This window comes from Myotis yumanensis, unplaced genomic scaffold (assembly GCF_028538775.1).
Source record: "Myotis yumanensis isolate MYYU_CA2020_CCGP unplaced genomic scaffold, mMyoYum1.0.hap1 SCAF_1, whole genome shotgun sequence".
Lineage (NCBI taxonomy): Eukaryota > Metazoa > Chordata > Mammalia > Chiroptera > Vespertilionidae > Myotis > Myotis yumanensis.
Window position 1 is genome coordinate 42,859,773 of NW_027223752.1, and position 144,179 is coordinate 43,003,951.

General features: G+C 38.2%; 2 protein-coding genes and 2 pseudogenes across 6 annotated transcripts; 1 reads left to right on the top strand and 3 right to left on the bottom strand.

Annotated features, from left to right (window-relative positions):
* Positions 1-11,266: 11,266 nt before the first annotated feature.
* On the bottom strand, positions 11,267-11,582 carry LOC139020508 (large ribosomal subunit protein eL36-like; annotated as a pseudogene).
* A 13,334-nt stretch (positions 11,583-24,916) lies between these two features.
* On the bottom strand, positions 24,917-25,938 carry LOC139021126 (ATP-dependent RNA helicase DDX19A pseudogene; annotated as a pseudogene).
* Positions 25,939-52,661: 26,723 nt separating this feature from the next.
* On the bottom strand, positions 52,662-72,968 carry AP5M1 (adaptor related protein complex 5 subunit mu 1). 5 transcript variants are annotated; one of them, XM_070419142.1, is made up of 10 exons: positions 72,599-72,967; positions 67,814-68,459; positions 62,963-63,190; positions 61,493-61,632; positions 60,489-60,574; positions 60,277-60,395; positions 57,325-57,421; positions 55,307-55,385; positions 53,271-53,321; positions 52,665-53,156 (listed from the first exon to the last, which is right to left on the bottom strand). In XM_070419142.1, the coding sequence occupies exons 1-9, from the start codon at positions 72,670-72,672 to the stop codon at positions 53,294-53,296; spliced, it is 1,497 nt and encodes a 498-aa protein (XP_070275243.1). In that variant the 5' UTR covers positions 72,673-72,967; the 3' UTR covers positions 52,665-53,156; positions 53,271-53,293. The 5 variants fall into 5 exon arrangements, with proteins under 5 accessions (XP_070275236.1, XP_070275240.1, XP_070275243.1 ...); XM_070419135.1 differs by having other exon boundaries at positions 52,662-53,355; XM_070419139.1 differs by having other exon boundaries at positions 52,663-53,321.
* Positions 72,969-73,104: 136 nt separating this feature from the next.
* Positions 73,105-119,273, top strand: EXOC5 (exocyst complex component 5). The gene is made up of 18 exons (XM_070419155.1): positions 73,105-73,360; positions 82,309-82,403; positions 83,011-83,158; positions 86,506-86,700; positions 87,501-87,565; positions 90,226-90,254; positions 92,211-92,320; positions 93,934-93,978; positions 94,088-94,228; positions 95,478-95,560; positions 97,045-97,254; positions 98,772-98,919; positions 102,102-102,210; positions 104,194-104,314; positions 105,971-106,057; positions 113,200-113,308; positions 113,506-113,721; positions 114,350-119,273. The coding sequence occupies exons 1-18, from the start codon at positions 73,334-73,336 to the stop codon at positions 114,536-114,538; spliced, it is 2,127 nt and encodes a 708-aa protein (XP_070275256.1). The 5' UTR covers positions 73,105-73,333; the 3' UTR covers positions 114,539-119,273.
* Positions 119,274-144,179: the final 24,906 nt, after the last annotated feature.

Below are 144,179 nucleotides of genomic sequence, written 5' to 3' on the forward strand. Positions count from 1 at the left end.
TATAGGTGGGAACCCTATTGGATTAATAGAAGAGTCAGCAGAAATAATAAAAATTTAGATAATAACCATTTTCAAGCTACACTTAGCTCATAGTTTTCCCCCAGTTCCTAGGAATAAGGAATTGGCAATTAGCAATAGCAATTTATTGAATGCTACAAGAGTTTTGCATATGTTAACCATGCAGAAAACCAAACCTGCTTTATCCTCCACTTTGAAAAGTAGTCATTCTAGAGTACTCTCGTTCAATGTTCATATGCACGAGCCCATAAGGCCTAGTGCTATTATTGACAGGATCTGAACCGGTAGGTATTATTTGAATGGTGGATTTATGATATGGGTTCTCCGAGAGAGCAAATGAGATGTGCAGCATGTTATAGAAGGAGGTACTTTAACAAAGTTTAGTTCTGTCATATGCCACGTGACTTGCAGTGGAAGACTGTTCAACTAGGTCACTTTCATATTATGAAAAACTCTCTTTAAACAACAACAACAACATACAACTGAAGTTAGAAACCCAACACCTATGAGTTAGAAACCCAAGACATATGGGGGAACAAAAAGATTAACTGGATAAAGGGTTATCTCAGGGAGCTCACAATTTAATACAGAAAATGTAGATAAAAAGACATGCTCTTAAAATAGTATTATGAGGCTGTAGGAAAGTGCAAGGGTTTACTTTAGACAAACTGAAATCAGGGAAGTTTTAATGAAGTAGGTGTCATATGAACTGGGCCTTAAAGGACACATGTATTAGTTTCCCAGAGCTGCTGTCACAAAGTACTATCAACTAGGTGGCTAAAACAGCAGAAATTTATTGTCTCGCAGTTGAGAAGATTTGACATCCAAAACTAAGGTGTTGGCAGAGCCATTCCCTCTGAGATCAGGGTAGAATCTTTCCTTGCCTCTTCCCAACTTCTGTTGGTGGCCAGCAATCCTTGGCATTCCTTGGCTCGTGGCTGCATCAGGCCAATCTCTGCCTCTGTCATCACATGGCTGTCTTCACATCGTCTTCCCTCTGTGCACGTCTGTGTCTGTGTTTCCCCCTTTTATAAGGGCACCAGCCATAATGGTCTAGGACACACCCAAATGACCTCATCTTAATCTGATCATTTGCAAAGTAAAGTCACATTCACAAGTACTGGGGTTAAAAGACTTCAACATATTTTGTGGGGAAGGGATTCCATTTTAATTCATAACAATGGATAAGATTCCAATAGAAGAGAATGGGGGTGGGGGGCAGTGGGTACAGGGTAGATATCCTAGGAGAAAAGAATAAAATGAGTAAAGACTTGTGAGTAGGAAGCACAGAGCATGTACATAAAACATCAAGTACTTTGGCCAGCATTTATTGATTTCAGAGAGTAAGGGGGGGGGGGGAGGGAGAGAGAGAGAGAGAGAGAGAGAGAGAAACATTGATGGGCTGACTCCTACACACCCCCTACTGGGGATTGAGCCTGCAACTTGGGCATGTGCCCTTGACTGGAATTGAACCCAGAACCCTTCAGTCCGCAGGCCAACACTCTATCCACTGAGCCAAACCAGCTAGGGCTGTCCAGCTTTTTGAGAGCACGTTGCAAGTGAGGAAACTGGGGGAGAAGGTCCAATGCCCATTAGATTCTCCAGGGAATGGGCAATTACTGAAGCTTTCAATCAGAGAGTGCCTGATTAAATCACTGGAGCCTTAGGGAGATTATGCTATAGCTGGGTGGAGGATGAATTGGATGAAGAAACTAGTGGAGGCAGGAAGACTAGAGCGCAAACTATTGCAGCTGCCTCAGAGAGGTCAGGTAGCAAACAGTGAACTTGTAAAGACAATGGGTTAGACCCTCTCCAGCTGGGGTACAAAAGTGCTGCTTGCTTGGATTTGAAAATTTCCATAATCCAGAGAGATCGCCCTGCCCCATCAAAAAAATTGCTTGACATATACTCATATATTTCTTCATCTGACTAGGTTGCTTTATGAGTGGCGGGATTACACTTTGACAAAGGTTACATATGTTGCTCACTCTTTGGTAAGCCGTTGGTAAGTCTGTGGTAGGCTTTTCTTTCTGTTTTTTCCCCTTAGAATTTTCATACTGACTCATCTGGACCAGAAAATGAGATTTGGGTGGAAAGCATCTTCTCCTTTCAATTTTTAGGAGCTTTTTCACACCTTTTGCTCAAAAGAGTGTGTAAAAGTGGGTTAATGGCCAAAGGAAGCAATATAAGCCAGGTAGATATTGTCTGCATCTGTGGAGGAAGCATTCGCCCACTGTTTACCATTGTGCTTGCCTGTCTTAGGCTTATAATTATGTAGGAGATCCAGCAGCAAAAGAAAATAAGAGTCACTAGAAATAGGTGAAAGGTACCATTATATTTAGGAGCAGGGGCATTGCACATGTCAAGATGTCCTGTTTTCTACTCCAAGGAATAAAGCATCAGCCATCCTCTAAGACTAGGCAGTGTTCCTATCTGGGCTCTTTCTATTGAGCGCCTCAAATACATTTAGAATCTTCTTGGCTCTTCTTTACAGAGAAGGCTGTACTTGGCCACATCTTTCCCAGCAGTTTATTTTCAATGTCAAGTAGCCAGTTGGCTTGATCCCTAGTTACTTCTGCTGCTAGAACATAATACAGTATGCCAACACACAGGTAGGGAACAAAAAGAACAAAGCTTTGTAAGCCTGACATAGGTTACCCTGAGCATGCAATGTTGCAAGTAGTTGGCTGATAGTCAAAGGCAACCATTTTAAAAGGAGGAAACCTTGAAAGGGCAACTTAAATTGAGAGCCAAATCCCAGTGTGAATGACTTGTTTTAAAGCTATTTTGTGTGCTAGGCTAGACACCATGAATCTTTCTGTACACAGCGTATATGCTCAAGGTATGCAATAGACCAAAAAGCTATTGTCTATAATGGCACAAGTGAATGCAATAGGCTGAGTTCTAACTGCTAACATACCATTTATAATTGAAAGGTGGTCCTGGTGGTAAAGCTGAATTCAAAACAAAAATTACGCTAAAAATGTTAGTAACAAGATTAGGATTCTTGATTATCTTGTGCTTGGATCCCCTACATTTTCTTAATGCAATGTTACAAATACTAACCCAGCTGTATTCACTGCCCTCTCCAAGAGTTAGACATCAGTTTTTCAGAGAGCAATTTGACTTAAGATAGAAATGGCTTTGTAGACACGAATCTACAGTTTATCCATTTGTTCATCATTTTTAGCACATTTCATTGGTGGAAGTTTAAGTATACTCTAAGGTCTTCAATTATCTTTTAGAATAAGCTAATGCATGAACACCTTAACAGCAAATATCAGCTTAGGAAAATCTATACAAGCAATGCTTGTTTTTTTAAAACCATAAATAACAACCACATTACATTATCCTTGTCTTTAAGAATTGAGAAAAGATCATTTTTAAAAATCTCTTTTCCTTTAAACATAATAACAGGAAAGAAAAGCACTCAGGACCACTTATTCTTAGTACTGTGTGTACTCAGGACATAAAGACATTTATTTAAAGAAGGATACATGTACATTTTAAAGTAATAGCAGCAACAATAGTAAGATTTATAGACAATAATAACTTCATGTGTACCCTTTCAATATAAATGTATATTGTGTTTGTATTTAAATATCAATGCTGCACAATACTTTTTTCTTTTACCTCCATCCATCTCTTTTATCTACTTTTCTCTCTTCTTTTTCTTTTGTGTTCTTCCTTAATTTGGGTACTTTTTCCTTTTGCTTCCATCTTCCCTTGTTAGAGATTTTCTCCCTCCCTTTCTCTTTTTTCCTTGACTTTTCTTCTCTTTCTCCATCGTTTTAGAAATATAACTTCATATGCCATGTACTTATTTTATTAAATATTAAACAAATATTAAATAGTTATGGACCATTTTAATAAAATCTTCCCACACCTGAAACAAAAGAATAAAACTAATCAAGAAATTAAATAGTTTTTTCTGGCTTTTTCTCATTTTACATAATGTTTACAGACAAATGAGTCCAATTTTCTTATTATTCTCTACAAATACCAGGAGGTAAAAATAAAAAGAAATATAAAATTACCATTTAATCAAAGTTAGTTATAATGAGCATTTAAAAGAAATCACATAGCTTCAGTGATCTTGTTTCTCTTACCTTTTATTACCAAAGATAACATATCTGGCAAAATATTTGCCCATATTTGTCTTCCTTGGTTCATAAGAAATAGTGACATTATAGAATAAAAATACTTGGTGACAGAAAATACAAAAATCACGAGAAAGTTCTCTAGGAAAAACGGTGCCTACAGATGAAAGCAAAGCATTTTAGCTACCAGCAAAGCATGGTAACTTCAAAGGTTGTTCTCTGCACAGCTGTGCATCTGCTTTAGGTATAAAGCTTGCAGGAACTTGAGCATCCTGAAAATATTCCAGATTGACTTCTCAGTTTGACAGAAAGCAATTAGAGACCCTGAAAAGGAAGATAGTTTGAAACTCAAAGCCCCAAACATTTCTAAGATAGTCCTTTCTCCAGGAATCTTTTTCTCAGATAAAAGCATGACTGGACAATCAGGCACTGAGTTTACTAAATGATGAATGTTCAAGTGGAAGAAGAATGGTAGGCATAGATGGATTCGCATTTGTAAATGCATTAAATACCAAAGATGACCCCAATAATACTTGATGTTCTTTCCTTTAGGTGTTTTTAAAAATATGTTTTTATTGATTTTAGAGAGAGAAAGGGAGAAGGAGAGAGAGGTAGAAACATCAATGATGACAGAGAATGAATGATTGATTGACTGCCTCCTGCACACCCCCTATTGGGGATTGAGCCTGCAACCCCAGGCATGTGCCCTGACCTCCTGGATCCAACCATGACCTCCTGGTTCATGGATCTATGCTCAACACGTAGCCACACCAGCCAGGCTTTTCCTTTAGGTTTTGCTGCACAGATGACTCACTACCTCTTCATCTCTTTTATTACTTTTGATCAGATTGCATCAAGCTGCTTCATTACCACCTTCTCTCTAACTGTTTACTTTCTGGGACTTCCTCAATATGCTCCAAGGACCACACTTTTGTTAGGAGACTGGGGAACATATAAAGTATTGCGCAGAATTGATATTTCAATACAAACACAATATACTTTTGATTGAAGTGGAAGGTATGCTCATCCCCCTGTGTGCATGCACATCAATTTCTCTATTTCCTTCCTTTTGTTGCAATGATGCCATTTTTCCCTCTACAAACCTCAAGAGTTATTGTTTGTGCTGTGCCCAGCATGTGCCTACTAAGATTTACAAGGTTCTTTTTTCCTGTGGTTCCCTTCCCTGCCAAATTTAATTTTGATTTTACTGTACATTGGGCCTTTTTTCTACCTTGCTCTCATAATGCAGCTCATCAATTGTCCACAATAATTCATCAATGAGGTAAATTGTCTTCATTATATGTTTTACTAACAGTTGAATTTTCAAATTAAGAATAGCCCGGCTGGTGTAGTTGAGTGGTTGAGCATCGACCTATGAGACAGGTGGTCACAGTTTGATGCCTGGTCAGGGCACATGCCCAAGTTGTGGGCTCCATTCCCAGTGGGGGGTGTGCAGGAGGCAGCCAATCAATTATTCTCTCTCATCATTGATGTTTCTATCTCTCTCTCCCTCTCCCTTTCTTTCTGAAATCAATAAAAATATATCTTAAAAAAAGAATAAATTGTTTTGTTAATAGGAGCACACTTGCACAGATATTATAAATACATATAAAAACTCAAAGGAAAGTGCCAGGTGAACCAGAGTGGTTAGTCAAGGTAAAGAAGGAATAGTATTTGGTCTCCTGACTTCAAGTCTAGTGTGCTTTTTGTCCCCCCCACCCAGTTTTATTGAGATATAATTGACATATGCACTGTATAAGTTTAAGGTGTACAGCATAATTACATGACTTCCATGTATTATGAAATGATTACCACAAAAACTCAGATCATGAATGGCATTATACATATAATCCCCAAAGCTACATAACTGGCACTTTCCCCCAGGGTTAAAGAACTCAGGACATTCAGAAGTTTTGGAATTTGGCGCAACAAAAAGCAAACCCCCAACACTTTAAGCCACTATGTTCTGAGTAGTCATTTGCATCATGACTCTATTTGGTCTCTCTGAGTGGCTTTGAAAAGTATGGGAGGATTATTAATTGCCCAGAATTGTTCTCCTTTTGAATGATTAATTTTTCCTTGGATGTTAAGAACATTTATAATCTTATTTTTGGTATTATCACAATGTGCTGGAGTAATAGAATCATAGGCCTATTTTGTTCTTTTGATGCTGAGAGTAACTGTACTGATACTGACCCTGTTCCTATTTTTTTAATCCCCATGAGGTTCTACAGTTATATAATTCAGCATCCTATCTTTATATGCTTACTTCTATCATAGATAGCTCTACTAAATTACTCAATATTACTTTATTTTAAAGCCTATTGCACATCCTATTAACGTTATGTTCCAAATTCAGCTCATATTTTTTATCTTCTTCTCAGTTGAATAAATATCCAAAAATGTTAACAACCAATATTGCACTGAATCTAGCTAATGATAAATAATGTCCTTTCAAAGATTCCTTAAAATGTGAATCTTATTTTCCCAGCTCCTTATAATCAATGGAAATGCCTTTGATAGTTGTGAATAGAAGCAATAAAATAATATTTTTAAAGTATAGGAGGGAAGGATAATTCTATGTTTAACTTTTTTTAAAAAATATATATTTTATTGATTTTTTTACAGAGAGGAAGGGAGAGGGGTAGAGAGTTAGAAACATTGATGAGAGAGAAACATCGATCAGCTGCCTCCTGCACACCCCCTACTGGGGATGTGCCCGCAACCAAGGTACATGCTCTTGACCAGAATCAAACCTGGGACCCTTCAGTCCGCAGGCCTTCGCTCTACCCACTGAGCCAAACTGGTTAGGGCTATGTTTAACTTTTTGAGAAACTGCTAACCTGTTTTCCACAGTCGCTGCTCCATTTTATATTCATACCAGCAAAGTATGAGGGTTGCAGTTCTTCACATTCTTGCCAAAACTTGTTAGTTGTCTGTCTTTTTTATTACAGTGGGGAAGTCGTATTTCTTTGTGATTTTAATTCTCATTTCCCTGATGACTAATGATAGTGCACACCTTTTCTTATTGGCCACTTGTATATCATCTTTGGGGAAATGTCTACCCAAATCCTTTGCCCATTTTCACTTGGGTTATTTGTTGTTCTGATTTCTTTTTGTGAGTTTGTCAAGAACCAGACTCACATTCTATCAATATTTAAGTTTACAGGAAAACTACCATCATATGTATAGTAGGGTGAAAACAATTCAAATTTTAATTTCTTTCAACATAAAAAAGAAATGTTGGGCTTCCTTTTAAAATACAAGGCAAATCTCTGAACCAAGATGACAGCATAAGTAAATGCCAGTACCTGGGTCCTCCCACACCACATCAAAATTACAACTAAAATACAGAACAGCCATCATTCAGAACCACCTGCAATCTGGCTGAATGGAAGCCCTACAAATAGAGAATTAAAGAAGAAAGCACATTGAGACTGGTAGGAGGGGCAGAGTCTCTCGTCAGTGCATTTTTTGACTTGATGTTCTGAGTGTCTGACTTATTGAGCCCATCCTTGCTATGCCCTAAATAGGGAGTGGAGAAGCCAACATGCCAGGCCATTCCGGACACTGAGGTGACTTGAAGACAGGAATGTTGCTTGTTTTTTGGAAATGGTTGCAGGGCTACTGTCATAATGGATATTTAATAATTGATACATTGATTGATAATTGAAATTCCAGGTAGCCTCTGTCTCATTAGCCACCCATCTAACTTGTTTTATCCTTCAGAAATATTAAGGGAATACTGCATAAATCGGGAAAATTCATTATTCACCCTCTAATATTATTTATGGCCATGCACAGTTCAATACATCTTTATAAGTAGTGTTTAACTCTGGACTTGAGGGAGGGAGCTACTTACTGCAAACTGGAAATTTCCTTTTCTGTGATATTTAATTGCTTGTTAGGGGCATGACAGTTTATAATGCCTGGAAAGTAGAAATGTCTTACTCATACAGTTTAAAGTAATGTAGCACAAATAACTGAAGGTACAAATTATAAATCATTAGTTTTTATATTTAAAATAAAGAAAAAAGAAGACATTTTAACTTCTAAAAAATACCCTTATAATCAACAAACTTCACGTTGCACTTTTTAAAAGAGAGGCTGATTTTTTTTTTTTAAAGATATATTTAACATTGCTAAACACTCAGTAATAATCTTTCAAGCAGAAAGAAAGTTACCTCTTCAAGCTATCTGATACAGGGAAAGCATTATGAATCTACAAATCTCTTTTAGTTAAACCTAAACTGTAGTTAGTTCCTTTTCTTGGGGAAAACCAGGCAGAACTGAAAGACCCTGATACTCTGATCACCTTGAACTCTCCAAGGTCAATGGTTAGGAATACAACCTCCAGCAGTGACTGGAGGCTTCCCACCTCTGAAGTCGGTGCCACTGTAAGACAGTTGTTATCTTCCTCAATCGGAAAAGCAGAGTTTCCTTTTAACCTCCAGTATTTCTTAACAGTTGCTGCCTGTGGTATGATCACCTGATGGTGTACTTTCAGCCAGCTGTGTGTCTTCCCAGGGGTTTGTCTGTCTTGAACATTCAAATAAAAGGAATGGCTAGTATCTTGTTAGCTAAGATTTAAAGCAGACTTAGATTAAAAAAAAAACTAATGGAAATATGTCCATTGTGGAGGAAGGGGTAGCAGATGTGATAATATCTGGAAAACCATTAAAAATAATACAATTGAAAAAAAATTATTTATGAAAGCAGTTAAACGGCTGTTTTTGCTAGTGGTCAAATTCTTGGAAAACTGAAGCTATGAAAGATAATTATGTGGTTTTGCAAGCGCTCTATTACTCGGAAACAGCGGAGGGTTTTTGCCTAAGAGGCTGCAGGAGCACGGAGGCAGCGGATGATAGCCATGGAAACGCCATCCCTGGGACCACTGGGTGCGAGGAGGGCGGCCAGGGGGCTAGCGCAAGGCCGAGGCAGGCAAGCATGTTAACATGACCAGTCATGTCCCCGGCTCTCGGTGTAGCTACTTCTAAATTGAATTTTGCTTCTTGAGTGTTTTTTCACTTGGGAAATCTAAAGCAAGACCAACAAAAGAACTTATGGTCTTGGCATGTTTTAGATACTATGTGGAATGAATAAGAATCCTGAGGATTCAGGCATTTAAATCAATTCATCTGCTTTATTCCTTGGGGTCTTGATTATTTTTTTAAAGCCTGCTCTAGATTTTATTTCAGGAAGTATCTGTTCCTCTGAAGTTTTATGTGAATGCTACCCACAGCCATAAGGACGTGACTTCAAGTATATGTGATAAAATTTGTCTCTTGACAGATAGTACTTTTGTAAATAGTATCTTTCCTCTTTTATGATACCTTAGAATCTGGAAAGTTTCCCAAAAACATGTTCTTCAATGTCATGGCTTCCAGCAAGGATGATTATGCTTATTATACTTACAAGAGGCAGAAATGGAAATTGTTGAAACAATTTGTCCAAATGATCTAACAAATTCACGATTGAGCTATAATTTAACCTGACTTGCTAGAGTTCTACCTTAATGATTTTTGCTGCTGTTTGTTCAAATAAAAGGATATTGATTTTAAGGCAATCACAACTGAGATGTAGTTCATATTTCTAATAATTTTCTCAGTAATACTGTTTCATTTCTCACCTGGAAGTAAAAGCATGTGTAAATGTGTTTAAATTATATATTTTGGTAGTACAGTCTCTAGGTTTTCATAAATTAAGAAAAAAAGATGGAGGCTTAGTCAGGAGTCAAAACAAGAAATTTAGGATATTAACATATGAGATCCTTTTGATACTTTTTATTTCTTAGAGAAATAGTAAGGAGAAGAAATCACAGTCTCAAATAGATAAAATATGATATTGACACTGACTTCAAAAGTTAAACAAATACCTATGTTTCTATCAAATACTGTAAATCAAAGCAATGGGGTTTATTTAATTGATTAAGTAAATTTTTAAATTTGAATTTGCAAATGACTTTCTCCATCAACTAGTCCATTTGCTTCAGCTGCAGTACTATTTATAGGCATAGATTATTGACAGTGAACAATTATCCACATATTCATTTTCCTAAGATAAAAAGGGGATAAAATAAATTATGCTAGAAAACCTCCCTGGAATATTATAAAATTACTAAACAATTTTTTAAAATTACTAATTGAAATTCATACACTTTTTGAGCAAAAACTGAAAGCAATTGCATAATTAAGCATATACAAAGAAATAATACCTTTATCAAAAATTCTAATAAAAAAGTTAAATTTTATATTGGTTTTAACATTAATGGCAAATATATGTTTAAATATGCATAGCTTATTATTGTCAAAACCCCCAGCATCACATTATTGACACTATAAATAATAGCAAGACAAGCATTTTGATAAATACAAAATATCATGGAAAAATACTTTGATAAAAAAGAACATTTGCAGTTCTTTTTTATCAAAGGGTTTTCATATTTATTATATCACTTTATTCTTGATTTTAAAATGACTTATTTTATCCCTCATATGTATTCATATAATTAAAAATATCTTTTAAAAATATCGTTCTACTGAAGAAAAACCAAACAGCCTCTTCTACTAATTTTTTTAATCTAAATTGATTATCAAATGTTGTTTGTTATTCACTCCTGTTTTACATTCTCTACTTTCCCTTGTTTTATGCTCTGGAAATACTGCTACCTCAGGAAAGCCTTTATCCTCATGATCAGAATTATTTTATTTTTTCTTTCCTTTTCCAATTGAAGAGGACCACTTAACATCTTCCTTGGTAACTATGGCATATTCTACTTTATATTAAACACCAAACATAGTGTTTTGTAACAAGATGTATTGTACTACTCAGATTATTTTCCAAAGTTCCCTCATTTGTACTTTTCATTCAGAACATAGAGCAGAGATAATAAAGATTTAACAAGGCATCAAGTTTAAAATCAATTCTCTGCTCTATAATAAAGACTTTATCTGTTCTAATTTCCTTGAAGACATCAGAAATGCTATATTCCATATTTTTATGTTTTTATTACAACTACTCCTTGGTTGAAACAGCTATAAATGTGTAACGATATGTACTAAATAACTATTATTGTAAGCAAAATATGTTATTTTCTTTCTTTCTTTCTTTTTTTCCCTGAACAGGTTTTATTACACAGGGGATGGGGTTCAGCCCTTCTCGGCTGCTGCCTTCCTCATGGCTGCAAGTACATTGCTCAGCTCCTTTCTCTTCCTCTTGGCACAGCTGTGTGTCCCCACCCTTTTCTTGATCAACTTCAGGGCCCTCTTGTCCTCAGAGACCTTGAATAGCGCATGGTGCTCCGCTCACAGAGGGCAGAGCCACACACTTCCCGGATCATGTCCTGTACAAACTTGATGCACTCGGTGAGGCACCCACCGCAGCGGCCATGCCTCAGCTTTCTCACGTCCTTGGTCGCCTGTGGCCCTTGTGGAGGCCCATGGCCATGGGGTAGTGCTGAGCCATGGCTGCTGCCGCTCAATAGCTGCCTGGGGAAGGGAAACAAGCAAAAAATATTCTTAAGATACTATCAGATGAATTGTCATTAAATATCTGTATGAAGCCAGAGACTTACCAAGATGTCTTATTTTTATGCTTCTTCCTTTAATGTTTCCTTTGCGAAAACTAACATCTTGTTTATTTTTGTGATGTTTTTACAGAGGCAGATACTTTGGAGATTTTGCTTCTCCAAAAATATTGCTTTTAAAAACTTAGAACATGTGTTGTGTCTATTGGCTTATGACTGGACAAGTTATATGAATTTATAATCTCATCAGTATTATAATACCTATTGTTCAAGATTTGTGCATTTTCTATTTTATATGTTCAGATGTCTGGTACTAGATTACCTATTACTTTATTCCTAAAGTCATCTTGTGTGGGAATTATCCAGTTGTGAATTTTCAGAGAAATTATTTATGGCTAATGATTGCCTTGTATCTCTCAGCGGCATTTGCTTCCATCGCTGCCACTGGGGCCCCATACATGTCTCATGATGGCTGTGATGGTCCATACTAAAGAATTGTGTGATTAACCATGATTAAAACAAACACAGTCATTTTTGCCTGTTTTATACATTTTTTAATTGGACTCTCTGAATGAATTACTAACCACATGTGGATTACTAAATCTATGGTGACATAGCTATACTCTTGACCCTTTCACACTATATTTTCTTAGCAAGTTGTGGGACTAAGCTATCGGGATACAATTTAAGAGATAGTAATAGTTGCAAGGGTAGTCATTACAGTACCATAAACTATTTAATGTCTTTATATGCTACAGTCACAGACAATATTTGAACTTAATCCAGTGCCATTTCCATCTTGTTCAAAGGAGAAAATGGCTCTCATGGGAATTCTTTTGACTGTGTCCACCTGCCGCCGGCTATTAGCAGATTAGGGCAAACATTGGGAAGTGGTGTGTCATCTAAGTGAACAATAGCACGGTTTTTTTTTTTGCCTTTCTAACGTCAAGGGTATTTGAAGGTTGACTTTTGAAGAGAGTGTTTTATGAACATAAAAATAGACAGATACTTGACTGGAAGAAGGATCTTCCAACCACATGACTACAAGTAAGAGAGAAAGCCTAACGTGACAGACCAGTTCACTGTGTGTCTGCTTTTCAGTGTCCTGAGGGCCTCCCCCACGCCTAGACATTTCCCATTCAGAGAGGCCCTGTTGTAGAGATGCCCAGGGTCACATTGGAACTGTGAACAGTGGTCGGCAATCCTATCTTACAACTGACACAGAAGAAAATCCACAAAAGGGAAGTGGTGGAAAAGGTGGCTTTTTCTTTCCACAATTTTATATTCCATGAAGTATTGAAAGATGCAGATTTTCTGATGCTGTCCTGCATTGATAAGTAACAACATAATAGTAGTTAAATCATTTTATAGGTGATTTCTCTGGAATTTTCCATGCCCCCATTACATAATAAGGATTTTCAGAAATCATGCAACTGGCCTTTATTTCCCTTCCTATTAAATGGGAAGAATAATGGGCGACTCTGTCTTATATAACAAGATGCTCTATATGTGTTTAAGAAATGTTCATTTAAGAAATGAACCCATGCCCTGGCTGATTTGGCTCAGTGGATAGAGCATTGGCCTGTGGACTGAAGGGTCCCAGGTTCGATTCCGGCCAAGGCCACATGCCTGGGTTTCGGACTCCAACCCTAGTAGGGGGCATGCAGCCAATCCATGACTCTCTCTCATCATGGATGTTTCTATCTCTCTTTCCCTTTCTCTTCCTCTCTAAAATCAACAAAATATATTTTAAAAAAGAAAAAAAGAAATGAACCCTATGGGCAACAGTTTTTAAGATCCATAAATATCTTATTATGGATCCATAATACCAGGTGAAAGAAAATACTCCCCCCCTCCATTTAGTTGTTATTGAAGAAAGCAATGATATTTTTAAAAAGTTGATATACCATAAAAACTGGCAGGAGACACTCAAAAGAGTGGTGTGTGAGGATTAGTATTACAAGTAAACAGTAAGTGGATAATTAAGTTTGGGTTGTCAAAGGTTTATGTGGGAGATAAAAGTGCTAATTTTAGAGGCTGTGGCTAATTCCACACGCCTCCAGAAAAAGGAAGCTGCATTTGGGTTCAGTTATTACAGAAGGAATTATTTTTAACAGTTGTGTCATGCCTCATTTTATAGTTCATTAAAAAAGAGCTCAAGCTTAAAGTGGGTGAAGCCTGAGGAATAAAAATCTCCATATGGATAAGCATCCACACATACATGACCAGAGCCCTGTCTTCTTGCTGTGGAGAGTTTTCCAAGGTCCAGAGGAGGAGACGTGGCCAAGCTTGAGCTGGACGCAGGTGCAGCGGCTCTTCCACAGAGAAGGAACAACGTCGGGAGTCAGCCAACCTTGGTTTGGCATGCCCCGTGGTGACTGCCAGTCGCTCGCAGGCTTTTGTCTATTCTTTGTGTACTGCTCGACTCAGCTTGAGCCAAAAGAATCAGCTGCTAAAGCTGGAGCCTACTTTTCTGTAGAGAGAGTAACGTTTGATGTTTCTGGACATTTTTGTAACACGTAACTCCCACCCCGAGCTCCTGCTGCCTTAGCAGCACTTCTCACATGAAAGTACAAGACTCAAAAAAAGAGTACCTTCCACAGACTATACTCCCATTGAGAAGGCAAGCAGACAGTCTTTTCTGACAGCTGGCTGTCCATCTGGTGTTTGATGTGGGGCAGAAAAGCACGGTGGGGTAATAAGGGAGATGGGTGTTTCTCTAGGTGACAATCCAGCATTCCTGAGAGCAGGCTCCCTTGGGCTCCCTGCCCTTCTGCCTTGCAGGCTGCCTCTCCCCACAGGATGGCAGAGCGGTCTTAGTATAGTGCAGCTAAGCTCTCCTCTCTGTGTACTTACCTGGCTTTTTATTGATTTGCAATTTCTTGATCACAACAAACATTTCAATTGCTTTGTTATGCTGTTGTTATGATGAATGTCTTGGGAAAGTTTTGTGGGTTGTTTTTTTTTTAACAACTCCCAATCTTTTTTCTATTTTTATTTGTGCCTGAAATTCTCCTTTATTTTTATGCATTTGTGAACATTTTCAAGCCTCTCTGTTCCAGAAAACTAGGAGGAATATGTATGCTAGACAAAAAGTGATCACCTGTCAAACTGTTGGGCCAAAGATAGTATTTTAAAACTTTGATAATCTTTAATTTGTTATGTTTGAAATTTATAAATAGTTCAGATATCAGCATAACATTGCTATATTATACAAATCCAGTTTAAGAACTGTCCAGACAGAAATCTTCTGAACCAACTACATTTAAAAAAATTGTTCTTGGTGTCTACAAACATATTTTGCACTTTTGACAGACTATTGTTGCTTTACAAGTAGTAAAATGTGAATAAGCATGAATTATTCATGTGTTAGAATTGTCTGAATTCTCTTATTACCGTGAAAATGACTACTTTTAAAACAATGTGAACACCAAACTTACAAAAATCAATCATGTATACACTTTAAACATAAAAATATTTTAAATTTTATTTTCAGTCTTAGCCTGTGATCTGAAGATAAGTATTACTAAGAATTGATTAAAGAGAAGCACCCAAAGGCTGTGGCTTGAAAAGGAGCAACTCTTCTGAGCTGTGATTATTGGGAAATTTATTCCAGGAGGAAGTAGCTGGCCTTCTCACTGATATAGAGCACCTCTTTGGGATGATGAGCATTTTGCTGCAAAGATGACGTCAGCTTCTTTCTCTGTTTCTTCCTATTCCTCCTCACATTCTTTGCCCATTGGCAGTGAGAGCAAGGCCATCGTTATTAGCCATGGCCTGGCATCTAGTCTTAGAAATCCTTTCGTTCACGAGATGGGAGAAAGCAGTCCAGAAATGGCCAAACTCAGCCAGGCCCATTCCTCCCCCACCTCCTATATTGAAAGCCCACGTGTTTTTATCCCTTCCCAGTAGATAGAAGGAAACAATGGATTGGATATTCTTGCTGATTGTGAGGCCAAATCGGCTGGATGTTGGGGGATAGCTAAAATGGAAATCTTTGCTGTGTTTGCTATCAACATGGGAAAATGACTGACAAAATTTAAGGTTTCCAATAAGTGAATTGAGGATACTTCTTAGGTGTTAGGACATGCTGCTTGCTTTATTTAAAATGGAAAAAAATATCCTGTTTTAGGAGGCACAGTTTTAAGAGGCCTAATGAGGCATCTATAATATGCGAGTAAGTAGTTTGAAAGGTAAATCGAGGAAAGGCATGCAGTGATTCCCATTCCCAGGGCTCTGATCAGAAGGCCTGTGTTGTCTGCATCTACTAAGCAGTTCGCTAGTTTGTCCCATCATCCAATAAAAGCTGAAAGATAAAGAAGCAAAAACAAAACAAAACAAAACAAAAAAGCTAAAAACAACAACAACAAAAAAGACCAAGAAAGCAGAAAACTTACCACCACCATAGTTGTTTTTCCTCACATTTTGAATTCTCTCCTTAAACTGCCTTGGTCTTTTTCTAGTTTTCCGAATCCTCAAGTAGTTGCTTTTTATCCTTTGTCCAGAGTTTTTATTTATATTCAGTGGGAGAGATCAAGTTAAACATATAGTGTGATTATCTGTATATGTAAAAACATATGATTACATACAATACTTTTTTTTTTTTAAAGACCAGAAGGTCAAAATTATTATCTTGGCTCTTTTGGACTGGTGAGATTATGTGTTTTCCCTCTGTTTTCTATTTTCTGAATGTTTCATAGCACACCTTCCTCAACCCTTCAGATTTAATCATTTTTCTTCTGAATCTTTGGTTAGCTGAGTCTTTTCTAAAGGATCATGTCGTTCACAACCATTAAAAACCATTAAACTCTGTACCAGCCAGATTGCTTTCAGCTGCAAGAAACAGAAATTACCAACTCTGTGGCTTAAATAATAATGAAATATATTTCCTCACATAATGAAAAATCCACAGGAAGGTAGCTGCAGGGTTGGTTGACTCCGCAGCTCTATCTTATCACCTGCCATCCTGATGTTCGGCTTTGGCCTCCGACTGGTTTCCTTCGTGGTTGCACAATGGCTACGGCAGCTCCAGGAATCACTTCTAGACACAACATGGAGAGCTTAAAATGAGCCATCTCTTCCTTTGAATTAGTTAGTATTTGGTTTGATTGTAAATGACAGAAACTCAAAATAAGAGTAGCTTAAGTGTGGTATATTTTTTGTTCTTCCATACATCTTCTTCATTCCCAAGGTCATTCATGATCTCATGTGGTTATTTCACCTCCAGCTATCACATCCACATTCCACACAGCAGAATAAAGAAAAGGAGAAAGAGAAGGTAAAGGCACTTGTCAGTTATCTAATGAGGAAGATTCCAGGGAGTTGATACACTACGTGTCTGCTTTTCTCCTATTGGTCAGAAGTTATCAGGCCTAAATGGGCTACAAAAGAGGCTGAGAAATGTATTCTTTATTCTGGATTATTCATGTACACAGGTGAACTTCCTACTACTATGGACTAAGCAGAGCATAGTGGAGAGCAACAAGCAGTCACTGCCACATTCTTGTTCCTCTCAACGAACTTTCTCGGAAGCCACCACCAGATTTTCCTTTATGTTTTATTGGCCAGAAGAGTATTGCATGCTCATGCCTAAGCCAAAATCCTGGCAAAGGAATGGTACCCCCATAATTAGCTTATGTCAATCAAGATTCACCATCTAGGCTTGGGGTTAGGGCCATCCTTCGGGGGAAAAGGCAGATGGCAAACAGATACCTGAGCAAAGTCAGAATTCTTAGGAAGGAGCAAGGGGTGCAGGAAAAGGAGGGCCCAGGGTGGAATTGGTAGGTATACTCTCTCTATGGAGTGCAATAGCGTCCATGTCCCTGATTTCATGTTAGGTGCTATTGAAATGTTTATCTGTTACAGCTCCTGTCACTGTCCCCATTTCTTCACGGCTGCTTATGTTGAGGATGAGAGGAAGGAGTGGAACAAAGCCCAATAAAATTCAGTTATGCTAGTGGCTCCCCCAATATGTATACTCCCCTTCTACCTACGAGTGCATTTGAATTAAGTTCTGAATGTTGAAGTTATATTTATTCAGAAGTACAGATCAGCGTCTCCGAAAAAAAATATGTGTTCCTATCTTATGGTCGACTAAGAGGATCCCTAAAGAGAATAAAACAGAGCAAATAAATTGGCATTTAGAATTTAGGACATTTTGTTAGTCACCTGCACTCTCAAACATTTTTGGGAGGAAGGAAGCCAACATATAAAAAAGGATGAAAAAATTAGGTGGAAGAAAATGGTGATGAATGAAATAGGTGAAAGAGAAACACAGGGCATGTATGTGAGTGGGAGGGAAGAAGCTGTGTGATTTTGTCACTAGTGTGTTGCTATGGTAATGAAGCAAAATTAGGCTGATATTACTCTGTTGGTTTTGTTTTGAATAAGGGTCCAAATATGTGCAAGCAATGATAAATATAACTGCCAGAAAGACGGTGCATCCCATCTGCACAACCCATATATTCTCTTCTTGTAGCCAAACTACCAAAAGAAAATCAGGTTTTTAAAAAGTTAATTCAGATAAGATTTAAATGTGCATGCAGCCTGGTCATTCAGGTAGATCACTCTCTTTCTTGGACAACTCATACAGTCTATCTCCAGTGTTGCTACCATATAATTCACCATGTAAAGTTTTCCCTTTCTAAACACACTTTCCAGATTACCTTGAGCGGAATTGTGGGGATTCCTAATCGTGGTTTACAAAGTCTTGGTAAACTTACTTCCTCAGATGGTTGTTCATGTTCACTATATGTAGATATCACTAGCTTAACTCTAGGAGTTACTGAACAACCATATTTCTTGTTATCACCATATTCATCAATGATCTCTGTTGGATTGGGCATTTTAGCGGACAGAATTAAAAGGTTTCAGTCTATTAAAATACAGAATAGAAACTTAACTTGAAATTATTATTTGCTGGTTAAATATTTATTGAATACTTACTGGAAAAAAAAGTGGAGTAACTCATCAAGTCCAAGAACTACAGATTTCTTTAACAGTATGGAGGAGCATTTTAAAATTGTGGTAACCTTCACTGGCATCTCCTAAATTTTTTAAGGGGAGAGGAGAGGCTGTGCCTTAAGAACTCAACCTTGGGCCACTTTAAAACTGCTTGCTTTGGGACTGTGCAGAGGTGGTTGTGGCAAGTCAGCTGAGCATCACCTGAACTAAGACGTGTCAGGAAGATGTGAATATTTAGGTCTCAGTCCAAGGGAGCACTCAGTCGGGCCATAGCCCGCCCTAGGGCTGGTCAGTATCATCTGTGAGTTTCTCGTGATCCTACACAGACCCCCAATCAGACCAAATATGTGACCCTTGTGGTCCAGACTGGATAGGGAAGGAAGTAAAGTTGGGAGGAGGCTGGTACAAGGCAGAAATGAGCAAGGGATTGCAGACTGGAGTCCTGGATGAAGGTGAAGATTAGATTAAGTGTGTGTATGAGATTGAGAGTGGTGGAGATAAACGTGGGGTGAGAGAAGGCTGTGATGGGAGAATGGAGTTTCTGAGGTGGAGGAATTCCAGAAGGATACGTTTTCAGGATGTGTTCATGAGAATGAGTTCTTGTTCAGAAGATAATGGATGAAGGAGTGCTAAGGACACTGTTACGTACTTTGGGACCCAATCCTTCCATGTAAATGATCCCAGTAGGGGCTGCCAATCAATGCAGACCACCCTCTTGGCCACAGAGTTGGGCATATCATCCAAGCCAATAAGAATTCTTCCACAGGATTTTTCAATACTTCGTTGGGCAAATGGGTGGCAGGGGGAAGAAGGGAGTTCCTCTCTTGGGCACAGAACAGTGAGTATGTGATCCTGGGACATTGCTTCTGTTCACTCCCAAATCTGTGTCTCTGCCTCTAATCTCTCCTTTAGCTTCTAGAATCCCTTTAGACAGCTCCATCTGAATGTCTCATTAACCCACAGCCCAGACAGAATTCTTTTTTCCCAACCCAAATTGATCTCCATCCTTTGACGTTGTCTGTGGCATCAGCCATCTACACTAGAAGTCATACTTAACATCTCCCTCTTCCTCATCCTCAAACACAATCAATCACTAAAACCTGTTGATTCAACTTTATGAATATTTACAAATTTCTTCCCTTCTCTCTATTTCTACTGCTGTGGCCTTGGTACAGATCTTTACCACAAGCTCTTAACTGGTCTTGCCACCAGTCTTAAAAATCTTCAATCTGTTTCTTCCTGTTCCCACCTGCCCTCACCCTGAGTAGAATGAGCTTTTTCCTTCAGCACCTCAGGGCTTGCTCCTACTCTCTCTGCAGTCTTTTCTCTGGACACAGCCCTGCTTTCTAGCCACGCTGAACAGCTTATGGTTGCCTGAACCGTCCACATGTTTTTCCCTGCTCTAGGCTTTAGCTCAAAAGCTGCTTACTTTGCCTCAAATACACGTTTTTCTTCGAGAGCTAACTCCTGTTCTTGCTTTCAGATGGGACTTGAGTGTTGCCCCTCCGGGCATCCTTCGGTGACATTTTCGCCATTGCCCCCCTGGTTGAGATCATCCTAACATGCTCTCACAGATGTTAGATGAGGACTCGCTGCCCTGTGTTGCAAAAACCAATCTGTGTGTCTCTTCCCCACTAAGCTGCAACTCTTTGAGGGGAAAGCTTGAGTTTTATTCAAGTCTGTATTCCATTTCTTGGCTGGGAGTCTGACACAAAGTAGACCTTTAATAAATACCTATGGACAAATAAAGGAGTAAGTGAGTGCTGAAACCGGTTTGGCTCAGTGGATAGAGCGTCAGCCTGCGGACTGAGAGGTCCCGGGTTCGATTCCGGTCAAGGGCATGTACCTGGGTTGTGGGCACATCCCCAGTGGGGGATGTGCAAGAGGCAGCTGATTGATGTTTCTCTCTCATCGATGTTTCTAACTCTCTCTATCTCTCTCCCTTCCTCTCTGTGAAAAATCAATAAAAATATATTTAAAAAAAAAAAAAGGAGTGAGTGAGTGAATCCAGGGAAAATACATTGCCAGCTTTAGTTCTCTGATTCTGCGAACCCATTCTCTTTTTGAGCCATGATAGTTCTATGAAGCACTGCTAAATCACGTCTTGTCTGAACACTGTATCTTCATTAAAATTTATTTATTTTGCCATCAAACTGGAAAAATAGTCCAATGTCTTCATTTGTGCAGATGAAGAAACTAAGGCCCAGAAAGGTGCAATGCACTCAAAGGCACACAGCTGGGCCAAGCTGAGAGGCGCCTGGCCCCTCTGTCCTGGACCCAGTACTTTATTCTCAACAACTAAGCTGCCTGCCTAGAGCAGCTGAAATTTCAAATACTTTTGATCTTGTTTTTTTGAGGGACGTGTTCAGTGCTTGTAGCCTCAGGAAAGGAACACTCCCACCTGCAGACGGTTCTCAGTAGATACTTTGCTCCTGTCTCAAAGAATTTTATTCCCTATTTCAGGCCAGAGAGTTACACCGAGTACCTTCCAATGTGGCTGCTCCCGGCCTCCTCCGCACACTTTAGAAACTCCGAGGAAGGAAACGCAGCTTCTCCTCTTCTCTGTCTGGGAGCCGAACGTGGCTCTGAGATAGGACTGACTTGGTTGGGTAATGCACCTCCCTGCTAGGTTTTTAGAGAAACCATTCACAGGTAAGTCACGAAACAAAAGCATCTGGTGCTAGAGGTGGTAGGATGGGTGTTCAGAAAGTGAAGCGCAAAGCTGAGAGATGTTTCCGTGATCATATTTCATGATAACTTAGGCTTCTTTTTCAAGCCAAATCTGGTTTTAGTGCTCGCTTCAGTTCCCTTCTTTCTTCCATTCTCTGTCTCTGCCCTGTCTGCTAAAATGATCTCTCCTGATTTTTCTTCAGTTTAGTTCTCTGATCCCTGTTACTTATTGCTTATGGAATTTTCACACATTTAGCAAGTCAGCTTGACTGAGGTTTTCTTCAGTTATATGACATAACAGTTTAAGCATTTGAGTCATTTGAATTGCTGGATTCAAAATACCGTTGGGCTTTTTACATTAATTTTTAAATGAAGATGTTTTATAGATGGCTAGTCTGTCAAATGATTGCCTTTTATAATTTCTAGGGTGTTTCTTCTTGCAAGTGATGGTTTTGGGTGTTTGCCCTCCCCAAAAAAGAAAATCGACAGAAAAAGCCATAAGCCTGAACACTACGTGGCAAACTGATGATGAACTTTCCAATTAGCAAGGCTTGTAGAGGTTCTACTTAGAACCATAGATTGCATGCTGTGTGTGTGTGTGTGTGTGTGTGTGTGTGTATGCATACATATGTACTCATCCATATGTATTTGTATACAAATGTATAAGTATAGCCACCATGCATGTTTGTTGGGGTGTCATATCAAAGCACCCTCAGAAACATCCTCGACTAATGACAGGAACAACTTCAAGCTCTGAGGAAATTCCTAGGAAGCTATTTTGTGTCAAGTATTTATTACAGAATTTTAGCTTTTTTGTAAAAGAGGGCACTCTAAATATTTCCTAATGAAACCTTTGAAACAATGTCTTGTCCACTTATCGTTGAGAAGTAATAAAAATTCTAGGTAATGAACCTGAGCTTTATGATTACACAATAGAGAAGAAATAATTCTGGAACCTGAATTCCATGGCGGCATTGCCTGCCAGGGGGAGTCTGAGCATCCTCACAGATTCCTGTCCCCCTGCCCATCCTTCCCTGCAGCCTCCAAAAAAGCCTCCCAAGCAGCCGCCAGCTTCCGGTAGGGGTTGCTGTTGTGTAATACAAGGCCCATTGTTCTCACTAGAATTTGGTTATCTTTTCAGATCATTTCCAACCTTTGCCCTTTCCCAGGATTTAATCTGTTTAAATTGATATTGGTTATTTGCTCTTGAGTTTACTGTGAATTTAATCTTACGTTACTGTTTAATACATTAAAGTACTATTTTGGTTGTTGCCGCTGCACTGATTAGCATTAATTTTCCCCAGAATGTGTTCAGAATATCAGTGAGTTTGTTTTGGAGAATGAATGATAATTTCATTGTTTTAAAAACACTAAAGTATTTAATTACTTTATTAAAATGCATGAAGTGAATTTTGATGAGATCAGTTCTGAAATCAAACTAAGATTTTCAGAGAAACTACAACACTGGCTTTAATATACAAATTTTGCCTTTAAAATTTTATTTTTCTGCTGGTAGAGAGGCATTATATTTGCATTTTTGAGCCTGAATAATTCTAATTCCATTTTTATTGTACAAACCCAAGAGGAACATTTACTTTGTTTTCACTGATTAGTTATACAATCATTCTTTTCAGATACTGCATGGACCATGAACCATAATATTATATTCCTTGCTAATACATTTTGGCAAAAGTATTTACATGAAAACACAATACATAAATGTAATGACTTTCTCAAATGAGTACATTGTTGCCATGAAGCAATCACCTTTATTTTAATACAAGTAAAATTCATTAAAATTTTCTCAATTAGCAAAGCGACTTTTCCAAATGAACTAGTGAAGGAAAAACATTGTCTGTTTTATCCTAACCCAGCTGATTTGCCTTTATTACCAGATGCCTATTTATGGAAGAGAAAAAAAAAGAAAAGTGTTTAATTTTAATAAACTTGATGCAATGCTGACTCCTAGGGGATTAGGTATCGTTCTGATATACTTAGTTTCTTTTTGGTTGGTTTCAAAGTAAAAGTTAGATTTGGAAGCAAAATCCTTTGAAACAAAGATACTACCTTCAAGACTCTCTCATGTTGAAAGGAGGAACTTGGAGACCCAAATGAATAAATCCTTTGAATTGCAAAACTTACTTTTAACAAAAAAAAATATTTTATTTTTCCCTTTCACTAAAATGCTTAAATCCCATCATAAGTCTAATAACCAGATTCTGGCATTGGACACAGACAGTGGAGTTGAGCCTTGTATCTGTAAGTACAAATGTAGCTTTTAGGGCAAAAATACAATCATCTTTGAATTCACGTTTATGTAGTATAGATTTCAGATTAATTTATCTTAACTGTCCCTTTCTGAAGCAATTTTTTAAAATTTCTAGTGTTGGTTATTCATTTTACGTGTAGAGTGAAAACATATCCTCCCCAATCCCCTTTATATAGGTTTTAAAAATGACCCTATGCACACACTGAATGACTCAGAGTATGGGATTTAAGATCTGTTAGTTATTCCTAATAAAAATGCAAAGACTAAGTAAGAGTGCTAGCTATCCTATATATTTGTGGGATTCCTGTTCTTAAAAATACTTAATAGCACTGAATCTCATTCTTGGAAAGAATACCCATTTAGCATTCTTCAGATGGATAATAAAATGTTAGTTAAATAACATTGATAAGGGGGAAAGGTTAAGACAGAAAATTCTAATTTCTAGTCCTGTTTTTCTAGGATAAGGGACAACTAATATAGTCTCTGTCTAGTAGTAAGGTGTTAAAATAGTTTACATTAACCCTGAGATAATATCTTTCTCTTTCCCTGGTATTAAATAACTTTTAAGTTAGGGGAGGAGGGTAAAGTCTTAAAATAATCACAACGATAAATTAGGGGTATGTGACATTGTCTAATACAAGGAATCAGGCTCCTTGGAAAAATGGCTGGTTATAAGGCTGAGGCAGAGACGAATTAAGATGAGCCTGGAACATCTGGTCATGCCTGAGAGTAAGGAAGTGCTCAAAAAACAAAAACACAAAAAATTAGGCATGTTAAAGAGAAATAGGAGTCAACCTAAAAGAACTACCAATGGACAAACCTGGGACAATTTGGGTAACAAAATAAATAGAATAGTTATAGATTATAATCCAAAGTATAAAATAAATAGCCAGGAATCCACAATTGAACAAACAAGTAATATATAGGGCAGAAGAGGTAAATCTTTTCTAAGGAAAAATTCCAAATAATTTATGTAGCTATTCAGCATTTGAAGGTTTAAAATCTGTTAGTTATCCTATCTAATAATAGACAAAGATTGAAATTAACCATACCTCTGCTACACTTCCCATTGGCTAATCAGCGAGATATGCAAATTAACCACCAACAAAGATGATGGCCTGCAGCCACACAGCTGAAGCTAGCAGGAGGCTCTGACCTCCACTCTAAGCAACAAAGTTGCAATTATAGAAGCTAAACAAACCTCAGATACCTGCTTTCAGCAGGCCATGGCCTTGGAGCTGGAGCAGCAACAAAGTTTCAATTATAGTGTTGGGGTCCAGCCCCAGCAGGTCAAGGGGTTCCCAAAGGTGTGGACGGAGTCGGCGAAGAACGAAGGAATGATACGGAGACAGCGTTCAGTTGATCAGCAGCCTAGCCAGGATCTCTAGCCCAGATCTCCAGCCAAGTCCTGTCTAGGAACTCCAGCCAGGTTCTCCAGATTCTCCAGCCAGTGCGACCGATCTGGTGCAGGTAAGTCTCGTTGTCTGGGTTCCCATCCTTGTCCACAGGAAGGTCAAAGGTGATGACAACAGACACCTGTTCAATGTTTATACCACAGGCACACACGTTGGTGGTCACCAGAACCTTCTCTTTGCCTTTTGGAAGCGCTCAATCACCGCAGCCCTCTGCTCCACCATCATCTCCCCACTTAACAGAGCCACCTGGTGGCCTTCTCTTGACAGCTCTGCTGCCAGCCAACCGGCAGTTTTGCGGGTATGGCAGAAGATCATGGCTTGAGAAATGGTGATGGCCCCGTAGAGGTTACACAAGGCCTGGAACTTCTCGTCTCTGTTATTGCACAGGACATAATACTGCTTGATGGTGTCCAATGTCTCCTCCTCCCGCTTCAGTTTGATAATGTTTGGGTCTGGGACCACTTTCTGGGAAAATTTCCATACAGAGTCTTCAAAGGTGGCAGAGAAAAGCAGCATCTGGCAGTTCCTGGGCAGTATCCTTTGGATGCTGATGCTCTGGTCTTGGTGACCCTGAGTAGCTATCATCACATCAGCCTCATCCAGAACACACACCTTGATCTTCTTGGGGTCAATGAACTTGAGCTTGGCGCACCAGTCTAAGACAGTCCCAGGGGTGCCAATGACAACGTGCTCACTGATCTTCTGACCCCTTTCCAATTTATTGCCTCGAACAGCATAAGCAAGCTTTAGTTCTGGATGAAATTTGCCCATCTGCTCAATCACTTTTCCTGTTTGAAGCACCAACTCATATGTTGGGGAGAGGCAAAGGCACTGGGAGTATCTCTCTGCTGGTTCCACTCGGCTGAGCATGGCCAGGACAAAGGCAGCCGTTTTCCCAGTACCAGACTGAGACTGGGCAATCAGGTTCTGTGGGGGTTCAGCAAGCATAATGGGTAACGCGTTCTCTTGTATCTTGGATGGTCGGGGAAACAACCTTTCTCGGAGAGGTGTCCTTGGTTAAAACAAATTGCACTAAGGGGAGCAAACATATTAAGAACAGTATGCTATTTGCGCCAGGTCCCTTGAAAGATATGCTGTGCAGATGTTTCTTTCCTGCAGCGACTGTGTCAAGCAGCAACGATGGACCGGCTTCTGGCATTATAGAAGGTAAATAAGTCCCAGATTAAAAAAAAAGAAAAGAAAAGAAAAAGAAAAGAGTGGCTAAGAGTTTCAGTTGCCGTTGGACTTGGGCAGTCTGAAAAGCCTCAGTCCCTCATCCAGACTGGCCAGGCACCCCAGTGGGGACCCCCCCTTGAAGGGGCTGTGACCAGCCTGAAAAAAGCCATCAGCTCCTCACCCAGGCTGGCCAGGCACCCAAGTGGGACTCCTACCCTGATCCGGGACACCCTTCAGGGCAAACCAGCCGGCCCCCACCTGTGCACCAGGCCTCTATCCTACATAGTAAAAGGGTAATATGCAAACTGACCCTAACAGCAGAAGGACTGGGAATGACTGGTCACTATGACACACACTGACCACCAGGGGGCAGATGCTCAATGCAGAAGCTGCCCTCTGGTGATCAGTGCGCTCCCACATGGGGGAGCTCTGCTCAGCCACAAGCCAGGCTGATGGCTGCCAGTACAGTGGTGGTGGTGGGAGCCTCTCCTGCCTCCTCAGCAGCGCTAAGAATGTCCGACTGCAGCTTAGGTCTGCTCCCCGCTGGCAAGTGGACATCCCCCAAGGGCTGCCGGGCTGCCAGAGGGATGTCTGATTGCCATCTTAGGCCCAATCCCCTGGGGAGCAGGCCTAAGCCAGCAGGTGGTCATTCCCTGAGGGGTCCCAGACTGTGAGAGGGCACAGGCCAGGCTGAGGGACCACCTCCCCCCCGAAGTGCACAAATTTTTGTGCACCGGGCCTCTAGTCCTATATAATAAAAGGCTAATATGCAAATCAACTGAGCAGCAGAACGACTGGTCACTATGATGCACACTGACCACTGGAGGGGCAGACGCTTAATGCAGGAGCTGCCCGCTGGTGGTCAGTGCACTTCCACAGGGAGTGCCGCTTGGCCAGAAGCCCTGAGCTGAGCTCACAGCTAGCGAGTGCAGCGGCGGTGGCGGGAGCCTCTCCCACCTCCGCGGCAGTGCTAAGGATGTCCAACTGCCATCAGTCAGACATCTCCCGAGGGCTCCTGGACTGCAAGAGGGTGCAGGCCAGGTTGAGGGCCCCCTCCCACACAGAATGCATGAATGTCGTGCATTGGGCCTCTAGTTCCAAATAAAAACGCAAAGACTAAGAAAGAGTGTTAACTACCGTATATATTTATGAGATTCTTACTCTTAAAATACTTAATAGCACTGAATAATCACAACTTAACTCTTCACTCCTTGAGTAAGGGCTGTGCTTAATGAATTGCTTCTGAGGTATAGCGTGGGGAAAAGGGATGTAGTGGCTTTACCATGGAGAAATGTGGCATCAGCTCCCCAGGTGGTTAGGGGGGACATCATCAGTGATAAGCCATATTGACAGCATGGAGCCCTGATATGGATGTGAAAAAGAATGATATTTCACCTGCATGGCCTAGTCTAACCATGATGACAATATCAGACAAACCCAAATCGAGGCACATTCTACAAAATACCTAATCAGTACTTCTGAGCATGACCAAAGTCATTAAAAACAAGGAGAATCTGAGAAATTGTCACAGACCAAAGAGATTAAGGAGACATGATAACTAAATATGCTGTGATAACCTGTAATATGAACCTAGAACAGGGAAAACTTAGTGAAGCAGAATAAACTATGGGATTTACTTACTAGTCAAGTACTGACAATGACTTGCTAATTATGAAAAATAAATTGCTATAATATAAGATGCTAACAATAGGGGAAATTGAATGAGGTGTGTAAGGGAACTCTCTATACTATTTCTGCAACTTTTCTGTAAGTCCCTGGAAGTATTCTAAAATAAAAAGGTTTATTAAAAACAAAAGGTATTTACTAGTAAGATTGTATTTCTGTTATGTAGGATCTTGGAAGATTCTGGGGAAGTTGAGGGTGGGGAACTAGCAAAATGTAACTCAAAAACTAACCCTTCCTTTAAAAAGCAATGTGCCCTAGCTGGTTTGGCTCAGTGGAGAGAGCATTGGTCTGCAGACTGAAGGGTCCCAGGTTTGATTCTGGTCAAGGACACATGCCCAAGTTGTGGGCTCGATCCCCAGTACAGGGTGTGCAGGAGGCAGCTGATCAATGAATCCCTCTCATCATTGATGTTTGTATCTCTCTCTTCCTCTCCCTTCCTTCTGAAATCAATAAAAATATCTATACTAATAATAGCCTAGGTCAGTGGTCGGCAAACTCATTAGTCAACAGAGCCAAATATCAACAGTACAACGATTGAAATTTCTTTTGAGAGCCAAATTTTTTAAACTTAAACTATATAGGTAGGTACATTGTTATTAACCTACCTATATAGTTTTACTGTTGATATTTGGCACCTCCCCTGCACTGCATATCCCACGGCCCACCTGTGCCGCGTCTCCCGTTGCCCAACCGACCAACACCCCCCACTTCTTCTAATGCCACTTCTTCAAAATAGACTCGCCCAGGCCGAAAACCAACTTCTGTGCATGGGCCACGAAGTTTCAATCGCACTGTATGTGTGCGCCCACACGTGGTATTTTGTGGAAGAGCCACACTCAAGGGACCAAAGAGCCGCATGTGGCTCATGAGCCACAGTTTGCCGACCATTGGCCTATGTGGTCATCACGCCCTCACAGATCACACCCTAATGTCATCACAAGATGACCATCACAAGATGGCTGCACGCACAGCAGAGGCGGGGCCTAGTAGAGGAAGTGGGTCATGGCAAAGGAGGGCAATTGTGGGTGATCAGGCCGGCAGAGCAACAGTTAGGCATCAATCAGGCCGGCAGGGGAGTGGTTAGGGGCCTATCAGGCTGGCAAGCAGGCAAGCAGTTAGGAGCCAGTGCTCCCGGATTGTGAGAGGGATGTTCCAGATTGGAGAGGATGCAGGCCAGGCTGAGGGACTCCCCCAACACCCTGCCCCCCCCGCCCCGCATGCACGAATTTTGTGCATCAGGCCTATAGTATAAGATAAAATGAAAAAGCATACGTGATTTGTGAAAAATGCTCCCATCCCACACCCATTTCATCCATCTGTATCTTAGTGATTAATGTAAATTAGGATTGAAGAAGTTTATGTTTTATATTAAGCTAATGGTTAACATGATGGATGTGTCTGATCATGTGAAATATAGGCTAGAACTGTGATTCTGACTTAATCTAAACTGGCATCTGATTACTTTTGTCCTGAGGACTCCCTCTGCCTCTCAAATATTTAGGATCCTCAGTTTATTGACTCCCAAGTTTTTTCTTAATTGGCTTCCTCCCTCCACTCCTTTTCGTGTGTGTGATGGAGGAAGGACCTCCTCCAAAAGTTACATGAAAAAGGGTTCATAGGAAGCAAATCTGTGGGATGCTGAATCTCTGAAAATGTCTCACTTACATGATATTTTGACTGAGCCTAGAATTACAGAATGGAAATTATTTTCCTTCAGTTTTATAGGCAATACTCCATTCTCTTCTAGCTTCTTGTGTTCTCCTGAGAAGTTTCATCTGATTCTCAGTCTTGATTGTTTATATCTAATCTATTTTCTTCCATTGGAAACATTGTGAATCTTTCCACTATTCTCTGAGTTCTGAAAGCTCATATTTATAAGCCTATTATAAGTCCATTTTTATTAATTGTAATGGAGCTTTTCAATGTGGAAAGTCATGTTCTTCACTTAATTTTTCACTTAACATTTTCATGAGTGTTTTTCTTGGTGATTTCTACCTTTCCATTTTCCCTGTCATCCATTATTCAGGTATTGGATCACCTGTATTTCTCTAATTTTCTTATGACTACTCATATTTTCTATTTGTGTTTTTAAAAAAATCTAATTTCTGAGAAAGTTTCTCAATTTCTCTTCTAATTCATATATTGAATTTCTAGTATTATACTTTTAATTTCCAATGATTCTTTTTTAAACTTTTCTGAATGTTCCTTTTTAATAGAACCTCCAGTTTCAGGGATACAATATCGTCTCATTTCTCTGAATATTTTAATGATAACTTTAAAAAAGTTTCCATCTCCTTCTATAGTCTTTGTTTCCTCTAAGTTGCAACTCATCATTTTTTTTTTTCCCTTTTGTTCATCTTGTCTTTTATGTTGGAGATTTTCCTCAGATATCTAAGGATTCTTATCCGCTTAGTAATAATTAAGTGGATCACTTGCCCAGCTGGTGTGGCTCAATGGTTGAGCATTGACCCATGAAACAGGAGATCATGGTTCCATTCCCAGTCAGGGCATATGCCCAAGTTGCAGGCTCTATACTCAGTGTGCGACAAGCAGGAGGTAGCTGATCAATGATTCTCTCTCATCATTGATGTTTCTATCCTTCTCTCTGAGATAAAATAAATAAATAAAAAGAAATAGTGGATCACTTAAAAGCTCAGTGAAGTTTCTTTGTTAGCCTGGGAGGCTTGATAATTATGGGTCTCACTGTAGAGTGGTTGGGTGTTTGTCGATGAGAATTTCCACCTCATATCAGTATTTCTAGGTCATTTATCTTGGTGGGGTCACATTTCAAAAGAAGAAACTTTTCCACTCTTGTGTGGGTGGTATGAACCTCACTATCTGCCTTCTTGGAGCCAAGTTGGGGAAGAGCACTGGCAGTGGTTTCAACATTTAGTATGTATACATATTTTACTTAATCCTCTTCTTTCAATATAGTGCCCACACTATTAACTGTTCCTAGAGCCCCCAGTCCAGAGCCCCCTCCCCCTTTTTTTCCCCAGCTTTCTAAGGGAATCAGGCCCCAGTTGTCTGCCAGGTAGAAGAAATTAATGCTGGTTTTTTGCTTTCCCCACCAGTGTCTCTGGTTTATTAGGTAAGATACCTGTTGTCCTGCTTTCCAGCTTCCAACATTTTATTGCTCTCATTTCCTTTGAAACTTGTGCATCTTTAAAATAAAAAAAGTACCTTTTTGTTTTTTGTGTTTTGTAAGGGTGTCAGAGGAAATGTGTAGGTTTAATCTGTCATCTTTAGGTGGAAGTTCAACATGCCTTTATTGAGCACCTGCCTGAACTAGATTGTGCTGGAACAGTGGGGAATACACAGATATTCTGTTGTGTAATGTAATTGAATCATTGTCAGGTCTCAGTTATGACCTGAAAATCTAGACCTAAGCTTAGGAAGCACTGAGTAACTCAAGATGCTGATTTCCTCATGATCGAGAGCCAAATTAAATGTGGGAAGTATGCTGATGGATGCAGTAATTATGACAGAAAGTGCAAGAAAACTTTTATATAAATACTTTATGTATTCAGATTTCTACACGCTGTTGTATTTTTTCGTTCTTTTTTTTTTTTTACTGTTAGACCAGAGGAAATTAATGAAGAAGATGGAAAAAAGAATGACTTCACCACCTCCACCCCTGAGCAATGTCCAAGACAGTTTTGGATAAATAATTCCCCAGAATTCAAATATATTAAAATGGAAGTTACACAATCAAATGCCCATAGGAGCCACACTGGTACTATATTCAGTCGCATTACAGAGAAATAATAGTACATAATAAGAATATATGGCAAGAAGCCTTTGGCCTCAGAGTGGGGTGACTGTAGAAAGCCTAGGAACTGTAAAGAGAGTGCCCTGTGGAAGGGAATCCTTGTTGTAGAACTTCAGCCTGACGTTGCCTTGTGGAAATGAGTCACGCAAGTTTTCCATGGAAACCAGAAACCTATATTTTAATATAAAATATGAAAATGAGAAAGTAGAAGATGGAAATTAAAAAATATTAATATGAAATAATCCAATTTAAAGTTTTATTTATTTATTATTATTTAATCCTCATCCGAGGATATTTTTTCCATTGATTTTCAGAAAGAGTGGGAGAGGGAAAGACAAAAAGAAATATTGATATGAGAGAAGCACATTCATTGGTTGCCTCCTGCCCGGGCCGGGGAAGATCCTGCAACCAAGGTACATGCTCTTGACCAGAATTGAACCCGGGACTCTTCCGTCCACAAGCTGATGCTCTACTCACAGAGAAAACCTGGCTAGGACCCCAATTTAAAGTTTTAAAACATTATCTAATAGTTTTAAAAATGTTTAAAAACTGTACAAAGAAAACATATTTGTAATCAAATTCAATTGCAGGTCTTTAATTTACAACCTATGCCATAGTCTTCATTTACCCTGGGTTCATTTTTCAAGATCATATAGGGTTATTTATAATTTTCATGGCAAATGTAATTCCGAAGTGTGACGTTAATCTCTGGGGAATCGTTAAAATGTAAAAAACAAAAACAAGAGAGAGAGAGAGAGAGAGAGAGAGAGAGAGATTTACTAAAAAAAAAAATAATGGGTCTAGAAATTCTGTATGCTCTTTGCTGTGGAATGAAACTCTTTCCTCATAGAATTAACCCAATTCCTCAAAACCAACCTGCATTTCCAAGGTCCTTCGGATCAAAATGGATCCTGTTATACTATCTAGCTGCTTAAAGGAGTGAAGAAGCTTTCTACCCATTGATAGGAGAAGGTTGACAAGGTACACTGTTAGATGGAAAAAGCAAGGTGGAAAACAATAGGTCTAATGTGATACACTTTGTGTTAAAATAGAGGAACGTAGAGATACCATTTTATAGTAGCTTGTATATGCATGAAGAAAATCTTTAAGGTTACATAAAAAAAAGAATGTTAATCTACAGGGTGGAAACTGGGCAGATGGGGACAATCTGGAGAGGAAGCTTTCACGATATATCTTTTATTTCAGGTGTGCTATCACTTTTGTGAAAAATAAAATTTAAAAATATTTTTTATTTCAATCACAAATTCGTATCCAATTAACTTACTCTAAAAGGATGGTTTGTTGGCTATGTACTGGGAGAGCCCAGTGGCAAGGTAGCTGGAAAAGCATGGCTGGATAAATCAGAACTTGTTTTTGTTCTCTGTCCCTAACTCTCAGCTCCTTGGTGTTGGCTGCAATCTCTCTTGCAGCAGATGGCTGCCCTGCAAGGTTCAGGAAAAATGGCCATAAGATGCATGAGTCATAGGCTTATATTATTCTGATAGCTTGCCAAAGAGGAGGAGAAAGCATCTTTCCTTCTCTGGCAGTGAAGTCCCAAGAAGAACTCTGGACCAACTTGGGTCACATATCCTCCTTGATCCCTGAACCTCATTGTGGCCAGGAGGTAGAATACTCTGATTGGCCAGGCCTAGGTCACATAGGGATGGTGAGGTTGCCCTCACTGAACTACATAGAAAGAGGAGGAATATTCCCCCAAGCCAGAGGTGATAGGCAATGAACACATATCTACACTAATAAAAGAGAAACATGCAAATTGGTGTCACTCTGCTACACCCACCAGCCAATCAGAGCAACTATGCAAATTAACCCAACAAAGATGGTAGTTAATTTGCATATGCAGGCATGGAGCAAAGACTGAAGACTGAAGACTGAAGAGGCTTGGCTTCTCCACTGCGGCCGGATCAAAGGCCTGGGTCCCGGGTGCCAGAGGAAAACTGGTGGCGGCAGTCAGGGAGGAAGGCCTATTGCATGAATCTCTTCATGCAATGGGCCTCTAGTCTACTATAAAGCCAAATGTGTTTAAAACCAGAAGAAATCTAAATTGCTGTGGCTCAAACCATTATGTCTAGACTTGCTGAAGAACTCGCTGAACCACAAGATGCTAGAGACATTGAAAATGACTGTTAACTTTACAACAGTATATTCTCCATTTAAATGATTTGCAAAGTTGAAACTGGAATATGACCTCTTTCTCTAAGACCCCGCCTAAGTAAAGTTTTTGTTACAAACTGGCAAACACATCAAGCTCCTTTCCTTCACAGACTTTTTATTCCCTTCTGGTATTAGTAGTTTTTGAGTCTAAACTTAAACGATGAGACAAAGGAAAATTTTGGCCAAAGAAGGAGTAATACAAGAAGCTCAGATATCAGAAATGCTGAATTAATCTCCACAAAGCTGCCACGTTTTTAGAAAATAAAAACCTCAGCTAAGCTTATTAAAAAGTCATCTAATCTGATGACTGAAGGCAAAAGGGTGTCCAGTTAGCCAGTTACCTAACTCATGCATCTTGCAGCTTTTTCAGAACCTTGGGAGAACACACCTGCTTCAAGAGAGAATGAAGGTACACTCAAAAATAGCTATACACTACGCATTGCAAGAGGAACCAGGTGAGCTTAGCCACTTGATACCCTCGAAATATCAGTTTCCTCATCTATAAATGGAGATGATAAATTTGTTTTTGCAAAATTATTGGGAGTTGTATTAGTGCCCTCTTGCTGTTATAACAAATTATCATAAACTCATAGCTTAAAGCAACACAAACTTATTTTCTACAGTTCTGGTGGTCAGAAGTTGAAAATGGGTTGTCAGAGCCTCATTCTTTTTGGATTCCCTAGAGGGAGAAGCTATTTTCTTGCCTTTTCCAGCTTTTAGAGGTTTCCCAGATTCCTTGGCTTATGGCCTCATCACTCTGACTTCTGCTTTCTTTGTCTTATCTTCTTTTCTGACTCTAACCCTCCTACCTCCCTCTTATAATGACCCTTGTGATTACATTGGCCCACCTAGATCATTAATAATAATCAAAACCCACACCTGCAAGTTCCCCTTTGCTCTATAAATTAACATACAGGTTTTAGGGACTAGGACATGGACATCTTTGGGAGGCCATTATTCTGCCTATTACCGTGGTATAAAAAGAAGTAATGTCTGTGAAGTTCTTAGCATTGTGCTTGCCACATAAAAGATATTTGACCAATGGCAATTTTCAGCTTGTAAGTTTTAACAATCCAGATACAGAACTATGCATTAAATTCTTAGATGTTAAATATCCTAATGTGGGTGGAATACATAATGTAACGTTTGCAATTTTTTTTACATTTATGAGCTCTGTGTACTGAACTTAGAAGATGATTTCTGTCCAAAAATAAAGGACAGTCCTCAAATGGAACAATAACATTTTGAACAGTAAAATAATCAACATGCAAGTTCTCTCTAGTTACTCTTGAATGAAGACCAAATACAACACACAGGTTGTGGAGAGTGTTCAGAGAACACGCAAAGTCCTAAAGAGTGTTACATCTTGTAAAAGATGGGAAAGAGGTTATTTCATTGTTATGTGATAGGAGGTCAATATTTGGCAATACAGGTGTTTGTGCTTCAACAGATCTCCTCATTGGTATTTCCCAGGTTCTCAGGACGACACAGTATTCCTCTTTTGGGAAGGGTCCTGCTGGCTCCAAACTGTACTCAGCACAGCCTACTGGCCCTGAATTAGAAAGGAGGGTGCTGAATTTCTATGTTTTTCTCCTGAACTCATTATACCCTACGAACTTCATAATGGCCAAACAAGGCTCCCCATCACTTTGAAGAGGGTGTGTGGTGGCCTTTGAGAGCAACTCCAAAAGATTCGTGAAGCTCAGTTGATGTCTCAAGAAAGGTAAAGATTAACGCTCTGCTAGTCTTAGTGAAAAAATTAACACCCGTGATACCCAGAGGGGTCAATCTTTGCAGGAATGAAGTTTATATTTGGTATGATGGGCCATCCCTGGTACATGTTCTTTGTGGTTAATAACAGTCTTTGTTTAGTTGTCACTCTCCTAGGAGGGAATGCTAATGTAATACTCACTGGGTTTTCTGCTGCTGGCTGGGAATTATCGATAGGTCATAAATAAACTACCACCACATAAGAAAGACAATAAGATTACATATACTCCTACTACCTCCAATTACCGTAAGAGCAACAATTATAAGGTTGTACTCCTAGAGCCACCCTGGGGAGAAAATGAGAGGAAAATGTTCCATTAGCTTAATGAAGAGAGCACAGCAGAGCTACAGTTGCATTTTCTCACTATTAGTACCTATGGTGTGCCCCACACCCGAGATGCAGGGGAACAATTAAACTTTCTGACAATTAGCCCCTACAATATACATTTCCTGAACCTGAAGGACATATTTCAAAGAATTACATTTATTTTTTTTTCACCTCTTCCCTATGAAGTTTGAGTGAGTCCTCTGCTTGTGGGAACGGAGGGAGTCGGGACCAAAAGTTTATTTTACAGATGACTCTGAAGGACGGTTGGCAGCTTGCTGGAGAGCACACATGAACTGAATGGCACCGTGTGGAAAAGGGAGGGTTAAGAAGATGCAAACAGAGGAAAGTTCACACCAACCACCAGCCTAGGTAGGGAAAAGATGACTTGGATTAATGTGAGTAATCTAGCTTCAGTGTGCCCATGCTAGGAAGGAGATCACAAGAGGAAAAAAAAAATACTTGTGAGGGCTCTCCAGCTGCTGAAGAATGAGGTTTGCTTCCTGGAAGGCCTTGTGTTAGCAGTGGTTCTCAACCTCCCTAATGCAGTGACCCTTTAATACAGTTCCTCATGTTGTGGTGACCCCCAACCATAAAATTATTTTCATTGCTACTTCATAACTGTAATGTTGCTACTGTTATGAATTGTAATGTAAATATCTGATATGCAGGATGTATTTTCATTGTTACAAATTGAACATAATTAAAGCATAGTGATTAATCACAAAAACAATGTGTAATTATATATGTGTTTTCTGATGGTCTTGGGCGACCCCTGTGAAAGGCTTGTTCGACCCCCAAAGGGGTCTCGACCCACAGGTTGAGAACCGCTGTGTTAGAGGGAGATGTCCTGAGATTGGGGGCCCGGTGCTCACAGGTTTTGACTCCACACTTAATCTTGTCACGTGCCAATCCCTCTTCTACACAATGGAGGTTCCGAACCTCCCTGGGTTACTGGGAGGATGGAAGAGAAAATGGCTAGGGATTAATCGATGAATGGAAAGTGCTTAACAGACGTTAGTTGTTATTATCTTAAGCTCAGAATTAACCTAGACATTATGAAGTTGTATGGTGTAAGGAAATATGTGATCATTTTACACTCTCAAGATTTCCTTGTGAGGACTAGGATTTAAACTTTATTTGGGTGGTAGACAGTGAAAAGTCACTTGGTTTCGTTTCCATTTAAGCAGTAGAGATATTTGTGCAATTTGAAGGTGCCTGAATTGTTCTTCAAATTACTGATAAATGTTTGGATAAATGTGGACAAATCAAGGGTCTCTCCCCCAACCCCCATTATTCAGAGCACAGGGGGTTTTGATGAACTTTCCACACACGCAGCCAGATAGTACTGATCTTGATCAGGCCAGTTCCCTCCTGTGCGCCAGTCAGCCCAGTACCTCCGGACCCAGGACTGGTTCAGCCAGGAGCCCTCTCTCTCTCCATCCTTCACTGGAGTTCACACCTCCAAGAATTGGGCAACTTCTCAGTATAAACCCACAAAGCACCCTCAGAAGGGTTTCCTGTATTGCAAACTTCCAACCTCTGACTTTCAATACATTACTGATAGAAAGCCAAAAAAGAAAAATGGCAAGTCTAATAGCAGACTGCACCTTATTGAGAAACAGTATTCTCTAGGATAGAGTGTTTCAAGTATTATTTATGCTTAGTGTCTTGATTTTGCTGGTGTGTCAAGAGGTTAGTTGGCAACTGCAATTAGGTTTTAGATGTTTTGTGAAATGGCTGCAGTTGTTTTAAAATCACTTACGTTGAGCCTGGCCACTGTGGCTCAGTTGGGTGGATGTCATCCCATGCACCAAGAGGTCGCAGGTTCGATTCCAAGACAGGGCACATTCATGCCTGGGTTGTGGGCTCGATACCCAGTGTGGGGTGTGCAGGAGGCAGCCGATCGATGTTCCTCTCTCAAAATTCAATAATAAGAACAATAACATAAAATCATTTTGTTTGTATCAAGATAAGGAGTTTGAGAAGTACAAGCATTTCTGTTACACCTTCACCTGTTCTTGTGATACCTGCTGTCCTTGTGACAGAAAAGACCAGGTCACTTCTCTTTCCTGAATAGTGTCGGTGCTACTATTCACAGCACTTGTTGCTGTTTTCCTGATTACCAGAAGGTTCACTCTTGCCTCTGCCACCCCACTTTCTGTGACAGCTATGCATTATGTTATAAAAATTGTATCCACTTCCACCCCCCCAAACTCTTCATCCTTCATTCTTCCATTTCTTCTTTTTTCAAACTCCAAAGACTGTATCCCTGCCTGAAAGACTTTTACTGTTATGACTTAGCTAAATTAGCATTTGTAAGTAGAGGCCCAGGATGTCAGATGGTAAGCTGAAGGTTCAACAAAAGACCAAAAGGGAAAGTGAAATAGAGAACTTTATTACTCACAGGTCTTGGAAGAGGTACACACACGGAATGCCTTGAGGGGCCACAGGGATGGTGGAGGGGGAGAGGAAGGCAGGGTGCAGGTAGAGCAAGCAGCAGAACCTGGAGCTCATCTTTATTAGGGTCCATGGGTGGAGCGTTTTGGGGTTCCCAGGCTAAGACATGATCAGCCCATTGAAACCAAAAAGAGTGGGGTTTGGGTAAGCGCCATGGGGTCACTGAGAGAGTCATATCAAGAGTTTAGATTTACTTTGTGACTCTGGGCTGTTATCTAGGGCAAGCACTTAAGGGAGGGGCTAGTGTCAGTTCAAGTCCTCTGCAGGGTGCTGGGCCAGACAAGTGGATGCCGTGGCAGCAATACTATGGAGTAGCTTAGCTAAACACTCAACACCTACTTATTATGTCTTTATTTGTTTTTATCTCCCTTTACATAGGATGATCTCCATGGAAACAGTTTTATTTTATTCATTGCTGAATTCCCAGTCCCTAATAATGCCAAACACAGCAGATGCTTAATTGATAGGTTAAATTAAAGAAGAATCTGTGGATAGAATTTATCAAAATCTTTGTGTGTGTGTGTGTGTGTGTGTGTGTGTGACCCAACCAAGAAATTCTATAAGGGAAAGATTTTTATATTTCCACAACTTTCCTTCCTAACCATGAGCTTTGAAATCATTGTCACACCATAATTTTTTTCTATTATTAATAATTTGTATCCTCTCTTGCCCAAAATTACATGGCTACACATGATAAAATTTAGTTTATGTAACATTTGGTATGTCTATCTATCATCTATCTATCTATCTATCTATCTATCTATCTATCTATCTATCATCAGAAGCAAAGAAGGTGAAAGGGACCTTAGAGATCATCCAAGCGTCTTGCCTTGTTCCCACATGCTTCAGCTGAGGAAATTGACAATAAACAATGTAGTTGTGCCCAGCTACCATGGCTCAGTGGTTGAGCGTCGACCTATGAACCAGGAGGTCAAGGTTTGATGCCTGGGTTTCGGGCTTGATCCCCAGTGTGGGGCATGCAGGAGGCAGCCAATCAATGATACCCTCTCATCATTGATGTTTCTCTCTCTCTCCCTCTCCCTTCTTCTCTGAAGTCCATAAAAATATATATTAAAAAAATAATGTAGTTGTGATTGCATAGCTACCAATGCTGCCTGAATCTTGGAGTTTTTACTTTATTTTATGGTAGAAAGGTCTTCTGACTTTATAAAAAAGATCTGAAAAGGTGTCCTCATCAGGATAGAAGCTCCTATAAGCTCAGGAGCCCTAACTCCCCGTTTGTAACCATAAGGTAGTTGTTTGGGCTAAGTCACTTTATCAGGGTGCACCACACGAGTAAGGAGTCCTTGATGTAGTATAATCTGAGAGGTAGTATGGTGGCCCTAATATCCAAAATATAAAATACTCCCAAAGTCAGAAATTGCACCACTCGTCTTTGTGCTAAACTTTACTCACTGCAATCTTACTTGAAAAGCAAATCCTCTGAGTAGTGAGACACACAGATTCCTACCACTTTAGTGGGACACAAACTTCAAAGTGATCTCAGAAATCTAGGACTGCAGGAGCCCTGAGATTCTAGGTTGGGGAGGAACAGGGTGAAAACCTAGGAATATGCTCAAAGGAAAACAAAACTGCCCATTTACAGCCAGCTCTGAATTTCCTTTCCAATCAAATGTTCTGTTTTGTTTTTCAAAAGGTCTTTATAGTGTAAATAGTGGGGGTATAGGGCAGAACTAATCATGGTGTGTAATAGCACTGGGATGCAGGGACAGGGTTATTTAACAATTGCTAATTTTGTTAATGGATAGCACCCTCGGAGCTCCTCACTAAGTGGACATTGATGGACAGGTAAAGTGAGCATTGAGATCGGTGAGGGACCACTCTGGATACCTGGCACAAAACAAAACAGGTTTTGTGGGTAGAGGTGAAATTAGAGTAGGAAGCCCTGTGTTGAAGGCAGGGTGGTCCTTCCTGACGTAGGCAATAAGGAGATGCACTGTCTGGAGAGAGGCTAAGCAAAAAATGAAACGGACCAAATGAAACGGACCAAAAAATGAAACGGTCTGCTTTTCATTATTGTCATGTGCCAAGAATTCTAAACAATGTTATGAAACAATCCTCTTCCAAATGATCTCTTATTAGTCTAAATCCTAATTGCTGTGGCTATTGTTGAGTTGAAGTAAAATACATGAAAGTTTCATATTAGCACATTTTGATAACTTATTCTTTCATAAACCTTGCATCTTGCATGTAAGTTAATTTGGAGAATTCCCATTTACACCATTAGCCCCTGCATTGAACTTGGCTGCCCCCATTTCTTTTCAGAGTAATAACGACGGCCGATTGTTGACGCTTGCTTGCTTTGAAGCCATTTCTATCTCCAAACTTTGTGGTACTACATAATTCTATGTTTAAAGGGTATATTTGAAATTAATAATTTAGCACAGTGATGTGAAAGATGAAGAAATAAAATTGAGTTACTTTGGTCATCTGGGCAGATTTTATTACAGTAGTGAAATAGCATGCTAACTTGAGGTGTGATGTTTTCATTTGAGAAGTGTAAATTTTATTTCAAAACTGAGATCTAAATTTGATGTTTTATTGTTAATTATTTGTTTTAAACTAACAAGTAATATTTTGCTTTAAATTAAAGAGGATCTTCAGTCAGGGATATGATTTAATTGTCTAAATTGTAGCTTTTGCAGATGTTTTAGTTTTATTAAAGTTTACTTATCATTTACTGTAATGTTATTATGCATTACTGTGACAGATCAATATATAGGTATAAATTCATCCCCTTTTCAAAGTATATTTATGTAATTTAAAAGTATTAGTATATTATTTATTTGAGCTATTTTGAAATTATTATTTTATTTTGCATTTTTTACTGGCATGATTATGATATATATGCATATATCATATGTGCATATATATACACACATATGGTATATATATATTACACACACATATACACATATACATTTAATAAAAGACAATTTTCACTATCTGCACGCCTTTCCTGGTTACCATTCTTTTTTTTTTTTTTTAAATATATTTTATTAATTTTTTACAGAGAAGAAGGGAGAGAGATAGAGAGCTAGAAACATCGATGAGAGAGAAACATCGATCAGCTGCCTCCTGCACACCTCCTACTGGGGATGTGCCCGCAACCCAGGTACATGCCCTTGACCGGAATCGAACCTGGGACCTTTCAGTCCGCAGGCCGACGCTCTATCCACTGAGCCAAACTGGTTCTGGCTCCTGGTTACCATTCTTATTCATTTCATGATTATTACTGAAAATATTGTCATATGGAGGTGCTGAGTGTTAAAAAATAATCCACTTTGGGTGTCAAATACTCTAGGTATGCCACAAATGTCCACTACACCGAGATCTTCTCCTAGGATCTATAGTAACTTGTTGCAGCATTGCAAACATACCTGCACTTTGGTTGATTTTTCTAGTGATTACTAAGCCAGCGATGGGCTATATAAAAACAATTTTAGTTCCATTTTTAACTGCATCAGCAGATAAGAATTCTTATTATTGTAATTATTTTGCCTTTATTGGTTAAATTAACATTCAGCTTTTGGGGTTGCTGTGCAATATACGATATTATTTTACCTACTGTGTGTTCCAAGCAGTCTTGTCACAGTAACAGCATGCTAGCATGAAAAGCCTTACACCAAATAGGTAAATACATGTCTCTTGTGGATTAAAAGGGGGTAATTATGTCAGCCTTACTGCATTTGTGAGTGAATGGCTAAAAATAATAGAAGTAAAAATGTCAGGAAATATTTAACATTGAATACAAATAATCACAAGACTGTCATAAGCATGAGAATGTCCTATTAAACACAATTTTTAGTTTCTCTTGATAGAGTATTCAAATTAGAATATAGAAACACATACACAAATAATCTTTTATTTTCCTTTCATTTTAAGCAGTCCCAACCCTGTATACTACAGGTACAATTGCTATAATTTTCTTGTCAAAGTAGATCTTTGCTACAAAGGACCCCCAGATTATTATTTTTATTTAAAAATTTATCTTTATGCTTTATACAAACAGAACCCAAATAAATCCTGATATTGAAAATATTTGGCTTCCTAGAAACATGTAGGATTATGCTGTATGAGGTGTGCTTATTATTGAGAATAATTTGAAAACAAACACACCAGACCTTGCAACTGAGCTTCAAAGTATTCTCTTTGTTAACCACACACTTACTCCATGACTCGGTCATCGTGTCAAATCTCTCTTTATGAATGACCTGCAAGCCATGTGGCATATTCTTCCAAATATTTGATTTCTTAAAATTGAGCTCCATGAACATAAGATGGTTGATTAAGCTAGGTAAAGTAGTTTTTATTTAAAAAGAAGAGGCAATCATAAGGTTAATTTTCTTCTGTAGCTTCTAAGTTAGCTTGGAAGGCTTCCGGCAAAGGAAAGTCCCCTAAATATTTTCTAGCTATGATGGCTTCACAAGTCATCTCTTGTAATTTGAAAGACAATCTATTTGACTACATAAACTGGTAGAATTGTTAATGATGTTATTGTCATTTACAAAAAAATAGTCAATTGGATTCTAATGGCTTTTGATATAAAGCAATGATTGGTAGAATAACAAAATTAGTTGTGTTTGAGGAAGAATAAAATGCTTAAAGTTAGAAGTCATCAGGAAACTGACAATCAATTTCAGGGTCATGGTAAATTTTCTCCAATCTTTGTCTCTTAAATTTTGCCTATCACATTTATCAGTGGTGGACTAATAACACTACTTTGCATATAGAATTATTTTTAACCTTATTCCAAAAATAATTTGAGGAAGCTAACAATAAAAGATATAATAGTATATAACATTAACAAAGATCACTATAACAGGATAGTATAGGGCAATAGGATACAATAGGACAAGAAATTGAAGCAAAGGGAAAATAAAGAGAATAGTAAAATGAATACAATACAAAGATAATAACAAAACATGTATAAAAAATGTTCTGGAAAAGGTCAAATAAAGGTCAAATTTTCAGCTCTCAGCTTTTAGTTACCAAAGCAGAGAAGAAAATTACCCATTATAAGAATATACATGTGTGAGTGCATTTTCTCCGTGTGTGTGTGTGTGTCTGTGTGTGTGTGTGTGTGTGTGTGTGTGTGTGTGTGTGAGAGAGAGATTGAGAGAGAGAGAGAGAGAGAGAGAGAGAGAGATTGAGAGAGAGAGAGAGAGAGAGAGAGAGAGAGAGAGAGAAGCAGGGGGGCTGATTAGTGTAACTAGATAAAAATCTAAATCCGACTTTGCCATTAACACAAACTTTTAGTTTCTCTGTGTTGTAGTAAATGTGGGGATTTAATACTTCTCTTTTCCTCATTTTGCTAGCACATTACAGAAAAATGGAGTGTAAATAATTGGGACCTACTTCCAGTTCCTAATCTTTTAAGGAAATAGAAACAGCTGATATTATATTCGAGGGAGAGTCAAAGGGAATGAAGAAGGATTACCTATGTCCCATTCACTTTATATGTGCGGTGTCAGTTAATTCATACACCAGTCTTATGGAGTCAGATTCCTATTTTACAAATGAGGATGCTGGGTGCAAGGCTTAAACAGAAGTAGCATTTGAACTGTATCTAACCCCAAGCCCAGGGTATATTTTCCACTAATGGCACTGCTTACTAACCCCTCCCAGGGCTTTACTGAAAAACTGTTTTAAGTAGCATAATAAAGTTATCTCTATTTCAGATGCTCTAGTCTAAGCATCAATCTTTGACTTTCAAAAAGCCCAGGATAACTTTTGTGCACTTATTTGAGTTTCAACCTTTCTGTTAGCATTATAGCACCTGAACTATTTACTATTTTATTTTACATGTATTCATTTTTAAATGAGGAAACTTTACGTCACTATTAAAAATTTTAATACAGTGTATTTGCTAGAAATAAAATGAAGTATAAAGAAAAGTAGCTATTAATAGATATGACTCCATGCAGCCCTTAGGAATCTCTCCGGCACCACCAACTGGGCATGTTCAGAACTGGGAAGTTAGTAAGTTCCTCCCCCCTTGGGTGTAGGGGTGTGGTCTTCAGCATGAGTTTGTGTTATGCCCTCAAATTATCAAAGGGGCTCGGGCTCTCTGGTAGGTGAAGGAATATGCCCACTGCTGTTAGAAAACTGCAGTTACAATTTTGAGTACTTTATTCAATAAAGTTTATTTTGGCAAAAGGGCTGGTAGAATGAAACAAAAACAAAATGTCCCTATCCTATGAGAAGAGAATAAATTATTTTCAGATCTTTTTAGCATTGCTAAGATTTAAGTGCCCTTGTTCTAAAACTTCAGATTTCTAGGAAGGTAAATTTAACAATTCAAATAACGTTTCATTAAATCAATAAATCAAGTAATCTGACATTTAAAAATATATTGTCAACTAAATCAATATTTTCTATTATTCTTAGAAAAAAATATTTTAAGAAAACCCAAGGGATAAATGGCTGGGACTTAAGGCATTTCTACTATCTTTCAGATTATAAATTCTGGAAAAGCAAGCACTCAATCTTTACATTTTTTTCCCTAGAGCTTAATACAGTATATTACATAGTATATTACATAACAAATGTGTATGTCGGAATATTCTGTATTCATTTCCTTACCAGACATCCAATTCAGGTTTAATCTGATTTATTTTATAAAGAAATGATTTCCACTCATAGTAATTAGTTATGAATGGCACAGACCATATCTTGGACAATATAAAGAAAAGCCTTCCAGAAGTTAATTGAGCTCTATTAATAGTTGGTGGGTTATTACTGCATTTGTTCTATGTTCCTGTGGATGAATTTCAGTTTTGTTCAATCCCATTTTTGGCAGAATATGACTATTTTTTTTCAAACCTTATTTGAATTTTGAGTAAATATCTTTCCATGGATAATGATGAATTGTTAAACTTGAGCAAACCTTTATAGAACACTCACACCCACTTAATTCTATGGATGTTTTAACTTCAAGCAATAGAGTAGGCATTTTTGCAATATAATGCATAGGTGAACATTGAAAACAAAGGTCAAATGGACAAGTCATAGCATTTTGATAATTTGAGGGCATAACCGTAATTATAGACAGAACAGTTGCATGTAAAGGCCATCCTTAAAACTTTGATATAGAAGGGAATGAGTATTGACTACCTATGCAGTTAGAACTTGCTACCATTTAATGCTCACAATAACCCTATGAAGCTAGGAGGAAAGTGAAGACCAAAGAGGGTAATTTACCGGGAACCACCCAGCTTGTAAATAGCAGAGCTGGGATTTGAAATCAGGCCTGTATGAGTTGAAAGATTGCATATTTCCTCTATACCATTCTGCCTTTATGGTTAATGAAAATGTACAAAATAATCACCATTCTTGGATACTGGCAATTCTATTTCATCGGTACACAGAAATCACTGAGAAGCTGTGGCGTTATGGAGTGAGGGGAGTCATATCAGGTCATATTATGTTGAACAAAATCAGGATCCACTCGGGTGAACAGTGGAGAGCTCACAAAGCCACTGCAGACTGAGTTCCAGGAGGGAATTTCTAAGATGGGAGGACCAAATGCTTCAGAGTTCACTGAAGCAGAACTGCAAAGATGTGACCTATGATGGGCAGCCACTGCAGGCCTCAGTTGCTGCTGGTCTAACAGGTTGAGCAAAAGCTCTGCAGTGTCTGAAGGGCAGTGTCATAGTGCCACATTCTCTGAATAGCGCCAGAGATGGCAATCACTGGGCAGAAATCACTTGTGCTTCCTGTGGACTGAACCACTGTTTGCACAATGGACTTTTTATACACGTGCAAAACAATCACTCAAACATCACTGATTTGCTTTAGGTGGAAAACAACCTACTTGGTTACATATTTAATATTTTGCTACTTTACTGAATTAAGACTAAGCTTCTTCTGTGTTCTCAGAGCACTGAGAATACAACCATGCAAAGATGAATGTCATCCTCAAGTCAAAATATTGGCATGAGAAGTGTTGGAAAGTTTAATAGTGTTCTAGAGATTGCATTTTTCTTGTTATACATACACACGTACATGTGTATATATACGTATATATATATTCAACTGATTCAAAGGTAAGAATGTGTTCCAAAGTAGAAATTCTACCACAGGTAAACTATCCTAAACAAAAATTTAGCTTATCAATTGATTAAGTATAATATATATTAAACAGATTATATAACAGTTCATTTATATAGTTTCCTCATAATCTTATTTATACATCATATTTTCTTCACTGGTAATACAGAGGTAAATCTCATAATAGCACAAGTGAACATGCATCCATAATTAGGAACCAAGGGAAGCAGAAGGGGGAGACCAAGTGGGGAAGTACATTTTGTATGTAGGAGTGCCTTCATATTTCTGTGTATACTAGGCTGGAAATTAAATATGGTAACTACTTTCCTTAGAAATTTATTTTTGTAAGTTCCCAAATCTCAAACTTTTGGAAGAAAAAATATTCCCCTGCATGCTTACTCTTTTTTTTTTTTTTTTTTTTTTAAATATATTTTATTGATTTTTTACAGAGAGGAAGGGAGAGAGATAGAGAGTTAGAAACATCGATCAGCTGCCTCCTGCACATCCCCCACTGGGGATGTGCCCGAAACCCAGGTACATGCCCTTGACCGGAATCGAACCCGGGACCCTTCAGTCCGCAGGCCGACGCTCTATCCACTGAGCCAAACCGGTTTCGGCTGCATGCTTACTCTTATCATATAATATGTTCAGGTTCCTGGGATTCTGCTTGTCAGATAGACCTACAGAGATATATTGCCCCTAGGATGCCCTTCTTTCCATTGTCTGCCTGGAGAACCTCAACCACTACTTATTTGGACAATTTCTGTATTAGCCATATCTAGAAGAAGTCTCCTGTATTACAGTGTTAATACATTCCAGGAGTTACACCATTCAAAATCAGGTAGAATTGTTTTGTCCATCTAGTTCTGGAGTAGCATATAATAAAAGCACAATAAAAGTTTAACATTAATTACCTTTTATTGACCAAACTAGAGGCCCGATGCACAAAATTCATGCAAGAGTAGGCTTTAGCAGCAGCGGCAGTTACCTCGATCCCTCCCTCACAGCTGCGGCCACTGCCTTGATCCCACGGCTGCAGCCCCAGCTTCATCTGGAAGGACATCCAGAAGGTCCTTCAACTGGTCTAATTAGCATATTACCCTTTTATTATTACAGAAGATTAGGGTTTCCTTTTCTTTTTTAAAAAAATGTATTTTTGTTTATTTCAGAGGGAGATAGAAACATCAATGATGAGACTCATTGATTGGCTGCCTCCTATACAACCCCTACTGGGGATCGAGCCCACAACCCAGGAATGTGCTCTTGACTGGAATTGAACCAGGGGCCCTTCAGTCTGCAGGCCGACTCTCTATCCACTGAGGCAAGCAAGCCAGGGCAGGGTTTCCATTTCAACTAGATTACTCAGCAGTTTTTAATTCCAAGTCATGCCTTGTGTTTAGGCCTTTAAAATTAAATAAGATGGCATGTGCTATTTTAATATGTATAAGGGAAATACATATTATGGGCACGAAGCCACTGATATTCATATTAGTTAAAAAGTCCTCTTGCTATGATTAGTTAACAAGTGATAAGCATCACTAACCACTTCTGGTTACTTCCTTAGCAAAGCAGAATTAGTTGCTTGCCATTTGCTTTAGATTAAAAATTTTCTTTTACATTATGGACAAAGACTGAAGTTCCTTAGGAAAATATTAAATATAAACTGATAACACAGGTAATTCATAACTTTAAAAATAATTTATATAAATTCTTCCATATTTAATTAATATGATCCTCTGTAAATATATTCTCGTAATGGTTAATAATAAAGTGTCTGGCTAAAAGGTTCTCAGGAGCCTATTGCATGGGCTAATCATCTTTGCCACGATAAGATTTTTAGGCTGAAATATGTAAGATTGTGATTTTACTGTTGGTGAATCTCAAATTAGTTCTTCAAAAATTAGTCAGTCCAAAAGAGATTACAAAATACTGAATTGTTGTATTCAATAACACCTGCTAAGAGACCAGGTTAAAAAAAAAAAAGAGAGACCAAGTAAAAAATGGTATTTTAATTCCTGTTAAATTCTATACTTATATAACATGAGTAACTTAAATTGTTCATTTTAGATATGTGAAAGCTTAAATTCTTCCTGAATTTTTAATTAACTTTCCCATTTTATAATACTTATTAAAGTTTTAGAAGTCCGATTGGCATGCACGGTTTCAACCGCTGTCTATTCTCAAGTTAGTTTTTATGAAGTAGCTTAAAATAATTGCTCACAAACGCTCTCTCAATTATCAAGCTGTTTCTCCAATGAACATATTATATATTCAATTACACAGTCACTTCAGTAATTTCACAATTGTTCTCATATTTGCTTAATTTTCAGTTTATTATTTCTTATGCACTGTAGTTTCTAGGGGAAAAGTTACATAAAGCATTTGGAAATCCTTGGATTGCTTCTCAACCTTTTGGCTAAGAGCAGGTGTGGAGATAAACAGAAGGTATATTTAATGAGTTCATTTTTTTTAATGAGATACATTTGCTGGAGACAGAAATCTTTAAATAAGAAAGTATTAAGTTTGATATTTATGCATTTTGAAGACAATCGACAAACACTTAAGTTAAATGTTACTTATTCTTTTAAAATGTACAAATTATTTTTATCATCACTCACGCATTATTATAGCAGGGAGAACAGTAGATTGAAGTTGCAACAAATATTCTTTCAACACTTCAATAAACACAATGTAAACATTCACTTTAATAATGTTTCCTTTGTTAACACCAAACTGCACTTTTCTTTGCCTCTGGCTGAGCCATGACTAGCTGAGTAGCAACAGCGGAGTGCTGAAAGAATTTTTCAATAGCAATTTGCTTGTTCTAATTTACTTTTCAAGGTTGATGATCAGGATCACTATGTTCTTGCAAAAAGATCTATTTCTATTAATGTGATCCAATCATTCTTCTTGTTCTCATCATGTTTAGTTCCCCTGGCAGCTTTAAGTGAATCAGATGTAAAGCGTTTTTAGTTTGAACACAATCATCACTCATCAACAAGATTAAGAAACAGAAGTCATATAATTTAAAAATTTTACACAATGCATATTGAAAAAGTAAAGCTTATTTCAAATGTGTTAATAGTCTAATTATGTAATGGGAATTAAATCAAGTTATTCTCTACATCTTCAATAAATTTCAAAATAGCTAAATTTTCCCAATCTCCTTTCTGTGAGGGACTTTGTATTAGTTCCAATATGTATAGTTCCAATATTCAAAGAGCCCTAGCCAAGTGATTTGTAAAATTCAATGATATTACTTCACACTAAATCAAACAGGCCAGGAAAAGAAACTCTTCCTTCAATCACCGGAAAATCAACAAAGTTAACAATATAAATAAAATGGATCACATTTATGCAGGCTGTGCTTCTAAAAGGGAAAAATCACAGGGTTTAAAAATAAATATTGCCATTAATTATCTCTTTATAACCTGCAGAGGGCACTCAAGTCCCTTGAGAGAAAAAGTGAACATTTTAAGAGGGATAACAATATTCTTTTATAAAACTATCATTTAAAAAGACATTTAAAGGAAACATACACTTTGACTTTACATGTTGACGGATTATTAAAATATACAAATTTTCACATATCCTATTGGAGAAACAATTCATCAGGTTGTTTCCATCCCAGGGCATCTGTCAATCTGTAAATGCTAAATGCTGTGCATCATATATTAGCACTACACTGCCAACAATTGTGCAGATTAGCCAGGGTCTTAGAGAAATCAACCTGGACCTCAGAGCAGCCTGCTTACAAGACAATAAACGAGTCATAGAGATATGGCCTTGCACTGCTGCAGGCTATATGTGGACAATATTATCATACCTCTAAAACAGTTGATGAAAAAAATTAGAAGCTAGCTGAAGCTCATAAAAGTTTTAATCATTTTGTAACAGTGATCTCGTGAATTCTTTGGAAATTTTTATGTTAATGAACCTCTTCATTACTATTAACTAACACTGTGTTTGGAGGAAAGATATTTGAATATTTGAATTATTTCCTCTGACATGACACTTAACATATGTATTATATACATTACATATACATACATGTACATATGATTTATACAGATTCTGATACATATTTCAAAATATATTGCAACACTTCATTAAAAATATTTACTGCATAGTGAATTAGTAAAAATACTAGTTTTCTTAGCAACATAGCCAGGGGATCCTGCCTTTCATTTTATATTTTTTCTGATCCTCAATTTCTGTGATTAAGTAACTGGCTATCAAAAGATATTTGGAAAGTTTGGTTACTACATTGAAACAGGAGAGGCTGATACCCAGGGAAGTTAGAGGTGCTTCTTTGAGTCATTGTTTCAATTTAGAAATTGGGTCACAGAGACTTTGGAACAAAATAATGTATAATTATGTAAATACATAACTTGTATTGCAAACTGCTACTAGGATGATGAACAATTATAAAGCATTTAAAATGCTCTGTCTATAATAACATTAATCACTAATAATAACTTAGTATTTAAAAACAAATTTTTGTTAAAAATCATTTTCTTTTTTAAGGGTCTTAAACTAAATGTGGAATAGATCCGCACATTTGATATCTTGCAAGATAAATTTTGACAATGGTAAGTTTTTAAAGATGAATTTTTTGAGAAACCGTAGCACAAAACGTATCTTAAAATGTTATTCTTAAAATATTGTGCAAGATTCCAAAGAATATTTCAAAGTCTTAAAGTTATGGAAGAAGAGGTACACAGCTAAATGGAAAGGAAGGCAGAAAAATAGTAAACAATGCTGTGGAAAATGGTTAGCTTGATAATTTAAAATAATTACTTAGAAGTATTCTTGTAATAGCATCATTTACCTTCTTTATGAACAAAAACCTTCATTCTGAAAGTGAACGCAATTATTCTTATTATGGGAACATAAGTTGTTTTCCTCAAGAAAGGACAAAGTTAACAAATAAAGCCTTGAAATCAGAAGTCTTAAGATGAATACTTGTGTATTACATGTTTCCGCAATTGGATTTACCACATAGCATGACCTTTTTAAATGGGAGGAGGGTGGGAAGAAACCACGCAATTTAATAAAACTGAAGCATTTTTTTCAACCTAAATTGTAGTGACTGCTTTGATTTTTGGGCTATCTCAGGGTCAATGAGTATATTCTCTAGTACATGAAACAAAACTAGAAGATATACTTAGAATGTAGTCTCTCTTCTTTTTTCAAAGACTATGTTTCCTAAAAATCATTGTTAGACAAAGCAAAAAAGAAATGTTTGTTCTGTTACGTAAGAAATAAACTTCATTTGGTATTCAATTGACTTTCTAACTTAGCAGACAGGACTTTACATCTTCAAATACTGAAAATAAATTGCATTCTTGGCCCTTGCTTTAAAAGGTTAGAGAGAATAAACGCACACCCTGGTAGTGTTCTAGTGATCTCCCTAATCTCAGTTGCACTTTGTCAGAACGAGGTAACTGGTAGTTAAGTGAAATACCCTAGATCAAAGGGGGATTAATCACCAACTGAATCCTTGCTGAATAAACCTGTCATTCAAGAAAATTATTTCCACTGAACTTAGCAGAGGATTGAAGGTATTTGCATAACAGGGACCAACGTACTTCAGCCAGGTTAAAAGGTTCAGAATTTATCCTATGTTTAGCTTTTTGCCTCCTTTTCCTTTCAGCAGCGTGGTACAATGGTTTCTAATCTGATAATACAGCCAACTATCTAAATGATGTCAGAACAGGAAAGTACTGCAAAGTTTGGATGAGGGATGGATCAATTTCACTTTCAGTAACTCCTAAATCTGATTTGTTGGAATTTAAGATGTAATCCTAAAAAAGTCCCTTAAACCTGAGGACTGTTTATTAACATCCCTTTCCTGACCTTTGTCTTAGAAACAACCGTTCTGCTGTGGCAGCAGTCCCTGCAGAGGCTCTGGATGCAAACTCGACCTCCCTCCCTCACAGGGGTGGTGTAGGAGTCTATGAATGGCTATGAAGTGGTTTGAAATACTATAATAAAAAAAAAAAGGAGAATATTAGCTGTTGTTATTATGTACAAAATTGTGTTTCGAAAGACTTTATACAATACATAAAATCACAATTTCAACTCAAATACTTAGTTGGTGTAAAACAGAATTTTATAAGACAGACTAATGTTTAATCAAGAAAATATTTTTAAACAAATAATTCTCTTAAGAATTTCTGACAGGGCTATTTACTTCAAACCTGATATTTAAATCAATTATTTTAAGAAAGTTAAAAAATGCCCACCTCTGTAAGGGCTTATAAAAGTTTAAATAATATTGTTTAGAAAAGAAGGATTTCACCAAAATCATGAACCATTTTTTCTGGAGCACATTTTCAGAAGTTTAACACTTTCTGTACCATTTGGATCTACTGAAAAATAATTACCTATATGATAGATAACAGATTTCATAATCATATTTTGCACTAAAAAGGAATTTAGCAATTTTGCATCTAGAGTAGGTCTGATACCATCCAAATCTTTGGAAATAGGTGCTCATATTCACTGCAAACGCAAAGCATCTTTCAAGTTAAAAAATGCAAAGAATAGTTATCAAAGAAAATGAATAAAATCCATAGTGAGATAATTTTTTAGAAAATGATTGAAGTTTTAACCCAAGAAAGGACTCTTAAGAGTGTCTTATAGCTTAGAATAAGAACATGTCAATCACGATTAAGCTTCTGGATCGGAATCCCTTTGAAATGCAGCTGTTTCTTCTTTAATTGTGGCAGCGGAGTCTGAAGAAAAGAAAGGTCCAGCCTTAAAGATGAGTAAGGAATACAAAATAGCTCAGGATTAGTTGTGGAGTTCAAAGGTCGCTAATTACACTAAGGAGTTCCCAGACACAGGGAAAACATTAAACAGGTCACCTACCAAACGGGAAGCAGACTTTGTCTTCAGAAATTATCCCGAAGTGACAGGTTTCTAGACAAAATCAAAAGCATCACAATGTGTCCAGCTGATCTCAACGGGAAGAAAACAAGAGCTGGTTTTAGTTTTGTAGCATTATGTTAGAATGGAATGGCAACAGATGGCCTTCGGTTGCCCATGGCCCCACACTTTTCCAGTCCGCCCTAGATTTTCCTCAGGTTTCTAGAAATGTCAAACCAGATTCACTGGTTTTCTGATTGCTTATAGTTTTCCCTAGGGGATTATTATACTGAATCTCTGCCTACTCACTAGATAAATGCCTCTTGCCTATCTTAGTGTACTTAGCTGAACATTTATACAATCAAGATGTCCAAATGGCTCCATTAATATTAACATAAATTAAATATAAGCTTTCCTTGAGTTAAAGAAGGATCAAATGACTAAAGGGGAGTCATTTTTTTTTATTCTTTCAAAAGGAAGGTTTTTACTACTATGATTAAGCTAGACTAATTAGTTAAAGTCCTGATCAGGCAGTTATTCTACTTCCTGTGTTACTAGGATAATTTTGAACAGAGAACATTATGCCACAATAATGCCTTGCAAAAAATAAGAGTTTATAATGAGTAGGATTGACCTTAATTAAAAAATCACATTTCAAATCCTAAATTTATATGCAATATCCCTTCAAATTATCACAATTCCCTTTCAAGGAGTTAGCAGCTTTTTCTAAGCTTTTCCTTAAGAAACTAATTAAAAAATAGAAACTAAGATATAATTTAATTGAATACTAATCTGTAATGTATATTTTTTCATAACACTTCTAATTGTGTTCCATGAAAAGAAACTTGACATGGATTAAGATTTGAGGATCTTGAGATTTTATCTTTTCTTGAATGGTCACTTAAAGTCCAACTTGACAATGAACTGCTTTGAAAACAGAATGAGACATATAATTGTCAAGACAGGTAAAGAATAAAGAGTATGACTAGATGATTCCTGAGGAAACTAAGATAATGCTAATAGAGTGATAATGACAAATTAAAAAAAATATGCTATATGAATTTTTACCTGAATTTATTCATTAATGAATAATAATAAAATATGAAAAAGGCAATATAATACCTAAATTTATCTTTAAAAATTTGGCTGCACACATTAAGTGATCACAAAACACCATGCTCATCTTCTGAAGATATACCACCCCTCTTACTATTCTTATGAATAATAATAAAATATGAAAAAGGCAATATAATACCTAAATTTATCTTTAAAAATTTGGCTGCACACATTAAGTGATCACAAAACACCATGCTCATCTTCTGAAGATATACCACCCCTCTTACTATTCTTATTGACACGCTAAAGCAAATTGTTATTGTGGCAGATAATAAGCTTACCTGAAAAGTAACTCCAGAACAGAGATAAACACCTTAACTAGCATTATGCAGATTCATTATAAGTCAATTGGGTAGTTCTGATTAAGAACAGTTTACTATTTAAAAAATTTTGCTTTGTTTTCATTGGCTGTTTTTTTTTCCCTCTCAAGGGATTTACAGTTGTTTCTAATGTGGTCTCTGGCATTCTGTAACAACACAATATACTAGAAGCTTGGTACTCAGGTTCGGAACAGCAATCCATCAAGAGTGGCTGCCTGCAGGTCTGAACTGAAGAGGAACCTGAGCCTGTATCCAGGAAGCTCAGTGGAGTAAAAGGGCTGCAATTGATTAGCCATGTCTGCCGTAGGCACAGGAAGGAACATGTGGCAGGGTAACTCAGGACTAGAATCACTACTGGTTTATGCTCTGAATCATAGTTGAGAAAAATCAAAGAATAACAAAATTGGAGACATTAGTCTTGAAAGTGTTTTTTTGCCAAACTATGTCAGACTAAAAACATCAAACAGGAGCATTTTTATAATTAAATCATTTAATGTTTTCTCATTCATAGGTTATATGCATATACATTAAAAATAAAAGACCATGATTTAATTTAGGCTATGTTACTATTTTATAAGCCTTATTTAAACATGAGATAATTACAGTAATAATGATCCATATGTTATTGGAGCAGGAGCTTTAGAATTCCAGATGTAATAGTCAGAAGAAATTAGTTTCCGGTCTGAAAAATAAAAGAAATAAATGATCAATGTTAATAAATTGTATTAACAAAAATTCAGTAAGAGACAGATATTTTAAAGTTGTGGAATACAATTATTTCAAGGAAGGCAATACTTTGAAATATCCATTTTAATTTGACTTTTTCAAGGCATTATTATAACTCTTACCATTTCAAAAATTTGGTTTCACTAAAACATTTAAATAATCCATGTTTAAGTTTATTTTTGTCAAATTTATGCCAAAATCCCTCATTTATGTCAAATCGGCCATTTCCCCTCCTCACATTTTCCCTAAATTTTGTTTCTATGGATCATTACTTCAAGCACAAAAACAGTAAAAAAAAATTTACATTGGTTTCCCTTTTGTAACCTCTTTACCAAGGTCCTGATTTTGATCTTGCAATTATTCTCTACCCAATGAAAGTTTCAGAGATAGAACTTTCTAAAAATGTTTTTAAAAGACTGCTTCAGTGGTTTCTCTTTTTTAAAAATTTTATTAATTTTTTAATTCCTTAAAGTATTACAAAGAGTATTACACATGTCTCTCTCCCCCTCTCCCCCCCTTGACATTCCCCCCGGTCTCCCCTACCCCCCAGTGGCTTGTGTCCATTGGTTATGCTTATATGCATGCATACAAGTCCTTCAGTTGATCTCTTACCCCACCTCTCAGCTTCAGTGGTTTCTTATAGTTCTGATCAAATCTAAGCTTTTTGCTTTAATAGCTTTATAACTTCGGACAAATGACAGCTCTTTTTGAAGTAATGTTTTTTGCTATGTAAAATTAAGATAATGCTCATTTGGAGCTAGACACCTGTAAATTTTTATCACACACATCACTAAATATCTAATTCTGCCTTTTCTACCTTTCTTCTTCATGCCCTTCTTCATAGTGAAAAGGATATAGTTAGGATATATTACCTTATCTTTCTATTTATTTTTTTCCCAGTTTGGGAACTTAGTGACACTGAGAGGCAACATAGCATATTGGTTAAGCGGCCAGGCTTCAGAGCTAGACTATGTGGGTTTGATTCCTAGATCTGCCATTTACTAGTCATGTGACTCTAATCTCTCTGTTCCGTCAACATCCTCCGCTGTAAAATGGAAATAACACATAATAGGATTATATAAAAATCAATGAGTTAACACATAAAATACTTAGAATTGTTCCTGGCATACAATAAGCAATACATGTTAGCCCTTATTATTTAAGTTAACATTTTGCATTCTGTATTCCATAGATACATTCTAAAATATTGGTCTGTTTGAATTTAGACGAAACCACTGGTTTGTCCAAACTGACATAACTATATTATGCCTTCACTCACACACACACACACACACACACACCATTATGAAGACCATTCTACATATAATCATCTCTTTAAAAAACTGCCCCAAAAAAATGGTGCAGGAGAAAATAGGAAAAACCTTAAGAAGGTAAAGAATATGACATTCTAATTACATTACACAGAACTTATTATTGTCCTTAACAAGTAATTGCTTAGAATCCTGAAGTAAATAATACTATTATTTCCATTTTACAGATGCGGAAAATAAAACTTTGAAAAGTTAACTAACTTGCCTAAAATTACACAGATAACAAATTGTCTGAGCTAGACTTAAACCCTTGTCTGTCCAACACCAAAGCCCCATATGAATAACCCCTGAATAAAAGTGTATATTATAAACAGAGCAAAATAAATACCATTTTAAAGTCCAACTCTACACCAATTCTTGCCCATCCAGATAATTTCATAAACAGAAGAAGGCAGAGGACAATATAAAGTACACACACTCTTACACAGAATAGGATCAGGCCAGAATTTTATAAATTGGGATTATTCCCTGATCTTTTTCAGTTACATTTTAATTTTACCTTAGGTAATAACTGTATAACATCATTTTAATTCCCTCAAGTTAGTATGAATCTATACAACTTACGTGTGCTTATTTTTGGTTTTCCTGATGCAAAAACTTGAACTGAATGCTGATCCGCATAACACCCAGTAAGTGTGTAATCTAAGATCCTAAAATGAAGCTAGACAAAGAAGAAAAATGTACCAAATTGAGGTGATTCTTTGGTAAAAATAAAAGGTCACATTATTTTCCTTGACGCAATTTTGGGAATTCACAAAGTTCACAAATTTTAAATCACAAATATTGAAGCTGAACATTGTGTGTGTGTGCATATGTATACATATACACACACCATTTCCCCTTTGCATTAGGGTCATTTCCTTGTAAGGCTAGCATCATGAAGTCCTTCACATATACCGGGCACTTCACTAATGTGAACTCTGACCCTTACTGCAAGGTATCCTTATTGTATAAATGAGAGAACTGAAGTTCAGAGATGAAAGCAATTAGAATCCCAGCATGTAAGTAGCAGAGCTGGCACTTGAACTCAGACCTGACTGATTACAAAGCTGATGCTCCTTCCCCTATGGTGTCTGGTGTTCTGGATATTCTCTTCTACCTCTAAGGCTATGTGGTTGTGATATATTTAGATCATAATTCTTCTACAGGCAGAAACATATATATCTTCTACCAAACCACAAAAATACAATTACGAAAAGAAAAACACCAGTTTATTCTGGTGTTCAGAAGAAATGAGATGCTCTACTTAATTTTCCAGAAAAATGAACTTTATCTTTTATATAACTAAACTTAGAAATCACCCCTTCTCTCACCTATAAAACCTTTCTAAAATGTAATCTATAGGTCTTGGATTTCATTGATAATATTGTGTCATCAGTATAAATGCCAATTATTATGTGGGATTCTAACAGCAAGGGCCACTAGTACCTTCTCTGAAAGCATAGCCCTGGGTGCCTGAGTCACAATGATATTCACATTAACCATGAAGGTTCTATATCTTATAGAGCTCCAGTCCCCTCGGTTCTCTTCATCTTTTCTGCTAAAAGTTCCTGATTTTGCAATACCCTGATTACTTTTTTAATACTTTTTCTTTCTTCTATCTCCCTTCCTTGCAAATTTCTCCCACATCCTAACTTTCTCATTTGATTACAAAACTAACTGATCACTTGCATAGAATGTAATTTCCAGATCTTTGCAATGTCTTTCCTGTTGCAATTCAAATTATCTCAACAATAAAGGGCTTTTAATTGCTTGTTTAGCATAATTCTGGATGCTGAAAGTTATGACAAGGTTGATTTCCAAAAAGCTAGATATTATAAAAACAAGTCTATTTAGTGAACACAAATATGTAGTACATGCTTTCAATTAAACTACATCTGGTTAGGTGATGGAAATGAATAGAAAAGTCATAATCCCTACCTTTGAAAGACATACAATATAGTAACTAACATCCCACATTTTTTCTGAAAAATATCTGGAAGCAGGAATATTTATAATAATCCTTGAAACAAAGCTTGTGGACATAGTTGAAATTAAGACAGAAGAAATGAATGTCACAAGTGTACTTCTGACTTCAGAAGTACTAATGCTTTTATGTATGGATTTCAATCTCTCTTCTTTGATACTCTTCTATTTAGATTTTGCTGTCACTTTTGATCACCTCTTCAATTTCCTTCATTGGTTCTTCCGAATCTTTCTCCTTATTTTCTCTCTCTCTTTTTTAAAAAATCTTATTTCCACTGACTCGACTATTTCTTTTCCATGGAGAACTCCTAAATCCTATATATAGTTGCGCTCCCTCCTGAGAGTCCTGCTCCAAGTTTTTAGCTACCTTCTGAACATTTACACTGGGATACACTGCTATCACCAGCAACATTCACGATATGAAGCCCGCTCCCTCTCAACTTTCTCCACATCAGTATTTTCTTCTAATTACTATTTTGATCCATTCATCAAATATTTATTGTGGCAGGTATTGGACTAGATGTTGGTAGTAAAACAATGAATGAATGAGACTCACATGGACTCCACTCTCTTAGAGCCTCAAGTCTTGTTTAAATTATATACATTTTTAATAATACCATCTTTGACTTTAAAGTACTTATTGTCTCTATATTTAATTAGTGACCAAGGCTTTATGTTTATTACAACTCCTACAGCAGTCTCTTCCTTTTATTCTCATCCTTTCTCTTTCTGTGACACTACAGGAGCTCAGCATCATTAACTTACACCTTTTATATGGAATACTAATAGAGCTAAAAAATAGTTTGTCTATAGTTATTTTTTTCTCTCACCTTCTTCACATACATTCCAGCTTAATCTTTATAAAGTATCACTTTCTGAAAGACCACTCACTCCCCTACTCAAAAAAATTATAACATTTTCTAATAAAGGAATAAAAATTAGATTGAAACCCTCTACAATCCACACCTAAACCATGTATCCAGCCTTATGTGCTACTATTGTTCCTGGTACTGGTTCCTAAGCATCTTCTATGTTATCTCTTTAATTCATACAAATGTTAGTCTTCATGGCTTCACATTCATGCTTATCTGGGCCTCAGAGTTTTGCTTAAATTCCACTTCTACTGCAATGCTTTCCTTAACCACATTGGTCAGAAGTGCTCACTTTGTCTTTGAAATACCAAAAGCAGTTAGCACTGATCAATTGTTGACATGGATTATTGAAAATAACTCTAGGGGAAAAGGACGACATTTTACATTTTTGGTATACAAATTTCACATGTGATCATGATAGCTGGGCAGAAATAGATTAAGGTGAGGTGTTCAGGTCATACTTACCTGCTTCACCTTAAAGGTTTTACAGTATTAAGTGAAAAAGAAAGTTACTAACACTAAATAAAAATAATCTCACAAAAATAAAAAAGGAACAGCAGACAAAAAAAACCCCAGAGTTTTAAAAAATTACTAGAAAACATTAAAAATCAATTAGGTATATGTAATTTAGAAACAAAGGAAAGGTTTCTAAGGGAGTGAGTTATTCAAATATATTTACCTTTAAATATGCTGTACCCCCAATGCAAATATGGTCAAATGGCTGCTTCTCATGGCTCTTGGCTCCAAAAGTTACAGTTCCAGAAAGACTAATTTCCATTGATTTTGGGAACTTCTGTCCTAAAAACAAAAATTTACCAATCAAATAGCCTAAATTAAGTAGATTCTAAAGCAAATGAATGAAAAATAATCAATAAACAAAACCTGGCTCACCAATAATCCAGATCAATAAGCTTTTCTCTCGAAATACTTCGAGCTGGCCAAAACTAACTTTGTATTCCACGTGTGTGATTGGACCTCTTTAAAAAAGGACACAATACAAAAAAAAAAAAAGTCACAGATATAACAATTTTAAGAAATCTAAGTCAAATCTTGCTACTGTTACTTAATACAAGGGAAGCATAAAAGCATTTCTATATTCAAGTTGGAAGAATAGAGTAGAACAAATAATATTATATCTCAAAAAATGCAGAAGCACAATAAACATTTTGGTGATGACATATATTTCATTATTAATTCTAAAGATAAATATAAAATCATATAGAATATATTACTAGTCACATAGATTGACATAACATTAAAACTATAATTTTAATATACAGTTAGATACACTTTGCAAAGAACTATGCTGCAGAACAAGTTTAAAAGTAGAATGATGAGAAAGTACAGTTGACCCTTGATTAACATAGGTCCCTACACAGTTCAAACCTGTGTTGTCCACAGGTCAACCTTTTCAATCTATAGCTGGGAATCCGCAGGTGTGGAGGGTCAAGTGTTGATAAGTTTTTGAGGAGCCAAAAGTTATACATGGGTTTTCCACTGCATAGGATTGGTGGTCCAACCCTCAATTGTATATGAGTCAACTATAATCTTATGATATGATTGATTTAATTCACCAGATAGTTGATAGCAAGGCTTGACTTATATAGAGTAGAGAGAAATTGCTAGAAATAAAGCCAGAAGTGAAATAATCTCTGAGAAAGCTATGCTGGCTTATGTTTATATTTATTAGCATGTTTAACCAGAAAAATAAAGACACATTTAAAGGTAGAGATTATTTCTATCACTATGTTTTGGTTCAGAATCAGCATTCATTTGAATAGTATTAAAAAAATCTTATAAGTAAGGTTAAAAACAAAGACAGGTAATTCACTGTAGGGCAGTGGAAATGTACTAAGGAAGGCAGAAATCATGGCATCATGTTATTTTATTCCTACCTATTGTAAAATGGTATATGAACTTCACAGAATTCAAAATTATTTTTCACACTTTCATGAAGTTTTAAATTAACTGTTATTTTTAGTTGTACTTCTTCCTCTTTCATTTGATAAAAGCCTAAAATTGGTGGGACAGGAACCTGGAAATAAACATATACAAACTTTTACATAATTGTCAGGTTAATGGGTCTAAAATATCAATGGCAATTGAGAAAAAAGTCTTGCAGTAATATACTCATTATTTAAAGATACATCTTTAATGACTAATGGGTTACTCCAAGCTGCTTGGATAATAGATGATGGAGCTACATTCGTTGTAAAGGCAAAGATTCTTCCATCTCTTTTTGTTTCCAGAGATGAGAAAGGTGCCTGACAAAGGTGTGCAATTCATTTTTACATTCTTTTTCCTACTCTTGCTCATCCAGGTTCCCCTCTTTCAGGTTCTCTATGACCTGCCATTTAGGAAAGGCAGTGACACTCTGCCCACAGTTCCTGTTGCCCCATTTGTATACTGTGACACCCCACCCCACCCCACACCCAGCTCAGCAGTACCTAACTAAATTGGTTATCAATAATTGATTGAAATTGAGACAATCTGTAAGCTGGGGTGAGCCCATCAATATTTCTAGTACATCTGAAGTAAGAAATAGGAAGGACCTACTTTTACAGTACACGTCCTAGTACTGGAGGACATATGCAAGCTGAGAAAGCTAGGTGGAAGAGGAGACTGAGAAGCAGAGATGCACAGACAGTGTAGACCTTGAGTATAGAGTGATTTTAATTTTAATTTCTGATTCTAGTTTCAGTAAAGCCTGGGTCTACTTCCTATCCTTGAATGACAATGAGATTGCCTCTTGTCTTCTCAAAGTAAATTCAGTTTACTTAAGCTAGCTTGAGTAGGTTTTTCTAAACCACTGATTCACAATTACAAGAAACAAATGGTAAAGTAGGTTTTGTAGTCTGGAAAATTTGGGTTCAAATCTAAGCTCTGCTACTTATCAGTTATATGACCTTGTACAAGCCATTGAACTTCTCTGAGACTCTCCTCATCTGTAAAGTGGGGATAAAAATACAAGGGTTTTGAAAGTGTTAGAGAAAATACATGTAAAGTGCCTAGGACAATGTCTGACACAGCAGTTTTTCAATAAGCAATAAACAGCTATTAATAATATTATATATTTGTAACCACAGCTGCCTAGGATTAAAGGCATTTTTACATGTTCATGGTTCGAACCATAATTATACCAAGATCTTCCCTATGACCATAAACTCCTTATTTGGGAACATTAAAAAAAATTCCATGACTTTGAAAACATTAAGTGCTGTTACAGACACCAGAGATAAGAGACATCTTATTCAAAGAACTGAATCTTCATTTTCATTCATCTGGTAAATAACTCATGAAAAGTTCTCCTTTGGACCAAATGTATGAATGATCTGCAAAGTCTCAACTTCTTCAAGGTTGTTTACCTGGGAAGTGTAGTAGCACAAGTTGAATGATTCTAAAGGTGGAGTGAATGGAAATTTGTAAGGTCCACTAAATGCAGAATCATCCATTGCATCAATGCTACTAGAAGTCAGAATGGCAGAGTCAAGAGAAGTCACACAAGGATGAACTAGAATATCCTGAAGTGGAGATCCATTGGTGGGGAGACTCAAGCTGATGGTAACATTTGGCATGATTCCTTCTAAATCACACTGTAATACAAAAGGAAAATTATTACCAAGATCTTAGAAGCAAACATCTTCTGGGCAAGGCTTTTCAGAATTCATATGAGTCATTTTCCACAACTTACTTACTTTTCTCTTAAGACATTGTTCTCTTTGCTGTCTGTTCTCCTTAATAGTGTTATCATGCTCTCAGACACCCAAGCCAGAGACTAGGAGAACCTTCCTGGAATCCTCTGCTTATATTTTCAACCCTTAAAAAGCTATATTAAACCCAGTGACTTCTCTCCATTCTTGTTGCAAACACATTGGTATAGGACCTTACAATTTTGGTCATAGTCTTCTAAATGTATTTAGATTTGTTTTCCTCTAATCAATCCACCTTCCAATAGTGTCGTTATCTTAATGAAACATAATTTTAATTATACTGTATCCTTGCTCAAAACCTTTAGTAGTTGCCTCTCAGTTTTGTATTACTTTGAAAGCCTTTCATTGTTTGGCTCCCACCTACATCTTCAATCATTTTCTACCCAGCAACTAATGCTGTAGACATAATGAATTCTTGAATTTTCTTGAATAAGTCATAATATCCTATACCTCCATGCTTTTTATGTGCTATTCCCTCCAGCTACAATCTTTTCTCTTTGTAACCTCAGTTCATGTGATGCTTTGTGTGAGGCCTTATATTCTGTATTGTCAGCTCCACAGCCTACCTCTGCAATATAGAGAAGCCCAAGATTTTTTTTCCTATGTGTTATGGGTTAGTTTGCCAATGAGAGGTAATGAGAGACTTGGAAGGTAGAGGGGGAAGGGAAGTCAGTATTCTAGGAAGGTCATGGAAGCTAGATTCGACAGCTTCACAGACCTCTGTTTTCTTCACATCCTTAGTGTCTAGCACATTGCTATGCACATGAGACACTAAAAAAAAAAAAAAAAAAAAAAAAGTTTGCTGAATGGATATAGTTTTCTAATTATGGAGCCTACATTTGTTTTCCATTTTAATCTGAAATATTTCACCTTTTTCGTTTTATCTATTGATTGACATATATATATAAATTCAAGAATATATGTGTTATAAAATGTAAGTACTTAGAGACTAGGCAGGCATATAAACAGTACACGCATAACTGCTGTCTTATAAAGGTCTTTCAGTGACAGTTACAATAATATCAATCACATTTGAAAATAAAAATGCCATATACTCTTACTATAAAACTGAAAAATATTTTAGTGTTTTAACTTCTACACTATCTGTCATTTCATCTCTATATATAAATTAGCAAGAAAAAAGGTTTTGTTTTTTGACAGATATTTATAAAGATAACAAAATATGCAAATATTAATAGCAAATACTATTATAATTTTAAAGCAGTCAATTTATTTAATTAGCTTCTAACATTCTTACAGGGATCAAGAAAATGCAGCCATTATGGAAACCACCAACAAATTATCTGCTTCCTAAGCATTTAAAATACCAGATCACCAGTCATTTACTATAGAATGAGGACATCCATTTTAGAAGAAATTTATGTACTACCCTTTAAACCAATCTAGCATATGTAAATGTGGACTTTTAACTAGAAATTATAAAACAGAAGGGTCTAGGAACTTAATTGATTTTAAAAATAAGAAAAAAATTTAAGAATTAAGATTATTCCAAAGACATGGAAAATTAGTGGTAAAGTGGGGACTAAAACTTTAGTCCACTGGTTTTTGGTTATCTACTAGTGCTAAGATAAAATGAGGATAATTACTTCCATTTACAACAGGCTTCACAATAAAACTTTGTATACTAAGCTTCTGAAGTACTTAAAAAATGTTTGGCTAACAGATATACTATTTACATACAAGTTTAAAGAAACATTTAATATGTGGGTTAAAGTAGAGCCCTACTCTTTTTACTTTTAGAAGAAAGTTTTTTGAAGAAGAAAGTTCCATAATTTGTATCAGACAAAAAAATAGAAATTGACCCAAAATTCCAATACACAATAAACTAGGGTCAGCTTATTAATGAGCTGAGACATTTAAACACCATAGTATTAATTAGTAGTAAATTATATATAACACTAGAGGCCCAATACACAAAATTCATGCAAGGGGCTCTGCCCTTGCAGCCCCAGTTTCATCTGCAAGGTCATCCAGAAGGTCATCTGGACAGTTGTTCTGCTGTTTGGTCTAATTAGTATATTAGCTCTTTATTATCTAGAGGCCCAGTGCACGAAATTTGTGCACGAGAGGGGCGGGGGGAGAATCCCTCAGCCTGACCTGTACCCTCTCCGATCCGGGAGCTGCAGTCTGGCCTCCCTCTGCAGGAGGCGACCGAGCTGATCAGGGGAAGGCGCCGCCCCCATCACTCCACTGCTGCTGTCACTGCTGGGCGCAGCAGCCGCCAAGGTGTTTTCATCAACATGGACTCCAGTCCCTTCACCACAAAAAAATGACAACTTTCTTCAGGCATTTTCAAGATGTCTCTTTCATAGGATATGACATTTCTTTCTTTCTTTCTTTTTTTTTTTTAATCCTCACCTGAGGGTATTTTTCCATTTATTTATAGAGAGCGTAGAAGAGGGAAAGACCTCACCACACACGCAGTCCCCTCCCGCCCACCTGCATGTGCAGCCTCCTCCTGAGTGGTCACAATGTTACAGTGTCCTGGACAATTTGCATATTACCTCTTTATATATACACTAGAGGCCCAATGCACAAAATCCATGCAAGAGTAGGCCTTCCTTCCCCCGAGTGCCGGCACTGGCTTCCCTTTATCACCTGGGACCCAGCCTTCCCTCGCAGCCCCGGCTTTGTCCGGAAGGTCGTCCAGTCTAATTAGCATGTTATGCTTTTATTATTATAGATAGTTACTAGAGGCCCAGCGCACAATTGAAATCGCACGAGGAGGCACCCCGCAGGGGGCTGGGACCTGCGCCTGACCCACATAGCACCGGCTACCATGTTGTGTCAGCTGGGGTAGGGGTGTGCTCCAAGCCGCGAGGCCACTCGGAGCACGCCCCGGGTTGCTGCATTGTATCTGCTGGGGTGGGGGCAGGCGCTCCTATGTGTTGTGTCTCCACTCTGGGCCCCCCCCCCCCCCCAGCCCCAGCCTCCCCACGGCCGCTGGGGTGGGGGTGGCACACAGTCCCCTCTCGCCCATCTGTGCACGCAGCTCCTCCTGAGCGGTCATGATGCTTGGCTAATTAGCATATTCCCTGTTTAATAGATAGATTCCCTATTTATTGTCACAGAAATATAAGAAAAAAGACTTCAACTGTGTTAAGACTTACAAATAACACAACCCACGAACACCTCAACATTGGAACTATTTATACTTCTGATAAACTTAATAACTGCTATGTATTTTTGATCATGATGGAAGTGAGTTTAAACACATATATTCATAAATCACTTTAAGGTTAAAAGGAAAAAGGAAGATCCAATTTGTCCCAGGACCGTTCTACTTCTCTATTCTTGAAATCTACTTTTATCTTGTACATAACCATTCAATATTAAGTTTGATATATAAAAAAGTTTATATTCATAAGTACAGAGAATAAAGGAAGATAGAAAAATAAAGGTATCTGAGAATATTAATATCCACTTGTAAAAATTGTACTTGGAGGTTTTTATTTTAGACCATTATTCAACATGGTACTAATCACTGCTATCTATTATTATTTCTGTTGACTTTTCCTACTTTCTAACCAGAGAACCCCCATATTAACTCATTGACTTGTTTAAATAAATCAAGAGCCTTTCAAAATAGCTTTAGATATTAAATCTGAGGTTTGTCAATTTCACCCCTTCTAGAGAAAATGGAAAACAGATATGGTGGTTTTAAAATATTTTCACAAATTATTTGACTCTTTTTAAAAGGTGAAGCCTAATTCCAGTCCCCTTGAATGCAGACCAGACTTAGTGACCTGTTTCTAAACAACCGAAAATGGTGGAAGTGAAGCTATCTAACCTCTCAGTTTTGGTAATAAAAAATATAGCTTCTACTAGTGTCTGTCTCTTGTCTAATCATTTGATCTACAGAAAACTAGTCACCAAGTTGTGAGGACATTCTTAAGCACCATGTTGAAAAGTCCACATGGAAAGGAATTAAGACCTCCCACCATTAACCAGTCATGTGAGTGAGCTACCTTGCAAGTAGGTCTTCCAGCCCCAATCAAACCTTCAGGTGACTACTGCTCCAGCTGAAATCTAGACTGTAATCTCATGAGAGACTCCACACCAGAAGTTCCAACTAAGTTGCTCCTGAAATCCTGATCCACAGAAATGATAATAAATGTTCTTTGTTGGGACAATGGGGCAATTCATTACTGTAGCAAGATATAACTAAGTAAGGAATGCAAAAAGATAATTTTACCAAATATGATATGAACTTAACATCTAGTTGTTTATGATAAAAATCAACAATCTATAGTCATCTATAATAATGACATAATATGCTAATTAGACCAGACAGCCAAATGACCTTCCGGACGAAGCTGGGGCTGCAAGGGCCAAGGCAGCAGCTGCAAGGGCTGAGCCCCTTGCACGAATTTCGTGCATTGGGCCTCTAGTGTCATGTAACAATGTAAACTAAAATTAGTAAATTTTACTTTTCTCTATAGGTGTAAATGGTATGATAAAACAAGTTCCAGAGAAAAATCTCACCTTGCAAGTGACAGTTCCGACTACTTGCCATGTATCTGCTATATCCTGTTTATCATATTGCATAGATTTTACTTTTTCAGTGATAGAAATAGAAACTTGTGGTTTTCCTTTGTATGTTCCAGCTTTCCAGGCTGGCTGCTTTTGTGGATGAGTCACAGAAGCAAAACTGATACTATCCAATGAATTCTGTAAGTTGGCATCTAGTAAAGTTCCAAATGGGCAAGCCTGTAGAAGCAAGTCAGGCAATTGGCTGAGTTTTGTATTTAGCTCAGTATCAATTTTTTGACTTGAATAAAGAAAATCCTGTATCCCAAAAAGAAGTTCAAAGCCTTGTGAAATTGCACTAATGCTAATTAGTGCTGGACGAGGGGATAAAGTTTGTTCAACTAGTGGAACACAAGCATATACTATGCCATTCTTCAGAAAAGCAACAACTGGCCAGAGTTCTTCACTTCCTACTTTAAGTCCATACACAGACGTTTTATTGATGCGAGAACAGCTATCACGACTCTCCATGAAGTCTCTATCTTCATCCAATAATCTAAGTTCGAAGAGTAATGATTTAAGAAAGGGACCATCTTCAGGGATAGGCACATAGCTTGTTCCATTGAAGACTTTGGCTCGTTTTTCAACAGTTGGATACCGTCTGCAGTATGGAAACAAAAAACATTAAAAATTATTCTTCCAAGTAAAATAAAAATGGAAGAATCCAAAAACAAAACACAAACTAAAAACTGAAGGTAAATAGTAATAACAAAATACAAAGTAACACATATATACACACCCACGAAAACCATAACCAAAAAAAATTTATATTGCTTGTTAAGTTCTGACTGTAGTAACTAACTGTTGCATAGTTGGTATATTATCTCAAATGATAAAGTATCATTCATTATCTACTACTAAACATAATTTAATAATTTTTTTTAAATAGGTAGAGAATATGGTTCTAATATGAAATCCTAGTTTCTTGGCCATTGAGATTCCCACTTGGTAGGCAAGGAATGTATACCTGGACACGTTTTAGGCGTCTATAAGAACTTTACTTTCTGATACCGTCATAGTAGAGTAGGATCAAAAGAAGTGGTTTGATTTAACCCTCTACAATTTTTAGTTCACTAGTTGAGAGGATACTATTACAAGAGGAATGTTCTATTCTATTTAACCTATAGTGAATAACTGGTACCCCAAGTTTTCTTGCCAACCCTTAGAAAAATATATGAGCATTTTAGTAATAATGGTTTACCTCTCTGGCCCTTGAAGATAGTATGAGGTAATAAAAAAAATCTGAATAATCCTTTATGATTTGCATGCTTTAGGCTGAATGGTAAGTTACTAATTCATCCCTTTTTGGGGGGAATCAGAATAGAAGGTGCTTTTGTTCATTTATAGAAATGTTAGATCATATTTTCTTAGTTCAAAAAATATGTGCTTTCTCTATTCCTTACCTTCCCACAATCCAAACAAAATCAACCTCTTGGTTATTAACTTCTGTGTAAATTACCTAACTCACCCAAGTCTTTTTTCTTATTAGTAAAATAAAGAGGTGGCTAAAGAACATACCAGTAATTCTCATCAAGGATCAAGAACATACCTTGGCCAAAATAATTTTTTTTCACTAATTGTACTAATAAAACATTGATGTTTACTAATATTGTTTAAAAAGAAAAACAATGTATTCAAATTTATCAGTGTATTGGTGATCCTTATTCATTTACATTCTGATGCATTTTCTTGGTTGAGAAAGGGAAAGAATTAGTTAGCATTCCAGTAATGTAGTTGTAGGTGGATGCCATTTCTTTCTCCGAGTCTCTGGATAAGAATAGTTGAGAAGTTTGGACTAAATTCTACTACTAAACATAATTTAATAGTTAATTAAACTATTAGAACAGTGTCTTGCAATCTAGTTACTTAAAGGATAATCAAAGTTCTTAAATGTAAGAATCTAATGACTGAATGTAAACTAAGAAGTTAATCTGGGACCTTTTACAATGCTTCAATGTATGCTCAATAAATATTTTTGTTGGATGATTCAACTTGCCATTTTGGATTTATTCTAGGCCTTTTCTAAAATAGGACTCACACCTTGAGTGGCCCTACAACTATGAGGTACAATAACAACCTCAGCCAGACTTAACCTGATACTATTACTAGTATCTATCCGGGCAGCAAACCTCTAAAACAGAATCTAAACCAAGTTGCTTTTGTGGGGAAAAAGTAGTTAGACACAGGAAAGATCATTTCTTTTTTTAAGTATTAAATTATGGCCATTATTGTTTGGCATATATGTGGGTAATATGCTAGAGCATATCTGTTTATCCCTACCACTGGTCCCAACAAGTCAGAAAACTGAAATAATAAAACTTAACTAATTCGGTCAACAATACAGAATAAGTGACAAATGAATTATTTGAACCGAACTTGCTGCTTCCATAAAGATGTTGAAGCGCTCAACCAAACATATCTGAATTTTTCTTCTGAAATATTCTGAGCTCAGTGGAAAAAAATTCTAAAAACAAGCATGACTTCTTCAAAGAAGTTATTTTTGTAAGCAGGTAAAAATCTTACCTCTATGAGATATTGAGATAAGCTACAAAGCCACAGTTACAAATACAGTATGGTATTGGTACAATAACAGAACTGAGACAGACCAATGGTTATATGGGAAACACAATAAACTATCAAATAGCTCCACAAATCAATGGAGAGAATATGTATTGTTTGGAAGACAATGTCAGAAAACTGGCCCACTTTATAGAGAAAAACAAAATGGGATTCCTATATTAACACCATATGCAAAGATGGACTATGGATAGAATAAAGATGTAAATTTAACAAATAAAATGATAAAGTTAAGAGAAGATAATGTACAGAGATATCCCGTGAAGTACTATTTTGCTTGCAATAAACAGTGATTTCTGTTTAATCAAGGGCAACATTAAATTCATTAGCAATAAGTGAAGAGAAAATATCTGTAATAGCTAAAATAATGACATAAGACTGTATTTCAAGAATACGCAATTAACTCCTGCACATTAACAGAAAAAAACCAGCAAGTCTCAAAGAAAAAAAAATGAACAAAGGATATCTATAGGCAAGTCACAGAAGAGGAAACCCAAAGGGTTAACAATCATTGCTACACAGAGAAAATCAAATAAAAATAAAATACTATTGTGGCAAAAACTGATTAGGAAAGAAAGGAGATACAGGAACCCTCACTCACTGCTAGTGAAAGGGTAGACTGGAGAAAGTATTATGAAGAGTCAATTATTTGGCAATATTTAGTCAAAATCAGCATAGATATGCCCCATACACATTTTGAGACTATCTACTACAGCACTGTTCTAATGGCAGAGTTGGAGGCAACCTGGGATACATCACTCCTGAAGAGGATTGGTAAATATCAAAGGTGTAAACCATGGATTACTACAGAGCAAGTAGAAATAATGATTTAGACCTGCACTGTCCAATATAGTAGCCGTTAGCCATATGTGATTAAACATAAAGTTAAACAATAGTGAATTCCTCACTTGCAATAACCACATTTCAAAAGCTGCATGTGGTTAGTGGCTATAATATTAGCACAGATTTAGAACATTTCCCATGTCCATCACTGCAGAAAATTATATTGAACAGTGCTGCTCTAGATGAATACAAAATAATGCTGAGAAATCTGACAAATGAAAGGAAAGGGAATGAAGTCGAAGGAACAATGATGTAATTTGAAAAATGAATACACAAACACACAAATACAAAGAGAGCAACAAAGATATGTTACCCATGAGGCAAGAAGAATGGCAGAAATAAAGATACCCAAGAGAATATATAAATAAAACGAGGAATACTTTGGATAGAACAATGAAGCTGATAAACCACACTAGCGAATATTATCATCACCCTTACTTGAGGTACAACAACAAAAAGTCCGTATTGGGGGCAAATGGTAAACTCCAACTTGATGCCCTTAGTAACAAAAATTATTTAGGTTGCAAAGCGGGAATTTTTCATGTCCACATTGCCAACCACTTTCATTTAAAATTACACTCATCTTTATTTGCTTCAATCTCACTCAGCTCTGCTACTTCACTACAGAGCATTCCTCAGAGAAGAATGAATTTGTTGGCAATACATAAACTGTCAATAGCCACTGAGAATAAAAGGTGAAACAGATTATTCAATTGCCACCTACATTTTATGAAGTTATTATATAGTACCCTTCACAGTTATTTTGATACACGTGGCAAATTCTAGAAGTAAAACCAGATCAGCTTACACCATCTAAGAAAAAGTGAATACAATGTAATTTGGTCCTTCTTCAATTCTCTTCAACCATTAGGAGTTAAACTATCTGAAATTTCCTAGGAATGAAACATGATAAGATGAAAATAACAGTCTGATACTGCTCAGCAAGGATTTTCCAGAAGAATGAGTTAAAATGTCATTGATTTTTAGTAGTGAAAGAAAAAAATTTAAACACGTGTAGTGCTCAGTAAGTTTCCTTCCTTTCATCTCTGTATCAATACTAAAGCAGGTGCAGTAATTTTAGACGTAGTACTACTAAATAACACTATTAGAAAACACACAATACTTAATATGTGCCAGGCAGCAACTCATTTAATTCTCACAACACGATGAGTTAATTATTAAAATACTCATGTAACAGGTGAAATAGAGGTTACGTAACTCGCACTAGGTTTCGGATCAGCGATACACTGCATCACAAAACCGTGCTCCATGACCCATTCCTCCGACGGATCATCCCGGAGGATTCAGCCTGGCATTTACCTGGAGAATCTGACCGTGCCACCAAGTGGAGTTCCGGGTTCGTGGCTGATGAGCCACACTGCTCGCTGAGCCATGCTAAGCCGCTAGTGCATCAGTGCACCCCGCAGGCCGCCACGGAGGAAGAGCGCAGACCGCCTTTCTCGGATGGGTTCTTAACAGAAGCCCGAGGTTCATTCATCCGAGCTGCCTTCTGCCCCACCACGAACAGGTGCGGCTCAGCAGGGAAGCTAGCGCCTTCAAAAGAAGTGACGAAAGCCTCTGAGTCCGTCCTGGCCAACACAGGCCACAAAAGACTTCTGCGAATCCGCACCTGGAATCTCGAGAACTTATGCTTCCCCAGCAACCCTAGCACTTGCTTCCTCTACATTCCACTTCCGGGATGGTGGCCCACCAGGATCAAGATTCCTCACTCGCCCAGCGACGAGCTTCTCCGCGGTTCGCCGGCTGCGCGCCCCTCCCGACTGCCGAGCCGGCGCGCGCAGCTCCACTTCCGGCGTCGAGGCGGTGACAATGGGAGCGGCGCGGGCGGCGCCGGGAGGCAGCTGACAGGCGTCTGCGGCTTCGCTTCATGGCCGCTCTCCCGCCCTGCCTGGGCTCGGAGGGGAGCTGGGGAGCCCGTGGCGGCCGGGAGCCGGAGCTGGCGAGCGGAGCGGGAACCTGTGCGCGGCGCCGCTGAGGCGCAGCATGTGAGCGGAGACGGCGTCCAGCGCGAGGCGAGCCTCCCAGCCGGCCGGGATGGCTACGACGGCCGAGCTCTTCGAGGTGGGTCCCGGCGGGTCTTCGGGGAGTGGCAGGCCCGGGGTTCAGGCAGCGAGGTAGGCGGGCGGAGGAGCGGGTGTCCGCCCGCGGCCCGAGCAGCCCTCGGAAGAAAGGTGCACAGCGGAGGGGTGGGGTGGCGGCCCCGGTGTCCGCGCGGGCGGAGCATGATATGGGGGCGGGTTGGGTGGGGGTTCGGGTGGGGAGGGGAGCCTGGAGTCCTGAAGTGGGAGAGAGGAAGCCTGGGAGGCCGGGGCGTGGGGAGACGAATGCGGGAGGGATGAGCGGTGGGAAGGGCTGGCTCGGGCGCGGAGAGCGGAGTCCGAAGCCCCAGGCTGGGCCGGCCCCTCGCGTCGCTGGGCCCCTCGTGTGATTTTCTCGGGGCCGCCTGCGATCGGGGCGCCTCGGGGCTGCTCCTGGTTTGTGATCACCCCGTTAGTGACCGGAAGCGGCGCTCACCTGCCAGCCCGTTCACTCTTACACTGGAAAAGGCCGGCCGACGTATTGTTTTAGGATAATAAAGGCCCGTTTAGCCCGCTGGACGGAAGGGGGGCAGAACTAAAAGGAACATTTGTGTGCCCGCCTCCGAGAAGTGGGGTGCGCTATAAAACCAGCGACCCGCTGGCTGGAGGAGCCTTCCCGCGGAGACGGCGAGCTCCCCGAGGGGTTCCCTGGGAGTGTCCAGTCTCCAGGACGTGAAGTGTAATTTCGGGAAATCCAGTGTGAGAAGCTGCGCGGTGTGAGATAATAGGATGGGAAAGTTCTAATGGGACCACAAAACAATGAAACGTGAAAAGAACGGATCTCCTTTTGTGAAAGAAATGAAAACAGATATGAAGAAAGAGGAAGGAAAGACCCCTTTTGTGTGTGCTTGTGTTTCATGTTGAGCAACAAAGGAAGTAATAAGTGAGAAGACTGAAGACTGCAGTCGGCAATAGAGAATTTCTGTCTGAGTGACAATTGGATCCTTTTTCTGCTTAAGATTCAGCAGGGGTTTTTTTTTTGTGTGTATTTTTTGTTTGTTTGTTTTTGGCCTAAAGTGTAAATGCCACAGTGTTTATAACTGGGAACTTTTCACATTTGTTACTGTTCCAGTATTTCGGGTTTCTGCCAGCTTTTGGATAGATAATGCTTTTGAGAGGAATAAGGTGCCGTTGTTATAATAAATTGTAACAAAATAGTAAGTTGTGAGTGAAGGATTTATAGTTACAAGAGAGAATTTGGAAATGCTAATAGCATTTCTTCAGATTTAAGTGATGAGAGAGAGAGCACATTAACTACTCCAGTTCCATCAGTTTATCGATTGACACGGGCATGGAGATATTCTTTTTGCTACAAGCTTTTACTGTGTGTTGTTGGGAAAGGTACTAAAGGAGTTCTGTAGTTCCTTGTTTTATTTTTTTACATCTTATAAAGGTAGAAAACTATGTATGAAGTTGAGATCTTTAATTTACTTAATAAAATACTGGACTCGCTAGCTTTTAATAGGAAAGTTATCTTGTCATACAGTTCATAAGGCATTAGTCTTTGAGTTAATGAGTACTGCTTGACATTCCTAATTATGTCTCTTTTTTCTTTAAACGTTTGACCATGAGTTCATATAACTTACTTGAAAGTGTATTTGATTTCTACTCCCATTGGTGGGAAGGGGAGGAAGTAGAGAAATACATATTTTGCTTTATAGGGTCCACCATTTAGTAAAGTAGTTAAACCAAATTAGGGTTTAACTTCACTCAGTGACTCCAGTTATGTGACAGCTGGTAATATTTACTTACTGATAGTGCAGCGATTTTCAACCCGTGTGCCTCTGGCTGCAATAACTTAAAAAATATTTATTTTTATTGATTTCAGAGAGAAAGGGAGAGGGAGAGAGAGATAGAATCGTCAGTGATGAGAGAGAATCATTGATTGGCTGCCTCCTGCACGCCCCCCACTGGTTATCTAGCCCACAACCCCGCCATTTGGGAATCCTGGTTCATAGGTTGATATGCTCAACCACTGAGCCACAACAGTCGGGCTGCTGCAAGAATTTTTTTTTTTAATATATATATTTTATTGATTTTTTACAGAGAGAAAGGGAGAGAGATAGAGAGTTAGAAACATCGATGAGAGAGAAACATCGATCAGCTGCATCCTGCACACTTCCTACTGGGAATGTGCCCGCAACCAAGTACATGCCCTTGACCGGAATCGAACCTGGGACCTCCCAGTTCGCAGGCCGATGCTCTATCCACTGAGCCAAACCGATTAGGGCAGAATTTTTAAAATAAGCAATACTTGACTAGTCAGGGGCACTGACCTTTTTCCCTTAGATTGTCAAATAAAAAAATGACAACAACCAACATAATAGCTATCCACCATGAATGAATCAAAATTATACCTACTTTTTGTCAGATCAGTAAAAAATACAACAATTTTTTGTTTTCCACAGAATTTTAGTAATTACTTTATGTGTGCTGTGAGATGGAAAAGGTTGAAAACCACTGCTGATAGAAACAGACTAGTTCTGTGGCCAGAGGGTTCATAGAGCAATGTTAAACATGCTTATGGATCTTAACTCATGTGAATTTCTTTTTCCTGACCATATGTAGTTTGTTGTTTCATCAATATGAAAAGCATTATTACATTAATAGTTACAATGGAATTTTAATAGTATGATTAAGAAAAATATTTCCCTTTTCACCCCTACAACAGGCTCTACTCTTGAATAAGTTCTCATACCTAAGTGAAAATTGGTTTCTTTGATTTAGCGGGAGGAGAGGGATTTTTAAAAAAACCACACAAACCGTAGTCATTGCTGTTATTTCCTGTTCCTACTTCCATAGGATCTAGGTTGTAGGACAAGTCAGGGAATGTTTTTTTCTCTTCCCTTTCTTAGTCACAGCTGGGGAACTATGAGAAGCAGAGGTCAGGGCGTAGTCAAGGATATTTTGTTTTTATGCATCCTGGTTTTAGGATGTAGTCAAGGATATTTTGTTTTTATACATCCTGGTTTTAATGCACTATTAAGTTGAATTTTGCATTCATTTTTCCATATTGAAAGAGGTCAAATCAATGCAAAATTGCTTTGAATTCATGAAATTCCACGTGTTAATTCTATTTCTTTTAAAATATTATTGATCCCATGAGACTGCTTTTTTTTTTTTTTTTTTTACAAAAACACCTTCACACAACAAAATCAACTATAGGATATTTCCTTGGTTGACAGAAATGATTAGTAATAGATTATTCAGTTATTTTAATAGTGAGTATCCTGGAAATACTATTTCCTTCTTAGTTTCAGCCCTTGTTGACAACTCTTTCTAAAAGGATCTATGTGTGTGTTTCTAAATGATCACCTCAGGATGGACATTCTGACTAGGAATTCCTATGTGGTTTGGAGTAATTATTCCTCCACATATAAAGAAGTAGCTGGGGTAGTAAGTTCTTTTTCTGTTGTTGCAAATATTCTTCTCTTACTGCACTACTGAGGATATTATACTCCCTTCTCACTTGCTATTTTTTTCTCTTGTTATTCTGGAATCTTCTCTTTGGGCAAGTTACCTTAATGGGAGAGTTTTTTGTTAACTATGGTCAATTACCCATTTATTCAACAGATATTTATTGAGGATCTATTAAGTTCAAGATAAGGTGCCAAGAGTAATGAGGCTGCATGCCATAGAAATATTAATCTTAGTGCACTGTAAAAAAAAAACCACAAAAACCCAAATGGTTCACAGGCCAAATAGGTTTTGGAAATTGGGCATACTTTGTTTTGTTAGAGATGTACAATATACCTTAGTATGTTAGAAATTCTGAGATGTTCATTTTTAAGCTTTTTTGACATGAAATGTTTATTTTGTAGTGTTTATTAATTTTGTGAATTTCATGTACATACTTTGGAAAATGTTGAATTATACATAGAACCTGCCCTTATTGTTAAGTAGAGGGAGGGGAAAAATAGATACATAACTACACTAGAGGCCTGATGCATGAAATTCCTGCAAGGGCCTTGGCCCCTGCTGCAATGGTGGCCGCCCACTACAGCTTTGTTTTGAAGGACAGACATCCAGAAGGACGTGTGGTCTAATTAGCATATTACACTTTCATTATTATAGATATTCTTGAAATAAAGTTATAAATGGTGTTAGGCCTAGATAAAGTGATATAGGAGTTGAGAGGGTGGGAAATTTACCTCTAGAAATGTGGAAGGATTAGGAAGTGTCATTTGAATGATATACAGAGGATAAGTTTTGAATTTGTGGAACTGGGTGGAGGGATTTTCTAATAAAGTAGACAGTAAAATCCAAGCCATAAAAGGAGGTAAGTGTAGACCCTGGGGACAGGGGAAGAGTTCATTTTGGCTGGAGTGTAACATGCATGAAGAAGAGGAATGACATGCAAGGAAAATTGGGGGTTAATTGTATAGGTCCTGAATGCCAGAATTAGGAATTAGTTGTTGTTTTTTCTTTATTGTAAATGTTGATGCCTTGGTAATGGTATTTGAGATCATGTAATTTGACTGTGGTGACAATGGCTCTTTGACTTCCGGGTTGGAATTTGAATAGCCAAGAACACATTTTTTACGCAGAAATTTATGTCTCTTAGATTTTCAAACTAAGAAACATATTTATGGAAAGATCTCTTGTTAATGTGATAAATATATATTGATGAATGTGAGATATACAAGTAAGGACCACTCCTTTACCTTTAAGGTGCTGAAATGCTGCTTGTTTCAGCCATATTAGCTGTTAAATAAATGTTTAAAGGTTTTAAGAGATGTGGCCAGGAGCCGAGTACAGAGACAAAAATATGTATTTCTTATATCACATCATCACAGGGAGATATTCGTTAAGAAACAATACAGTGCAGTGGGAGTACAGAATATTTTCCTTGGATAATTAGGAGAGGTTTCATATAGTAATCACATAAATTGCATGTTGATAGATGAGTGGAAACTTTTTGGAAATGGGCATTCCAAGGCAGAGGTGGAAGATGACTACAACTTGTAAAGTGAGGTGTATTCAGAGTACTGAGGAGAGATAGAATCTGTATTTGCATGTTTTAGGTGTGGAAGTGGTGGCTCACAACAAGGCATTGAGATCTCAGGGGCCGTTGGGGGGAACTTTGAGAAGGCTTTATAAAGTCCATGCTTAAGGGAGTTGACATGCCTTTTTTGGGAGAGAGGGGGAGTGGAGAGACAGATATGGGTGGTTGTAACACATTGTACTGGATCTATTTTGGTAAAGATGTTCTGAGAAAATATAAAAGTTTAGTTGGGTATCTCAGAAACAATGTTAAGTTAAAGATTCATGTTCCTGTTCAAGGGCTTGATGTCTTAATTTTTAACAGAAATTACTACAAATCCCATGTTTTCTTAAATTCGGTAGCATATGTAAGGAGTATGAAATAAAATCAGTTTAATAGAGCAATCAATAACCAATTACTTAAAGTTGAATTTAATATGATAGTATCTTAGCCTGTAGTTGTATACTTCAGTTTTTGTTTTGGTAATTTTTGCTTTTAATTGCTACTATAGTAAAATAGAAGGTGAAGATATACCTTCATTTGGTTTATGAAATTCTAAGAGATTTCTCTTTTGACAATCCTCTTGGGAAGACTTGGTCATTTGGAGGTCTTAAGAATTTGTTAATTTGTCTTTTTCTCATTGTAAATGCCTTTGTAGCAAGGTTGAGTATAAGAAAGCAAGTCATTGAGATTCATTTAGTTTTATAAGCAGGAAGATTTGTTTCGTTTTTTGCTTTTTTGTAACTTCAATTACATTAAGCTCAGTAGCTGATTTATCTTAAACTTTTGTGGTAATTTGATTGCCTCTGAAGATAAAACCTGTGCGTTGTTTCCAGGACACTGTTCTCTTCTAATTTTTCCTCTTCCTGCACTGTTCCCTCCTTCTTTGTTTTTTGTTTGTTGGATCTTTTCCCTCTTTCTTTCTCCAAATGTTGTCATGTTTCTCTTCCTTCTGATCTCATCCAATTCAGAGGTTTTAAATAATACCTTTAAAATTATATCTAGCTTCAGTTTCGTCCCTGTAATACAAACTTATTTTTCTGACTTGTATATCTAACTAGAGGCCTGGTGCACAAAATTTGTGCACTCATGGGAGTTCCGGGGTCCCTCAGCTGGGCCTGCGCCCTCTCACAGTTTGGGAGCCCTTGGGGGATGTCCAACTGACGGCTTAGGCCCGCTCCCCACTGATGCCTAAGCCATCAGTCAGACATCCTTTTAACACTGCCGCAGAGGCAGGAGAGGCTCCTGCCACCACTGCTGTGCTCACCAGCCATGAGCCCGGCTTCTGGATGAGTGGCGCTCCCTCTATGAGAGCACACTGACCACCAGGCGGAAGCTCCTGCATTGAGCGTCTGCCCCCTGGTGGTCAGTGCATGTTATAGCGACCGGTTCCACCATTTGGTCGATTTGCATATTAGCCTTTTATTATATAGGTTTGTCTCTGTACTGGTGCTCCAGCTATGTCTTCAGCAGGCTGTTCCCGTGTTTTGTAAGACTGGCAGCTACTGGGTTGTGTGGCTTATAATGTGACCAGTGGGTCCTATAGTAACCTCCTTTGCTGTAAAATGGATCCCTTGGTCTGATGTGATATGCAGGATCTCACGCCAGGGGAACAAACACTCCCTCTGTGAGAGACAAACCCAACTAGGAATGTTTTCAATTTTGGCAGAATGAATTACTTTTCCACAATGGAAAGGGTACAATGTAGTCAACTTGCCACCATGTGGCTGATTAGTCTACTTGTAGGATGGGGCTGTTTTAGGGCTTAGAGTTGGTCTCTGTTCACTGTTAGGTTAGCTCTCTGGCTTTGATAGTAGCTGAATCAGCCTTGGTGAGTAGGACCTCATGCTGTTGGAGTCATGTTGTATCTGTATTATGTTTGCTCTGTTCAGTGTGCTAATGCTGGGCAGAAGCTGGCTGATGTGAACTGGTAGAGGCATTTTGTCTTCATTGATTAATTCTTTTTCCATGGTGGATGTCTGTCTTTTAGGGGTGTTAACATGTGTCACCAAGATCTTATTTCTTCATGCCCACTCCCAAATATCCATCCACATGACTCTGCCCAAGACTTCTTATCTTCATGTACTAATCTTTGTCCTCTGATAGCCAGGCTTTTTGCTGTTGTCTGTGAGTCCCATGTATATTCTAATCTCAGGTCAGTTCTCTTGTCCACCCAAGAGAACAGTCAGGTATGTTTCCCTAACCTTTGCCTATTGGGAAGATATTTTTCTTGCCACTGAATTTCATGGCTTTCCCTGAATGAGGCTGTAATTGCAGCTGCTGTTCATTTTTAGTAGACATATCTGCCTAGCCAATTCTCCATGAACCAAACTCAGTGACTTAATGAATATCCTATTTCCATGTCCCAACTACCTACTGAGTTATAACAACTCACTCAGCAGTTTTAACACTGAAGTTTGTGCATGCATTTTTATTTACTTACCACATACTACTGTTGCTTTTTCCTGTTGTTAGACTATGAGTTTCTCAGTTTGTATTTATACATCTTTATAATTCAAAGCCTAACAGAGTGCTTGACACTGGAAATGGTATTGTTCAGTTAATGTTTATCAGTGAAAAAGTGTTTTTAACTATGATTAAAAAATGGAAAATTTTATACATAAAACAATTTAAACTGGAATCACTAGCAAGTGCTACCAGCTTAAATTATATGCTAAGTGGGAGACAATATATGATATTTATTTGCAAGAGAGTAGTGTGGAAAATATGTAAATAATTGTGTACTAGTCTAAAAAATGCATTATCAGCTGATGGTGAACATTTGAATATTTATTTATTTTAAATATATTTTTATTGATTTCAGAGATAAAGGGAGAGAGAGAGAGATACATCAATGATGAGAGAGAATCATATTGGCTGCCTCCTGCACACCCACTACTGGGTATCGAGCCCGCAACCTGACATATGCCTTTGACAGGAATTGAACCTGGGACCCTTCAGTCTGCAGGCTGGCACTCTATCCACTGAGCTGGCTAGGGATGAATATTTATTTATTTTTGGATTGGTCCTTCTAATATTTTTTTGTTTTCTAACTAATGTTTTTTCCATGAGAAAATTTAGAAAATACTTTTATCTTGTTTTTTTCCATCAGATATTGTGAGCATTTTCCTCATTTTATTTAAATTTTTTTATAACATGATTTTAATAGGAACATAGTTTTTCATCTTACAAGTTTACCATAACTTTTCAATGATGATTTTGTTGAATATTTATGTAGACAATTTTACCCAGCAAACATTCTGTAAAAAGTTTTTAAGTTTTTATTTGCTTTTCCCTTAAAATTTTAAAAGTAGAATTACTGGGTTAAAGGGTAAGAACATTTGTAATATTGTTGATATTACCAAACTATTACCTATTGCCTCCAAAAATATTGTACCTGTTAACATTTCTAATAGTAATGAGAGTATGAATGTCAGTTTACCCTCCCCTGCATTACATATTATAATTTTTTTTTTATTGATTTTTTACAGAGAGGAAGGGAGAGTGATAGAGAGTTAGAAACATCGATGAGAGAGAAACATCGATCAGCTGTCTCCTGCACATCTCCTACTGGGAGATGTGCCCACAACCCAGGTACATGCCCTTGACCGGAATCGAATCCGGGACCCTTCAGTCTGCAGGCCGACGCTCTATCCACTGAGCCAAACCGGTTTTGGCTACATATTATAATTTTTAAAAACTTTGTCACTTTGTGAGATAAAAAAAGTGAAAATTTGACTATTTGTGCAATTGCATGTTTTTTATGTTTCTTGACCATTTGTATTTCTTCAATAAATTGTTCACTTTTCTGTTGGGATGTTTTAACTGGTATTAGTAATTTAATTTCATTTGAAGTTCTCACATAGTAGAACCTGTTTCATTTTTGTAGGTGTTTTTAAGTTATCTTCTATGAAAAATTTTAAAAGAACATTTATTTTATAAACTAGGAACCTTTCGTGGCAGATGAGTATATTGAACGTCTTGTATGGAGAACCCCAGGAGGAGGCTCTAGAGGAGGATCTGAAGCTTTTGATCCTAAAAGGTGAAGTGAAAATTTTTTTTCATAGACCCAATCTAGTACAGATTTATGTTTGAAATAGATGTTGCTATTGGAATTTCTTTTAACATTCATGTAAAGGGATTTTAGTTAACAGTTGGTCATTAAAAGACACAAGCATTAGAAGTTTGGTTGATTTTTTTCCCCCCTTTACATTCCTTTTATTTTAGAGAGGACTTTAACTAGTATGAGGGAAGGGGTTTTGTTACATTATAAGAACTTAATATTTTCTTCAATTATTAATAAATGAGAAAGAGTTGGCAATAAAAACATGTTAAATGTGTTGTTTTAAGTATAGCTGTAAATTGGGGAACAGAAAGTCACTGAACTCTAGAATGTACAATATGATTTTTATGTAGTATATTTACCTATTGACTGTTTCTTTGAAATTGGTTTCTATTTTGGAGGTTAATGGAGATTTTAGGTGAGGTTTTCTTTCATGTCAGAGATAATTCCTAACAAGATACTATAGAGAAGGTTAACATGATCATCCTTAGTTCAATTCAAGTTTATTAATACCTTACAGTTCTAAATGAAGTTCCTAAAATTAATCATAGGAGGATTGATACATATTCTTATTTTCCTTTATTAGGTTATTAGAAGAATTTGTAAATCATATTCAAGAACTCCAGATAATGGATGAAAGGATTCAAAGGAAAGTGGAGAAACTAGAGCAACAGTGTCAGAAAGAAGCTAAGGAATTTGCCAAGAAGGTACAAGAGCTTCAGAAAAGCAATCAGGTAAATACTTAGCTAAGCAATGAATAATTTATATAGACTATAATATCTTTATTTCCTTTCAGCTTTTAGTTCTTAATAAAAATCTAGTCAAATGAGATTAACTGTTGAGGCTTCTCTCTAGTTCTCCCATATCATGGGATAAAATGTTAATGAATTGTTATCAAACACTCCTGGCAGTGGCTTACATTTGGGATCACAGTGTTCCCTTCTTAGGATGGGGTGCTTTCCAGTATAGTGTGGTCCTTGCTTCTCCTCTAACAATCCAACCTTTCAAGAATGATGCTTCAGCAGACCTATATCTTTTTTTTTTTTTTAATTAAATCTTTATTGTTCAGATTATTACATTAGTTACTCTTTTTTCCCACCATAACTCCCCTCCACCCAGTTCCAACCCCACCCTCTGCCCTCACTCCCCACCCACTGTCCTCATCCATAGGTGCACGATTGTTGTCTAATCTCTTCACTCACCCCCACACCCCTTTCTCCCCCCCCCCCAAGAATAGTCAGTCCATTCCCTTTCTATGTCCCTGATTCTATTACAATCACCAGTTCATCAGATTATTTATTCACTTGATTTTTAGATTCACTTGTTGATAGATGTGTATTTGTTGTTCATAATTTGTATCTTTACCTTTTTCTTCTTCTTCCTCTTCTTACAGGATACCTTTCAGCATTTCATATAATACTGGTTTGGTGGTGGTGAACTCCTTTAGCTTTTTCTTATCTGTGAAGCTCTTTATCTGGCCTTCATTTCTGAATGATAGCTTTGCTGGATAAAGTAGTCTTGGTTGTAGGTTCTTGGTATTCATCACTTTGAATATTTCTTGCCATTCCCTTCTGGCCTGCAAAGTTTCTGTTGAGAAATCAGCTGACAGTCGTATGGGTACTCCCTTGTAGGTAACTGATTTTCTTTCTCTTGCTGCTTTTAGGATTCTCTCTTTGTCTTTTGCTCTTGGCATTTTAATTATGATGTGTCTTGGTGTGGTCCTCTTTGGATTCCTTTTGTTTGGGGTTCTCTGAGCTTCCTGGACTTGGAAGTCTATTCCTTTCACCAGGTAGGGGAAGTTTTCTGCCATTATTTCTTGAAATAGGTTTTCAATATCTTGCTCTCTCTCATCTTCTGGCACCCCTATAATTCGGATGTTGGTACGCTTGAAGCTGTCCCAGAGGCTCCTTACACTATCTTCATATTTTCGGATTCTTTTTTCATTTTGCTTTTCCGGTTGGGTGTTTTTTGCTTTTTCGTATTTCAAATCTTTGACTTGATCCTTGCAACCCTCTGGTCTGCTGTTGGGAGTCTGTATAATATTCTTTATTTCAGTCAGTGTATGCTTAATTTCTAGTTGGTCCTTTATCACAACATCGAGGGTCTCATTAGATTTCTTGAGGATCTCACTACATTTATCGGCGGTCTTACCAGTCTTTTCGAGGGCTTCTAAACAGTTCTTTAAAGACCTTAAAAGTGTGGTTTTGAACTCTATATCCAACAGTTTTCTTTCCTCCAATTCTGTCGTTTGTGTCCTGTTTCTTTGTCTCGGCATTTTTTTATGCTTCGCTGTGTCGATAGAGTGCCTTTCTGTGCTAAGTGTCCCAATTACCTAAGGTAGACACTCTTGGTGCACCCCCTTATGGGCTTTGTGCACAGTCTTGTTGTGGTTAAGCCTTGATTGTTGTAGTTATCACTGTGAGGAATTGACCTCCAGGTCAATTGGCTGTGAGAATCATCTGTGTCTGCGGTGGGAGAGCTTCTGTGCTGGAGACACCCCTCTGGGGCTAGACTTGCTTCGATGGGGCTTTGGTGCTCAAAGCAGACCTATATCTTTAAGGGCTTATTGTTAGCTTGGATATTTAGGTAGTCACTTGCATTCTCATTTAATCATAAAACATAGTAATATCAGAAAATTATTGCCTGGATAAGGTTTTTCTCCAGAGGAAACCTGGTCTGGGAAGTTTCACAAAAATCATGAGTTATGTGCCCTAATAAGAATTACAATGTAACTGGAAAAATGAATGCAGAATTCTTCCTCAATTCATTTTGGAGTAAAAAAAAAAAATAAACTGGCCTTGGGGCTAAGTAGGTCAAGCTTCTTAGCCATTCTTTAGCTCCAGACTGAATCTGGAACCTCCAAACCCCTTGCACAGCCTGATCTAGACTTGCTTGCCCTTTGTGAGTGTGTAAGTGTATAAGTTTAAGGAACAATGTTTAGCTTTGCTGCTTCCCAGGGACTATTTGTTTTTTTAGCATTAGGGATTAGCAAACTGATCTCTGCTCAAATTTCATTTATTTAGATTCCTTTATTTAAGCATCTATGGCTGTGAGAAAATATTTAATGATGTCAATAATTTATATAAGATAGAAATTATATTTTTAAGTAGTTAAATTGATAGATTTCAGGTACTTCTAATGCAATTTTCCCTTGATAATAATAATTAAATATTAATAGTTTAACAAGTTCTGAAGCCAACTTTCTCTACCAAGTATTAGCTGTGTAACTTCAAGCAACTCAAGCTTTTCTGTGCCTCAGTTTTTTCATCTGTATATAAAATAGATTGTTGTAAGGATTACATAAATAAATACATTAATATGCTTAGAATAGTGTCTAGCATAGAGGATGTCCTTAGTATATCTAAATTGTCAGCAATTTTATTATTGGCAATTCTGAGGCATTCATAGTGTATAATTTTCATCTACCAGAAGATAATCAGTATACTGTGGGAAAGGGATATTCTAGGAAGTAATACACATTTGCCTCATTAGAATAATTGTAATCTTTTCTGTTTTCAAAGCTGAGCAAAAAAAAAACAAAAAAAAAAAACCTTACTTAAAATATTATCATTGCTCTTTAAATATTTAAATGTTTTTTAAATATTTTTTTAAATCAGTGTCTTTTACTTCTAACATGTTTTTAACTCTTTAGTGTAGTAGCAAGTGAGTTGTTCAGATGACTGGTCTTTTTGATACTTAGTTCATTGTTATCAGAGCCATTATTTATGAGTAAGTGGTACTGGGAAACTTTGTTAAACAGAATGAATAGTAACTAGTGTTGCTGTTTTATTGATTGGTAAGTGTATTCATGATAAAATATAATTTTAGTAGTTAAAGTATAAAATTTTGCAATTTTGTTAATTTTTCAGATTATGTGTTGATCTATTAGGCATGAATCGTTTTTGTAGATCATCTTTTATATAATTTCTGTGTTATCTTTAGTTACCTCAGTTTGAGAGTAGTAATGAGTTAGTTTAGTTTTGATACGAATTATAAGTTAATCTGGGTGCTGTCATTCTATTATAAGTAAAAACTGCATTCTGTCATTGTATTTTATGCTTATGCATTTTTTTTTTTTCAGGTTGCCTTCCAACATTTCCAAGAACTGGATGAGCACATTAGCTATGTAGCAACCAAGGTCTGTCACCTTGGAGACCAGTTGGAAGGGGTAAACACACCCAGACAACGGGCAGTAGAGGCTCAGAAATTGATGAAATACTTTAATGAGTTTCTAGATGGAGAATTGAAATCTGATGTTTTTACAAATTCTGAAAAGGTGAGCACTATTGAAGGATAAAAGCAAATTATAGCATTAATAACAATGTCCTAATTATTAACTACAGTTAGTACTTTCCAGAGAATAACTTCACATCACCGAGTAGCTGACTTATTGTTCTGATGTGTAAATTAGTACACTATCTTACAGATTGCTGATGAAGTGTTCTAATTTTTAAATGGATTGGTTGGCTTTTTTTTTTTTCATGAAATTATGTTTGGTTTAGAAATGCCGAGGTGACTATATTAATGAGTGTTTCTTTTCTGTAATTGACTTTTAATATTAGCAGAATTTCTGTAGATTTTGAATAGTTACATTTCATTGGATGAGGGTGGTCTGACCTAATCATTGAAAAGTTGAGGTGGCATTTTTGTTGTTTTATTCACTTAAAGTGGGATATATGCAGCAGAATAATCTGAATTATTTTCATATATCTTGTTTACCCTTTTTGGATTCATAAACTCAGAAGAAACTTACACTTCTGCTTTCTGTAAGTAATTAGTTGAATTTTTTCAGAGTAAATGAACTATAGGTTTCATTGGGAAGGTGATTGTGGCATTATGAAATGGTAAGATTTCAGTGCCAGAAAGACAAAAGTGTATGTTTTATTGACTTATTGGTGATACCCCAAATGTATTCCTGTTGCTCAAAAAGTTTTATTTGTTGAGAATTTTAAAAGAAAATTGTTTGGGTGAGGGTCTGTGGGCATACATAGGGGAATATTACTATTTTCAAATATAAACATTTTTGACATATATATATGGGTTTTAAAAAAATTATTGCTTTTATTTTTTTAATAGATAAAGGAAGCAGCAGACATCATTCAGAAGTTGCACCTAATCGCCCAAGAGTTACCTTTTGATAGGCAAGTTTATTTCTCAAGAGCTAATTTAGATATATGGTATAATTTATAGAATAAACTTGTATTTTTTCCGGTATGATTTTGCTCATTAATTCAACAAGAGTGTATTGAGTACCTCCTTTGTATAAGGTACAATATATAATAGTTGAATGAAAAAATACGGTCTCAGTTTCTAAATTTAATAATATACCTTGAAATAATTTCAGTTCTTTGTTTTCCCCTGGGGAAAATATGATGAAGAAGAATTTTGAAATTTACTGAAGTGAGATTTTAAATTTTCATTTTTTGGACTTTCATAATCAAGATGGGAGGAGACTGAGAGTGTTTAAACATGGAACCACCCAGCTGCTTTTTCCTATCTCTAGATGAGAGTATTTAAGTTTTTAAAGATATGAGACAATGAAAAGCTGATGAAAGCTATAAAGTTTCTTCCAAAATGTCAGTTTCACACAGATTGTTAAATACAATTTTATGTAGTTTTTATACTCATTAGCTTATCCGCAGTCTCTGGAGAATTCAGGTTAAGAATCCTTGCTTTAGTTGAAAGGCTTAAGGCCATCTAAATCAAGTATTAATGGTTTTATCCCAAAATTAACTTTACTGAGATGGAAATTTTTACATGATTTCCTTTGTCCTTGGAATATCAGACACTTTAATAAAATATTGGTAGTAGTAGTTCCTGCATGTGAATATCTGAAAGAAATATGTCTTCCCATATAATAGACAATATATCTTTATTCTTTTGGTAATACTTGGAAGATCCTCTGGTACAGGTAGAATATAAATGTATTGCTATACTTAAAGCTTGACCATATATTGCAAACATATAGAGTTCCCTACCCACAAAATACCTTATTTTATTCTCAACTATGTCCTCATAAAGGATTAGCAGTAATGGTCATCTGTCACTTAGATATTATTATAATAATCTTATTCTTGCCCAGCATGAGAGTAATGATTTTTAAAGTGACCCACAAAAAATCTCTCTTTTAACTTTATCTCATTTCATTCTTGTGCCATTTACTTAAATGGGTAAAATGTGAAGCTCATGATAGGTGCATAATAATTGTTGGCTACCTCTCTCATCCCCTCTCTATCCTCTCTATTCTATGTTTCTATAAAACATGGCATATACTCATCTCTTCCATTTCTCAATTATACAATTGCATACTTCTCTTACAGTTTTGTTTTAGCCTCTCTGCCAGTTCTTGGAGTTGAATATATATCCTAATCAGATTTAATTTTTTTCACAAAGATTCACAACTCCTTACGTGCACTGTGTGATCTGCCATGACTTTGATATAGTCATGCCTCACATATGTTGTTTTGGCCATCCACAGACTGCATATATGATCCCATAAGATAATAATGGAGCTGAAAAATTCCTATCATCTAGAGACATTGGCCATTGTGATGTTGTAGTGCTATGCATTACTCATGTGTTTGTGGTGATGCTGATGTAAACAAACCTATTTTGCTGCCAGTCATATAAAAGTGTAGCACATGCAATTATGCAAAGTATATAATACTTGATAATTATAATAAACAACTATGTTACTGGTTTATGTATTTATTGTACTTTTTATCATTATTGTAGAATGTACTCTTTCTTTTTATAAAAACATTTTTCTGTAAAACAGTATGCCTGGTTACACTAGCAGTGGCCTCTTGTGTCTCAGGTTTATTGGGTCTCTTGATGGCATCATTTTCTCTTGTGGTTGATTTAATCTTGTGTTTTGTATGGTAACATGCTGTATAGGCTTGTAGTTTAGGAGTAATAGGCTTTATACAATATAGCATTGGTGTGTAATAGGCCATACTGTCTTTGTTTGTATAAGTGTACTGTCTGATGTTCACACAACAGTGAAATTGCCTAATGACCCATTTTTCAGAACATATTCCTATTATTGAGTGGCATAGACTGTATATCAATTTTGTATAACTTTAAATTTTTATTACTTTCTTCATCTGTCTTTGGCATCTCTTTTGCCAGTCACTTTCCTCTGTCTTCACACTGATTGTGTAGGAACTTTCGGCATCCATTTTCCATGATGTGTATTTCCCCTGATATTTAAGATTTGAGAAAAATTCTAGTGTATGGTATGTGTGATATTTTAGTTTCTGAATTTGCAAAGATTGATTACTAGGCACAATGCTTAGTCCTTTTTCTGGCTTCTACACTAGTTTTAAAATAGCTCATTTGTATATACTTTTTATTTTTATTTTAAATAACGATAATTGAACTTTTGAAAAAAAATCCCAACAGAGGGAGGAATATACAAATATCAAGTGAATTTAAAATGCCAGAGAATATGACTAGGGGCAGTAGCTCAGTGATGGAGCTGGCTGGATTATTAATGCCTCATACAATTCTTCGTTGTTTGACAATTGGTTATTCAATATGGGTTTCCTAAATGAGAACCAGCCACTCCATCTGAATATCCCAAATTTAGTTTTGTCACCTGGCATGCTTCCTGTCAGTACTGTCTCCCTTTTGGCTTTATCTTTTTCTTTCTTCCTTATTTTATGATGATCTTTAGTACAGAGGACTCACATATATCCCCAAACACAGTTTCCCCTTTTATTAATATTTTACAATAGTACCATTGCTATGGTATATTTGTCACAACTAATGAACTTCATCATTGGTTTTTATCTTTCAGATTTTCAGATGTAAAATCCAAAATTGCAAGTAAGTGGGGTTCTATTTATTTAACTGTTTTGAACAAGCAATAAATTACTTGGGTAAAAGAAAAAATTGTAAGAGGAGAGATAGTGGATCATGTCATCCTTCCATCCTATCCTTGGCTTTGATTGCTTTTCCTTGAAACAAACATTAGCAAATTCTTGGGTATTCCTCCAGAGTATTCTATAGATAAATAAGCCTAGGATATAAATCATGTATATATGTGTAAAATTTAGTTCTGTCATCCTCATTTATTTTAACACATTTCGTACCGCATAGAAATCTCTAAGACATACGCCAGGGACCACACGTTTTTGGGCAAACTGCACGTTATTTAAATCATAACTACAGATCATAATGCACTGTAGGTGTTGTTTTTCAATAATTATAACATTCTTATTTACAAAAACAATTAAACAATTAAAGTTCCTAGTACTTGTTTAACGTATGGTACTGTGTAAAACATTTTCCTCTATGAAGAGGGACCAAACAAAATTTACATAAGTATCTAGATTCGCTCCTTTTTCCATGGGCGTGAAAAACGAGAACACTTGTGAGTGGTCCTTAACAGATGGCGCGCAAAACATGAGAAAGCTCGTGAGCGGTACGAAAGGTGTTAAAATAATTAGTAGCATTCTATATAAATAGTTTTTACCTTCTGTTTTTAATTTAACAATGTATCTTCGAGATTATTCATACAGATATCTCTAGAGTAGGTCCTTTTTTTAAAAAAAACTAAGTTTATAATTTCTTACATAACTAGTTTGATTTTTGCCAATCTTTGGATTATATTTTAGGCAACTCATTCTAGGTTTCTAGAAAAACCACTGTATTTCAGGTTCCTGTGGTAGCCCGATCACTGTTTGCGAGGCCATTTTGTATAGAAGGTTCAAAGAACTACCTATTTGGACTTCCTGCTCTGTTTTTGATCACTATAGATAAGTCAAAAGTTCAGTTACTCATTCAGAACTATTATAACCTCAAGAATATAGTGAATCAAATATCACATATTATCTTAAGGTAGAATTTGGTGTTGAATCCACCATTTTGTTCAAGGCAAAGGCATCTGAACTCAAAAATTTCTGTAGTCCTCACTCTTTCTGCACTTCCAAGTTTAAGATTTTTCTTTTCTCTTGATCTCAGAGATACCATTGGGAAGATTTCCCCTGTCAGTTGCTTTTAAAGTAATAGTGGTAAATAGCAGTCAGACTGTGGGAGTTCAACTATTTTATTTGGGAAGATAGGAAAGATGTTTTTGTCTTGAAAATATAGATTTATATATCGCAATATATTGTGGTATCTAGATTCAGTGTAATATCTTACTGTTTTGTAATTTTTCAAAAGAGGGCTAGATCCATAGTCATTATATTTATAAACTAGAGGCCCCATGCATGAAAATTTATGCACTGGAGGGGGTGGTCCCTCAGCCCAGTCTGCCCCCTCTCATAGTCCGGGAGCCCTCAGGAGTGGGAGGCGACCTGGCGATCAGGGGAAGGCGACGCCTCCATCACACCTCTGCTGCTGCCACTGCTGGCAGCACAAGCCTTGGCCTGCCCTGGTTACCCGAGCCTCAGGTGGCCCTGGGCTGCTGGGAAGCCACCATCCGAGGCTTGCCTGCGCCTCGGGCCAGCCCTTGGGTTGCTGAGGGGCTGAGGAGACGGGGGGACTCCAGAGGCAGGCACATGGCAAGGTCCCAGCGGGGCTGAGGGGACTGGGCGCTGCCATCTTTGAGGGCGTGGTAGTCAGTTAGCATATTCCCTCCTTATTGGCTGTGGGTGCCGCCATCTTTGAGAGCAGGACAATCAGTTAGCATATTCCCTCCTTTTTGGTTGTGGGCACCGCCATCTTTGCAACAGCATGAGGGTCAATTAGCATATTCCCTCTTTATTAGATAGGATAGTTCATATACTAGCAAATAGCTTGCATACCTTGTTTGTCTCATTGACTTCTTTTTATTTTTAGGCAAATACCATGATTTAGAATGCCAGCTGATTCAGGAGTTTACTAGTGCTCAAAAAAAAGGTGAAATCTCCAGAATGAGAGAAGTAGCAGCAGTTTTACTTCATTTTAAGGTAAGTAGTAAAAATTATAAGTGAAAATATAGTCTTCACGGCTGGAGATTATGTAAATTCTGTATATTATAGTCTCTGATTTTCTCCTATTGTATGACTATCAGGATGATAATTTTTGTTTTGAATAATCTTACTGTACATTTTATATCTTTCTCTATAAGATATGTTAAATTTTAGGTGTTTAATATTATTTAAATAGGGATTTTATATTCTATAACATTAATATTTTATCAAACACCAATATGTATATTTGATATCATATGTCAAGCTATATATGAATTTTTATATAGTTTGCCATAGAAAGTCATATTTTTTTGCCTTCTTAATTTATAATGTATTGTTCTTTTCAGTCAAGCATGTTATGAAATAGGTCAAAAGCAAGAAGACTTGAACTTTAGTATCTAGTGGAATGTAGGAACCACAGAGTGGGTGGAATGTGACTCATAAAAGACAAGTTAAATCCAGAGAATCTCAGGTGGTAATACAAGGAATATTCTATTCTAGAACTGTCTTCTTGGAATTTGAACTACAAAGATAATCTTTGTATGGGAATGCATTTCTGTAAACATAATGCTTAAAGGAATAGTATTTCCTTTAGTCTGTTTCTTTATATTTATATCAGACTAGAAGCCCGATGCACAAAAATTCGTGCAAGAATAGGCCTTCCTTCCTCTGCTGCCGGCACCGGCTTCCCTCTGGCACCCAGGACCTGGGCTGCTTCCTTCCTCTGGCCACCAGCAAGCACCTGGGATGCGGGTTGGCTTCCCTCCGGCCCAGCTTCTTCAGGAAGGACATCCGGAAGACATCCAGTCTAATTAGCATATTACCCTTTTATTATTGTAGATTAGGGAAATATAAGCCATTTGTTGAACTTTTCATTTAAGTACTATATTTAAGTATTAAGAATGGCTCTTGAGCCCTAGCTGGTTTAGCTTAGTGGATAGAATGTTGGACTCTGGACTGGAAGTTCCCAGGTTGGATTCCGGTCAGGGGCACATGCTAGGGTTGTGGGCTCAATCCCCAGTAGGAGGCATGCAGGAGGCAGCCGATCAATGATTCTCTCTCATCATTGATGTTTCTATCTCTCCCCCTCCCTTCATTTCTGAAATCAATAAAAAAAAAATGTATATAAAAAAAGAATGGCTCTTGAGACATTATACTTTATATTGCTTACCTTATTTTTTAAAATTAGCTTAATATGACAAATTATTTTATTTAAACACATTCTATTTAAATGGATTCAATTTTAAAAATAAATTTTCAGAATGTCAGTTAAATGCAGCTCTGTCCATATTCTTGCAAGGGAAAGCAAATGCTTTGAATCCAAAAGAGGAAAGAAGGAAATATATATTTCTAAAACCTTTTCTCAAGATCTTGAATCTGTTTGTGTGTGTGCACATGTTTTAGAGTTGAAGGAGATGACTTGATGATTGGGTAAAATGACTATAAAGAACTCAGTTATGCCTAATTTTTCTTTGAAGTCCAGCAACTATTGGCCATTCATAGGGACACAGACATAGCTTTATTATATTATATAGGTATGCTTTTTTTTAATTGAGATTATTATTACAATTTAACAGAACAGTGATAATGTATTTCTTTCTTCTTCATAGGGTTACTCCCATTGTGTTGATGTTTATATAAAGCAGTGCCAGGAGGTAACATAACAGTACACTTTTTGTATTTCATTTCATTTTATGCTAATTTGTGTTTTAAAAACCATTTAAACATTATGTATTCACTATGTAAAATGCCTCTGCTATTTAGGGTGCTTACATGAGAAATGATATATTTGAAGATGCAGCAATACTCTGTCAACGGGTGAACAAACAAGTTGGAGATATCTTTAGTAATCCAGAAACAGTACTAGCTAAACTTATTCAAAACGTATTTGAAATCAAACTACAGGTAATTTTAAATAATGACTATGTAGTTTTTAAAGCAATATTTGATTTTTTTTCTCTGTGTCTTAAAAGTTTTTTTAATTACTAGTTTACTGTTTAATGACCATAGGAATAGAAATCTACTTATTCACTGAAGAGGGAAAGGAGTGATAGTGTCATGCTTTTTAAAACATGTTTTGTTGCCCTAGCTGGTTTGGCTCAGTGGATAGAGTGTCGGCCTGCAACTGAGGTTCACAGGTTCGATTCCTGTCGAGAGCATGTACCTCAGTTGCAGACTCCTGGCCCTGAGTTGGGGCGCACATGGGAGGCAACCAATTGATGTGTCTCTCTACATCGATGTTTCTCTTTGTCTCTCCCCCTCCCTTTCACTCTCTAAAAAATCAATGGAAAAGATCCTCTGGTGAGGATTAACAACAAAAACAAAAAAAAAGAAAAACATGTTTTGTTGAAAAAGTATGCTAATCACGAAGTGTCATAAGAACACATGTTTGAATTTTGTTTACCAGTAGTAGTAGTATCAATTGTAGTAACAGGTTATTATTTTTATTGGGTCTTCACCTTGACCAATAGATGGCATTTGTGAAACTGAATAAGGATTACAAATGCAGTCTGTAGAATTTTTTATAATATGGTACTCACATGAAAAAGAAAAAACAGAATTTAATTTATAGCCTATACTCTCATAGCATTATATTTTAAGGCAACATTTCCTAAACTATATTTACCACTGGATTAAAATACATTAAATATGTTTTTTTTAAAACAACTTAGGGCTTTTAAATACCCTTTAAAAGTAGTAATATGCATGTATTTCTCTAGAAATGGGGGTGAAATATACAACATTTCCCAGTTTTAGAGTAATGCCTATTAATGTTTCAAGGGACAATAATATTACCAAGACCACAGTTTGGTAAATGCTGCTTTAAGAAAATGCTTATATTGGTGTAGACTGGGGTTTTGTTTGTTGTTGTTGTTGTAAATGTACTTTATGAGTCAGGATAGGCCATTTTCAAGGAAAAAGATATTTTGAAATTCTTAATGCTTATTCCTATGACTGATGTAGACGGACTAGTAAATATAGCGGTAAAATTTTAAACCTATTTTTGTTATTGGTATATTTTCTATACATTGCCTTTTCCATTGAATTGTAAGTCAGAAAAATTTAAGGATGTGGAGTTAATTTCAGAAAAATACATCTTGAGTATGTAATTTAATATTTACTTAATTGACAAAATGTTGACTTTTTTTTTTAGAGTTTTGTGAAAGACCAGTTAGAAGAATGTAGGAAGTCTGATGCAGAGCAGTACCTCAAAAATCTCTATGATTTATATACAAGGTATATTTTTAATTATTATAAAATCATAACAGATCTTAGATTTTAATGTTTTTTTGAAAATGGGGAAGTATTCAAGTATTTTTGAATAATAGTTTGCCAGATAGCAGTCTGTCTTTTAGCATTAAATACTTGGCTTATAAACTAGTATTGTACAAGAATAGCATTCTTAGTACATTAATTTAGGGGTATTATGCTTTATATTAATGTATTTAATGAAACATAAAGCTTTGTTTACATTGTTTAAAACTAAGACTTGAAAATTTTGTTTCCGATTTTAATTGTAAGCTAGTTCACTGTTCTTTAATTTTTCCTCCAAGAACTAGTATAATTATATTTATCTGCAGTTGCAGTTTTAGAAATTGAGGAAGTGACAAATTCTTTTTTTTAATCTTTATTATTGAAAATATTACATATGTCCCTTCTTTTTTCCCATTGACCCCCTTCAGCCCACTAGTGCCTGACAAATTCTTTTAAAAATGACAATTTCAGCCTTAAGTATAATGTGAGAATCTGTTTTTGGTAAAAGACATTGTTAAACTTAGAAATATTATATCAGAAGTTTCATATGTAGTTTTTACCCAACCCTATGGCTATTGTTCAGTGTCATCATTTTGAGAGGAAAGTTTTCAAAAATAACCATAATCTGAAAGTTCTTATCTATACTAATAAAAGGGTAATATGCTAATTAGACCAGGTTGACTGGACATCTTCTAGTTGTCCTGCCTTCCTTCCGGACAAAGCCACGGTTGGGGGGGCTGAGGCAGAAGTGGTTAGGGGCAATCAGGCCGGCAGAGGAGGGCAGTTAGGGGCAACCAGGCAGGCATAGGGGTTAGTAGTGATCAGGCAGGCAAGCAGGTGAACGGTTAAGAGCCAGCAGTCCCAGATTGCGAGAGGGATGTCTGACTGCCAGTTTAGGCCCAATCCCGCAGACATCCCCCGAGGGGTCCCGGATTGGAGAGGGTTCAAGCTGAGCTGAGGGACTCCTCCTCCCTCTCCCCTGTGCATGAATTTTATGCACCGGTCCTCTAGTAAATAACAACATTATTATGAGCCTGTCTTCAACAATGGGAAGCAGAAAATTAGAGAGAAGTCCACATGGACAAAGCCCAAAGGGAATGAACAGAGAGTAGACTCCTCAATATTCTGACTTGTGTACCATGTCATGAATAGCATTAGACCATACTTGAAGAATTTCTGCCACTTTTTGCCATTTCTAGACTGGTTGGTTGCCTCCGTTTCCTCTCCTAAGCCATCCCTAGCCGTTTATGGCAGTTTCAAAACCATAATGTTCATAGTATTCATTCTATTTTAAATATAATCCTAAATAAGCTGCTCTCTGCATCCTAATAAGTACCTTCCCAAACTTTAAGAAATGGTGGTTTAACATAAGCTATTAAATTCACATTGTAAAAATATATATTTGTTAGTATTGTTACTATATCTAAAATATATATTAATCTTTTTTCCCCCTCTTCCATGAAAAGAACCACAAATCTTTCCAGCAAGCTGATGGAGTTTAACTTAGGTACTGATAAACAGACTTTCTTGTCTAAGCTTATCAAATCCATTTTCATTTCCTATTTGGAGAACTATATTGAGGTGGAGATTGGATATTTGAAAAGCAGAAGTGCTATGATCCTACAGCGCTATTATGATTCAAAAAACCATCAAAAGAGATCCATTGGCACAGGAGGGTGAGTGTTTATGATAAATTTTATATAATAAGACTAAAGATATTAAGAACTTTATTATATTTGGACAGAGTTGTCAAATACTGAGTCATTGGAATTTTCTATGAAGAACTCTTTTAATCCAATTTGTTTATAATATTGATCAAATCCTGTCCCTTGAACCACATGTTAAACATGACCTAACATAATATAATTAAAATGTAAAGCAGAATACCAGTCCTATAAAGAGTTCTATAGATTCTTTTTTAGTTTCAAACTCATTAAAGTATTTCAGGTTATTAACTAGGAAGCACATTATTTTTTTGTTGATTATTACAGGTGTGAAAAAAAAACCAGCCAATAGACAGTTCACAGTTTAGGTACCCTAAGCTTTTTAATGACTTGTACATAAAATTATTTAATTAATACCTTAAAACTTGTGATTATTCACATACTAGAAGGTAGTGATTTTCTGAAAGAATTGGTGGCACCTCAGTAATCCAGATCTCAACTATCTAGAACCCAGTTGATTCTAGGATGAAGCAGAATGACTTCTGTGGAGCCATATAACCAGGGTCCAGAGTCCACATACATACATTCAAGTCAGTATTTTATTTCCTAGTTTGTTGTATATTAAATAATGATCAGGGGGAAGTTACAATTAGGAATAAAAATTGACAGCTGAGAGGCAGCAAGTAAAGAAAAAGAAAAACTAAAGAACAATCAAACATTTTTAAGTAAATTAGTTCACAGTAGTCTGGAGCTACATATTCTAAGATAAAAAAAAAAATCTAACCTAATGATACCACCATATAATAAACGTTCAGAGTGACCCTTTAGTCATTAAGGAAAGCTAAATTATGTTGAACATATCTTGTTTAATAATAATGAAGAAATGTTTATTGGGATTATTATAACCATTATATTTAAATTGTTTAATATATTTTAAAAACATTACATTTTAAAGATTATTTTAAGCAGGACCATTTAGTTATCTGGAATACTAACTTATTTGGAGTAGCCCACTTCCTACAAAATAGAACAAGGACTTCTTGGCTATCAAGTTAGAATTGTAGAGCTGAAAGAGCCTTTGGAGATCATAACTCTGAGTCTCCTAATTTTTCAGGTGAAAGTCGTCTGTTTAGAGCAGTGGTTCTCAACCTTCTGGCCCTTTAAATACAGTTCCTCATGTTCTGACCCAACCATAAAATTATTTTTGTTGCTACTTCAAAACTGTAATGTTGCTACTGTTATGAATCATAATATAAATATCTGATATGCAGGATGGTCTTAGGCGACCCCTGTGAAAGGGTCGTTCGACCGCCAAAGGGGTCGCAACCCATAGATTGAGAACCGCTGGTTTAGAGATTTAAGGCTCACTTCTCTTTTCAGAACTAATTATTACAATTAGAACTTTTTAGATCTGGCTATTGGTCCATTTTTTTTATTGTTGTTGATGTATACTAACTTTGAGAGTACTTGAAATGAAAATCTATGTATAGTGAAGTGTTCTTTTTTAATTGGTTAATATGATGCTCTAGTATTCAAGATTTGAAAGAGAGAATTAGACAACGTACCAACTTACCTTTGGGGCCAAGTATCGATACTCATGGGGAAACCTTTCTATCCCAAGAAGTGGTGGTTAATCTTTTACAAGAAACCAAACAAGCCTTTGAAAGATGTCATAGGGTAAGAGTAATTGTAAATTTATTTTATTTATACATAGTTGTGTATTTTAAGTTTTGCCTTATTTATACTAAGATATAAATCTGCTGTCTGGTTAGGAACAACTATTTTTTTTGTAATAAAAATATATAGGATTTTTGTTTTAGAGAACAAAATTACTTTAAAATTATTTAGAAGTACATTTGTAAAAATGTTACGGTATGACACACCTAGGTGGGTGATGGGTATATTTGGTACAGTAATATATTTAATTTTCTGAATACTGGAAATATGTTAAAATATTTCTAAATATAGTTCAACATGTATCTCAGATTGTCCAACATGTAGCTGTCAACATTATACAGGGTGGGGCAAAAGTAGGTTTACGATTGTGAGTAAATGAAACAGTTTATTCTTGTGTTAATATTTATTAATTATTGTATTATTTTCCATATAAACAACTATAAACCAACTTTCTCCATACCCCATATTTATTGTTTGAATCATAGCAACTCTAAATCATCACCTTCTGCCTGGAAAGTCAAAAGATTAAAATTCAGTTCAATTCAGTGCAACCAGATCCAACAAATTATGTGTTTACTTTGTGCCAGCTGCTGTGTTAGACATTGAGGATATAAATATTAGATACATACACTACTTTTGAATAGTATGGAGAAAGAAAGTCAACATGTAAAGAATTGATGCAAAGTTTGTCTGCACTGTTGTGACCAAAGAGGAAGCAACCGGTTCTGTCTGGTTAAGGAATTGAAAAAAAGTATATCAGGAAAGGTTTCAAAAAGGAGGCATTTGAGACCTAGATCTTCAAAGCTAAATAGGTCATCTTTAGGAAGATGCTGCTAGCAGGCAGTTTCAGGTAGAGAGAATAATATATGTACAAAAACATATACAAAGATCAATTATGCAGCATGAAATGCTTGAAATAAAAATGTACGTGAAGAGAGGAGGTGGAAAAGATAGAGAAGAACTGTCTGTATACCATGCTTATAAATTTGGACTTGACCTTATAAATGATGATGGCAGCTTTAAAGGATATAAAAAAGGGCAGTGTAATATAATAAGCAAGCAGGTTGGTTTTTATTTCCTTTTTTAAAAAATAACTTTGAGCCCTAGCCGGTTTGGCTCAGTGGATAGAGCATCGGCCTGTGGACCGAAGGGTCCTCGGTTCGATTCCAGTCAAGGGCACATACCTCAGTTGCAGGCTTCTCCCCAGCCTGGGCCCTGGTTGCAGGAGGCAACCAATCGATGTGTTTCTTTCACATTGATGTTTCTATCTGACTTTCCCTCTCTCTGAAAATCAATGGAAAAATACCCTCGGGTGAGGATTAAAAAACAAACAACTTTGACATTCAATAAATTGCATATATTAAAAAAATTAAGTAAATTTGATAAATTATGTGTACAGTTGGAAGCTATAACTAGTCAAAATAATGAAAAGATTCATTACATCAAAAAGTTCACTCTTGCCCTTTTATCATCTCCTTTTTCCCTACCTCCACTTCTATCGTCAGGCAACCCCTGATCTATTATATGTCACTACAGGTTAGTTTTTTAAAAGAGGGGACATTTGAGGACTAAGTCTTAAAAGCTAAAAAGGATGTCTTCAAGAAGATTAATTTTATAGAATTTTTTATAAATGGAATTATAGTATAGTATATAGATATGTTTCTGTCTCCTTTCACTCAGTATAATTATATTGAGATTCATCCATGTTTTGTGTATGTATTAGTATGTTCCTTTTCGTTTCTGGATAGTATTTTATTGCGTGTATGTACCTAATTTGTTTATTAATTTACCTATTGATGGAAGTTAAGATTGATTCCAGTGTTTGACTATGACAAATGAAGTTGCTATGAACATTCATGTAATATGTCTTTATGTGGTCAATGCTTCCATTCTCTTGGGTATATACTTAGTAAAGATATGGTAGTAGTCATCAAGGTACTGCCTGTTTTCTAAAGTTATTGTTTCATTTGACATTCCTACCAGTAGTGTGTGAGTGTTCCATTTTTTCCATATGATGTGATCTCCAGTATTTGCTATGATGAGTCCTTTTAATTTTAGACAATTTAATAGGGCGTGTAGTCATACCTCATTATGGTTTTATTTTTGAATTTCCTAATAACTGATGATGTTGAGTATCTTTTCATGTGTCTGCATTCCACGTTGGTTGGGACAAAAAAAAGCTTTACAGTTGTTCATATGGAAAATAATAAATAATACAAGAATAAACTCTGTGCTCACAACTGTAAACCTACACTTGCCAAACCCTGTATATATATATTTTGATGTATTTTTGTACATTTGTAAAATTAGGTTGTCTGAATTTGAGAGGTAATTTTCTAACTTTTTAAGAGATATTTTATTTTCTCAGCATAACTACTGATAATTCTTTTACTGAATACTTAATCAGCACCAGCATCAATATCAAAATGAACATATATTATTGTGGGTTTACTATGTGCTAAATATTATGTTAAAAGTACTTTATGGTACATGCATTTTCATATTTTATTCTCACCTCAAGACTAGGATGTAAGTATGATTGATATTATTCCCACCTTGCAAATGAAGAAGTTGAGGCTTTGTAGGGTTAAATAACATCTCAAGGGTTCACTCAACTAGGAAGTGATGAAGCTAGGATTTGAGCCTTTCGTATTTTATAGCACATCAGTTTATTGGTTTCCCCATCTCATCCCCCAATAAAGAGTAGTTTTTGTTTTGAGTATTGGTGGCTCAGACTTTTTTGACCATACCCCCCAATGAGAAATGCACTTTACATGGCAGCTCAGAATATGTACTATATGTGTGCGTGTGTATGCATGTGTGTATTTCATGAAACTATATTTGGTTTTACTGTGTACATCAAGAGGGATTTTATTATATTTTATTTTCTATTGGTTCTCTCTCCCTTCTCGTCTCTTTCTTATCACAATCCACTAATGGGATTGCAATCCAGGTCAGAAGAACATTATTGATCTAGTCTAAGCAAGGAGAGTTGTAGGCAAATATGGAGCATTGTATGTATGTGAGAGAGGCACTGGAAGTGGGAAAGAAGAGGTGTAAGTTATTATTTTGATACCTGAATACTGATTACATCTTATACAAAGTTGATTGCTGAAATAAAAATGTTGCCTTTTTTTAAAGGTAGACTTGAGGAGTGATGTATTTGTTTTTTGTTTTTAAAGCTCTCTGATCCTTCTGATTTACCAAGGAATGCCTTTAGAATTTTTACCATTCTTGTGGAATTTTTATGTATTGAGCATATTGATTATGCTTTGGAAACAGGACTTGCTGGTAAGTATATTTGTGCTATAATTTGTATCAAGTTCCTTTGATCCTGCTAGGTTAAATTATATGCATGTTTTACATATATTCAGCTCTATGTCGAATTTAGTTCACTACAATGAATAATGCTTTTTGAGCTATAATGCAAGGATTTGTCAGATGCTGAAAGCTATACAAAGACACAATTCTTTCATATTGCTCACATCAAGCAGGACAGGATAAAATTCCAGAAGTGAAATGACCAAAGTGTGTTACAAATTCTTAAGAATTCTATACATGTAAACTGTTTTCCTAAAGGCTTTTTATTTCACTAATTTACACTGCTCCTGGCATGTATGACTGTGCCAGTTTTTCTGCACATCATTAAATACTTTTATTGAAAACTTTAATAATTTAGTGGTTAAAATATGTATACATACCTTAATTTTCATGTCTTTCATGAATAGCAAGGATTAATATTTCCTACTTGTGTATTGATTTTACTTTTTTCTCTTGTAAGTTTATGTTGGAGCCTTTAATTTTCTTATCAGTGAGTGATTTTGTCTTTTGTGGGAAAATAAAGCACCTTTGGTTTTCATTTTTAAAACTTTGAAAAAATCATCATCATATAAAGAACTCTAGGTATTTTTATTTCCTCATTTCCTGTGAATATTTTTCCTCATCCCTTATGTCTTTTATTTATTTATTTTTCCATCAGATAATTTTTCCCCAAAGCTTTGTTTGCTCTTAGATAATACAGTATATTTTGGATTTGACTTTTTTTTTTAATTGAATGTATTGGGGTGACATTGGTTAGTAAAATTATATAGGTTTCAGGTATACAATTCCATAGTACATCATCTGTATATTGTATTATGTGTTCACTACCCCAAGTCAGTCTCTGCCCGTCACCATTTATCTCCCCTATAACCTCTTTTATCCATCTTCCCTCTCCTCCTCCCCCACCCCCCCCCCCCTCTTCCCCTCTGGTAATCACCATACTACTGTCTGTGTCTGTGAACTTCTTTTTTTTCTCTTTGCTTAATCCCTTCACCTTTTTCACCCAGCCCCCAATCCCCTTCCCCTCTGACAGCTGTCAGTCTGTTCCCTAGAAACGTAAGTATCCAGGGTTAGAGGGACCTTAGAGTTTATCTATTACTATTACTCTTTTATAAAAAAGGGGGAATTGAAATTTGGAACATTCAGCTGTCCTTTGGGGGGCCAGAATGTGGAGTAGCCTGAATACTATTCTGAAAATTAAGAATTTATTTTGGCCTTAGTTGGTTTGTCTCAGTTGATAGAGCATCGGCCTGAAAGGTCCCAGGTTCGATTCCAGTCAAGGGCACATGCCCAGGTTGTGGGCCCGATCCCCAGTAAGGGGCTGTGCAGGAGGCAGCTGATCAGTGATTCTCATTATTGATGTTTCTGTCTCTCTCTCTCCCTCTCCCTTCCTCTCTGAATTCAATAAACATATATTTTAAAAAAGAATTTATTCTGTAAACAGTGAGGAGAATATTTTTGAGGCAGTAGTGGAGAATATGGTGAGTGAAATGAGTAAGTTTAAATATGTTGAAATTGCATAAAAAATAAACAGATTTGAACCACGAAGCTAGTTTTAAAATTATTTTAACTGTTATCAGAGATAAAGAGACCTGGCTACAAGAAAAATGGTAGAAGTGTGTTCATGACTCAAGTGATTCATTGGGCACAAGAGAGTGGAAAAAGGAAGAAACATGTATAGTTTAAGATGATGCATTGATTGATTGATTTATCTCAGCAAATAATGAAGACTGTAGATGGTGAAAAATTGGGCATAAAAACTTTGGATTAATTTTGTTATGGTTATTAAGTTTAATTTTACTTTTCGGTGAACAAAAATCATTGTTGATTTATTAAGACAGTAATTACTTTTATTCATGTTGTATATACAAAAACCACATTCATTTTTCTTTTGCCAAGATGAACTTCTTAAAGTATGATTCTAACATATACACACATGCCTTCCAACTTTAGGAATTCCTTCTTCAGATTCTCGGAACGCAAATCTCTATTTTTTGGATGTTGTGCATCAGGCCAATACTATTTTTCATCTTTTTGACAAGCAGTTTAATGACCACCTTATGCCACTAATAAGGTTAGTTAAATTTTCTTTGGTATTTCAGTAAATATAATATTCTACAAATTTTTTTAAATATTAAAATACATGTTCATAGTAACATCAAATGGAAAGGTGTGAAATTAAAAGTAAAGGTCTTTTGCCTTCTTCCTTGTCTCCTATTTTCTGTGGTATTCATTTTGATTTATTTGAAAAGACTGAATCTCATGTCATAAACCTATATCTGATGTGAAAGAAGATCTCTAGCTTGTACCCAGTTGTAACATAAAGACATACAACACAAATTTTATGAGAGTAATAGGATAGATTTTGATGAGGCATTAAGTAAAATTTGGTTTATATCTTCCTATCTATTTATGTGAATTTTTAAAGCACATGAGGATTAAATTAAACATTATATATGTTAACATGATTTATAAACCTATATGTGTACTTTATTATTAAAGAGGAAAACTATTAATATAAAGGATAAAATTCCAGGCATTTTGCTGTAAACATTGATATGCCAAGACATTAGTCGAGAAACAGTCCCAAAGATATAAATCACTTGTGATCTGTGAATTACACTTTGAAAGGAAATTTACTTATTCTCATAGCAGAGAATTCACATTACTACTACGGAAGCATATTTCTTATTATTTTGGGTTATTTTGATATTTAGGTAGCATTCAGAAGGCAAATATTACTGTCAAGTTTTTTTTGTTTTGTTTTGTTTTTAATATAAGAAAGCTAAATACAACTGTTGGTCTCCAAATTTTAATTAGTATAATTTACTATGTTCTTAAGACTCTGGTGATAGTCTGTAACTTTTCTTACGATTATAACAGATATTTAATAAACAAGAAAACGAAATAATTCCAAAATTTCAAAATCACATTTTTATATTCTTAAGGGATGGCTTCTCAGAGCTGAAAGTAACAAATCTGAATATTGCTTTTCTCTATTAACTTACTATTATAATGAATACTAAATACAGTTGACTCTTGAACAATGTGGGGGTTAGGAATGCCAACCCCCCTAACTTCTCCCTCAGTAAAAAATCTGTGTATAACTATTGACTCCCCAAAAACTTAACTATACTAATAGTCTGTTGACTGGAAACCTTACTGGTAAAATAAATAGTAGATTAACACACATTTTGTACATTATATGTATTATATGCTGTATTCTTACATTACAGTAAACTAGAGAAAAGAAAATGTTATTAACAAATTATAAAGGCCTGGGCATGGCTCAGTGGTTGAGCATCGACCTATGAACCAAGAGGTCATGGTTCGATTACTGGTCAGGGCACATGCCAGGTTGCAGGTTTGATCACCAGTGGGGAGCATGTAGGAGGCAGCTGATCAATGATTGATGTTTCTATCTCTCCCTCTCCTTTCCTCTCTGAAATCAATAAAAATATATTGTGTGTGTTTTTTTAAAGAAAATCATAAGAGAAAATACATATACAGTATTTATTGAAAAAGATCCATGTCTTAGTGCACCCACACAATTCAAACCCATGTTGTGCAAAATCAACTATAATTACTTTACTACTTATGCAATTTTTGGATTTGAGAGCATATTAAAACATGTATGTGTATAAATGTATATAACAATACACATATGAATATGAAAAACTTCGCATTGTAAGGCTACTAATGTGATTTTTTTTCTTTAAACATTCAATAGCTCTTCTCCTAAGTTATCTGAATGCCTTCAGAAGAAAAAAGAAATAATTGAACAGATGGAGATGAAATTGGATACCGGTATTGATAGGCAAGTTGTTAGTTTTACTTTTTCTCTTACATTTCTAAAAATTATAAAAACACCATTTTCTATATTATAAAAGGCCAGTGGCCGGAACAACCAAACGACTGGTCACCAGGAGGTGCATGGAACACCTCTTGGTCCCTCCCCACGGCCCATAAGCTGCTCGCGGTGGTGGGGCAGGGCTCGCAACTCATGTGGCATGGTGGGGCTCGCGGCTTGTGTGTTGCAGTGGCTCGCGGCAGCGAGCTACTCACGCGTGGTGGGTCTGGGGTCCCACCATCACTGCGGGTCTGGGTCTCGCGTGACTTCGCATGCTGCGCCTCTAATAGTAGTATAAAAATGGTTTTCAGAAAAGAAAAAAGTCTCAATTTTACCATCCTGCTATACAATTTGACTTTATTTTTACATGTTGCTTTTATCCTTCTTAGAATATTATTTTTATTAGTTCCTTAAGTTTATTATTTCTGGAAGCCAGTATATTTATATTTACTTTTAAACCAAATTCAGTTAAAAATTTTTTTGTAACGCCCCCCACACACACACACACACTTGTTCTCTCTCACTCCTTCCTTCTTTCTCCAATATGTAACAGAGGATTTTATTTTCATTTAGAATTTTCAGGCTTATATATGAAATGCTTTAAGTAAATATACTACTAATTTTCTAAAGGTAACTTCCACTAAGTGAATGCAAACTCTACATTCAAAGTATTTTTATAATGTTTATTGTAGTCAATTACCTATTCTTAGTATAGTGCAGTGGGTCTTTTTTTTTTTCTTTTGAGATCATGGTGGGCATATATTTATTGATGCTTATAATAGCTACTACGTATCAAGCATTTGCTATGTGCCAGGCACAGTGAAAGAATCTTTGTATTATTTCATGTATTAGATAGGAAATATTTTTCTATTTTACAGATGAGGAAATGGAGGCTTAAAGAAATTAAATAATTTGCTCAAGATTACTCAGTTAATGTTGGTAGAGCTGGGACTCAAATTCTTAAGCCCATTGTACTAGGTCTGGGCATATCTTTCTTTTTTACTGTAATTCTACTCCTCTCTCTCCTATTCAGGAAAGTATGTTTGAATGCAAGTCTAGTTACTGTGCTGTTATGAAGAAAACCTGGAATCCACTTTATTTTATTATTAAGTAAATAATTTTTACTTTATTAGTACTAACAAACTTGCGACTCACTTCCTAGTTTTCTTCTAAGATCACGAACTACCATAGAATATGTGACAATAAGGGGAAAAAATAAAATTGAAGAATAAAACGAAAAACAGGATGTTACAGAATTAACTACTGAGGCTGGTTTACTGAAGAATTAGAAGAATCCTAGACACTGGTCTCTCCCTTTGTTTTTAGTCAGGACCACATGAGATTATTCATACATAAAGCTTCTTTTAATAAAATTATAATGTATACATTATGTACATGATAATCATTACTTAAAGAACGTATGTGTTTTTATAATCTAAATCCCTCACGCTAACTTGTTTCTTGCTTTGCCTCAAGACTACCTGAAAATCATGTTTCAGAGGTGGGGAAGTTGAATATGTTAAGCCTTCAAAAGTATAGGAAGTACAAATTTCCTAGTTGTCTTCTTCATATATATTAGGTCATTTATTTTTATCTTACATGTCAGCCTCAGTTTCAGAGTATTCACATTAGTTGTCTAATTGAAGGCACAGTGGTCTGTGGTGGTCTTTTGAATGTGAACTTCAGTTCTCCTTTACCCATGTATGGTGAGGCCAAGAGGTGCGCTCATCATTCACCTGCATCCCTGCTGATATTTTCAGACCAATATCTATCTACTGTTAGGCTCTTTGCCTTTGAAGCTCACATCATCTCCCCCCACACACACCTTTTTTGTTGTTGTTAATCCTCACTTGAGGATATTTTTTCCATTGAGTTTAGGGTGGGTGGGAGGAGGCGGGAGAGAAAGAGAGAGAAACATCCATGTGAGAGAGACCTATCAATTGGTTGCCTCCCCTACCCCGACCAGGGCCGGGGATAGAACCTGCAACCCAGGTATGTGCCCTTGACTGGAAATCAAACCCCCTACTCTTTGGCTGACACTCTAACCATTGAGCAACATCAGTCAGGGATCCCCCCCCCCCCTTTTTTTTTGCTGTTATCTCTCATTTATATCAGTTTCCTAAATTTGTTGAGGCTTTGGGCATCTGATTCACAATTTTTCTTTAAATCTTAAGTCTTAGGTTATTTCTACTTCCATGTGTGTGACACAGTCATTTTCTTAATAATCTCCACATTAGCTATCCATTTTCATATCCTGTTCAACCTTTTTATCACTGGTAACAAAAACCTTGAATTTGAGTAATCCCACTCAGTGCTCACAACCTGCTCTTCTTCCAACCTGCTTTCTGACCTCAGAGGGAACTCTAGCCCTTAATATTGTCATCATTTGCTAGTCTCTCATTCTTTTCCCAGCTTTACTTGATTCATTATTATGCTTAGATTGCTTGATTCATCCTTGAATTACTCTCATAATTACCCTAAAATTTATTTTATTTAACCATAACTATCTTAAATATTCTAAACTCTGGATCAGTGCAGTCTTTTTTTATTCTTATAACTAGGTGACTGGTTACTATTGGAGAATATCACATAACTCAAACATTATTGTGGTTCTTATAAACCCATGCTAGGTGTTCAGTGTTACTTGTCCCCAGCCTCCTGCTTGTCTTCAGACTATGAAACTCATGTTCTTCTCACCTGTTCTTCCATATTTAGCCATTCTTCTTAAGCCCTCTATCTTTCCCCTTTTCTAAGCATTATTTATATATACTTGTTAAGGAAGTAGGTATATATAGGCTTCTAAGATTTAAATGAAGTATTGGGTAAATGAATCTTTACCTCGTTTTGAGCACGAAGCTAATAAAACCGAGAGTTCTTTGACATCAAGAGAAATCCAGAGTCTATCAATAGTAAAATAGTTATTTGTTTTTTTAAATATATTTTTATTGATTTCATAGAGCAAGGGAGAGAGACAGAAACATCAATGTTGAAAGAGACTCACTGATGGGCTGCCTCCTGCATGCCCCCTACTGGGGACGGAGCCCCCAACCCAGGCATTTGCTCTGACCGGGAATCAAACTGTGACCTCCTGGTTCATAGGTCGATGCTCAACCACTGAGCCACGCTGGCCGGGCAGTAAAATAGTTTTCTGGTGATATTAAATTAAGTAACTTTAATTTAGCCCTGGCCAGGGTTTCTCAGTGGTCAGAGCATCAGCTTGCGCACAGAAGAGTATTGGGTTCAATTCCCAGTCAAAGGCTTGTATCTGGGTTGCAGGTTCATCCCCGCCCCAGTTAGGGCCAGTCCGAGTGGCAACCAATTGATGCTTTTCTCTCCCCCTCCCTCCATCCCTTCCACTCTCTCTAAAAAGCAATGGAGCCCGACCAGTCAACATGGTGGGCTCGATCCCTGGTGGGGGGCATGCAGGAGGCAGTTGATCAATGATTCTTTCTTATCATTGACTAGTGGCCCAGTGCACGAAATTTGTGCACTTTAAAAGGGGATTACTTAGAGGAAATATTTAATATTGCTATTTGCCCTTTCTCTATAATAGAAGTGTCAGAGGTGAAAGAAAATTAGTAAAATGTATATGAAAATATTCCTCCTGTCAGAGTCTGGGGTGCACCATGGGACCCAGAGTCAAGTCCCCACCCACCCACATGTGCCTCAAAATTGCGTCAGACCCAGACTCGGCTGGCCCCTCCACCCCCATTGGGCTAGATCCAGACCTGGCCGGTCCCACCCTTGTCAAGCCCCGCCGGACGAGGGACAATAAATATTTTAATATTGCTATTTGCCATTTCTCTATAATAGAAGTGTCAGAGATGAAAGAAAATTAGCAAAATGTATATGAAAATCTTCCTCCTGTCAGAGTCTGGGGTGCACCATGGGACCCAGAGTCAAGTCCCCACCCACCAACATGTGCCTGAAAATCGCACAAGACCCAGACCCAGACCCAGACCTGGCTGGTCACCCCGCATTGGGCTAGATTCAGATCCAGCTGGTCCCACCCTTGTCAAGCCTCGTCGGGCGGGGGGCACAGCCTCAGGTCCCCTGGCCCGGCGCCAGGGCGGGGGGCATGGCCTGAGGTCCCCCAGGCCGGGGCGGGGGGTACACCTTGAGGTCCCCCGTCAAGCCCTGCTGGGCGGGGAGTGCAGCCTCAGGTCCCTAGACCTGGCACTGGAAGGGGGGTGCAGCCTCAGGTCCCTAGGCCCGGCGCTGGAGTGGGGGTGCAGCCTCAGGTCCCCCGTCAAGCCCTGCTGGAAGGGGGGCATGGCCTGAGGTCCCTCGGCCCAGCACTGAGGTGGGGGGGGGCACACCTTGAGGTCCCCTGTCAAGCCCCGTTGGGCGGGTGGGCGTGGCCTGAGGTCCCCCAGCCTGGTGCCGGGGTGAGGGGAAGAGCCTGAGGTCCCCCATTAAGCCCTGCCGGGTGGGGGCCATGGCCTGTGGTCCCCTGGCCTGGTGCTGGGGCGGGGGGCGTGGCCTGAGGTCCCCCGTCAAGCCCTGCCAGGTGGGGGCGCGGCCTGAGATCCCCTGGCCTGGCTCCAGGATGGGAGGTACGGCCACTGGTCCCCTGTTGAGCCCCACAGGGGCGGGGAAGAGGGGGCGGCACACCCTTAGGTCCCTGCTGATTGCTTGTTAAGGCTTGTTATGGGAACTCAGCCTCCGCTGTGGGTGCAGCCATCTTCTGTTACGGAAACCCCACCCCTCCACCTCCGCTGTGGGTGCTGCCATCTTTGTGGCGAACTGATGATCAATTTGCATATTCCCTCTTTATTATATAGGATGTTTCTATCTCTCCTTCCTTCCTCTCTGTAGCCAAAAAGATCTTTAATAATAAAAGCATAATATGCTAATTAGACCAGACAGCCAAATGACCTTCCAGATCTCCTTCTGGACAAAGATGCTGCGGTGGGGGCCAGGGCAGAAGCAGTTAGGTGCGATCAGGCAGCCAGAGTGGATAGGGGTGATCAGGCAGACAGGCGAGCGAGCCAGTGGTCCCAGATTACGAGAGAGATGTCCGGCTGCCAGTTTAGGCCCGATCCTGCAGGATCCCTGCAGGATCGGGCCTAAACCCACAGTCAGACATACCCCAAGGGGTCCTGGATTGCGAGAGGGTGCAGGCCGGGCTGAGGGACACCTCTCCCCCCACCCCCCCTCCCGGGCACAAATTTCTTGCACCGGGCCTCTAGTCTACACTAATAAAAGAGAAACATGGTAATTGGCGTACGACCGCTACCCTTCCCATTGGCTAATCAGCGTATCCTTATGCAAATTAACTGTCAGCCAAGATGGTGGCCGGCAGCCATGCACTGAAGCGAGCAGGGAGGTTTGCTTCCTCCAGGGACTGCAGACTCCAACGTTCCCCGCCTCACTTTCCGGCCTCTCAACTGCAACTCTAAGCAACTATTACTATGTTGCAAATAAGAAGCTAAACAAAACTGGCTTTCAGTCAGCCTCGGACCGCAACATTGTATCCATGTCTTCAGCAGCGAGGCCTCAGAGCTAAAGCTGGTCCAGAATGAAAAAAAAAAAAAAAAAAGAAAAGAAAACCAGGAGCGGTTGGGAGCTTTTAGTCAACTGCCAGCCGGAAAACAGCCCTCAGCCCCTCAGCCAGCCTGGCCAGGCACCCCAGTGGGGACCCCCACCCTGATCCAGGACACCCTTCAGGGCAAACCAGCCAGCCCCTACCCCTGCACCAGGCCTCTATCCTATATAGTAAAAGGGTAATATGCCTCCCGGCACCGGGATCAGCGGAGCAGCGAGGCTCCCGGCACCGGGATCAGCGTGACAGGGGGCAGCGCCCAAACCCCCTGATCAGCCCTGCTCTGTGCCTGATAGGGGGGAGCTCCCCAATCCCCTGATTGCCCTGCAGCTCTGTGTTTGACAGGGTGCAGCGCACCAACCCCCTGATCGGCCCTGCTCTGTGTGTGACAGGGTGCGGCACCCCAACACCGCCCCCCCCACGGGCCCTGCTCTGTGCCTAATAGGGGGGAGCTCCCCAATCCCCTGATTGCCCTGCGGCTCGGTGTTTGACAGGGTGCGGCGCACCAACCCCCTGATCGGCCCTGCTCTGTGTGTGACAGGGTGCGGTGCCCCAACCCCCTGCCCCCACGGGCCCTGCTCTGTGTGTGACAGGGTAGAGCCATAACCTCTCCATCGGCCCTGCCCTGAGTGTGACAGTGGCGGCGCCCCAACCCCCTGATCGGCCCTGCTCTGTGGGTAATAGAGGGTGGCGCCCCAACCCCCCTCCACGGGCCTTGCTCTGTGTGTGACAGGGTAGAGCCATAACCTCCCCATTGGCCCTGCCCTGAGTGTGACAGGGTGCAGCGCCCCAACCCCCTGATCTTCCCTGCTCTGTGTGTGACAGGAGGCGGTGCCCCAGCTCCCCTATCGGCCCTACTCTGTGAGTGACAGGGGGGAGCTCCTCAACCCCCTGATGGGCCCTGCTCTGTGAGTGACAGGGGGCAGCGCCCCAACCCCCCTGATGGGCCCTGCTCTGTGAGTGACAGGGAGCAGCGCCCCAACCCCCTGATTGGCCCTGCTCTGTGAGTGACAGGGGGCAGCACCCCAACCCCCTGATCGACCCTGCTCTGTGCGTGACAGGGGGTGGCACCGCAACCTCCCCATCGACCCTGCCTTGAGTGTAACAGGGGGCGGTGCCCCAACCTCCCAATCAGTCTACCCTGAAAGTGACTGAGGGTGGCATTGCAACCTCCCGATCCGCCCTGCTCTGTGCATGACGGGGTGGCGCCCCAACTCCCCAATCGGCCCTGCTCTGAGCCTGACCAGGGGCTGCACTTAGGGATTGGGCCTGCCCTCTGCCACCTGGGAGCAGGCCTAAGCCAGCAGGTCGTTACCTCCCAAGGGGTCCCAGACTGAGAGGGCACAGGCCGGGTTAGGGGACCCCTCCCCTCCCCCCTCCCCCCCCCCCCAGTGCACAAATTTTTGTGCACCGGGCCTCTAGTCTATATATAAAAGAAAAGCAATGGAAAGGTTATCCTCAAATTAGGATTAACCAACAAAAAAAAGGAAATTTTAATTTAACTTAGTATAAATAATATAAATAAGTTAAACAGATCAAATACATGCTGTTCTCAATTCTCTAGGACATTAAATTGTATGATTGGACAAATGAAGCATATTTTGGCTGCAGAACAAAAGAAAACAGATTTTAAGCCAGAAGATGAAAACAATGTTTTGATTCAGTATACTAATGTGAGTAAAATTATTTGATATGTTAGTAAGAATATCTGCTTTCTTAATACTTGTGTTAACGTTTTCATTGGTGTATCTAACTATATTCTATAGGCTGTTTCTTTTTATACTTAGATTTTAATGAGAAACTATATGTATTTTCTCCTTAGCTAACATGATACACATTTCTGTGTAATAATTGTAGAAAAATTTTACAGGCCTGTGTTAAAGTCTGTGCTTATGTAAGGAAACAAGTAGAGAAGATTAAAAATTCCATGGATGGGAAGAATGTGGATACGGTTTTGATGGAATTTGGAGTACGTTTTCATCGACTTATTTATGAGCATCTTCAACAATATTCCTACAGTTGTATGGGTGGCATGTTAGCAATTTGTGATGTAGCTGAATATAGGAAGTGTGCCAAAGACTTTAAGGTATGTATTCATAAATATCAAACTTGTAAATTGGCTCATGAACATATGTCAGACCATTAAAAATCTGTACTGACTTAACATTTTTGTAAAGTTTATAACTTTTGTTGATACTATCATGACATATAACATTTCCTAACTGAAAAAAGTACTCTAATTATATTTCCAATATTAATACATTTGCTTCATGCTTTATTTTAGACAAAGTCGTATTTCTATTCCACAGTCCAAATGACCGTATTGACTTCCATTACTAATGCTGTATATGTCACACATCAGCAAAATATATTCCCTCTTCGTGAACATCTCCCTGAAGTCACTTTTTCTTAAGGTTTAAATTAAGAAAAGTGCTAAATAATGATAATTAGTTCTAGTCCACAAAAGTATAAATGATTGTTACTATTGAAGAAAGTTGACAAGATATGTATCTTTTCAGGAAGATTATGGCTAAGTTTATGTAATGATTGAAATATTGAGTTTTAACACTACAGGAGCTTTTAAAAATTCTAATATATTAAACTGTCCCACATTAGTAAGTTCTGACTAACAGTTATACCTGAGAGGAATTTACAGAATAATTGTAAAACTGGAAATTATTTTAATGTTTTTTTCTTCTCTTATCTCAATTTAGATCCCACTGGTGTTACAGCTTTTTGATACTCTGCATGCACTTTGCAATCTCCTGGTAGTTGCCCCAGATAATTTGAAGCAAGTCTGTTCAGGTGAACAACTTGCTAATCTGGACAAGAACATTCTTCACTCCTTCGTACAACTTCGTGCTGACTATAGATCTGCCCGCCTTGCTCGACATTTCAGCTGAGGTTGAATTTATAAGAGAAACGTGTTGTACTTCAGCAGGCCTTGGTTGATAGAAAGCACAGGAAATTTCTTATGACATAGCCAACACTTTATGGAAAAATGACTGTTTGGAAAAACAGCAGCCATACCCTGGAGATTTTTTTTTTTTTAATTTGGACTACTAGCCATATTTTATTTTTTCCCCTTAAGTTGATTTTTAGTACTGTCCTTGAACATACAAGTTTCACATTCTGTGAAACTACATGTCACGGTTTTCATCCTGGAAAATCTTAGTGTCAGAAGGCAAATGAGATGTTACCAGTGATCCAGTTCATGTTCTTTAACATAGTCCACTGGAAAATTTCAACATCCTATTTTATCAATTTTAATGACCTTTTCCGCACTGATGATTGTTAATCAAGTTATTTTAGGTATTCCTAGAGAACTTTTTGCCTCAAAAGGTTAGCAATTGAGCGTAATTTCTGTAAATGATTGATTGGATTTTTCTGAGGTACAACTGTAATACTATTTCAAGGAAAAAGTTTTACACTAAACTAAAACGATGAGATGTTTTATGTAGATATTAGGTATGGATCAGAATATATCTGCCTCCTGGGTGAAAAATAAACACCACAACTTAAAGTTTACTATTTCTTATTTGGTAGACAGATTTTAAGTCATTGCTAGTAAATTAATAAAACTACCTTATTTTATATTTCACTTAAGATAAGGTGGAGGACCTTAACATAAGGACCATATTTATTCATTATTTTAATATTATAAGGGAAGTAAAAAAGTGAGGTATAATCTAAATGGTGTATATGAGAAATAGTGACAATATTTAGCAACAATGCAATTCTTTAATATTTCGATCTTAATGCTAAATTGAAATAAGATGGGATGGGTAAATACACAGACAGTCTTCTATTTTAAGAGGAATTGGGAATTGATAGATAACATATAACCTAAGTCTGGAGGTGAAAAAGTTAGTTGCTTTTCAAATCAATAACTTCTGTTATCTTTTTCAAGGCATTTCTGAACCAATTCCTAGTGAATGTAGTTAATTGAATTGGCTTAATATGGTGACTTGATAAATCACTTATAAAATTTTAAACATCCAGTGGAAATTTAGAAAGGCCATTACTCTATAAACTTGCTCTGTGAGAATGCATTCTTAACTACATGTAATTTCAGCTTCCATTGTATTCATAGCCTTAGAGGAACAGATAAAATTTAATGTTCAATTCATTCTTGGTATTTTTTCTCTAAATAGGCTTTTTGGCCTAATTTTGGAAAACTTCTTTTAAGAATGTTTCTGAATGGTCATCCACTTTACCTGAACTTTCAGGTCTAGAGCTAGCTACTGTTTAAGTTACTGTTAACTGAATTTCCTTCTTTTTCTGTTTAGCCCAGTGTTATCAAGGTAAACAAGAGAAATGAAGTATGCCATTTCTTATTAAAGCATTTAAGAAAATTGTGGCAGCTTTAGAAGGCTGTCTAGTTTTCTGTTCTTTAGCCAAGGGAGAGCCAGAACAGGTTTTGGATACTAGAGAGAGTTATATGCTTGTACTATTGCCATTTTTAGAAAGCTCTGATGTGAATTCAAATTATACCTCTGTTACTTAAAGCCAACAATTTTAAAGCAGTAGTTTTACTGGCCATTTGAACTCTTTGTATACAGTGTCAATTTGTAAAAAATGGGGAGGAGGGACCTCAAATAAAACATGGGAGAACATTTTAAGACTTCCAAATCAGAGAAGTGCTTTAAATTATTTTGTTTGGATTAATTTTTTAAATGTACAGCATATACTTGTTGCATAGATATTTTGTTTATTATTTCCATGCTTGAGTTCTCTGCAGTATTTTCCATTATGTCCATTGACAGGGCAGTGACAAAACTCAAAAGTGAATACTTAATTTAGAAGTGTTAACATTAATGCTCAATAAACAAATTCCCTGCAATTGTTTTTTTTATTTTACTTCATATTTTACATTTAAGAACACCCATACTGAATTTCATAAATTATTTTATTTAAATTTTTAAGATGTTCCTTAGTTTTCATAGCATAGGTCTTCTCACTTTCTTTTTTAGTAGAGAAATACTTCACTATATAATCAAGATTAGAAATTTCACCTGAACAGATTAAGAAAAAAAAATTTTTGTTGTACAAAGCAACGTGCATTCTTCATATTCCAATTTTTAAAATATTTTTATATTCACAGCCACTATAAAATTTTGCCCAAAATTTATGCTCAAAAGAGATGATTATTGAGTAAAATGTACATGGTAAAATTTCGGATAGCAATATGGAACTTTGTATATTAGTAACTTTAGCCAACGTTTGAATAAGGATAATCTTTGCAATTTTCTGCAGTTTCACATGAATTAACAGGCAATATTTAGGTAATATTTTGAAGTTGAAAATATACTCTAAAACATCTTTCTTGCTCACTCTATGTTCTGTATACAATTCTCTTTAACATTAAATAGGTCCTTTTGTATAGGCTCAATAGTTTTGGTTAATCTGATTTTCTTTTCATCAAATGTTTATTTCTCATTGTAATGTTTAGATTATGAAGTGGACATACAGTATAGCCAATTTAGTATTGGGTTTTTTAAATGCTAGGCAGATAACTGTGGGCTTAACAAGATTGGTCATAGTTTTTAAATTTGTTTTTAAAAATTTTATAAGTGGTCATGAAATTTTAATTGAATATTAATTTTGTACCTAGTAGAAATAGTTCCATGAAAAAACTCTCTTTAGTGAGTATTATTTTACATAATCAATACTGTTTCTGCTTCATAATTTTGTACTAGAAAGAGTCCAGGTATTTTGTATCATATCTTGTAACATGGGAGTAAATGACACCTCTTTGGAAGATATGACGAAATCAGAACTCCTGCCTTCGAAAACAAGACTCTTTTAGTGTCATAAGTTTGCCAGTTCTGTTAGTTAGTGCATTGGTAGTTTTTAAATGGCTAATGCTGGAATTAAAATGTAAAGGAAAATGTACTCAGTTTATTAAGGCTAGCTAGTCATTTTTATGTATCAAAAATTGCATGTTTAATCTTTTTAAAAATTGCCTTAACTCTTAACTTTTACTTCTGCCACTGATCAGTTCTTTTTCTCTCTCCAAATTTAGGGGAGAAACAGCCCCTCAAGAGCATATGAGAGAGAAACCTGATATATTAGAGTAAGAATTTTAATTGGAGATTTGGAGCAGCTAGGCAGATAACCATGGGCTTAACAAGATTGGTATTTTTTAAACTAGGTCCTGTATACTTTAACACTGTAGTATGGGAGCGAACAGTAAACTTCAGTTCTTGTGATTAATGTCACTTTTGGGGGCAGAGACAAGTAATTAACCACACTTGCTCATTTTCTAAGTGGTTTAGAAGGCTGCAGTCTGCCACATCATACAAAGCCAATTTAAATATGAGTATATCACATCATACTCCAACAGCAAACAACCTCAGAGGAAAGTCATTTATTCAGAAGGCATAGATGTGTGCTAGGCAGCAGTGATGCATTACAAATATATAATTATTTGCACTAATATTTGAGCAGGTGGAATGGATTAGAACATGGTCAACATTATGCTGCTGATAACATGTATTTTTCTATATTAATATGTACTGTGCAACATGTATTAAATTTGTCAATAATTCATTTTAGCCAAGATACTAATATTTATATTACCGTGTTGAAGAGACAGTATCCAACTGAGCCATTTTTAATTTAAAAGTCTGAAACAAATTAAGTTTACTTTCAAAAACTACTTAAATTATAATCACTGGAAGGTCAGTACAACAGAATTATCAGTGTCTAGTCGTGACTAGTAGGAAGGTGCATAGAGGGTTAAGAATAGGAGTAAAAATCTGGAATAAGTAAAGTTTCACTTGTATCTCAGATGAGTGACTTACTCTTGTTTTCAGCATTGGCAATTTTAAGTGAAGGAAAATGTTTATCCCTTCCAGAGTGTCTTCATATTAATAAACTAAGCGTGAAGATTGGATGGAGCCAACACCAAGGAATTAATTTCCAATGGTGGACTGTCAAATTTTTTAGATTAAACTTGGGAGACTTAGGAAGCGTTCTTGATGCCCCTGTTATCTTAAATAGGCTGGCACTTTTGAAAGACCTTCCCTTTTTACCTGCCTATCATTTTAACCTTTATACTGTGGGTAAATTTGAACTCTGGTGTTTTGTTATGGCAGTTCTGTTAAATCTGTAGCCTTTTGCTCTAGAGAATATTATCCAAATAGGATCTGGAAAATGCTGACCTAAAGAAAACTGTAAAACTACCTCTAAGTATATTGTTTGCAGATGCTTTGTACTATTTAGAGGATTCACATGGAGTTACCAGTATGTGAAAAACTTTATATGGAACAATACTAAGTGCCTCTATATTAGGATTCTCCAGTGGGATGTATTTTTAATTTTTGCCACATGGGGGAGATGTTATTTTTATAGTAATACCTATATTTTTGTTTGATTTTAAAAATAGAACTCACATAGCTTCTCTCTACTCAAAGGCACCTATGAACATGTCACTATCCTAACAGAATTCGTGTGTACGTGTGTGCACTTGTGTGCACGTGCTGATTTTTAAATGAAATTCTGAAAGCTATTTGTGAGAAAAATTTTGGGCAATTTAATGACAAAACTATAACAGTTTTGAAGAACATATGTACACACTGGACACAGGAGTTGGACAAAGTCCATTGTAATTAAAGTTATGTTTTTTTAGTTATATATCTCATGAATTCCTTTATCAACTCTAAGAATCTGTGGATTGGTTCTTTGCATTCTGCTTTTTAAAGAAAAAATTTGAAACAGTCTCAAACTTACAGAAAGGTGGTAAATACAATACAAATAAAAATGTTCCACTTTGAGAGTACGTTGCTGTCATGGTGCCATAACACCCTTTGGTACTTTTGTATTCCCAGGAAGAAGGAATTCTATATAACCACAATACAACCATAAAAACCAGGAAGTTAACATTTCTCCCATGTAATCCTCAGACACCATTCAAATTTCACTAATTGTCCCAATAATGTTTTGTAATGATTTAGTTCAGAATCATCTGTCACCTTAGGTTTTAGGCTCTTTTGTTTCTTTCACTCTGGAACAGTTCCCTGTCTTTCCTTGACTTTAGTTAGTTACCCTGGCACTTTTGTAGGCCAGTTATTTTGTAAAATGTCTGTCCCTAAATTTGGATTTACTCCTGATTAGATTCCAGTTGTGCTTTTTTGGCAAGGATATTACAGAAGCAAATTTGTGCTCTCATTGCATTGTCAGGTAGTACACAGTTTCAATTTTCCTCATTTCTGATGATGTTCATCTTGAACAGTTGGTTAAGGTACTACCTATCAGGCTCCTTTACTGTAAATGTACTGTTTTTCCCTCTGTAATTTTTTTTGCAGGGAGGGGTAGTTTTAAGCCATCTATATATATAAAAGCCTAAGCAACCATTAGGACTGAATGACTGGTCGTCCAGTCACTATGATGTGCACTGACCACCAGGGGGCAGACTCTCAATGCAGGAGCTGTCCCCTTGTGGTCAGTGAGCTCCCACAGCCAACCTCCCATGGTCCCTTCCCCAGGCTGGCCAACCTTCCAAAGCCCCTTCCCCCGGCTGGCTGGCCCGATCACTCTGATCGGAACCTCCTGCGGCCCCTCCCCCACACATCATCCGGCCAACCTCCCCAGCCCTAATCAGGACCGGGCGAGATGCCCCAATTGACCCCAATCACCTGCCAGGCTGAGGGACCCCATCCGTGCACAAATTCGTGCACTGGGCCTCTATAATAAAAGGCTAATATGCAAATAGGTCGAACAGCAAAATAATCGAACAACCGGTTGCTATGACATGCGCTGACCACCAGAGGGTGTGTGTGGAACATGGCGGGCATTGGCTGCGGCGGGATGGTGGACCAGGTGAGCGGGGGTGCCAAACCAAGGCGGGGCACTTGTCACTGTCATCAGGGCAAGCCTCTGGTGGTTACTGAAAATTTTTTGCTCCCACACACCGCGGTCTTGTCCAGTTCTTGTACCTGCAGCCGGCACCAGAGTCGCCTCTTGCACCCGCTGCTGGTGCCCGGTGCCAGTCCCAATCATCGGCGCCATCAGCGGGTGTGAGTGGCGGCTGCCGGCCCTGACCGCCCCTGAGGGCTTCTCCACCTCCCTCTGCTCCTGAGGGGTGATCGGGGCAGCAGTCGCCACTCATACCCACTGATGGCACCGGCCCCACTCGCACCCACTGCTGGCAGCTGCCCCAGTCACTCCATGCCATCAGCAGGTGTGAGTGGGGCCAGCGCCGTCGATGCATGGGAGCTGTGGCCACAGGAGCGGGGCTGCCAGCAGACAGAGGACTTGGGGCCATGGTGCGGAGGATGGGCCAAGACCCACCCCTGTGCCTACTGCAGCCTCGCGGCCCACGGTTCCATTCAAGGTGCACGAATACATGCACTGGGCCCCTAAAATCTTATCTAATAATAGACAAACATGGTAATTGACCATACCTTCGCTACACCTCCCATTGGCTTATCAGTGCGATATGCAAATTATCCGCCAACAAAGATGGTGGTTAATTTGCATAGGTAGGCGCAAAGTGGCGGAGCGAAGACTGAAGGGGGCTCTGGCCGGAGCGAAGGCCTGGGTCCCGGGTGCTGGAGGAAAACCGGTGCTGGCAGCCAGGGGGAGGGAAGGCCTATTGCACGAATCTTTTCGTGCAACAGGCCTTTAGTATATATATAATTTGAAGATAAATATATATGTTGCTCCTAATCAAAATTTAATTTATTAACATTAGCAGAGATTTGTGGTTTTCTAGTCATTGGATTATCTGTTATTTCTTTTGACTCTTAAATTATCCCACATTTGGCCAGTGGGAGCTCCTTCAAGTTGGCTTCTGTGTCATTTTGACATGTCAACATTTTATTAAGCTCTTTCTTTTGTGCACACAGGATTTCCAAACTCGTCTTGTACTTGCCTTGTCCAGCTCTGGAATCAGCCATTTTTACACCTTTTAGTGAAAATTGCTATTTAGAAGCCACGATTTGTGCATGAGATGTGCTTATGATTGGGATGTCACTGCCCTCACTCCTCCTCAGTGGACAGTGCTAGAGGGCTTTGTGTGTGTGTACAGCACACACATGTATATATTTTAAATGTACACACACACACACACACACACACACACACACATTCCTTTCTTTGTGTGGTACCTTTCTCACCCCACTTGAACTCCAATGGGTTTTTTTTCCTCTCCACTCAAGGAGGGTTTGATCACCCTATTCAGCCCCCAAAGCTTTGGCTTTAGGATAAAGCTAGAATGAAAAGAGTCATTACAGAAAATGTAAAGATTTTTAAATTCTGAATAAAAATTACTCATAATTCCATTATTCAGAAACAACTATTTTTGGTGTACTGGTATTTTTCTTTTGCTGTGGTGAGCAAATTAGTAAAGCTGAATTGAGAAGGTTAAAGTGTTCATGCCCAAAACATGGAATTTATATTTTGAAGGAATTAAATTTCAAATGTATACAATATGTTGTTCAATAATGTATCTTCTTGCTACTATGAGTAGTTGCTAATTAATGATAGAGAACATCAGAGAAACTGATTGTGTGAATGGAAATCTGACCACTAAGGATTGAATACCAAGAGGGTATTTTTACTAATAAAGTTCAAAGAAAATATCATTATACAATTGTTTTATAAGCCAAAGATAAAAATACACTTAAGATCGACTTTATGTGAGAAAGGAGTCTATACCTTGATTGTATTAATGCATGTAAACTTTTTATGAACTAGAAGTCTACATACATGGGCAAATTACTCAACTCTGAGTTTCCTTATTAGGTCTCAATGATCATTGTTAGGGCTAAAATTTTATAATTCTAAATGCAGGCTTTCTATTAGGAACTTATGAGATGTCAGAAATAGATTAACTGAAGAAGTCATATCTGAACCAACTGAGACTACCTGAGAGTCAAATCCTCCCACAGCACTACCAGCATGCAGTGACCATATACCATTGTGATTAAGACCTAAGGCTCACGAATCAAACAAGTGGCAGATATATGCATCTTGGCTTTGTTACTAATTATATGACTTTGTGCAACTGTTGTAAAGTGAGGAAAAAAGACCTTTGTGGTCATTTATCATCCTTACCACTTTTATCATTTTTTTGAAGGTGCTTCTGTTCCCATGTGGGATCACTTCATTCAGTCATTCTTCATCTGACAAACATTGAAATTCTTTTTTTTTAATTTATTTATTGAGTAAGGTATTACATATGTGTCCTTATCCCCCCACTCATGAAATTCTTTTTATTTTTTCCAGACACTGAATTAGAAGGTAGGAATATTAGGGTAAATAGAAAGATCCTGCCTTCGAGAGTCTAGCCTAGTGAGAGAGTTAATGCATGCAACAGATTATAATACTCTCGAATAAGTGCTATAACAGCATGAATCCAGGTGCTCTAAGAGGCCAGAGAGTTATTAAATTTGTGGGCTAGAGTTGAGATAGGTAAAGCTGTTAAAGTTACCTCTTATTAAACAACTACTAAGTGTCAGGCATCTTGCTAAGAACATATTACACTTAATTCTCACACTGGGACTTGGTACTATTATCCCCATTTTGCAATTAAGGGAACTGAGGCACAGAGACATTAGATAACCATAGGTTTAGGGGGAATATCAGTGAGTGAGAGAAGAACATCTATTTTCTTACTAGGAGAAGTTGGTTAGGGTCATGTAAAAATTTTAAAACTATTTTGCCTGGCTAGTGTGGCTCTGGTTGAGTGTTGACCTATGAACCAGGACATCATGGTTCCATTCCTAGTCAGGGCACATGCCTGGCTTGTGGGCTCAATCCCTAATAGGGGCCATACAAGAAGCAGCAGCCGATCAATGATTCTCTCATTATTGATGTTCCTATCTCTCCCTGTCCCTTCCTCTCTGAAATCAATAAAAACATGTCTTAAAAAAGTTTAATCTGCATTTTTCTCAATAATACTAGAAATGTGGCAGAAGAAAAAAATCTATGTTCCAATCCATGTCTTTGGAACATAGGGGAGTGGTTTTGAAATTTAAATAATACATTATTTGATAGATGTATAATAATTGAGTTTTTTTAAAAGCACAAAAGAAAAAATCTTTCTAGCATTTTAGTGTATGTATATAATGTGTAGACTCAAAAGGAATGACAGCTGGAGTCAGTCCTTCAGAAAGTTTAAATCGGGAAGTATATAGATGACTTCCTGTAGTTGGACTGTTTACAAGCTAGGAATGCTTTACATCTTGATTCCCACTTCGGAGCTAGAATATTCCACTTTAATTCTGAGGATGTCAGGTAGCTACTTCTTGGAAGACACCGTAGATCTTGAGATACTGGAGATCTATAACATAGTTCTTAGCTATTATACTTAACTGTAATCCCAAAGAAAACATGTTTATCTCAGCAAGGTTAACAAAAATGACTGCTTGACAATAGTATGTGGAAAAGTGTAATTGCAAATTATGGATATACCACAACTAATTTTCTTATATTTGATGGATCTCAGGTGTTTGAAAGCATATTTTTGGGGTCTTTTAGAAGTTTGACATAACTAGGTTGTCTAAAGCAAGCTACCAGTTAACCAAAGGGTTAGCAAAATTCTCTAGAGGTAATTTATTTCTAAATCTGAAAGGAAAAAAAAAAATTGTCATTCTTATATTTCAGCTGCCTTTATTCTGCTTCAGCAATTTTATTAACAATGAAATAAAATTATTTTTGATCAAAAGAACATTTTTACAATATTGAATATTAGAAATTTATGGATACAAATGTCATTAAAATTCTGGAAAATTTTAATTTTAATACAAGTTTTACTTTCATCAGTAAAGAGGTCTTTAAAATATATTTTAATAATTTGATTTTTCTATAAAGATTATATAAAAGTAAATGGTGGTCACACATAACCCCAGGATGCATGTTTACTTAAAGTGCACTAGAAATTTACAAAATTGATTATGTACTAGACTGTAATGTCTTAACAGTTATAAAAAAAATTTGAAATTATTCAGAGTATGTGCTGTGATTACAGTGGAAGTATGCTAGAAATAAAAGTTTACTAAAACCTTTTCTTATGCTTGGAAATTTTAATAATTTCTAAGTAACTCAGCAGTCAAAAAATTACTATAAAAGTTAGAAAAGATTTGAACTGAATGGTAAAAATACAGCTTATCAGAACTTGTGGGAGCCAGCTTAAGTAATGCATAGAGAAAAATTTAAAGCTTAAATGAATTTATTAGAAAAGAAACAAAGGTGAAAACAATTATTTAAATATCCATTTTAAAAGGTTAGAATAAAATATCAAAATAAACACACATAGGATAAAAGGAAAGTAGAGTAAAATATAAAATATACAGGAGAAAGGATTAGTAAAAACTTTTATATCCCACATATGAGTGAAGTTATAAGATTCTTGACTTTTTCTGAGTTAGTTTGCTTAGCACCATATTCACAAGATCCATCCCTGTGTTGCAAATGGCAGTTTTATCTTTTCAACAAATGAACACTCAACAAAACTCATAGACACAGACAACAGTATGGTGGTTACCAGTGGGAAGGGGATGGGAGGGTAGTAAAGGGTAAAGAGGGTCAAATATATGGTGACCGAAGATTTTATTTTGGGTGGTAAGCACAATGATATACAAATGATGTACCATACATAGAGTCGGACACTGGCAACCTATATAATTTTATTAACAAATGCCACCCCAATAAATTAAATAATTAAAAAGTTGGTTTTCTGAAAAGACTAATGAAACTGATAAACCTCTGCAAGAGCTGATCAGAAAAAAAGAGAAAGCACAACCAACCAATATCAGAGAAGAGGGAAACCTATGTACATGTTCTTCAGACATTAAAAGGAAAGCAAAAGGTTAATATGACCAGAACTATTTGCCAATAAACTTTAAAAATTAGATTAAGTGGTTATACTTCAAAAAAATTTTTTAAAAAACGGAATAACAATCATATAAAATAGAAAACAATTTATGTATATTAAAATAGTGAATCCTTAAAGACTTTGCTGTGAAGAAAACTTAGGCTCAGATGACTTTCTTGATTCCTGTAAACATTAAAGGAAGAAGTTAATACCAATTTTTCACAAACAATAGAAAAGGAGGAAGAAATTCCCAACACTTGTGATGCCAACATAACCTTGATGCTAAAGCAAAGATATAAGGAAGGAAAATTATAGAGTAATCTCTCATAAGCCTAGATGCTAAAGTCCTAAATATTAAAAATCCAAACTCAGTGACATATATAAAAAGGGAACTATATCACAACCATATTAGGTTTATATTAAGAATGCAAAGTTGATCAAATATTTGAAAATCAGTGCAATTTACCATATAAACAAGGGAAAAATCTCAAGCAGAAAAATGTTAAATTCAATATCCATTGTTAATATCACTGCAAATTAGGAATCAAAAGGAATTAATCTCACCATATAAAAAATTATACAGGTAGGCAAAAGTAGATTTACAGTTGTAATATAACTAATGAAATAAACTCGTGTACTCAACTGTAAACTTACTTTTGCCCTCCCCTCTATACAGCAAACTGGTAAAACACTGAAAGTAATATTCCTGAGATCAGCAATGAGGGAAAGATGCTTGCTATGACCACCTCTGTTTAATATTATAATGGAGATTCTAGTCAACACAATAATGCAAGAAAAAGAATTGTTAAGGCAAATAGGAAGAAATAAAACTCATTAGCAGATGATGTGATTATGTACTTAGAAAGTCTAAAGATTCTACAGATAAGTTATAAGTGACTTTAGCAAGGTTGTTGGATTCAAAAATCAATATACTGCAAATTATACAAATTAGTCTTTATAGGAATAAATTTGAAAATATTTTAAATGATACCTATTACAAAAACATCAAATACCTAAGAATAAAGCTAGTGAAAGACATGTATGAATAAGACGAAAACATTAAGAGAAAGGTATTGAAATGCTGTATTTATGTATCAGAAGACTCAGTATCATAAATCAATTTTCCACAAAGTAATCTACAGATTTAATAAAATCCTAATAAAAATTTCAGCTGGCTTGTGGAAATTGACAGACTGACTCTAAAATTCATATTAAAATGCCAAGGTCCAATAATAGTCAAGATATTCTTAGAGAAGAAAAAGTTGGAGAACTTGCATCACTAGATACCAACACTTATTAAAAAGTTACCATAATTAAGACAGTGTAACATTGACAAAAGAATAGAGAAATAGACCAATTGAGCAGAATAGATGGTTTAGAAATAGACTGACACATATATGGATACTTGATTTATGGTAATATTAGTGCTGAGGAGTATCCTATATAATAAAAGGGTAATATGCAACTTGACCCTAACAGTGAAATGACTGGTCACTATGATGCACACTGACCACCAGGGGCAGATGCTCAACACAGGAGCTGCCCCTGGTAGTCAGTGTGCTCTCACAGGGGGAGCTCCGCTCAGTCACAAGCCCAGCTAATGGCTGCAAGCACAGGAGTGGTGGTGGGAACCATCAGTTGGACATCCCCAGAGGGCTCCCGAGCTGCCAGAGGGATGTCTGACTACCAGCTTAGGCCCGATCCTCTGGGGAGCAGGCCTAACTTGGCAGGTGGACATCCTCCGAGGGGTCCCAGTGCAGGCTGGGCTGGGGGGACCCTGCAACTGGAGTGCACAAATTTTCATGCACCAGGGCCTCTAGTATGTATATATGAATCTTGATTCCTCCTACTTAATACCATACACAAAAATAAATTCCAAAAGGACTATGCAGCCAAATGTAAAAGATAAAGCTCTTAGAAAATAGTAGGTAAAAATCTTCATGATTGTATAGGCAAAAACATCTTTGCAAATAACAAAAAGAATTAATTCTAAGTTGGATTACATTAAAATTAGAAACTTCCAATCATACTAAGATATGAAAATGAATGGACTTTGCAATTAGGAGTGAGAGAGTTAGAACAGAAATCCTCTGAATCTCTGGGGTCTAGAGGTTTGAGAACTAGATTTAAAGAGATGAAGATTCTTGAAGAAATTGTTGGTGGGAGTTGAAAAGGCAGAAGAGTAAGAAAAATATTTGCACAATGCAGAAATTTAAAATATTCATATTTAAAATATATGAGAAACATCTACAACATTATGAAAAAGACATTCCAGTAGGAAATGGGCAAGAGATTTGAAACAGTTTACAAAAGAGGTTACCCAGTGCTCAGCAGGGATATAAAAAAGTCCTCAACCATATTGTTTATCAGGGAATTGCAAATTAAAACCACAATAAGAGACCATTACACATTCCCAGAATGGCAAAAATTAAGAAGCTTTGACAATTCCATGTGTTGGCAAAAGTGAGGCAGGTGGAATTCATATATACTTGTAGTGGGAACAGATATATTGCTTTTTGGATAATTATTTGCTATTTTATACTACACTAGAGGCCCCGTGCACAAAAATTTGTGCACTCGGGGGTCCCTCAGCCCAGCCTGTGTCCTCTCCCAGTCTGGGACCCCTCAGGGGATGTCCACCTGCTGGCTTAGGCCTGCTCCCCGGGGGATTGTGCCTAAGCTGGCAGTGATACATCCCTTGGGGGATGTCCACTTGCCAGCGGGCCGAAGCTGCAGCTGAACATCCACAGAGCTGCTGAGGAGGCAGGAGAGGCTCCCACCATTGCCAATGTGATGCCTTCAGCCTGGCTTGTGGCTGAGCAGAGCTCCTCCTGTGGGAGTGCACTGACTACCAGGGGGCAGTTCCTGCATTGAGCATCTGCCCCCTGGTGGTCAGTGTGTGTCATAGTGACCAGTCATTCCCAGTCGTTCTGCTGTTAGGGTCAATTTGCACAATGCCGCCCTAACAGGTTTGGCTCAGTGGATAGAGCATCGGCCTGCGGACTGAAGGGTCCCAGGTTCGATTCTCGTAAAGGGCATGTACTCCGGTTGCGTACACATCCCCAGTAGGGGGTGTGCAGGAGGCAGCTGATCGAAGTTTCGCTCTCATCGATGTTTCTAACTCTCTATCCCTCTCCCTTCCTCTCTGTAAAAAATCAATAAAATATATTTGGGGAAAAAAATTGCATGTGCACATTACCCTTTTATTATATAGGATAGAAGCCTGGTGCACGGGTGGGAGCCAGCTGGTTTGCCCTGAAGGGTGTCCCAGATCAGGGTGGGCAGGGGACCCCCAGCTCCCTACGATCGCCCACGCCGCCCCTGCTCACGATCGCTGGCTCTGCCCATGCTCACCCCTAACACCTCTGGCCAAGGCATTAGGCCTGGGCAAGAGACCCCCAGCTCCCCACCATCGTCAACTTGGCCCCTGCTCCCTGCAATTGACCGCTCCGCCCTAATGCCTCTCGCCCAGGCATTAGGCCTGGGCAGGGGACTCACAGCTCTCCAAGGGACCTCCTGCTCCACCCCTTCCCAGGCCTAATGCCTGTGGCCAAGGCATTAGGACTGGGCAGGGGACCCCAAGCTCCCACCATCAGCGACTGTGCTCCTGCTCCCCATGATCGCTGGCACTGCTCCTGCCCAGGCCTAATGCCTCTGGCCAAGGCATTAGGCCCGGGAAGGGGACCCCCGCAGCTACAGCCTCCCAAGATCATGGGCTCCACCCCTGCCCAGGCCTTACGCCTCTGGCCGAGGCGTTGGGCCCGGGCAGAGGGGACCCCCAGCTGCAGCTGTCCCTGCCCCAGCCTAACACTCCTCTGGCCGAGGTGTTAGGCCTGGGCAGGGGACCCCCCCAGTTGCAGCCGCCTGCGATTGTGGGCTCCACCCCTGTCTGGGCCTTACTCCTCTGGCTGAGAGTGAGGCCCGGGCAGTGGGGACCCCCAGCTGCAGCCGCCCCTGCCCAGCCTAACGCCTCTGGCTGAGGCATTAGACCCAGGCAGGGGACCCCCGCAGCTGCAGCCGCCCCGATGGTGAGCTCCGCCCCTTCCCGGCCCTACCGCCTCGGCCAAAGGTGTTAGGCCCGGGCAGCAGGGAGCCCAAGCTGCAGCCGCCCCCCGATTGTGGGCTCCGCCCCTACCCGGGCCTTACGCCTCTGGCTGAGGCGTGAGGCCCGGGCAGTGGGGACACCCAGCTACAGCCGCCCCTGCCCAGCCTAACGCCTCTGGCCAAGGCATTAGGCCCCGGCAGGGGACCCCCCAAGCTGCAGCCGCCCCCGATCGTGGGCTCCGCCCCTGCCCCAGCCTTATGCCTCTGGCTGAGGCGTTAGGCCCTGGCAGGGGACCCTCGCTGCAGCTGCCCCTGCCCCGGCCTAACACCTCCTCTGGCCAAGGCGTTAGGCCCCGGCAGGGGAACCCCCAGCTGCAGCCGCCCCCCGGATCGTGGGCTCCGCCCCTGCCCGGGCCTTACGCCTCTGGCCGAGGCATTAGGCCCGGGCAGGGGACCCTCGCTGCAGCTGCCCCCCGATGGTGGGCAGGGGACCCCCCCCAGCTGCAGCCGCCCTGCCTCCCGGCTCTTAGCTCCCCCCTGGGAGTGCCAGGGGGCTTCTTCTGTGCTTTCCATTTTGCCTCCCTGCATTGTGCCTACATATGCAAATTAACCGCCATCTTTGTTGACAGTTAACCACCATCTTGGCTGGTGATTAATTTGCATATCTCGCTAATTAGCCAATGGGAAGGGTAGCGGTCGTACGCTAATTACCATGTTTCTCTTTTATTAGTGTAGAATATGCATACCCAGCGATTCCACTCTTGTCCTTTGAGAAGGACAGAAGGGTAGTGTCTCAAGAGCATAGCTTCTGCGGTGCTGTTTACTTTCCTGGCTATAGTTACGTGAGTGTGTTCACTTTGTAATAATTTATAGAGAAGTCCATTTATAAATTGTGCACTTTTCTGAATTTAAGTTATATTTTAATAAAGAGGGTATTTGAAAGAAAGTAATTGAATTTAACAGAACTACTTCAATTTTATATCCATAGCCTTTAATGGTGCTGTTAAAAAATACTGTAGAATTCAGAGGCACCTAGAACTTTCTGGATTGTGCTGTTTGTTGAATAATTAACATCGTCTGACCTCAAAGGATAAGACCCCACTGTAGTAATTTTTGTGTAGATAGATTAAAAAATGTGTATATATGATATTTTTTTCTTTTGTCATTTCTAAAGTAATGTACTAGTATACATGTTATAAATACTTCAAACATTACAGAACTAAGCAATGTGGTATAACTAAAATATGTAGTGTTGTGTACTCCTGCTTTAGTGGCTTGGTCTACAAAAAGTCAATTTTTAAAAATTATTAAAATGTTACATCTCACACCAATCAGAAAGGATATATGCACCTATATGTTCATAGCAGCACAATTCACCATAGCTAAGATCTGGAAACAGCCTAAATGCCCATCAGTAGATGAATGGATTAGAAAACTGTGGTACATCTACACGATGGAATACTATGCTGCTGTAAGAAAGAAGGTACTCTTACCATTTGCAACGGCATGGATGGAGCTGGAGAGCATTATGCTAAGTGAAATAAGCCAGTCAATGAAGGAAAAATACCACATGATCTCACTCATTCATGGATAATAGAGACCATTATAAACTTTTGAACAATAATAGATACAGAGGCAGAGCTGCCTCACACAGATTGTCAAACTGCAGCGGGAAGGCCGGGGAGGGTTGGGGGGCAGGAGGGAGGGGGTTAAGAGATCAACTGAAGGGCTTGTATGCATGCATATGAGCATAACCAATGGACATAAGACACTGGGGGGTAGGGGAAGCCGGGGTATTGTCAAGGGCGGGGGAAAAAAAAAAAGGACACATATGTAATACCCTTTGTAATGCTTTAAGCAATAAAAAAAAAAAAAATGTTACATCTCCAGTCTAATATCTTGAATTCCCCCCAATTAAGGTCCTAGTGGTTAATAAAGCTTTACTGCATGCTTAGGGATAACCAAAAGACAGCTCCAAAAGTGATTTATTCTGCCATTGGCTGTAATTTTTCCCAGGTTCAAGAGCCTGAAATTCAATATCAGGGACCCTGTGGAGTTTCTATCAGGCTCCCAGATACTGAGGCCAATTTAACGCCCATCAACAAAACTCTCCAAGAACTTTCATGCTCCAAATCCAGACTCAAAGAGGCTCTTTCTGCCCCACCCCCTCATTCTTGATTCCAAAACCCATTTAGTTTTCTGCTTGAAAATGATTGAGAGAGGGAGTGGAAGGCTAGTTACAGTAGAGTAGATTTCTCAAAGCCCAAATTAGTTTATCTTAATAACACCACATGGGAACACTGAGAGTCCTATCTAAATTTACTTTTAGGAAAAGTATTTCTCCATTGCTTCTTGAGCTCAGCACAGTCAACACCATGTCTAGTTACTAAGCAGAACTAGTGATGATAGTTAACACTCAAGGAGCTTTTACTTTGTGCCGGATGTTATTTTAATAATACATTCAATCTACGCAAGAACTCTATGAGGTATAGTAACATTGTCATCACTTTTGATGGAGGAAAGAGTTGAGTCATGGAGAAACCCAATGTAAATCCACCCAGGTAGGGGCAAGTAGAGACAGGATGGAGCATGGGCAGTTAGACATTAGTACCTGTACTCTTAACCACCATGTTACATTTCTTGAAAAATCAGCTGCTGATATTGTAACATCTGGACTTGGACTTATGATGACTTCACATGTTCCTCCAAGATCGACTGATGAACTCTTAATTTCGTGTAACAAAAGATCCTATTATTGAAAATTCTCCCCAGAGGGTGCACCTCAGAATATAATGGATTTATCTACTACCAGAAATCCAAACTACCCAGCAACACCTCCCACCCCCAAGCCAGATCACTTCACAAAACAAACCAGAACAGTGAAAAAGTGAAAAATCCCAATACTGCTTAGAGCTCAACTCTGTTAAAAGCCATACCATAGATTTTGATTGGTGTAGCTTCTCAGACTCGTTCTTACATTTAAAGAAATCCATACTTTTCATACTTTAATATGCAGCAAGTTGATATTGATGTGGCTCTTCATAGCATGAGCAGAGGTTGGGAGTACCTGAGCCAGCAGAAAGAATTGAGGGAGCGAGCCTTTCCTTTGTTATTTAGAGCCAGTGGGTAAGAATTAGTAGGCCAGTTGGTAATGTTGCCTAAATGTGGGGCAAGGCCACACCCCAAGCTTAGTTCAGATTCAAAGATGGGCAATATAACCAACTTGGGACCATTTTAAGGTTATTTTTACCCAATTAACCTGCAAATGAACAGCAATACAAGCATGTGAGTGAAGGGCCCAATGTCTCCCTTGCTCTTCATTGATGTTCAGAAGTCAATGCAGCATATGTCCAGTGAGGAATCACCACAAAACTCTACCTCAGCGATTTTCAACCTTTTTCATCTCATGGCACATACAAACTAATGGCTAAAATTCTGCTGCACACCAAAAGATATATTTTTTTGTTGATCTGACGAAAAGTAGGTATAATTTTGATTCATTCATACCAGACTGCTATTGTGTTGAGTATTGTCATTTTTAAAAATTTGACAACCTAAGGGAAAAGAGGAAAATAAGTATTGCATATTTTTAAAATTCTTGCCGCACACAACTTGAAAATCACTGCTCTACCTCATAGAGTTTTATTAGTCTAGGATAGAGGCCCTATTAGCACTTGAGGGTCCATTTTATCATTCAACTCAATAAATATTTACTGAACACCTACAATGTTACAGGCACTGTTAGAGGCACATGGGATAATATATCAGTGAACAAAATCCCAGTTGGTGTTGAGCTTACATTCTAGCAGTAGAAACCAATCAATATACTTAACAAATAAATTCTGCAGTACATGAGAAAATAAGTGCTTTGGGAGAAAAAAGAGATCAGGATGTAGAGAAAAAGAAGAGATGGTAGGGATCGTTTTCATTTTAAATATGGAGATGGGGATGGCGGGGTTGGCTTTGTATGTGTGCAATCTCTGGAGTTGCACAAGGCCCATGCTCAGAAGGGACCACAGTTGGTTTAATACTCCACTGATATCTTGGAATTCTTAATGATTTCATCTTTAAACTTACGTTTAAGTGAAGTATGATGGGATAATGGAGTATGTGTATAAGCAGAAGAGGTATGCACAATTCGCATATCTGCCATTTCTGTGGTGAGACTAATAGAAACTGCATTGCATTGGTATATTAATTTGGGGAGAATTGGAATTTTTAGAATATTAAGTTCTTTCCATCCAGGAAGATGGATCTGATTTTATGTCCTTCATTGATGTTATATAAAGGGTGGGGCAAAAGTAGGTTTATAGTTGTTTGTATGGAAAATAATACAATAATCTCTCTATATAAAAAGCCAGCGACCAGAACACCATAATGACCAGAATGACCGGTCGCTATGATGCCTACTGTGGCCAGCAAACCAGCCCAATCGGGGGGTGGGGCTGGCCCGCCAACCTCCTGCGGCCCCTCCCCCCATCTGGCCCACCCCTGATTGGCCTGCAGCCTCTCCCCCTGGCCAGCCCTGCCCTTGATAGCCCCCCTAATAAGGGGTGGGGCCATCTGGCCAACCTCCTGCAACCCCTCCCCCCAGCTGGCCCCACCCCCGATGGGCCCCCATCACCTCAACCGGCCCATGGCCCCTCCTCCCAGCCAGCTCTGTCCCCTATTGCCCCCCACACACACACCAATCGGGAGAGGGCTGGCTGGCCAACCTCCCATGGCCCCTCCCCTAGCTGCTGACACCCAATTGGCCCCCCTCACCCCATTTGGGGGTGGGGTTGGCCAGCCCACCACCCATAGTCCCTCCCACCTCCAATCGCCCCCCCCCCACTCAAATTGGGGGCAGGGCCCACCAGCCAATTGCCTGTGGCCCCTCCCCACAGATGACCTGGCCCTGATCAGGCCCCGATCGTGGTGGGCTGGCTGGCCAACCTCCTGCCGTCTTCTACCCTGATCCACCCTGATTGGGGCGGGGCCAGCTCGACCCCACCCATGCATGAATTCGTGCACTAGGCCTCTAGTTAATAAATAATAATACAAGAATAAACTTGTGTACTCACAACTGTAAGCCTACTTTTACCTACCCTGTAGATATTTTCTATTTAGGGTCTGCACATTTCTTTTGTATTTATTTGAATTAAAATTATATTTGAATGTATTCTTAGGACTTTTCTGGAGGTACAGCAAGGCATATTTTTGGTATTACTTTTTGTCCTTTGACTTTTAATCAGAATAATTGAAAAAGTTTTGGAGAAACATACAACTACAAAAAAAATAGTTTATTGTTTTCTGCCACACTGTATTTCTAGCTGTCTTTTGCTTGTGAGTGTATTCTTCTCACTTAAATCCAATGAAATAGGATAAATAATCCCTTTCAGGGGAAAACAGAGAGTCTCAAAGTCAGTGTAGTAGTGGATAAGACAAGGCCTGCCCTGGCCATGGGAACAGGCTGCTCTGTGTGGTTACTTGTTGGGATAGCCATGGTTGTCAACAAGACCAAAGAGAAGTAGCTCTAGAGGTCAGTGACCCCGTGGCCTCTTGGGTGGGGTCTACATATTTACCTTTGTCACCAACGGTCAATGAGGACTGAATGCAAAGATCAGCACAAGCAGGGACCACAGGGGCTGATGTGATGTGTGGTCCAGGCCTGATTTGTGCAGACCAGGGAAATGGAGCTCATCCCACATCCATAAGGCTGTAAATCTTATAAATCACAACAGATACATTTAGTCAGCAGAAACATTTTCCTCAGCCGTGTAGAATGTGCAAATGCACAGAGATTTTTCCTAGCAGGTAGGTAAAAATTAAGAGCAAAGTCTGAAAAACAGCAACAGCATCATGCCAGAAATAGGAGGGCATTCTAGACTACAATTAAGGGGACACAGATATTTGGTATGCTGCTATAGCCCGGCAGCATATTACTGGAGACACTGTCACTCACAGAAGGCCATCAGCCCAGCAAGACAAGCATGGCTCCCAGAGGAGACAAGGCAGAGAGGAGGTACAAGACCAGGTCTGAGACTGCTTCTACCCTCTTTGGATTATAGCAAAATACCTAGCCTTGGAGAAAATACATGGAATATAGTGAATTAGTGGTGCCCAAATGAACCAGTTCAGTGGACCCGCAAGCCATTTACTCATAGAGATGTAGTTTCTTAGCAATTCATTCCTTTGTTTATAATGGCCAAGGAGATCTTCATTTAGGTATTAGAACACAATAGAAACAAATTTAGCACCCAGCTAAATTTCAAGCCATGATATTGGTTTCTACCAGAACATTTCATTGTCAGTCCCCTGTTTCGTACACCCCTGCAATTTTGAGGTTACCGGAAAGTAGCATGGAAACTGTTGCTTGGACCAAGAATGGCAACACTATAATTCTTGAGCATTCATTTTTCCAGCTGAGCATTGTGTGAACCACAGGCAGGGAAAGAGTTAAGTCTGTCAAACTATATGCAATAAGAAAGAGGGAGAAAGAAATGTTACTAGCATATTTTAAAACAAAAGACATGGAAATGGCAGCTCTTCTGAGTAGGAAAAAAATTTCCTTTTCATACATACTGACAGCCAGAGGGGGTTATTATTGAGAATATGAGTAAAGTTACTGCCAGCTTCTGCTGGTACTCATGTTTAAAAAGAAACTATGGAAACCAGGAGAAGGAATATTAATTAAGTTCAAATTTGGAATGTCTTTGCCAGGAGCGGATGAATGAATTCAATGAAGCAACCTGTTGGGTTGTAATTCAGTGTTTTGTTAGCAATTTAATAAAATGCTGAACTTTTCATAAATTAATACTTTGTTCTAATAATCTTACTAAAAGGTTATTTCTTGATAAGATTAGTGCTGGAATGTGATTTTGTTTTAAATTTAAAGAACTAGTATATATTTTTTACAATTTTAAATAACCACACGAGTGATCATTACTAAAAAATGTTTAATACATTTACATGTTAAAAATAAAAGGCACAAAATAATATAGATAAAGAAATGTCTCTCCCATTTTAGACTCTCAGTCTCCCCTCCCCCCTAATTGGAGAAACCTGTTATTAGTTTCTTGTGTAGATTTTAGAGATTATTATTTGGACATCTCTTTCATACAAATTCACAAAATCTGTTGCTTGTTAGACCTGTTATAACTCTTTTTAAAAGTTCCCTTTTATAAATTTATATACAAATATATATTTTTATTTTTAAAAATATTTTTATTGAATTCAAAGAGGAAGGGAGAGAGGGGGAGAGAGAGAGAGAGAGAGAGAGAGAGAAACATCAGTGAGAGAATAACTAATTGGCTGCCTCCTGCACACCCCACACTGGGGATCGAGACTGCAACCCGGTCATATGCCCTGACCGGGAATAGAACTGTGACCTCCTGGTTCATAGGTTGATGCTCAACCACTGAGCCATGCTGGCCAGGCTATAAATATATATTTTTAATTGAATATATATATATATATATATATATATATATATATATATATTCAAGACCCTTTTATGATTACATCTTTGGGCTATTATTCACTAAGAATGCATGCCTTAGAAAAGAATGTTTTCTAATAGTGAAAGTAATATGGATGTCTAGAGAGGGTAATGCTAATGAGAGAATACAAAATGGGAAAATTATTCACCTGAGTAAAACTGGAGAGGTTACAAGTAAAGCTTCACTGGTTGCTGCAGGATTTAAAGGGAGTTTCCACTTTACAATGTGAATACGCTTTGGCCGTCTTAGTTCTGAGACTAATTTGCTTCTTTCTGGTGGGGAGGATAGCAGTGTTGAGAAAACACTGACTAAACCGAAAATCAGCTCCATTTAAATGTGAAGCTGCATTCTAAACACAAGCATAGTCTGCGAAGGGCTCTGAACCCTAAGCTGCATGCCTTGCTGAGTTTTATTCCAAATAGTCAACAGCAGATGGTAACAATGCACTTCTCATAGATGGTAGGAGGGAGGCAGTCTTGTTTCAAGTAATGCTATTTCTGGGCGATAATCCAAAATGCACAGTAGTCAGAAGTTAAAAGGAAGCTCTTGCTTTTAGGTTTTTAAAATATATCCCTTAATCCTGGGTGATGATTGACAATCATGATTTATGAGGGGCCTCTCTTTAATCTGGCAAGTTTGATGTTATTTGCGTATCTAGTAGGGCTTTTATTCAACTAAAACTAAGTGGAAGTCTGTGCAATTGATGCTGCATTTCAGAATTGATTCCTAGCCTGGTACTCTATTTACAGATTAGTAAGTGCTCAGGATCTGTCCTCCTCCTCTTCTTTTCAAAATTTAAAGGCTCTGAAAGGCACATTTACAATGAAAATGTTTCTTACTGTGTAAGACTATGACCAGGGGATGACTTTTTTCCTCTATAATTTAATTTATTGAGGAAAGGAGGAGTTTATAAAATTGTAATTGTCCTGATTTGATTCTTAAAATATAATGTTAGCTATTGGTATTTGCAATGATCAAGATGTCAGTTCTGGCTTCATGTGGGTCGTTATAATTTTAGTGAATCACCTCCAACCCCCCTCCTCCTGTTACAAGTTTTCAAGTGAAGCTTTGGTAAGAAATAGATCAGTAATTCAGCCATTGTATGCCTGTTGTTTTACCAGCTGTGACAACAAATCGATTTAAAAGCATGCATTATTAAAATAAAATTAATTAAATCATAAACTCTAAAACAAGATGCAACTGAGAAAAGAAAATGCACAGGAATGAAAGTTACCAGATGCATTTTACAATAGTCAGAGTCATGTTTTTCGAGGAGGCACTTAGGCACTGGCATTAATGTCACCAGCACAGTTGCAATTAAACACAGCAAAATGGGCTTATGAGAGGTGACAAAGAGCTATATATGAAGAGCAAGTAATTTAGTGTTTGACCTATGTTCTCATTATTATGTATTTAACTAGAGGCCCAATGCACGAATTCGTGCATGGGTGGGGTCCGGCCAGCCTGGCCTCAATTAGGGCTGATCAGGGCCAGGCCTGTTGGGAGGAAGAGACGGCAGGAGGTTGGCCAGCTGGCCTGCCATGATTGGGCCCCCAATCAGGGCCAGGTTGGCTGGGGGGAGGGGCCGCAGCGATTGACCGGTGGGCTCCGCCCCTGATTGGGGTGGGAGGGGCAATTGGGGGTGGCGCTGGCCATGGGGAGGGGCTGTGGGTGGTGGGCCAGCTGGCCTACCCCCAAATGGAGTGTGGGAAGCTGATGGGGAAGTCACACCTCCGATTGGTGTGTGTGGGGCGATCAGGGGAAGAGCTGGCTGGGGAAAGGGGCCACAGGCTGATTAGGTTGATGGGGGCCCATCAGGTGTGGGGCCAGTCTGGGGGAGGGGCTGCAGGTGGTTGGCCAGCTGGCCCTGCCCCTGATAGAGGTGGGGGGGGAGCCGGTCTGGGGTGGGACAAGGCAGGGGGAGGGGCTGCAGGAGGTTGGCCAGCCAACCCTACCCCGTATTGGGGTAGGGGGGTGATCAGGGGTTGGGCTGGCTGGGGGAAGTGGCTGTGGGCTGGTTGGGGTGGTGGGGGCCCATTGGGGGCGGGGTTGCAGGAGGTTGGCCAACTGGCCCTGCCCCCTATTGGGGTGGGGAGAGCAATCAGGGGTGGGGCCGGCCAGGGGGGAGGGGCTGCAGGCCGATGGGGTGTTGGGGGCCCATTGGGGATGGGGCTGGCCAGAGGGAGGAGCTGCAGGAGGTTGGCTGGCCGGCCCTGCCCCCTATTGGGGTGGGGGGTATGATCAGGGGTGGGGCCAGCTAGGGGAAGGGCCATGGGGGCGGGGGTTGGCCGGCCAGCTCCACACCCCAATTGGGCCTGTTCACTTGCTGCAATGGGCGTCATAGCGACTGGTCATTCTGGTTGTTACAGCGTTCTGGTTGCTGGCATTATATATATATATATATATATATATATATATATATATATATATATTATCTAACTTTGGGAAATATCTTAAGTAAAACATTCATTTAAAAATCTTGGAAAATCCCAGGTTTTATAGATAATCACAGTCAAGTACAGTTGTCAGTCCCCCTTCCACCCTTATCTTATTGGACTGCAAAGATCTGAGGGCTAAAATATACTTCCCAGAGACTTCATGGCTGCTGGGAGCACGAAGCACTGAGACTTTCTTGCAGCCTCTGCAGTGGGGGCGAGTGGCACAAAGTGCTACAGGTTAGGTCTGTGTTTTGTAGCTGCATCCACAGAGCTTTCTTCTTACAGAAACCCCAGTGGTGGAATCCTGTGTGTTTAGAATATAGTCTAACCTAATAAGTGAATGTTAATAATAACTCTTTCTGTTAACATTTCAAAAGCCCATATTTTGCTGCAGAATCATGTGTTTGATATTTAAAGGCTAATAAAAAATAGTATTCAAATTCATATTGGAATATCCATTGCAAACAGCTATTAAACCCAAATTTCCTTTTTGCCTTTGGACTTGCAGTTTCTTGCCAGTGAATGACTGAGTGATTGCAAAAATGGAAACACTACTTTCCTTCAGCTTTGCTGAATTTATAAGAATCACATAAGTAACTCATCAAGTCTTAATGAGGATTTTCTGAAAAGGATAGTAGGCAAACCTAAGTCTACAGGCTCAAAAATTAAATACCAACCCCTCAGAATGCCAAATCCAGGGGAAAGTCAAGGGCCTTGCTCTCCCGTCAGTGATGGCCATGGTCCCAGAAACCTATCCTGTCATGTGGCTTTCCCTCTGCCTGGCATGCCCGTGCCCTCCCTACCTCCCACCCTCATGTGACTGCCTGCACTCTTCCTTCGAGATGCTGCTCGAATGTCTCTTGTGCCACGAAACCCTTGCCTCCTGCCTTTAGCACAGTCCCTGGCCCCTCCCTCTGCACTGCCAGGGTACTTCCCACACACACCTTCACAGCAGCTCTCATCGCTAGTTATTTAGTGTCTATCTCCCCTTACCTGTGAGCTCCCACCGCCTAGCATAGTGTTAAAAAATGATGTGTTGACTGATTGAATTACTAAATAGATGAATAAACAGACAATGATGGGTGAATTTGCTCATGAAATAAAGGTGTCCAGCACTTGGCCTACCAGCTAGCTAATACGCCTCATAGCAAAAAGTCTCTGATGTTCATTTCTCTTACTGGATAGTTATTGTGTTCAGCACTTTAAATGAGTTACTCATTTATGGTGATATGCTTATCCATATTCTACAGAGGAGAAAATTCTGAGGCTTAAAAGGAATAAATCACTTGTTCAAAGGCGAAGAACCAGTAGTTCGCAAGGTGGGGGCTCACATTCATGTTATCCTTCCAAAGCCTTATCAATACTGCCTTTTTCTGCAATGGGCAGTCAATACTTGTTGAGTGAATAAATGCATGGATGGATGAATGAATGAATGAATAAATGAGTGTCTCTGTATGAGAGGACTTTTGGTAAAAAGTAAAAAGTTATAATAAGACTTAGTGCCAGAAATAGAATTAAGTGCTCAATAAATGGCAGTGCTATTGGCTTTGTTATTTATCATACAGAATACATGGAAACAACCAACCCAAATAGCATCAGTGGAATCTGACATGGAATGAGGGCTGGATTCACATATGTGAGCAATGTGGATGTTGAAAATACTTGTTCAACATGTGTGTAGTCAGGAGGGGTCAACAACTGGCAACAATGATTTCCTTCCTTTTACTTTCTTCTGAAAGGTCACCTACTTCAGTAGAAGTAGGGCTATGCTACATTTTGCCTTTAAATTAGGAGGTATGCATAGAGGCCTGAGTTCCCTGGCAGGACATTCTGTGGTATTTTTATCACTTCCAATGTATTGATACCACAGGCATTTATCTGGTTGGTTCACCCCATAATCTGGCTCTGTACAAAGATTGAAGTTATTACGACAAGTGCCAAAAGAGATCACAAATTCCAGGTGATCCACATGGCTCAGAAATTCTCAACCTTAGTTTTGAATCAGCTCATTTGTCGAGTTTTAAAGATCTTAGAATTTCTGATTAAGGAGACCTGGAGAGAGTTGTGGTTGGCATATATATTTTTAGGAAGCTCAGCTTATGTTCAGAACTAATGAGGCATATATGCAAACAGTGTCTGGCATATAAATGTAAATACAAATATAAGTATAAATATAAATCCTATATAATAAAAACCCAGTGACTGAACGGTGGAATGACCAGAATGACCAGAACTACTGGTTGACCAGTCGCTATGATGTGCACTGACCACTAGGGGGCAGACGCTCAATGCAGGAGGTGGGTGGTCAGTGTGCTCCCACAGGGGGAGTTCCCCACGGCTGACTGGGATGAGCGGAGCTCCCACAGTGGGCCAACCCCCGAAGGCCATGCCCCCCACCCCGCAGTGCACGAATCCTGTGCACTGGGCCTCTAGTATAAATATAAAAATAATAAATATAAGAATAAATGTAAATATAAATATACTTTCCTTACCCTGAACCCTCCTAAACAGGATTGCAGACAGAAAGGGGAGCTGGGGTTTATTTCCAGCCTTATCTGAGGGAGAAGGGAATCTGACTGTGGATATGCTAATTGGTTACACAGATGGAGTTCCGTAGTTCACACATTCGGCTTTTCTTTGGAATCGCCCCAGGGGAATTAAAAAAAAAAAATAACCTGAATTCATTGGCAACACATTTCTGTAGTATTATTAGAACTCCTAATACGTTGATGCCATGGGCTTCCATCCCTAGGGGCACTGATCTGATTGCTCTAGGGTGTGGCCTAGGTATCAGGATTTTTTAAAGGTCCCACATACTCTAATGTGCAGAAGACTTGAAAAACCATTGGTCCAGCGGTTCTCAACCTGTGGGTCGAGACCCCTTTGGCGGTCAAATGACCCTTTCACAGGGCTCGCCTAAGACCATCCTGCATATCAGATATTTACATTACCATTCATAACAGTAGCAACGTTACAGTTATGAAGTAGCAACAAAAATAATTTTATGGTTGGGTCACATGAGGAACTGTATTTAAAGGGCCAGAGGGTTGAGAACCACTGCATTGGTCTGATTGAAGAGACTACCGCAGATGTCTGACTCTCTGGCAATGTCCTATCAACAAAGGTATCCTCTTGGGCGGATTCTTCTGCCAATACCAAAGTCTAACTCTTAGAAAGCAGGTCTTTGTTTCAAAGGCAAAGAGACAAAGAGGCAGTGAGTATGGCTAAAATGTAGGAATCTAGTTTTCTAGAATTTCTAGGTAGGATCTCAGGGAGAATTTTGTGGAGGCCCTTCTTTGTTTTATACTTCTGCTCTTTCTTATTCTCACTAAGAAAGCTCTTGCCCTGAATTTGATTTCCTAAGCTAAGGTGGAGGCTGGCCAGCAGGCGTAGTCCATTTGGCAATCAAAGCTCTCAATAAAAATGGTTACATTGGGTTATGACTTGTGGGGTAGGTTAGTATATGAGCCACCTCATAAAGGTCCAATTATCCGCCAGTGCAATGATAAAACTGTGGTGCAGAGCCCACAAAGCTGAGAAGCAGACCCTGCTTTCTCGATGATCCTACCAAACTGCCAGCCTATGACTCCCGGCCAGAGTCAGCTAGCTTTAATCCATCTCTTTATAGGAAGACCCAGAGACTGTCATCACAGCACTTACTTACCATGTTAACTAACAGGGGCCTCTCACTCCCTTAGCTGATGGAAATCCTGGGCAGATATTTGAATCAGGCCTGAGAGGAAAATAAGCTGACAGCCTGGAGATAAACAGAAATAACTGAGGATCTAAGTGTAGGAACATGAGCACCAGTCGAAAGTGTGTTGTATCTAAGAGGCAAACCATGAGATAGAATAATCCTAAACCAAAGGCACGTCTGCAGGACTCTCCAGTGACTAGTCCCACAAAGCTGACAGTGGAGATGAAAACCATAGGCTATCCACCCAAAAAGGGGCGATTTCAACACAGGGTTCCTCTCTTCTCCCTCCAGTTCTCCCTGTGCTCTGCGTGTCTCATGGCCTGCTTGAATAATCCACTATTAAAGCTTCATTATGATATAAATTACAAATATCCCCAGAAAGGATACTATAATAAGCCTTCTCATGAATGGATATGCCATGAGTCTCACCCTGGCTACATGTTAGAATCACATGATGGATTTTTTAAAACACTAAAGCCAGAGCTCCATTGTCAAAGATTCTGTTTCAATTGGTCTAGGAAAGGGCCCAGGCATTAGTATATATATATGTTTAATAACATAAAAGGTGATTTTAATGTGTAGCTAATGTTGAAAACCATTGGTCCAGAATGTGAGAATTTTGATCACATCCTTTCTGGAGGGCAGGTTTTGATTGGAAAGGAGAAAAACCTGAGTCTTTGAGTGAAGGGAGGTAGGAGAAGTACCAGGGGTTTTTATAGGATGATGGGGAGAGTTGGGGATTAGGGTTGAGGAGGTGGTGCTGAAAATAAACTCCTATTTGTCAGTTTTGCCTAGGGCTGGCTCTGACCCAGGACATGAGCGAGATAAGAAGCGAGGAGGAGAATGAGCTTATGAGAAAAGTGCATCTTCATGAATACTTATTTTAAAAACCGTCTCAACAAGCATTCTCAACATCACTGGGTTTCGGAAATTGACCACCTCTAACAAAGCACTTTTAGTTCCTGTAGTACCGATTCTTCCTGGAAAATCCTAAAATAAAAACTAGTGCAAAATTGAGTATTAAAATAGGCCTATGGGAGTCGTGGTGAGTGAGGTGTCTGC

Excerpts from the sequence above, each read along its gene's own strand:
- AP5M1 (XM_070419135.1), bottom strand. The coding sequence starts at position 72,672 with ATGGCTCAGCGAGCAGTGTGGCTCATCAGCCACGAACCCGGAACTCCA. Across the intron at positions 68,460-72,598 it reads GGCACGGTCAGATTCTCCAG|ACGGTATCCAACTGTTGAAA; the intron begins GTAAATGCCAGG and ends TCCATACTGCAG. Across the intron at positions 55,386-57,324 it reads AAAACCAAAAATAAGCACAC|ACCGGAAACTAATTTCTTCT; the intron begins GTAAGTTGTATA and ends TTTATTTTTCAG.
- EXOC5 (XM_070419155.1), top strand. The coding sequence starts at position 73,334 with ATGGCTACGACGGCCGAGCTCTTCGAG. Across the intron at positions 82,404-83,010 it reads GAAGCTTTTGATCCTAAAAG|GTTATTAGAAGAATTTGTAA; the intron begins GTGAAGTGAAAA and ends TTCCTTTATTAG. Across the intron at positions 102,211-104,193 it reads TTTGGAAACAGGACTTGCTG|GAATTCCTTCTTCAGATTCT; the intron begins GTAAGTATATTT and ends TTCCAACTTTAG.